General features: G+C 41.9%; 1 protein-coding gene across 1 annotated transcript; it reads left to right on the top strand.

Moving 5' to 3' along the window:
- Positions 1-29,075: 29,075 nt before the first annotated feature.
- Positions 29,076-77,507, top strand: LOC139393063 (DENN domain-containing protein 2A-like). The gene is made up of 18 exons (XM_071141401.1): positions 29,076-29,146; positions 29,752-31,052; positions 31,174-31,241; positions 31,326-31,423; positions 31,731-31,946; positions 32,550-32,643; positions 32,726-32,776; positions 32,927-33,138; positions 45,690-45,799; positions 46,941-47,010; positions 64,702-64,779; positions 64,938-65,078; positions 65,318-65,466; positions 72,900-73,077; positions 73,218-73,259; positions 73,405-73,513; positions 74,874-75,290; positions 75,428-77,507. Exons 2-18 carry the CDS (start codon positions 29,893-29,895, stop codon positions 75,457-75,459), a joined length of 3,225 nt encoding a protein of 1,074 aa, XP_070997502.1. The 5' UTR covers positions 29,076-29,146; positions 29,752-29,892; the 3' UTR covers positions 75,460-77,507.
- Positions 77,508-144,179: the final 66,672 nt, after the last annotated feature.

Raw genomic sequence — 144,179 nt, forward strand, 5'->3', positions numbered from 1 at the left:
TTCAACACCCCCATCTGCTTGAAGTAACACGGCACCTGCCCCTGCCTGAAGGCAGTTCCAATCATGGGGCAGCCAACACAGGGTCAGAGCTAAGAAGCAGTTTCACATTTTCAAAAGCACTCTGACAGCAGGAAGACCAGATTAAATCAGCCCTCTTCTTCAACAGATCAGTCAGAGGTGCTACAACCATGGAGAAGTTGAAACAAAACCCCCGATAATACCCAAACATACCTAGAAAGCGTTGCAGCTCCTTGGTGGTGGGCCGTGGAAACGGATCGATAGCGGCCACTTTAGCCCACACCGGGAGAACATGACCCTGCCCGACCACTCTGCCGAGGTAGGTCACTGTTGCCTGGGAAAACTCACATTTGGCTCAGTTCACAGTGAGACAGGCCTCAGCCAAACATTCAAACAGAATCCGTATCTGCACCAGGTAGCGCTCCCAAGTGTCACTATAAAACAACCACATCATCTAGATAAACAGCACAGCCTTCAAGGCCAGAGATCACCCTATTCATAAGACGCTGAAACGTAGCGGGAGGGTTGCGTAGGCCTAAACTCCTGACCGTATAGGAGACAATACCTAAAGGAATAATAAAAGCAGATATTTCACGATCTCTTGATGACAAAGGCACCTGCCAGTAACCCTTCAGCAAATCAAACTAGCTGAAAAACCGGGCAGCACCAACCTGGTAAACACAATCTTCCATCCGTGGGAGTGTGTAACTGTCCGGTTGTGTCACACTAACCTTCCGGTAGTCAGTGCAAAATCTAAGATAACCATCTGCCTTGCTCACCAAGAGACATGGGGAGGCCCAATTGGAGAATGATGGTACAGCGATATCATTAACCAGCATGTACTTAAAACTTCTTAAGGCTAGGCGTCCCGCTAGAGGGACAACTTCCACTGAAACTGAAGGGCTCACAATTCAAATAAATAATCTTAAAAATTATGGATATTAAACATTTAGGTGCATACAAGTGTCTTATATTGGTTGAAAGCTTATATTCTTGTTACTCTAACTGCACTGTCCGATTTACAGTAGGCTTTACTGCAAAAGCATTCCATGCGATTGTTTGAGGACGGCGCCCCACATCAACAAATTTTTCCAATGTCACAGGTTTCAGAATTTCACAAATAGCAATTAAATATTAACCTCTTGATCCTACTTGAGACGCAGACGTCTCAACTAGGCACCTGGAATGCGCTACGCTAAATGCTAAATGTTCTCGTTAAAACTCAAACGTTCATTAAAATACACATGCAGGGTATTGAATTAAAGCTACACTCGTTGTGAATCTAGCCAACAAGTCAGATTCTTAAAATGCTTTTCGGCGAAAGCATGAGAAGCTATTATCTGATAGCATGCAACACCCCAATATACCTGAAGGGGAAGTAAACAAAATAATTAGCGTAGCCGGCGCTACACAAAAACGCAGAAATAAAATATAAAACATTCATTACCTTTGATGATATTCTTTGTTGGCACTCCTATATGTTCCATAAACATCACAATTGTGTCTTTTTCCCGATTAAATCCGTCCATTTATGCCCAAAATATCAATTTGTATAGCCTGTCTGGTTCAGGAAAAAAAGCTCTCTTCCAACACGCAACGTCATTTTTTAAAATTATATAAGTTGCCTATATTCTTTGACAAAACACTTCAACCTACTTTTGTAACCCAACTTTAGGTATTTGTAAACGTTAATAAGCGATCAAATTGATCACTGGGCGATCTGTATTCAATAGCAGCTACTAAAGAAAACAATGTCCATTTTTCTCTCTTCCAAAATCGATTGTTGTAGGCTGGATGGAATGAAGGATCTATTGGTCATGTCTCAAAGGATTTTTGTCAATGAAAATGAGGTTTTTGGCGACATCGTGTGGAAGCTGTAGGAATTGCATCCGTGGCCATATTTAATTTGGTGTCCTTTAAACGATACATGCAAGTGGCGCATGGATATTATTTTCAGCTTTCAGTGACCAGTTTTTCTTGCGCTTTTCGATGAAACACACGCTCTGTTATAGTCACAGCCGTGATTTAACCAGTTTTAGAAACTTCAGAGTGTTTTCTATCCACACATACTAATCATATGCATATACTATATTCCTGGCATGAGTAGCAGGACGCTGAAATGTTGCGCGATTTTTAACAGAATGTTCGAAAAAGGAGGGGGTAGACTGAAGAGGTTTTAATTAACTTTTTGAAAACCTTCCTCTGATTTGTCATCCAAAGGGTCCCAGCTATAACATGTAGTGTCATGTTGTTAGATAAAAATCCTTCTTCATATCCCAAAAAGTTGATTTAGTTGGCGCCATCGATTTGAGTAATCCACTCGTTCAACATGCAGAGAAAGCAATCCGAAAATCTACACCTAAACGTTTTGACAACAAGTCAAAATATGTTTTTATTTAGTCCTCAAGTACTCTAAAATGTAATTAAACTATAATATTTCATACAAAAATAAGTATTATAAATAGGAAATATTATCACCTGCGCGTCCTCTTCATCGCACACGCAAACATGGATATCCAAACTGGTGTCGTTGAACTAAAACTCATGTGTTACAAGCCTGAAGCCTTGAACAAAGACTTGACACCTAGTGGAAGCCATAGGAATTGCAATATGGGAGCTGGAATTGGATATGCCCCTATGCTTTCCATTGTAAACGCATGGGCTCTCAAAAAAAACAATTATTCAGGTTGGTTTTTCTTTGGATATTTCCTACCATATCTATGTGTCAGCAAAACAAGACTGAAAATCAGTGATCAAATCAGTTAACTCTGCTTGACAATCAGACAGGTGACCCAACAAACTCTCCAAGTTTGCAAGGGAATTCAACCTACCCTGCAAAATACCACCATCAGGGCCCGCGCACCCTGTTCAACATGTGAAGGTTAAACCCCCAAAAAACAGGACTAAACACATTAGTTTTAGCACATAGTTCTGATTTAGCCAATTCAGAAGGCAAACGAGCATAATAGGGCTTTAACAAATTGATATGGCAGAGCTGATTCGCCTTTCTCCGCTCAGGGGTAGCAATTAGATAGTTCAGATCAGACAATTGGCGAACCACAGTGTATGGGCCGCTGAATTTGGCCTGAAAAGGAGAACCAACAATGGGCAGCAGGGCCAGAACCTGGTCCCCTGGACTAAATTGTTGCAGGTCAGCTCGCTGGTCAAACAACCTTTTCATCCTCACCTGAGAGGAAGCTAGTTTTTCTTTAGCCATTTCACAAGCTACATACAACCGGTGTCAGAAACACTAACGTATGACAACAAATTTGGGGGAGGCTCAACCACCTTCCAATCCTCCTTTTATACAGCAAGAGTACCATGTACAGTATGACCAAAAACAAGGTAATTAGGACTGAAACCAGTCACGTTTTAATTCAATTCAGTACGCACCTAACAGTGACAGTGATAAACGCTCAAGGGCAACTTGACTCTGCACATGATAAGCACTGGCCTGATTATGTTTTAAACACGATTTTCACAAGACTTGTAAAAATATGTGTGAAGTGAAGTTGGAGCCCTGATGGCTCTGAATCAACTGAGGTATTCCAAAAGTGTAAATGAACGGTGAGCAGCATTCACAACAAATTTAGTGGTAATGTTGCGTAGGGGATAGGCTGCATGATCTTGTAGCCTGACACATCACAGTTAACATGTATGTGCTACATGATGATGTAAGCGGAAATGTCTTCAAATGAGGCCAATAAAAATGACAAACAATTCGATCATAGGTTTTACTAACCCCTAAGTGATCAGAAACGTCATGAGGTGTTTTCAAAACTAGAACAAAGTTTAGAAGGAACGCGATCTGAACAGAAGCATCACCCACAACTTTTGCTGTGAGGCGTCCATTTCCTCATCAACAACTGATCTTGAACATTGTAACCCTGGGCAGCACTCCTTACCTCAACCAGAAGTACTTGATCAAATAAACCTTAAGGTAGGATCAGTGGACTGCTCCATCACAAGATCACTACAGGTCATAGGCAAAGGTAAGTAATTTAATGGATAATCTAACTGTTCGGTTATGTGTTGTGTAAATTCCGTTTTGACCGTAGTGTCAGCACGGCTCATAGCACGAGTCACAGTGCATGCGGAATACCTTTTTTTTTACCCCTTTTTCTCCCCAATTTCGTGGTATCCAATTGTTTTTTAGTAGCTACTATCTTGTCTCATCGCTACAACTCCCGTACGGGCTCGGGGAGACAAAGGTTGAAAGTCATGCGTCCTCCGATACACAACCCAACCAAGCAGCACTGCTTCTTAACACAGCGCGCATCCAACCCGGAAGCCAGCCGCACCAATGTGTCGGAGGAAACACCGTGCACCTGGCAACCTTGGTTAGCGCGCACTGCACCCGGACTGCCACAGGAGTCGCTGGTGCGCAATGAGACAAGGACATCCCTACCGGCCAAGCCCTCCCTAACCCGGACGCCGCTAGGCCAATTGTGCATCTCCCCACGGACCTCCCGGTCGCGGCCGGTTACGACAGCCCTCTGAATACCCTTTTACCAATAACAGGACATTCATTCTTCCAGTGGTCTTTACCTTGACAATAATTATAGATTTTACTTACGTCATTCTGTCCACATGAACCATGTTCAGATCTAGATGGAAATGCGTCATTACCAGAACCAAATGAATTTGCTAACCAAAATCAACTTGAACTGTTCCCTGCCCCCAATCTCGCAGTCAGATGTTCAAATGTTCATAAATGACCAGCATGGTCAAATAATAATAAATCACAGTAGTTGTCGAGGGTGCAGCAAGTCAGCACCTCAGGAGTAAATGTCAGTTGGCTTTTCATAGCCAATCATTAGGAGTATCTCTACCGCTCCTGCTGTCTCTAGAGAGTTGAAAACAGCAAGTCTGGGACAGGTAGCACGTCCGGTGAACAGGTCAGGGTTCCATAGCCCTAGGCAGAACAGTTGAAACTGGAGCAGCAACACGGCCAGGTGGACTGGGGACAGCAAGGAGTCATCATGCCAGGTAGTCCTGAGGCATGGTCCTAGGGCTCAGGTCCTCCGAGAGAGAGAAAGAAAGAGAGAGCATACTTACATTCACACAGGACACGGGATAAGACAGGAGGAGTACTCCAGATATAACAAATTGACCCTAGCGCCCCGACACAAACTACTGCAGCATAAATACTGGAGGCTGAGACAGCAGGGGTCAGGAGACACTGTGGCCCCATCCGATGATAGCCCCGGACAGGGCCAAACAGGAAGGATATAACCCCACCCACTTTGCCAAAGCACAGCCCCCACACCACTAGAGGGATATCTTCAACCATCAACTTACCAACCCTGAGACAAGGCCGAGTATAGCCCACAAAGATCTCCGCCACGGCGCAACCCAAGGGGGGGCGCCAACCCAGACAGGAAGATCACGTCAGTGACTCAACCCACTCAAGTGACGCACCCCTCCCAGGGAGGGCATGAAAGAGCACCATTAAGCCAGTGACTCAGCCCCTGTAATAGGGTTCGAGCGAGAGAATCCCAGTGGAGAGAGGGGAACCGGCCAGGCAATGACAGCAAGGGCGGTTTGTTGCTCTAGAGCCTTTCCGTTCACCTTCACACTCCTGGGCCAGACTACACTCAATCATATGACCCACTGAAGTGATGAGTCTTCAGTAAAGACTTAAAGGTTGAGACCGAGTCTACGTCTCTCACATGGGTAGGCATGCCATTCCATAAAAATGGAGCTCTATAGGAGAAAGCCCTGCCTCCAGCTGTTTGCTTAGAAATTCTAGGGACAATTAGGATGCCTGCATCTTGTGACCGTAGCGTACGTGTAGGTATGTACGACAGGACCAAATCAGAAAGATAGGTAGGAGCAAGCCTGTGGCGAAATCTGCACGGAGCCTTCACCATGCACTGCCACTTTAAGAGCGCATGAGCAGTAAGGAAGGAGGAAATAAAGAGAGCTCATTTAGCTCTTTGGGGAGGAGCTCTTGGGTGGCGCGACAGTTTGATTGTGTGGGCTGTGCTGCAGAAGTTTTGTTTGCTTTCAGCGTGTGTAGTTTATAAAGTATTTAACTCAATCATCGGTGTAATCGCTCTAGGTCGTGGTTGTTTTCGTTTGGGACCGCACCCATTATGGATCGCATGGATTAGTAGCAACATTGTTGCGAAGCTTTAACATACAATCCAACAAACCATCGGACAGTCAGACAGTACACCTGCACGCCTGAAGACTACAGCTAAGATCCCTCTTGTTCTCTTTCTCTTTTTCTCTTCCCTCTATCGTTCCATTGCTTTACCCTGCAACAGACTCTCTATTTTTCCAATGCACTTCCCATTGAAGTTCATTAGAGCTGGACTATTATTGCCCTGCCAGAAGTATTTGGGTGGACATTTTAGTTAAAAGGGAGGTTGCTTGCAAGTTATGCATTGTTATGTGAACTGTATTGAGGTGTACTAATGACATGTGGCCGAGATGATTGTGAACATTTTTAAGGCCTTTGTTGTGTCTATGAACACACCCCACATTCATACCCTCTGCACTCCTCCACTGGACGATAATACATATTATTGCACTGTGCTGTGATGTGGGTTTTATATGTGGGTTTTATATGGGGTGTATTCTTTTTTCTCTCCACTGGCTATCTGGTAAACAGGCTACACTCTAGGCAGTCTCTTCTGCTGATGTGTGTGGGTCTGGTAGTGGTACTCTCTCTATTCTACTCTTTTTTCCTTTCGGCATGGTTAATACCTGCCTGGCGCCCAAACAAAATCTTTCTTTACCCCTCTCTAAATACCGCTACAAGCCCATGTAATGCTTTGTAGGTTAGCAGTAAAACCTTGAAATCAGCCCTTGCCTTAATAACTTCTTAAGGTATAGGGGGCAGCATTTTCACTTTTGGATAAATAACGTGCCCCATTTCAACTTCCTGCTACTCATGCCAAGAATATAAGATATGCATATTATTAGTAGATTTGGATAGAAAACACTGAAGTTTCTAGCAGGCAGTTTTTTTTTTTTTAGGTCTCTTTCTGTTCACTGAGGTCTCATTGGGAAACAATATTTCTTAGGAACTTGTTTTCAGTTCCTACCGCTTCCACTGGATGTCACCAGTCTTTGGAAGTTGTTGAGGTTATTCCTTTGTGCAAAGAAGAAGTAGGCCATCTAGGAACTGCGTAACACTGTTGAGAGTTGCGCAAGACTTGAAAAGTAGCTTGGTTTGTTGTGTTCCTGTATTGAACACAGATAGACCTCTCTTCAATTTGATCGATTATTAACGTTTTAAAATACCTAAAGTTGTATTACAAAAGTAGTTTGAAATATTTTGGCAAAGTTTATAGGCAACTTTTGAAAAAACAGCATTTTGGAAGCTGTTTTTTTCTGGATCAAACGCGCCAAATAAATTGACATTTTGGATATATATGGACGGAATTAAACGAACAAAAGTACCAATTGTGATGTTTATGGGACATATTGGAGTGCCAACAAAAGAAGCTCGTCAAAGGTAAGGCATGATTTATATTTTATTTCTGCGTTTTGTGTAGCGCCTGCAGGGTTGAAATATGCTAAACTCTTTGTTTACTGTTGTGCTATCATCAGATAATAGCTTCTTATGCTTTTGCTGAAAAGTCTTTTTAAAATCTGACATCTTGGCTGGATTCACAACGAGTGTAGCTTTAATTGAGTATATTACATGTGTGATTTTAATTAAAGTTTGATTTTTATATAATTTATTTGAATTTGCCGCACTGCATTTTCCCTGGCTTTTGTCAGTGGAACGCAACCGTCCCCTATACCATAAGAAGTTTTTAGGGAGGCTAGCACTGGAGTAATATGATCAAATGTTTGGGTTCTAGTCAGGGTTCTAGCAGCCGTATTTAGCACTAACTGAAGTTTATTTAGTGCTTTATCCGGGTAGCCGGAGAGTAAAGCATTCCAGTAGTCTAACCTAGAAGTAACAAAAGCATGGATTCATTTTTCTGCATCATTTTTGGACAGAAAGTTTCAGATTTTTGCAATGTTACGTAGATGGAAAAAAGCTGTCCTTGAAACAGTCTTGATATGTTCGTCAAAAGAGAGATTAGGGTCCAGAGTAACGCCGAGGTCCTTCACAGTTGTATTTGAGACGACTGTACAACCATCAAGATTAATTGTCAGATTCAACAGAAGATCTCTTTGTTTCTTGGGACCTAAAACAAGCATCTCTGTTTTGTCTGTTTAAAAGTAGAATGTTTGCAGCCATCCACTTCCTTATGTCTGAAACACAGGCTTCTTATGAGGGCAATTTTGGGGCTTCACCATATTTCATTGAAATGTACAGCTGTGTGTCATCCGCATAGCAGTGAAAGTTAACATTATTTTTTCGAATGACATCCCCAAGAGGGGAATATATAGTAAAATATATAGTGAAAACAATAGTGGTCCTAAAAAGGAACCTTCATGATCACCGAAATTTACATTTGATTTGTCAGGACAAACCATTCACAGAGACAAACTGATATCTTTCCGACAGATAAGATCTAAACCAGGCCAGAACTTGTCCGTGTAGACCAATTTGGGTTTCCAATCTCTCCAAAAGAATGTGGTGATTGATGGTATCAAAAGCAGCACTAAGGTCTAGGAGCACGAGGACAGATGCAGAGCCTCGGTCTGACGCCATTAAAATGTAATTTACCACCTTCACAAGTGCAGTCTCAGTGCTATGATGGGGTCTAAAACCAAACTGAAGCATTTCGTATACATTGTTTGTCTTCAGGAAGGCAGTGAGTTGCTGCGCAACAGCTTTTTCTAAAATTTGAGAGGAATTGAAGATTCGATATAGGCCGATAGTTTTCTGGGTCAAAGTTCACCCATGACTTGATCCCATATTTTTCTGGCTTGCTGGGCATATACTGCCGGAAAGGACCACGACCTTTGGCAAGAAGAGATTAGCATCATCGGTAATTATTAGTATCAGTGTCACACAGAAACAGTCACAGACGTCAATAGTGAAAATCACTTTTATTATATATATATATATATATATACTACCTCTGAATGGAACCAGTTGCTCATCCATATTCACTTCAGGCCCTCGGTTGTAGAGGTATAGCAGCCGCTCAATCCACTTTTCCCAGACCTCTCTTATGGCTGCCCGTTTGTCTGTCGCACGTCTTGCAGGTCTTGACTCACGTTCATCAAATTGTAGCTGTCTTGAGTAAGTGTGAAAGACTTTGAGTGGCATGGTGGCACGGAAAATCGCCCTTCCACTCCCTGCATCCCATAGACTAGCTGCAGCCTAAACCTCGGGACCTGTATACACCTGCTAAGATTAGCAGCCTTATGTAGGCATGCAGGTCAGTCTCATCCATCCCTTTCCAGCTGTCTCCATATTTTCGAAACCCCTCCAGATTTGTCATGTCCAGGATGATTTTTTCTATTGCCGGTGTGATGAACAGGTAGAATGTTGAGGCCATGTCATGGGCATGGGAAACGGCATACGTTGTCGGTCCTGGGGTCATCTCCATGACCTTATGTTCTGCCATCCTTCCCTGTTTGTGATATGCCACTAAAGATCATTTGATTTTGTCATTTTTTGACAGGAAAGTCTCGCTTTCAGCTAGAGGGATTTCTTCTTCTGAAGATGATACATCATGCTCTCGGTTGTATTCCTCCCCATCTTCATCTTCTGACACATCCTCCACTTCCTCTTCTGAATCAGAGTAGTCTTGCTGGACATTTGAAAAAATCTGTTCTAGAACCTGTTCAGCAGTGAAATGCACAGTCAAGGCTTCAGCGCCTTGGACAAGACCAGTCCGGACATGTAACCATGACAATATTATAATCTCTTGTTTCGTACAGCTTACACGGGGACATGAATAAAGGCAACATTTCACTTCTGGAATATTGGGGTCAGTCTAGGACAAGTCATCAAATTTCAAGTATAATAATATCATAATATCACAGAGGTAATTGTTTTCACTGCTGTAGTGTCGGGTTAAAATGACCCAACGACAGCGGGAGGGTTAATCAACACAGTGCCGGGTCGGGGCGTTTTTAAAATGAATACCCAAACGCTCATGGGGCACAATTCATTTGCTATTCTCTTCTCTCTCAAACTCTCTCTGTAACTACACTTTATGCCACTGAATCACTCTCGCAATTGTTAGATGTATTGCATTCATCACATATCCCCGGTTCGCAGAGTGAATTGGGAAAGTTGCTTGGCAAGACTGACTATTTTAAGAAACACTGTGCGGTATGCCTTTCATAGTAATGACGGAGAGACAGATGTAGGGATAGATACACATACTCAATAAAATGGGAGACACCGCCGTGTTCAATAGACTGTTCAGTTATGTATTATGTATTCGTTTTCATTGTCATAGTACATGCTGTACAGGCACGGTGTCATGATTCAAGAGATGAGGCTCAGCTGTTGCTAGATCGCGGTCAAGTCAATCTCGTGGAGTTGCTTGTTTCCAACAATGGCTGTTTGCCGTGTAACAGCATGAAGGCTCACTGAACGTGCCTATGGGTCCGAGGTCCAGGTCAAACATTTCCTTCCACTGCTGGATGTACTGTGAGGACGATCATCTTCTTTACTTTTAGGCTTCTCTTGTCTTGATGTCTCTTGGCTTGTCTTTTCTTTCCCTTACTCTTGTCCTCTCCTCCCTGCAATTGACAGCTGATCATGATGCGTGGACGACTCGCTGAGCTGCTGCAAATTGCACGTGTCTCACAGGATAGTCGCACAAGCTTTTCACTGTCGGGTAGACGTAGCACGCGATCATGGCTAATAGGGCGTCGAGATGGTGGTAGTGCGTCAACTCCACGTACATGGGTCTGGTGAAGGGACTTTCCTTGGGTCCTATCATTACATCAACTCTGTTGTGGATGACGGATCTCACGTTGAAACGGTCCAGGTTTTCCTTCTCGTGATCTGTCAGGGTCCAATTCTTCAGGAGGCAGTTGTACCAAGTGGCCATTGCGTTAGTCGATTCGGTGGGATCCTGGTGTAGATGGTGGGTTACTAGGGAGGAGAGGATAGGAGGTCTGCTTCGGTTATCCGAGGGGTTTGGTGAGAACGGGGAGCGAGAGTGACTGACTGGGCAGAGTTTGCTGCACCGAGATGTTTCCCCAGCATCACTTTCTTTACTTCTTTTGCCGTGGGTATGACTTCTGGTACTAAACCATGAGACGGCTTGCTGAGGAAGCTGTTTGTAAATACTGGGATGTGACGGGAGAGGAGCGCTCAGTGACACGCGCTCTCGAGCTTAACCGTTATACAGTTCCTCATGTGGTCCCGGTGACCCTCCTATAGACATCTAGATATTGTGGGCTTTAAATGGTGTAGCCTCCTTCTGAACCTTTCGGTGTCGGCTGCGACCCAATATGACAAGCCTGCCTCCCTTGTTGTTTCTTGTTGTTTTCTCCTTGGTTTTGTTCTATTTCTCACATTCTTCTCAACTCGATCCTCGCTCCGTACCCAGTCACATTGGTGGTGTCGTGGACTATCCTGGCCCTGATATAAAGCGCCTGAACGGTGATGTGCACTACACTGTGACAGTGCACAAGAGAAGTCAGCTTGATAGGAAGGGTGATTGTAGTGGGAAGTTACCTAGATAACACTTATCTATCTCTGAAGCACACATAGTCCTCTCACACTCTCACAACCGCTGTTTTGACTGTATGTCTCTTTGATTACATTGTTCATCACAACCATGTTGGATTCAGACTCCAGAAACCATTCATTCTGCTCCTCATATTCCACTGCCGACTCCACTGATAGTCTTGATATGATTCTTTTCTAATTTCTGTGGTACCCAGTTGTCATTATGAAAGTAATAACGCGCATCTCTGTCATTCGCTAGATGCCTGGTGTGCTGCTGCATTTACCCTTTCTTCAAGAATGAGTGTCTGGACACAGTCTACCACTGCCCTACCTTGGCGTCGTCCATTTTCCGTTTGCTCTTGGAGGCGAAGTAGCTGAGCACTATACTCCCGACCATGGCCAGGCACCCAAGCGTGATGAGGGCTATCCCCGAGTGGATGTAAGCGTACTCGTAGTGAGGTCTGCCTTCGGAAGGAGGTGACGACGTGGAATCTGCGTCCAGCTTGCCCGTGGTTCTCGTACCATGCTTGTTGTTGATGAAGTACAGAATGTTGTTAGGGATGGTCAGAAACCCCACAATGAGAGAGGTGATGACAGCTTGCCCCTGTGCCACGCTCAGGATGGTGCCGTTAGGGACGGCTGACATCCTGCTGTTAACCTCTAGGGTATGTGGGACGCGTCCCACCTGGCCAACATCCAGTGAGATTGCAGAGCGCCAAATTCAAATACAAAAATGCTCATTATAAAAATTCTGAAAACAAAACATATTTTACATGGTTTAAAGATGAACTTCTTGTGAATCCAACCACGGTGTCAGATTTAAAAAATGCTTTATGGCGAAAGCATACTTTACGATTATTTGAGAACATAGCCCAGCAGACAAATCATTACAAACATTAACCAGCCAAGTAGAAGAGTTACACAAGACAGAAATATAAATAAAATGAATCCATTACATGTGTAAGTGCCATTATAATTGTTTTTAGCCTCTTCCATCAGTTCGTATTGGTCATACTAATTACACAGTACCCCAGTGGCCGAAGAGACTGGCCTCCTGAGCCATGGATTGTGAGTTCTAGTCTTTTCTGAAGTGGCTGAAATCAGAGTGGCGCAGCTAAAGTGAGCTGGGCCCATAACCCAGAGGTCGATGGATCAAAACCATTCTCCGCTAAAAATATTATTTTTAGCATTGAAGTGCGAACGAAAATTTTAAATAATGCGTAGTTTAATGGGCATGTGGAAGTGCCATTAATTTTTTTTTTACCTCTTCCATCAGTTCATATAGGTCATACTGATTACACATAACCCCAGTGGCAGAAGACACTGGCCTCCTAAGCCATTGATTGGAAGTTCTAGTCTTTTCTGAAGTGGCTGAAAGCAGAGCGGCGCAGTGGAAGCGTGCTGTGCCCATAACCTAGAGGTTGATGAATTGAAACCATTCTCTGCTAACCAGCTTATTTTTAGCATTGAAGTGCGAACAAAAATAAAATAAAATGTGAAGTTTCATTGCATGTGTAAGTGCCAGTATACATTTTTTTACCTCTTCCATCAGTTCGTATAGGTCATACTGATTACACAGTACCCCAGTGGCCTAAGACACTGGCCTCCTAAGCCATGGATTGGGAGTTCTAGTCTTTTCTGAAGTGGCTGAAAGCAGAGTGGCGCAGCGGAAGCGTGCTGGGCCCATAACCCTTAGGTCGATGGATCGAAACCATTCTCTACTAACCAGATTATTTTTAGCATTGAAGTGCGAACAAAAATTTAAAATAATGCGGAGTTTAAACTAGATGATAGGAACATTCTGGACAATTTTTAGCAAGTTGCAACCATGAAATACAGTTATAAACAGTTTTCCATAGACAAGGTCTAAATCACGTTTGATGCACTCTGTAAGTATTTTTTTTTTGCAGTACTGTTTAAACTAGATGATAGGAACACTGAGGACAATTTTCAGCAATTTGCAACCATGAAATACAGTTATAAAAAGTTTTCCATAACCATGGTCTCAATCATGTTTGATGCACTCTGTAAGCATTTTCTTTGCAATACTGTTTAAACTACATGATAGGAACACTGGACAATTTTCAGCAAGCTGCAACCATGAAATACAGTTTTACATAAACAAGGTCTAAATCATGTTTGATTTACTCTGTAATAACATTTTTTGCAGTACTGTTTAAACTAGATGATAGGAACACTGGACAATTTTCAGCAAGCTGCAACCATGAAATACAGTTATAAACAGTTTTACATAAACAAGGTCTAAATCATGTTTGATTTACTCTGTAATAATTTTTTTTGCAGTACTCTTTAAATTAGATGATAGGAACACTGTGGACAAAGACTAAAATATTTTGCAGTACTCTTTAAATTAGATGATAGGAACAATGTGGACAATTTTCAGCAAGTTGCAACCATGAAATACAATTATAAACACTTTTCCATAAACTAGGCCTAAATCATGATTGATGCACTCTGTAAGTATTTTTTTTTGCAGTACTGTTTTAAAATAGATGATAGGAACACTGTGGACAATTTTCAGCAAGCTGCAACCATGAAATACAGTTACAAACAGTTTTCCATAAACAAAATGGTTTTAAAATCTTTTTTCGGCTTATCCAGAATGTCGCTAGTTCGGCATGACCGGTTACTGTTAGTGTTTAAATACTGGAGAGTTGAGACCAAATCACGGACGCTGGACAGAGTGGATTTCAGTTGTAACAAAAGACAGTTTTAATGAGTCAGAGATATCTTGTATCTTGCAGTTTTACGTGCACGGACCTAGTTCACATAACTCGGCAAGGAGCCAGGTGAAAAAGAGGCCTTATACTACGGTTACATTCATTTTTATACATAGAATAAAGTAGGTGGAGTCTTGTCGTTTCGGTCTTCTTGACTGGTCGGAGGGTTGGAGGCGGGCCTTGCTCTAGCCAGAGCGGGCCCCATTGGTGCACAGCAAAAGTCCTTTGCTCTTGGGACCGGCCAGTTAGAGGGAGATGAGATGTGTGTTTATACAAGGAAGATGGGGTCAGTCTTATGGCTGGGTGTATGTGTTCTTACGACGGAATGTCTTTGTTTATATGAGCTATGTGTATGAATATTTATATAACATTACCATTTCTGGGTCACGAATATGATTATTTATTTTTTTATCGTTAAAATGATTTGTGAAAACATTTTTTAGGCCTATCCGGAATGTTGCTTATTCGGCAAGACCGGAGTCACCGTTTCTGGGTCAAGAATATGAAAAAACAAATCTGCCCTTTTTCGTGAAAATGTTTTTAAATTTTTTTTGTTTCTATCCAGAATGTAGCTAGTTCGGCATGACCGGAGTCACCGTTTCTAAGTCACGATTATCAAAAAAAAAAAAAAAGAGCACTATCGTGAAAATGGTTTTAAAATATTTTTTTAGGCCTATCCGGAATGTTTCTAGTTCGGCATCACCGGAGTCACAGTTTCTGGGTCACGAATATGAAAAAACAAATTCAACACTTTTTGATGAAAACGGTTTTAAAATATTTTTTTTGCCATACCCAGAATGTCGCTAGTTTGACATGACCGTAGTCACTGTTTCTGGGTCAGGAAAATAAGAAAAAAAATCTGTACTTTTTTGTGAAAATGGTTTTAAAATATTTTTTTTCCTATCCAGAATGTAGCTAGTTCGGCATGACCGGAGTCACCATTTCAAGGTCACTATTATACATTTTTTTTTAGCACTTTTTTGTGAAAATGGTTTTAAATCTTTTTTTAGGCCTTTCCAGAATGTCGCTAGTTCGGCATGACCGGAGTCACAGTTTCTGTGTCCCGAATATCCCCCCAAAATTAAGCACTCTATCGTGAAAATTATTTTGAAATCTTTTTTTTAGGCCTATCCGGAATGTTGCTCGTTCGGCATCACCGGAGTCACCGTTTCTGGATCACGAATATGAAAAAACAAATTCAACACTTTTTGATGAAAATGGTATTAAAATCTTTTTTTCGGCCTACCCGGAATGCCGCTAGTTCGGCATAACCGGAGTCAATGTTTCTGGGTCACGATTATGAATAAAAAAATCTGCACTTTTTTTGTGAAAATGGTTTTAAAATCTTTTAGGCCCATTCTCACATAGGCGTTCCTTTTGTCCAGTTGGGAAAGGGCAGTGTAGAGTGCAATTGAGTTTGCATCATCTGTGGATCTGTTGGGGCGGTATGCAAATTTGAGTGGGTCTAGGGTATCCGGGAGGATGCTGTTGATGTGAGCCATGACCAGTCTTTCAAAGCACTTCATATGGCTACCAACGTGAGTGCTACGGGGCGGCAATAATTGAGGCAGGTTACCTTCGCTTCCTTGGGCACAGGGACTATGGTGGTCTGCTTGAAAGATGTAGGTATTACAGACTCGGTGAGGGAGAGGTTGAAAATGTCAGTGACGACACTTGCCAGATGGTCCACATATGCTTTGAGTACACATTTTGGTAATCCTTCTGGCCCCGCAGCTTTGTGAATGTTGACCAGTTTTAAGGAACACATTCCAGTCTGTGCTAGCAAAACAGTCCTGTAGCGTAGCATCCACCACATCTGACCACATACATATTAAGTGAGTCACTGGTACTTCCTGCTTTAGTTTTTGCTTGTAAGCAGGATTCAGAAGGATATAATTATTGTCAGATTTGCCAAATGTAGGGCGGGGGAGAGCTTTGTCTGCATCGCTGTGTGTGGAGTATAGGTGGTCTAGAGTTATTTTCCCTCTGGTTGCACAAGTGACATTCTGGTAGAAATGAGGTGAAACGGATTTAAGTTTACCTGCATTAAAGTCCCCGGACACTGGGAGTGCCGCTTCTGGATGAGCCATTTATTGTTTGCTTATAACCTTACACAGTTGAGTGCGATCTAAGTGCCAGCATCAGTTTGTGGTGGTAAGCAGACTGCTACAAATAATATAGATGAGAACTCTCTTGGTAGATAGTGTGGTCTAAAGCTTATCATAAGGTACTCTACTTCATTAATATTAGACATTGCGCTCTAGCTGTTATTGACAAATAGACACTCACCCCCACCCCTCGTCTTACCAGACGTAGCGTCTCTGTTTTGCCGGTGTATGGAAAATCCTGCCAGCTCTATATTATCCGAGTCAGCAGTCACCCACGACTCTGTGAAACATAAGATATTACAGTTTAGTTAATGTCCCATTGGTAGGAAAGTCTTGATCATTGGTCATCAATTTTAATTTCCAATGATTGCACGTTGGCCAATAGAATGTGGGTGTGGGGGTTTATTCGCTCGACAACGAATTCTCAGAAGGAAGCTCGACTTCCGCCCCCTTTTTCTACGTCTTTTATTCATGCAAATGATGGGGATTTGGGCCTATTCCCTAGGAAGCAGTATATAATTCGCGTCAGACTCGTTAAAGGAAAAGCTTAATCCAGTTTGAGGTGAGTAATCGCTGTCCAGAAGTGCTTTGCCTGTTACTACCCTGTATGAATACGGCTCTGGAATATGAATAATAACGTCAGCTAGGGAGCCAGCCAGCTAACGTTATCTAGCTAACAGTACACATCAGCTTGAAATGAAACCACTTTGTAAAAATTAGAAGCGTGTAATATGTATACATCTGAAAATGTAGCTAGTAACGCTAGACTATCTTACCTGTAGATACCATCATGCATGATGGACGCATCGCCCTGTCAGGAATGCCATACCACGGTTGCCCTTAGTTTGAAGATGTAATCCGGAGACAGGATTACCAACACAGATCACTACCCACAACCCTATGATGGATATCCATTCCCCCAATAGATCACTACCCACAACCCCATGATGGATCTCCATTCCCCAATAGATCACAACCCCAAACTGTGGTAAATTTGTGACCACGTGTAACCACGCCAGCCCAGGACATCCGGCTTCTTCACCTGTGGGAAAAACGTGGTCTGCGGTATTCTGATTGGCTGGGCCTGGCTCCACAGTGAGAAGGCCTGGCTCCCAGGTGGGTGGGACTATGCCCTCCCAGGCCCACCCATGGCTGCGAGCCTGCCCAGTCATGTGAAATCCATAGATTAGGGCCTAATGAAGAGAGCGAGAGTACTATATCTTAACACACTAGGCTTCAACAGGGTCCCAGTACTGTACACTTTAATGGGTCGAGAAACCAACAAAATCTTTATTTTGTGATCTAAGGTGTATTCCTCTCTTCGTGGACTCACAAAGTCTGTGGAAAGATGAAGAATTAAACAAATACATTCATATACTGGATCTCTTGATTGCGCTTTTTTTTCTTATCCTGTTTTTATTTTTTATGTTTTTATTTCACCTTTATTTAACCAGGTAGGCTAGTTGAGAACCAGTTCTCATTTACAACTGCGACCTGGCCAAGATAAAGCATAGCAGTGTGAACAGACAACACATGGAGTAAACAATTAACAAGTCAATAACACAGTAGAAAAAAAGAGAGTCTATACACATTGTGTGCAAAAGGCATGGGGAGGTAGGCGAATAATTAAAATTTTGCAGATTAACACTGGTGTGATAAATGATCAGATGGTCATGTACAGGTAGAGATACTGGTGTGCAAAAGAGCAAAAAAGTAAATAAATATAAACAGTATGGGGATGAGGTAGGTAAATTTGGTGGGCTATTTACCGATAAACTATGTACAGCTGCAGCGATCGGTTAGCTGCTCAGATAGCAGATGCTTGAAGCTGGGGAGGGAGACAAAAGTCTCCAACTTCAGCGATTTTTGCAATTCGTTCTAGTCACAGGCAGCAGAGAACTGGAACGAAAGGCGGCCAAATGAGGTGTTGGCTTTAGGGATGATCAGTGAGATACACCTGCTGGAGCGCGTGCTACGGGTGGGTGTTGCCATCGTGACCAGTGAACTGAGATAAGGCGGAGCTTTACCTAGCATGGACTTGTAGACGACCTGGAGCCAGTGGGTCTGGCGACAAATATGTAGCGAGGGCCAGCCGACTAGAGCATACAGGTCGCAGTGGTGGGTGGTATAAGGTGCTTTAGTAACAAAACAGATGACACTGTGATAAACTGCATCCAGTTTGCTGAGTAGAGTATTGGAAGCTATTTTGTAGATGACATCGCCAAAGTCGAGGATCGGTAGGTTAGTCAGTTTTACTAGGGTAAGTTTGGCGGCGTGAGTGAAGGAGGCTTTGTTGCGGAATAGAAAGCGACTCTAGATTTGATTTTAGATTGGAGATGTTTGATATGAGTCTGGAAGGAGAGTTTACAGTCTAGCCAGACACCTAGGTACTTATAGATGTCCACAAATTCTAGGTCGGAACCATCCAGGGTGGTGATGCAGGCAGCGAACGGTTGAAAAGCATGCATTTGGTTTTACTAGCGTTTAAGAGCAGTTGGAGGCCACGGAAGGAGCGTTGTATGGCATTGAAGCTCGTTTGGAGGTTAGATAGCACAGTGTCCAAGGAAGGGCCGTAAGTATACAGAATGGTGTCGTCTGGGTAGAGGTGGATCAGGGAATCGCCCGCAGCAAGAGCAACATCATTGATATATACAGAGAAAAGAGTCGGCCCGAGAATTGAACCCTGTGGCACCCCCATAGAGACTGCCAGAGGACCGGACAACAACTGTCCCATGAATATAATTAAAAACTAAACTATACATATCCTGTATATCCATTGGTTATCTGGAATGGAATGTTCCTATCCTGTATCCTGTTGTGAAAACACCTTTCTGGGGTTTCAGAAAATGTAAAAGTCAGCATCAAATTACAATAATATTTTGATACATTCATTTCAAGTGACACATTTTATAAATGTATTGAGATTAATAAACAGAGCTGTCATATTTGTCCAACTTTTCTGAAATATGTCTAAAGAGGCTAAGTGTTACACTGGTGGAGGAAGACAGGAGGATGGCTCAGTGTTACACTGGTGGAGGATGGCTCAGTGTTACACTGGTGGAGGATGGCATAGTGTTACACTGGTGGAGGAAAGATACACACTGCTGGAGTTTTATTAACATACACATACACACTGCTGGAGTTTTATTAACCTACACATACACACTGCTGGAGCTTTATTAACCTACACATACAGTACACACTGCTGGAGCTTTATTAACCTACACATACACACTGCTGGAGTTTTATTAACCTACACATACACACTGCTGGAGTTCTATTAACCTACACATACACACTGCTGGAGTTCTATTAACCTACACATACACACTGCTGGAGCTTTATTAACCTACACATACAGTACACACTGCTGGAGTTTTATTAACCTACACATACACACTGCTGGAGTTTTATTAACCTACACATACACACTGCTGGAGTTTTATTAACCTACACATACACACTGCTGGAGTTTTATTAACCTGCACATACACACTGCTGGAGCTTTATTAACCTACACATACACACTGCTGGAGCTTTATTAACCTACACATACAGTACACACTGCTGGAGCTTTATTAACCTACACATACACACTGCTGGAGTTTTATTAACCTACACATACACACTGCTGGAGCTTTATTAACCTACACATACACACTGATGGAGCTTTATTAACCTGCACATACACACTGCTGGAGTTTTATTAACCTACACATACACACTGCTGGAGTTTTATTAACATACACATACAGTACACACTGCTGGAGCTTTATTAACCTACACATACACACTGCTGGAGTTTTATTAACCTACACATACACACTGCTGGAGCTTTATTAACCTACACATACACACTGCTGGAGCTTTATTAACCTACACATACAGTACACACTGCTGGAGTTTTATTAACCTACACATACACACTGCTGGAGTTTTATTAACCTACACATACAGTACACACTGCTGGAGTTTTATTAACATACACATACACACTGCTGGAGCTTTATTAACCTACACATACAGTACACACTGATGGAGCTTTATTAACCTACACATACAGTACACACTGCTGGAGTTTTATTAACCTACACATACACACTGCTGGAGCTTTATTAACCTACACATACACACTGCTGGAGCTTTATTAACCTACACATACAGTACACACTGCTGGAGCTTTATTAACCTACACATACAGTACACACTGCTGGAGCTTTATTAACCTACACATACACACTGCTGGAGTTATTACCTACACAACATACACACTGCTGGAGCTTTATTAACCTACACATACAGTACACACTGCTGGAGTTTTATTAACCTACACATACACACTGCTGGAGCTTTATTAACCTACACATACACACTGCTGGAGCTTTATTAACCTACACATACAGTACACACTGCTGGAGTTTTATTAACCTACACATACACACTGCTGGTTTTATTAACCTACACATACACACTGCTTTATTAACCTACACATACACACTGCTGGAGTTTTATTAACCTACACATACAGTACACACTGCTGGAGCTTTATTAACCTACACATACACACTGCTGGAGTTTTATTAACCTACACTTACACACTGCTGGAGCTTTATTAACCTACACATACACACTGATGGAGCTTTATTAACCTACACATACACACTGCTGGAGCTTTATTAACCTACACATACAGTACACACTGCTGGAGCTTTATTAACCTACACATACACACTGATGGAGCTTTATTAACCTACACATACAGTACACACTGCTGGAGCTTTATTAACCTACACATACACACTGCTGGAGCTTTATTATTACACACTGATGGAGCTTTATTAACCTACACATACACACTGCTGGAGCTTTATTAACCTACACATACAGTACACACTGCTGGAGCTTTATTAACCTACACATACAGTACACACTGCTGGAGCTTTATTAACCTACACATACACACTGCTGGAGCTTTATTAACCTACACATACACACTGCTGGAGTTTTATTAACATACACATACACACTGCTGGAGCTTTATTAACCTACACATACAGTACACACTGCTGGAGTTTTATTAACCTACACATACAGTACACACTGCTGGAGTTTTATTAACCTACACATACACACTGCTGGAGCTTTATTAACCTACACATACACACTGCTGGAGCTTTATTAACCTACACATACAGTACACACTGCTGGAGCTTTATTAACCTACACATACACACTGCTGGAGTTTTATTAACCTACACATACACACTGCTGGAGCTTTATTAACCTACACATACAGTACACACTGCTGGAGTTTTATTAACCTACACATACACACTGCTGGAGCTTTATTAACCTACACATACACACTGCTGGAGTTGTATTAACCTACACATACAGTACACACTGCTGGAGCTTTATTAACCTACACATACAGTACACACTGCTGGAGCTTTATTAACTATACACATACACACTGCTGGAGTCTTATTAACCTACACATACAGTACACACTGCTGGAGCTTTATTAACCTACACATACAGTACACACTGCTGGAGCTTTATTAACCTACACATACACACTGCTGGAGCTTTATTAACCTACACATACACACTGCTGGAGCTTTATTAACCTACACATACAGTACACACTGCTGGAGCTTTATTAACCTACACATACAGTACACACTGCTGGAGCTTTATTAACCTACACATACACACTGCTGGAGCTTTATTAACCTACACATACACACTGCTGGAGTTTTATTAACCTACACATACAGTACACACTGCTGGAGCTTTATTAACCTACACATACAGTACACACTGCTGGAGCTTTATTAACCTACACATACAGTACACACTGCTGGAGCTTTATTAACCTACACATACACACTGCTGGAGTTTTATTAACCTACACAGTACACACTGCTGGAGTTTTATTAACCTACACATACACACTGCTGGAGTTTTATTAACCTACACATACACACTGCTGGAGTTTTATTAACCTACACATACAGTACACACTGCTGGAGCTTTATTAACCTACACATACACACTGCTGGAGTTGTATTAACCTACACATACACACTGCTGGAGCTTTATTAACCTACACATACACACTGCTGGAGCTTTATTAACCTACACATACACACTGATGGAGCTTTATTAACCTACACATACACACTGCTGGAGTTTTATTAACCCACACATACAGTACACACTGCTGGAGTTTTATTAACCTACACATACACACTGCTGGAGCTTTATTAACCTACACATACACACTGCTGGAGCTTTATTAACCTACACATACAGTACACACTGCTGGAGCTTTATTAACCTACACATACAGTACACACTGCTGGAGTTTTATTAACCTACACATACAGTACACACTGCTGGAGTTTTATTAACCTACACATACACACTGCTGGAGTTTTATTAACCTACACATACACACTGCTGGAGCTTTATTAAAAAAGGGAGTGGTTGAAGAAGGCCAGCCGGAGTTGCGGAGTCTTGTTTTGTGCACACACAGTGCAGGCGGCGATGAATGCGGAGACATCAGGAACCATGGAAGACCACCAAAAGCGTTGTCGGATGAAAGCCACACTGTGGTGTGTCTCTCTGTGTTAGGAGACAGGGTATGGAGGGTTACATACACACTGTGGTGTGTCTCTCTGTGTTAGGCCAGTGTGGTAACAGGAGACAGGGTATGGAGGGTTACATACTGTGGTGATATATGAACGCAAACGTATCCAGAGGTTAAGGAAAAAGTAGTCGTTCACACACACAGGACAAGAACATACTTCTACGCACACACACACACAGCATGTCACTCACAAGCAATCAGATACACACACACACACAAAGTGTTTTTGCCAAGCGCTCCTACACCAACATGTTGACTCAGAGGATCAGCACATGGGGCCAGTCTCAAACCTCACATTCATAAACTTGATAGTCATATCAAAGTAATGACCTACTCAATTAATGGTTGGCACTGACAAAAAATGGAATATATAATATTTAAATAAAAATCTACAGTGGCGCCTTTCCTCTTGTTTGGAAAATAAAAACAGCTTTTGACACGGGTTTCCAAATGTGAACATGGATTGCTGTCGGTAACATTCAACAATGTGATATTAAACAACAGAGAACAGCCAAGGAAGTGAGAGAACAGCCAAGGAAGTGAGAGAACAGCCAAGGAAGTGAGAGAACAGCCAAGGAAGTGAGAGTACAGCCAAGGAAGCGAGAGAACAGCCAAGGAAGTGAGAGTACAGCCAAGGAAGCGAGAGAACAGCCAAGGAAGTGAGAGAACAGCCAAGGAAGTGAGAGAAGGGATTAAATTAGAGCAGCAGCAAGGGATGGAAAAATAGACTCTCCACACATCTCTGTTGTAAGACAACAATGGTGAGGACCCAGCTAATGAGGCTATCATGGAGTACTGAGAACTGACAGAGAGAGAGAGAGAGAGAGAGGAGAGGACTCTCCCCACCGGCCCCATACTCCTTAGCCGGCCCACAGGAATGGAATGGTATACCGTATTAAAAGCTTTGGCCAAGTCAACATAAATAGCATCACAACATTGCTTAGAATCAAGGGCAATGGTGACATAATTTAGAACCTTTAACCTCCTTGTAAAAGAGGTCTCTTGACCTCCATATGTTTTCTTCTGGGGTGGCAGGTAGCCTTAAGGTTAGAGTGTGCTGCATTGCTTGCTGTTTGGGGTTTTAGGCTGGGTTTCTGTACAGCACTTTGAGATATCAGCTGATGTACGAAGGGCTATATAAATAAATTTGATTTGATGATTTGATTTGAATACCATGTTGTTCAGCAATCTGTCCTTTCTAGCCGTTGGCAGCTAGCCACAGACTGACAAGACAGAACCCTTCTATATGGCAGACCAGTCATCAAGGCAAAGGGTGGCTACTTTGAAGAATCTGAAATATAAAATATATGTGATCCGATTCAGGAATCTAGGCATATGTCGCAATTCACAACTTAACAGGACAGCCATTTTAAACGTAAAAAATATTTGTTTATCAAAATGCGTTTTTTTGGCAGAAAGGAGTTCTCGAACATGTGAACTTATGAGGGGTGACCATGGCCACCCCTCATAACTCTGCACACTCTTGGCATTCTCTCAATCAGCTTCATGAGGTGGTCACCTGGAATGCACTTCAATTAACAGGTGTGCCTTGTAGAAAGTTAATTTGTTGAATTTCGTTCCTTCTTAATGCATTTGAGCCAATCAGTTGTGTTGTGAAATTGTAGGGGTGGTATAGAGAACATAGCCAAGTCCATATTATGGCAAGAACAGCTCAAATAAGCAAAGATAAACGACAGTCCATCATTACTTTAATTAAGACATGAAGGTCAGTCAATCTGGAAAAGTTCAAGAACTTTGAAAATGTTTCTTCAAGTGCAATCGCAAAAACCATCAGTTGCTAAGGATAAGTTCGTTAGAGTTAACTGCATCTCAGATTGCAGCCCAAATAAATGCTTCACAGAGTTCAAGTAACAGACACATCTCTACATAAATTGTTCAGAGGAGACTGCGGGAATCAAGGCCTTCATTGTCAAATTGATGGAAAGAAAACTACTAAAGGACACCAATAAGATGAAGAGACTTGCTTGGGCCAAGAAACACGAGCAATGGACATTAGACCAGTGGAAATTTGAAATCCATTCTTTGGTGTGATGAGTCCAAATTTGAGATTTTTTTGTTCCAACCACTGTGTCTTTGTGAGACGCAGAGTAAGTGAACGGATGATCTCCGCATGTGTGTTTCCCACCATGAAGCATGGAGGAGGAGGTGTGATGGTGTGGGGGTGCTTGGCTGGTGACACTGTTGGTGATTTATTTAGAATTCAAGTCACACTTAACCAGCATGGCTACCACAACATTCTGCAGCGATACACCATCCCATCTGGTTTGCGCTTAGTGGGACTATCATTTGTTTTTCAACAGGACAATGACCGGAGGAGGACCTGAGCCCTAGGACCATGCCTCAGGACTACCTGGCCTGATGACTCCTTGCTGTCCCCAGTCCACCTGGCTCCAGTTTCAACTGTTCTGCCTGCGGCTATGGAACTCTGACCGGACATGCTACCTGTCCCAGACCTGCTGTTTTTCAACTCTCTAGAGACAGCTCAGCTGATGTAAGAAGAGCTTTATAAATACATTTGATTGATTGATGACCCAACACACTTCCAGGCTGTGTAAAGGCTATTTGATCAAAAAGGAGAGTGACAGAGTGCTGCATCAGATGACCTGGCCTCCACAATCACCCGACTTCAACCCAATTGAGATGGTTTGGGATGAGTTGGAATTCCTTCAAGACTGTTGTAAAAATATTCCAGGTGTTTTTACAACGGTCTACTTCATAAAGCTGGTTGAGAGACTGCCAAGAATGTGCAAAGCTGTCATCAAGGCAAAGGGTGGCTTTTTTTAAGAATCTAAAATCTCAAATATATTTTGATTTATTTCATGTAGAATGTAGATTTATTTAGTGTAGAAAATAGTAAAATAAAGAAAAACCCTTGACTGAGTAGGTGTCAACTTTTGACTGGTACTGTATATGAACAAAATATATATATGTATGGGGGATTGGAAATGATGCAGATAATTGCGTTGATGGAACCCCCAATATACCTGCAATATTAAAGCTGATCTACCCCCTTGCATTGGTAGAATGTTTTAACTTGATTTGGGCACACATCGTGCCAGTGTGGTCATATTTGCTGGGAAAAGATGGGCTTATTTCAGGCAAAGTGAGGGCTGTCCTCAAGGCCAATGCCTTGAGGCCAATGTGGAGCCGATAAACTGAGGCCCAATGTGGGCAGCCTATGTAGGGCCAATATTTTACCTGCATTGGGTAATGTGGTCATGTTTACTGGGCTCTCTCTGTTCTTTGAAGTAAATTGAACACTCTGTCTGTCTTATCTTTTTTTATCAATACCCTTGGATGAAGAGCATCATACAATTTGAATACGTTTTCCTTCCTCAAAATCAATACAGAACCAATTATATTAATTTGGGGACAGGACGAAAAGCAGGAAACATTTGTCAATTTAGCTAGCTAGCTTGCTGCTGTTAGCTAAGTTGTCCTGGGATATAAACATTGGGTTGTTATTTTACTTGAAATGCACAAGGTCCTCTATTCCGACAATTAATCCACAGATAAAATGTTAAACCTAGTTTGTTTCCAGTAATCTCTCCTCCTTCAGGCTCCTTCTTCTTATTCTTTGGACACTATATGGAGGTTGGCAACCAACTTTAAGGTGCATTTCCACCACCAACTGGGGTGTGGACCTCAGTTCATCTTTCAATCACCCACGTGGGTATACGATCCTAGAAACAAATGAGGAGATGGGAGAGGCGGGACCTGCAGCGTGTCAAGTGTTACAAAATGGTCATCATGTAAGGTGAACACAGGTAAGTTAACGTTTTTGGGGAAACTGTTGTATTATGTTATTGTAAGAAGTGCTGCATGTGCTGTGTGTGTGGTCTCTGTTGTTGCACTGAAACCGTTGATGCAAAGTTAGTTGAAAATGATAATGCATAATTATTTAAAGTTATGATATGAAGATCTTAAACGTAATAGACTGGGATATTGCAATAACCTGTTGCTACATAATGACATATTAAAGTTGTTTTTCAGTATGTTACATGCAGAAAGATGTAGTTCTTGTAGCAGGCTGGGGATCGAAATGTGTAGGCACAGCTGCATTGCAACAGTGGTGCAGATAGACAGTTGCCATGAGAGGTTCAACACATGGTTTTTAGGAAAATTCATATCGTTGTCACTGTCCCTTCAATTCCCCTTTCTCTTGGACTAGCAGTTGTTTACTAACTTAAATCGATACGTTTGGCCTAATCATCATGTTATGAAATAGTTATGAACTTCAAGTTGCCGTAATCACAATAAACAGCAGATAGAGGTAGAGAAACAGACCAATGGAAACAATGACCTCGGAACAGTAAAGCAAAATCCTTCCTACAGAAATGAACTTCTTGACAGAAAAGTGAATAATCCCTGCACAGTGGATGAAGTCATTTTAACCTATTACATTGCAAGTCAACTGAACCTCAGCCAGCTAAAATGTCCAATGATCTAGCTTAAGATGAGAAGTGGTGGAGAGGAACCAGAACTTTCAGTTAGCTGGGAAGGGACCATTGTGTAAGAGTGGGAGGGGTCTGCAGCTATAGTGGGAGAGCGAGTTTAGGAGAAAGAGGTCAGCTATTCCTTTAGGATACATGGCAAATAAAGCATATAGAGGGAAATACTAAATCAGACTACTAAAAGCCTTGAAGCTGCGTTGGACTTGATGCAACCTTTGAGATACACTTCTTCATAATAAGCCAAGAGATGTTTTACACAGTGTGTGAGAGATGATTGATGACTAGTGTTGGAGTCGTGGGAAAGGAGAGGCAGATCTTAGTATGGAAACATATAGTATATGAGAGAAGAGTTGACCTGCTTGTGATTGAGGAAGTCATGGATAACGATGCTGTTGTATCAAGGGTCACTGATGTGGAAATGAGCTCCTGTTCCACTGGTAGACTCACAAGGTCTGTGCAACAGAGAAAGGTAAGGACGACTAGATGACGATTTGTGCATTGGCTGAGTTTGATAATATTGTATTAATTTCTTGTCCTGTGTCAAAATTCTAGGACCTCTACGAGGCTGATAAACGAGAATAATGTGATATTATGTATGTCCTGCTGTATATCCAGCAGTATGTGAACCCCTGGTGCTTTTTCAACTTATCTACGACTTAGTATACAGCATCAAATCACATTTTATTGGTCACATACACATGGTGGGAGTGTAGCGAAATGCTTGTGCTTCTCGTTCCGACAGTGCAGCAATAAGTAATCCAACAATTCCCCAACAACTACCTAATACACACAAATCCAGAGGGATGAATGAGAATATGAACATATAAACACATGGGTGAGCGATGGCTGAGTGGCATGGGCAAGGTACAATAGATGGTATAAAATACAGTACATTCATATGATATGAGTGAAGTAGGACATGTAAACATTATTCAAGGGGCAGACATGCGGTCTAAAAGGGTCTGCTTGGGAAACTCTACCCAAGATCTTCTCAGAAGCCAGTGAACTGAGAGACAATGGCCTGAGAACTGAAATACAGAGACAAGAGTAGAGTCTCACAGAGTGGTTAAAACATTTCCATTTGCCATTGTGACAGTGACAGGGGTTAAAAAGTATCAGTACTCCCTCTCCAATAGTTATTTGTGACTCAAATGTTTTATTTGTGTGCTGACTTAGCCCCTCATGGGATCTGAACTATTTTTGTCATGGTTTTGTATGAGACTTAACTGGCTGTGCAAAATACTGTAGGAAACCAGATGTGAGGAATGGATGAGAGGTGGAAAATCAGTTATAGGATACTATTCTTACACTGAGCCAGTCTCACTGGGACAGAGATGCCTACACTCTAGATGTCTGGCTAGTGATTTTATGAGCTTCATAGACATATCTGCATGACTAGAACTAGGATTAAGGGAATCCAAAATATCTGATCTCTCTCTCTCTCTTTTTTTCTGCAGTATCCCTTTGTGTGTAACTGTAATTTGAAACTTGTCTCTATCTTCCTGTCTCTCTCTCTACAGGTGTATGCTGAGAATGGAGTCTGCTAGCAGGATGACTGCAGGGCAGGACTGCCTTTACCAAATTGTCAACAAGTGAGTATGATGAGAGTGGGGACCTGTAATGTTGGGGGAATATTTATGGGTCCATTGAAAAAAAAAAATCTCCAAGAAGATCATGGTTACAATGTAAAGTGGTTCCCCTTAAGCCATACTATTCTTTCAACTACTAATACACTTCCCAATTCAAAACCATCAACACACATACAACTAATTCAGTTTCTCTTTAATTAACGACTGTTAAGTTTTTATTTGGGTTCAGAATGCTTATTTAATCTATTTGCTTATTTGCTCTGGTCCATGTGGCTCTGGTCCAAGTATGTGTTTGTTTACTGAAGCTCTGTGAGAAGGATATGGTCGGTCACAGGCCTGTCCTCATGACATATATGCTACCGCCAGACTAAAGACCCTGACTTTCCCATCAATGACTGAACAGACTGGAATGTTCCTTAAATGAGTCCTGTTGTTATTGTCTTTTTATGTTGACTAAATGGAGAATTTGTGGTCTACACTATATTTTAAAGTCTATTTTGCCTGAATTGAAAATGCAAGGTTGTGTTTGAGGTCTAAAAGTTTTAGTTGCCTGTGTAAATATGGTTTAGTAGCCGTTGTGTTGACTACCGTTTGGACTGATATTTCAGACGTGGCCTTCTGAAAGGGGACAGTGCACCTACAGACCCTAACAACAGGCCAGGGCAGTGCTAGGACAGGGAAGGGCAACCAATCTGCCCCTCATCTCCCTAAACAACCTAAACAACCTGCTGGAGGTCCCAAGCATAACTATGCAGGCTGAGAGGAACACCTTGGCTGGGGGCAGAACACTCTCCAAACCTCCCCATGCCACCATCAAAGACAAGATCTCAAAGTGGGAAGGAAAGGAGTCTTCCCCATCCCCAACATTAACATTAACAACAGCTACAACTACACCCACTCAGAGTATTGTGGAAAGAACTGACTCCTTAATTAAGAGTGATTCCAAACCCACCATTGAGGACTGCGAAAGACCAACCAACAGGGAGAAGCAGAAGAACAATGGGAAGGAGAACATAGAGCATATCTCCCCAACAGTCACTACAGTTCCTATTGGGAAAATAACAGAATCCCTAAAAAAGATTGATTCCAGATCCACCATGGAGCACTGGAGTAGACCAGTCAGCAAGGAGACACAGCAGAACCATGGGAAAGATAATGTAGAAATGGCTGGGAATTCGAGGACTACCTCGCCTGTGGGGCATGTAAAGGACACTACTGTGAAAATAACTGAATCCCTTCTGAAGAAGGATGTCAGACCCTCCGAGGAGCAGCATAAAGGACACTGCAGCAGGCTGGCCAGCAGGGAAAAGCAGCAGAACCTTGGGAAAGCGATCATAGGAAGGGCAGGGGTTTCTCGGCCTACTGTGGAGCCTGTGAAGGAGCAGGTGATGGGGATGCTGAAGAAAGACAACGGTAGGAGACTGGTGGAGCAGAGAGCCGTCTTCACTCTCTTCAAGAAGCTGGAGCAGACCATGAGGGAGGAGAACCCCAGCAAGAGTCCTCTAGAGCTACCTGGCAACTACTTCTGCCCACCTAGCAGAGATACACATGTAGAGGCCAAGAGAAGAGAGATAGAATCCATTTTAGGAACATTGGATGCTGACGAGATGTTTGGGGAGTCATGGCAAGGTGGGCAAGAGGGACGAGACCTGCAGAATGTGTACACAGAGCCAGGGTCACCACCCATAAACCCGGTCCCCAAACCCCAGCGCACCTTCCAGCAACGTACCTTTCAGCACCTCTCCAAATTTGAAGCGAGGACCCGCTCATTACCGAGACATGGGAAAGGGCAGAGGAATCTGCCCCCACTGCCTTCCATCTCCCCTCCACCTCTGTCCAACCAGCCTTCCCCCAACATCTACAGGAGACCCAGGACAGACAAACAAAGAGATAGAGACAACCCCAAGAGGTAAAATAGCAATACAGAACAGACAACACTAAATTCACACTAACAGTAATTAATTCACTCTCATATGAACATACACACAATATATTCTAAGTATTTCCCCCTTTCTTTTGTTCCTTCACAGGAAATCCTTTGAGTTTGAGGACATTCCATCATGTCATCCACCTTATCATCATTATGAAATTATTACAGGTGAAGAATAAAAAACTGATCTAATCACAAATAATAATTTAAACTAAATTCAATAGTGTTTAATTATCTTTGGTCTTCCTGCAGACTCTTCCAAGGAGAATCCATATGAGGACATTGAGGTATCCAGTCAGTGCTCATCACAACCTTCTCTACCTTCCTCTCCTGGGTCAGAATGCTCCAAGGTACATAACACTATCTTAATGATGACATAACAATCATGACAGTTTGTGTCAGTGTAGCAGATGGGGATCTGTGATGCTCACTCCTCAGCCTGAAGTGTCTCCACATGCGCTGTTGGATAGCCAGCTTTTCAGTGGCATGACTGGGTAAGATGTGTGTGTTTGCGGGGCAGAGATCTTGGGTTTGAGTCTCATGAGCCAAATCAGGAGGAAGCGGAACTCGCTAAGCAAGCAGTGTGATGTCCTTTACATTAGCTTATGACTTCCTTTACTTCACAGATTGATCTGATTATTTTTAGTCTCTGTGCAGATCTCCAGGCCTGGTTTCTTCAGACAGAACTCTGGTGGGAGTTGCAGCTTCAAGCTTCCAGATCTGCGTAAGACCAACCATCACCGTAGTGATAGTGGAGGAGTAGCATCTCCCCCCCGGCTCAGCCCCCAGTCCACCCCTCACAGCGCAGATGAACTGCCCCACTGGCTGTCTGGAGGAGATTCCTATAACCACGTCTGCAGGAGGATACCAATGGTAAGAGACTGTGGGGGAATCTCAATAGTCTTAAGTGGCTTCTTCTCCTCTCCTCGTCTCCTCTCCTTCTCCTATACACTGAGTACACCAAACATTAGGAACACATTGCTAATATTGAGTTGCACACCCCCTCCCCCCTTTTGCCCTCTGAACAGCCTCAGTTTATCGGGGCATGGACTCTACAAGGTGTCGTAAGCGTTCCACAGGGATGCTGGCCCATGTTGTCTCCCATGCTTCACACAGTTGATACACATGGGAAACTGTTGAGTGTGAAAAACCCAGCAGCATTGCAGTTCTTGACACAAACCGGTGCGCCTGGCACCTACTACCATACCCCATTCAAAAGGCACTTAAATATTTTGTTTTGCCAATTCACCCTCTGAATGCACAATCCATATATCAATTGTCTCAAGGCTTAAACATCCTTTTTTAACCTGTCTGCTCCCCTTCATCTACACTGATTGAAGTGGATTTAACAAGTGACATCAACAAGGGATCATAGCTTTCACCTGGTTAGTCTATGTCATGGAAAGGTATTCTTAATGTTTTGTATACTCAGTGTATATCCAATATTGATATTTCTAACATTCATTCTTCCAACAGGATGTGCTTAAAATCAACAGTATCTTTGAGGCTCGTGTTGGAAAGAAACATCTGAGGAGGGTCTATCAAATTGCTGAGACCAGCTCAGGGAGAGGTGAGTGTGAGATTCTTTCAACTCCCCAAAACATTATTTCAATGCTCTCCATTTTGTAACACTTTTTTCATTTTTGTTGCAGTCACAGATGAAAACACTGACTCAGAGAGTGAGACAGAGGACAGGGCTAAAGGTACTATGTGACCAACTGACATCTTTCACAATTCCATAAAGTGCTTCTGTCAGTATCAAATGAATCTTCCCTTTTTCTACCCCTCTACTTCTCTTTCATTACCTTTGCTTTTCCTTCCTTTCCTTCCATACCCTCCTTCCCCTCTCACAGCCCATCGGCAGCGCATGTCCACAGTCCAGTCTATCCTGAGCCAGCCGGGTGAGGGTCAGTACTGTAACAAACACAGCTCTCTGGACCTCACCAGGAATCTGAAGGAGCTACATCAACGCCAGCTCTTTGAGTACTTTCTGGTTGTGGCGCTGCACAGAACCAAGGCTGGCGTACACTACCTGCCGGAGGTCACTCAGCACTTTCCCCTCAAGGTGAGGAGAATGAAGGAGTTTGAACATGGGGCTGCCGTCTTAGAGACTCAGGTGTGCGTAAAGATGGGTTGCCAGGACCGATTGTTATTAAACTGGTGATGTCGAGGGCTGTAGTGGGGAAGCGGGAGTGGACATGACACAAGCGACGCCGCGTCATAAGGAGATTACGTCAGCGAGCATGTAGACCGCGATTAACTCCTTCATTTGTAACAAGTTTCAGTAAATTATTTTTGGTAGCATTTCTATGTTAAAGATTTATTTTGAAATTGGGGATTTTCCCCATATTCCATCCAGTTCGCTTTATTTTTATAATACATTACACTTGATCGTTATAGAATAAGTTTCTCCAGTTCTTTTTGGTTTTCATCTAACTTATTCTGTACCTCTATGGGACAGTTTTATTGCTATCTATCTGTACTGTTAGTCCCAATATTTCCATTGTTGATATATGACTCACCATCTGGATTCGGTTTTATGTAGCAAAATTTGAAATGTTTTTTTTTTTTTACATTATATAAAAGTAGAGACTCAGAGCGACAAATTGGAATATCATACACTGCATTTGAGGAACAATGGGAAAGCAATTCTGCTTCGAAAGTTGTTCAACTTGTAAACTCAATTTTGAGAAAATCTCCTTTTAATGTTTTGCTATCTAGTGAAGAGCACTTCTTTGTCTACACCCATTCAGCATCGTTCACACCCTCACCCTAAGCTTTAGCCCCACCCATCTCGTTTCGCTCTCGAAGCGCACATTTGACGCTCTAGCCGATGATTTGTTTACCTCTGGATAACATGAAAACAGCCTAACCAGCTCAGCTGGCAGCAATTTCATTACTCTTTTTTTACCGATGTTTACTGACACTGGCCATATTCAACGGGTGTTGTACACACATCACGTAACGTTAGCTAACCAGACAACGTTAGCTAGTTAAACAGTAAACAGTGCCAACAATGCCACAGTGCTGGGAGCTAACAAACCATATTCAATGTTAGCTAGCTAACATTAGGTTCTAAGTAGAACAGCACACGGCTCTGGGAAATGAATAATAACGTCAGTTAGGGAGCCAGCTGGCTAACGTTAGCTAGCTAGCTAACGGTACATTTTAGCTTGAAATTAAACCACTGCCTGTCAAAATTAGAAAATGTGTCATATCTAAAAAGCTAACGCTAGACTATCTTACCTGTAAACATCATCATGCATGGACGCGTCTCCCTGTCAGGAATGCCGTGCCATGGTTGCCCTTAGTTTGAAGATGTAATCCGGAGAAAGGTGTTTCCTCTATCTCTTTAGCTATCATACTCTGATTTCACTGATTTCAAAACTTGATCCTCCAGAAAGTGGAGAACCACACTTATGCAGCTCCACTACACAACACATTTTTTTTAAAGACGTGTTTGACAGGATTACCAAGACAGACTGATTCTATGGCAAACCAATCCCAACTCCTCTCTCGGCATGTCCAGCCCACTCATTATCTCAGCCAATCATGGCTAGTGGGAAGGTTGCTGACTTTTTCTGTGGCTTAACCAACAAGGTTCGTAATTTAACCTCTAATGATTCCCCATCCCGCATGAGGGAGCGTAATCATCGACTGACACTAATTAGCATAACGCAACGAACATAAATATTCCTAGAAAATATTCCTATTCATGAAAATCACAAGTGAAATATATTGAGACACAGCTTAGCCTTTTGTTAATCACCCTGTCATCTCAGATTTTCAAAATATGCTTTACAGCCAAAGCTAGACAAGCATTTGTGTAAGTTTATTGATAGCCTATCATAGCATTTTGTCCAGCTAGCAGCAGGTAACTTGGTCACTGAAATCAGAAAAGCAATCAAATTAAATTGTTTACCTTTGATGAGCTTCGGATGTTTTCACTCACGAGACCACCAGTTAGATAGCCAATGTTCCTTTTTTCCAAAAATATTATTTTTGTAGATGAAATAGCTCCTTTGTTCTTCACGTTTGGCTGAGAAATCGCCCGGAAATTGCAATCACGAAAACACCAAAAAATATTCCAAATTAGCTCCATAATATCGACAGAAACATGGCAAAGGTTATTTATAATCAATCCTCAAGGTGTTTTTCAAATATCTATTCGATAATATATCCACCGGGACAATTGGTTTTTCAGTAGGACCGATTGGAATAATGGCTACCTCTGTATTTTACGCGAGAATCACTCTGGGAGCCATCAGGTGACCAGTTGCGCAATGTAGCCGCTTACGGGTATTCTTCAACATAAATGCGTAAAACTACGTAACAATGCTGTAGACACCTTGGGGAATACGGAGAAAAAGTAATCTGGTTGATAGCCCATTCACTGCTCAATAGGGACACATTGGAACGCAGCGCTTTCAAAACATGAGGCACTTCCGGATTGGATTTTTCTCAGGCTTTCGCCTGCAATATCAGTTCTGTTATACTCACATACAATATTTTTACAGTTTTGGAAACTTTAGAGTGTTTTCTATCCTAAGCTGTCAATTATATGCATATTCTAGCATCTTGTCCTGACAAAATATCCCGAAAGCTTGCATGTTCAAGAAGGCATTTCTGCCCAAAAGATGGATTTTGATAAGAAAAACATGTTTTGCGTAAAACGACTTTCCTGTGAAGTTGTGACTTGTGACATACATCTAGTTTCCTGAATCGCGTCACATATGAACTCTTTTGACCTAAATCGCTTTTGTTTTAAAGATGAGTATGGGATGAGCGTGAGTGTTTTGTTGTCGAAGGTGCAATCTCGATTAGCTCTGCTAGAGACTATCCTATCAACGGGACCTGAAGAACTGTAAGGTCCTATGTTTCTCGGAGTTGCTGGTATTTCTATGCATCCTCAAGACCAGATGGCAGACTTGGGTAAGGGGAGAGGGGGAGGGGTGTGTCTCTTTGTTAACAACAGCTGGTGCGTGATGTCTAATGTTAAGTCTTGAGTTTTTGCTTGCATGAGTTAGAATACCTCATGATAAGCAGCAGACCATACTATCTACCAAGAGAGTTTTCATCTGTATTTTTCATAGCTGTCTATTTGCCACCACAAACCGATGCAGGCACTAAGACCGCACTAGACAAGCTGTATAGGGCCGTAAGCAAACAAGAAAATGCACATTCAGAGGTGACATTTCTTATGGCCGGTAATTTTAATGCAGGACAACTGAAATCCGTTTTACCTCATATTTACCAGCATGTCACCTGTGCAGCTAGAGGCAACAAACTCTAGATCACATTTACTCCACACACAGAAATGCATACAAGGCTCTCCCTCGCACTCCCTTTGGCAAATCAGACCATAGCTCGATCCTCCTGATTCCTGCTTACAAGAAAAAAAAGAAAAAAAAACTCAAACAGGAGGTAATGTGTTGTTTTCCTCGAAGCGAGCATAGTTCAATATGGAAGTGGTCTGACAAATCAGATGTTAAATTACAGGACTCTTTCGCTATAGCACAGACTGGAATATGTTCTGAGATTTAAGTGCATCGACATCGTCATCCCCATTGTGACTGTCCGTACATAACCCAACCAAAAGCCATGGATTACAGCGAACATTAGCACTAAGCTAAAGGCTAGAGCTTCCGCTTTCAAGGAGCGAGACATTAATCAAGACGCTTTTAAGAAATCCCACAACGACCACCGGCGAGCCATGAAACAGGCAAGGCGCCATTACAGGACCAAGATCGAATCCTACTACGCTGACTCTGATGCTCATTGGATTGTGGCCATGGAATGCTTTGAAAGGCCGGTCATGGCTCACATCAACACCATCATCCCAGACACCCTGGACCCACTCCAATTTGTGCACTGCCCCAACAGTGATGAGGGGTGGTTGTTTGACCGTGGACCCATAGCGGATAAAGGCAATGAGGCAGTGATCTCTGAGATCCTGACTGAAAACAGCAGATCCACAGATGATCTCTATTGCACTCCACATTGCCCTTACCCACCTGGACAAAAGGGAATACCTACGTAAGAATGCTGTTCTTTGACTACATCTCAGCATTCAACACCATGGACCCCTCCAAGCTCAGCATCAAGCTCTGAACACCTTCCTGTGCAACTGAATCCTGGACTTCCTGACGGGCCACACTCAGGGAGTGCGGGTAGGAAACAACAGATCCGCCACATTGACAAACACGGGGTCCCTCAGGGGTGGGTGCTTAGTCCTGTTCTCCTGTTCTCCCTGTTCTCCCAGGGCTGCGTGGCCATGCACAACTCCAACACCATCATCAAGTTTACTGATGACACGACGGTGGTAAGACTGATAACCGATGAGGCATTCTATAGGGAGAAGGTCAGAGAGCTGGCAGTGTGGTGCCAGGACAACCTCTCCCTCAACATCAGCAAGACAACGGAGCTGATTGTGGACTCCAGAAAACGAACGACGGTGCGAGCACGCCCCCATCCACATCGAAGGGGCTGTAGTGAAGGGAGTCGAGAGCTTCAAGTTCCTCTGTGTCCACATCACTGAGGAATTAACATGGTACAGCATGGTCAGCATCTCTTCTCCCTCAGGAAACTAAAAAGATTTGGCATGGGTCCTGAGATCTTCAAAAGGTTCTACAGCAGCAACATTGAAAGACTGGTTGCTTCATGGTACGGCAATTGTTTCCGACCGCAAGGCACTACAGAGGGTAGTGTGTGCATGCTAAGCTGCCTGCCATTGGAACATAACAAAACAAAAGCCACCCCAGTCATAGATTTAGAACAAAACGGCTTTCAACATACCCCCAAGCATAAGCCAGGTAATCAAAAGCCACTACACGCTGCTGCTAATCATATATGCATAGTCACTAATACATTCATGTACACTTAATTGCAGTGCTCCCGCACATTGGCTTAACTGACTAACCGGTGTCTGTATGTAGCCTAGCTGTTTTTATAGCCAAATGGATTTGATAGGCTCAATCAAGCTAGTTGTCTTCACTACTTTCTTATGTCATTCTCGCTGGCTCCAAAAGTTTAAAACGTGTTGATAGGGGACAGAATGCGGTCGGACCATCAAATAATTGAAATTTACATCACTCTTACAGAACTGGTAATCAAAGACTGTTGGAGGAATAATTTATAACTGACTTTTCCAACATAGCATAGATACAGCAGATCCCATTATTGTATGGGACACTTTCAAATGTGTCTTTAGAGGCCATGCAATTCAATACTCATCTTTAAAACAAAAGCCATTTAGGTCAAAAGAGTTCATATTAACAATGGAAATAGTGCAGATAGATAGCAAAAAAACTGTCCCATAGAGACACAAAACAATTTAGAGGAAAAACAAAAGAACTGGAAAGCAAAAATAATTTACTTAAACAAATGACCCATGATTCACCAAACAATTTTATTGAAAGAGGACGCAAAGTACTTTAATAAGCGTGATCACATCTGGCTGTGATTCATAAAGGTAATGTCATGTTTGGGACTCCCGAGTGGCGCAGCGGTCTAAGGCACTACATCTCAGTGCTTCAGACGTCAATACAGACACCCTGGTTTGATTCCAGGCTGCATCACAACCGGCCGTGATTGGGAGTCCCATAGCGCACAATTGGCCCAGCGTCGTCCAGGTTTGGCCGGGGTAGACCGTCATTGTAAATAAGAATTTGTTCTTAACTGACTTGCCTAGTTAAATGAAGGTTAAAAAAAAGTTAATTGTAAAGATTTCTTTCCATTAATACAGCTGTTAATTAACAACTGTACAGAAAGACTAATTTCAGGAATACCAAATATTTGTTGATATACTCAGAGGACCGTTATTAGCATGTTTTAACCACTCCTATAAAAGTTTTACATTATCAGATACTCAACAATAAGGTCTGATTCTTGTTACTGAAACATGATCCAGGTGACCCAGGTGGTAATATAAAGATCCAGTCCATTAAAAAAATTGGAGGCCCATACACTTCAGTGTTGACACGCAAAAATTCTAGCAAAATGCATAGCACATAGAATTTAAAAGGTATTCTTGGATATTATTAAACCTAATCAGACAGGTTTTTTTTTACATGGACAATACCCTGGTATTCATAGCTGACTTTTGATAAAGTACCACTAGCATTTTTATATCAATGCCCGGGATATTTCAATTTTGAAGAATCTCTTACACAATGGGTTAAAGTTATGTTAGGAACCCTATGTGTAAAATAGTAAATAATGACTACTTCTCAGAAAGTATTAAACTGTCGAGGAGTAAAACAAGGTTGTTCACATCGGCAAATGTATAGCCATCGAAATTTTTGCTATTGAAATCAGATCCATCAATAATATCAAGGAGCTAGAAATCCAGGGCTTAAAAACAAAGATGTCATTGTAGGCTGATGATTCATGTTTTCTTTTAAATCCACCATCTAGATTAGAACTAAATTATGATATACACTATATTACATACAGTCATATCACAGTTCTTTCATTATGTGAGCAAAAAATATTACATTTTATTTTGGAATGTCAAGTCAGACAAAATTTAAAATATATAATGAATATTAAGAGCCAATATTAAAGCACTTTGCATGCTCTTCCACCCTTGGAACATAACAAACCTCTCACAAAAAACATTTTTAAAACAAGCCATACAAGTTGGTTACAATGCATGAACATATATTACAACAAATATTATTTTTTAACTCAAATATACCAGCAAAGCATAACCACTACACAACACAACACTAAACAATACAATTAAATATATATGTGAAATTAAATTACAGCACTATAACAATGACAAATGGCGCAGGATACACAAACTGGAAATTTTAAAATAAAGCCTCAAAGAAAAACCAACATTTAACAAAACAAAAAACCATGCATGCCAGCAAAGAGTGACAAATTTAGGCCTACATTTCAGCTCCATGGAGTGAATCCTTACCACTGCTACACCTGGCCATTAGCGAAGCCTTGTCTGGCAGCAAAACAGTTAATTCAGCCTCATTTCCTGCTTAAAAAAACATAGCTGATACCGTATAGCTGACTTGCTTAAACAAATGTGGTTTCTACTGACAATTGAGATGTACAAACTATGGTATAAGGGAGTCATTGTAAATAAGAATTTGTTCTTGTTAACTGACTTGCCTAGTCAAATAAAGGTTAAATAAAAATACAAAAAATATATATGCTGTGTATATATAAGGGGACAACAAGTGGATAAGAGGCAATCGGTAATTTTGATTAAGGCATTAATGAGCAAGCTAGGACGGACGTTTTTTCAGCACTTTTGAAATGTACAGTGACAAAATTCAGAACATGGGCCGTTCTTACAGTATTCTCCCTATACACCAAGTCAGAACCGTAGGATGCATATAGGGGGCATATAACCAGACAATGAAATCACTTACAATATTCATTGATTACATTTCTCTAAAACAGACTATTGGCTACATGTACAGCACCAAGTCAGAACAGTATGCTAAGTTAAGGGGGAAAGGGACCAAATTATTAGCGTGAGGCACATGGGCTACTAACAGCTTACCACACAACATACAGTAGGGCAAAAAAGTATGTAGTCAGCCACCAATTGTGCAAGTTCTCCCACTTAAAAAGATGAGAGAGGCCTGTCATTTTCATCATAGGTACACTTCAACAAAATGAGAAAAAAAAATCCAGACAATCACATTGTAGGATTTTTTATTTATTTATTTGGTGGAAATTATGGTGGAAAATTATGGTGGAAAATAAGTATTTGGTCAATAACAAAGTTTCTCAATACTTTGTTATATACCCTTTGTTGGCAATGACAGAGGTCAAATGTTTTCTGTAAGTCTTCACAAGGTTTTCACACACTGTTGCTGGTATTTTGGCCCATTCCTCCATGCAGATCTCCTCTAGAGCATTGGTGTTTTGGGGCTGTTGCTGGGCAACACAGACTTTCAACTCCCTCCAAAGATTTTCTATGGGGTTGAGATCTGGAGACTGGCTAGGCCACTCCAGGACCTTGAAATGCTTCTTACGAAGCCACTCCTTCGTTGCCCGGGCGGTGTGTTTGGGATCATTGTCATGCTGAAAGACCCAGCCACGTTTCATCTTCAATGCCCTTGCAGATGGAAGGAGGTTTTCACTCGAAGTCTCACGATACATGGCCCCATTCATTCTTTCCTTTACACGGATCAGTCGTCCTGGTCCCTTTGCAGAAAAACAGCCCCAAAGCATGATGTTTCCACCCCCATGCTTCACAGTAGGTATGGTGTTCTTTGGATGCAACTCAGCATTCTTTGTCCTCCAAACACGATGAGTTGAGTTTTTACCAAAAAGTTATATTTTGGTTTCATCTGACCGTATGACATCATCCAAATGCTCTCTAGCAAACTTCAGACGGGCCTGGACATGTACTGGCTTAAGCAGGGGGACACGTTTGGCACTGCAGGATTTGAGTCCCTGGCGGCGTAGTGTGTTACTGATGGTAGGCTTTGTTACTTTGGTCCCAGCTCTCTGCAGGTCATTCACTAGGTCCCCCCGTGTGGTTCTGGGATTTTTGCTCACCGTTCTTGTGATCATTTTGACCCCACGGGGTGAGATCTTGCGTGGAGCCCCAGATCGAGCCCCAGATCTTGCGTGGAGCCCCAGAAATCAACTGCTCCCACAGTTGATTTCTTCAAACCAAGCTGCTTACCTATTGCATATTCAGTCTTCCCAGCATGGTGCAGGTCTACAATTTTGTTTCTGGTGTCCTTTGACAGCTCTTTGGTCTTGGCCATAGCGGAGTTTGGAGTGTGACTGTTTGAGGTTGTGGACAGGTGTCTTTTATACTGATAACAAGTTCAAACAGGTGCCATTAATACAGGAAACGAGTGGAGGACAGAGGAGCCTCTTAAAGAATAAGTTATAGGTCTGTGAGAGCCAGAAATCTTGCTTGTTTGTAAGTGACCAAATACTTATTTTCCACCATAATTTGCAAATAAATTCATTAAAAATCCTACAATGTGATTTTCTGGATTTTTTTATTCTCATTTTGTCTGTCATAGTTGAAGTGTACCTATGATGAAAATGACAGGCCTCTCTCATCTTTTTAAGTGGGAGAACTTGCACAATTGGTGGCTGACTAAATACTTTTTTGCCCCACTGTACACTTAGTATTCATTTCCTAGCTTCAGTATACATATCTCCCTGGCATATTACATCATTTATGCATCAGCATAGAAGACATTTTTGGACTCACCTTGTTGTGCTGTGCTCACTTGAACAGCATGGCGGTCGTAGGCAAATTTTGTCCTCAAACTTTGTCATCAAAGTCTGGCATTCTCTGGACTTATGGTGATTTTAAGACAACTGGGAACTCTGGAAAAAAAACAAGGTTGAATCATGACGTCAGTGCACTTCAGGTCGGAGCTCTAGAAAGAGGCCCGAGTTCCTGACTTGGAATTCCGAGTTAGATGACCGTTCAAAAAGTATTCCGAGTTAGTTCCCACTTGTCTTGAATTCACTGAAGTCTGAGATTTCCCAGTTCAGAGTTTCCAGTTGTTTTGAACACGGCAGAAGTCATGCTGGATTGCCAGCATGGCCATTGTATTCAAACTTTTCTGGCCCATGGTGTTGAATGTTCATCCTTTTAAGCTTGGAAAAGAGACCCTTAAACCCAGACTTGGACCACACAACCACTCCACTGAATAGCAGGCTAGTGATTGCTTTGCAATGCTTGCAGTTAGCAAATTATTCCTTCCAAGCCACTCATTGTTGAATTTGCAAATTCCAATATGTTGTGTGTGTAATGTTTACGTCCAATGGCCGATGAACACCGATATGTCTTATCTATAATTTCTCTTCGTATGACAAGAATTGAAAAGGATATGGCAGTAGATTGTCGATGTGATTTTTGACAATGACTGCTTGTCTAGCTTGCTAGCTAAGTCCAATCAAAGCTATGGTAGATATAGCGTGATTTGACGTCATTTTATCTGTTGTCAATGAGCCTTCTTGGATGGGCACTTCTAATGTAACTCTATTGCAGCACCCAAGGGGCTTGAATTTTTGAGCTTACCGTAGATTTTGCTTTGATGTAGTGTGCCCATGAGTGACAGAACACTGAGCCAATCATGGCGCAACTAGAGAACATTACTAACCCCTATGCACAGTATTTTCCATCGGCTGCCCCACCACCATAGAAAGCACTGAGCTGGGCTGAAACACCGGCATTTTGGAGCTGCCTTACTCAAGAAAGCAAAAAAGAGACCATGTTTGTATGCGACTTTATTAACTCAATAATTTTTTGTTTTTACATTGTTTGCAAACTGATATTTGACAGGTATTATTAACTAAATTAAATGCAAATAGGCAACAAAAATATATATTATTATTATTATATATACGGTCAAAAGTTTTAGAACACCTACTCATTCAAAGGTTTTTCTTTATTTTTACTATTTTCTACGTTGTAGAATAATAGTTAAGACATCAAAACTATGACATAACCAATATGGAATCATGTAGTAACCAAAAAAGTGTTAAACAAATCAAAATATATGTTATATTTGAGATTCTTCAAAGTAGCCATATTTTGCCTTAAAATGTATAAAGGTTGAGAACATTTGTGAAACAGCACAGTTGGAAATATATGGAAAATAGACATCAAACTTGGATGGTATTCAGAGATAGAGCTGAAGGGTGGGACTAAAAATAACAAAAAAACAAGATAACTAATGTAAAATATACTGTGTCAGTAAAATGTATATAGAATGTATATATTAAAGCTGATCCACCCCACTTTAAAGATACTGTTTTATTTTTCATTAATTTTCATTAATATTCTATTTAGACATTAAAACCTCTTACTTCTACCCCCTCCTTTTTTGAAAATTCTGTTAAAAATCGCGCAACTTTTCAGCGTCCTGCTACTCATGCCAGGAATATAGTATATGCATATGATTAGTATGTGTGGATAGAAAACACTCTGAAGTTTATAAAACTGGTTAAATCACGGCTGTGACTATAACAGATCGTGTGTTTCATTGAAAAACGCAAGAAAAACTGCTCTCTGAAAGCAAAAAATAATTTCCATAAGTCACTTCCACCAGTTGTTAAAAGAGAACAGAATTTAATGGGAATCTGCCTGCAATTCATACAAATTCCGCACGATGGCGCCATTGTCCTAATTTTCAATTGAATTAATTGTTGGAAAATCCATCTATCTGACCTCCATTTTCCCAGTCTTCACCCGGATGCAGTTGAGGGAGATATCAGATGGCATTGTTTTTGAAGTGAAGACCTATTGAAGAGACATCGCCCTGTAATCATTTTGATAGATTATAAACGTTTACTAATACCTAAAGTTGGATTACAAAAGGATTTCGAAGTGTTTTGTGAAAGTTTATCGTCGACTTTTTTAATTTTAAAAAATTACGCAGCGTTTAAAAACGATGATTTTTTCTGAATGACACAACTTCCATACAAAGCTATTTTGGGTATATATGGACCGATTTAAACAAAAAAAAGACCCAATAGTGATGTTTATGGGGCATATAGGAGTGCCAAGAAAGAAGCTCGTCTAAGGTAATGAATGTTTTATATTTTATTTCTGCGTTTTGGAAAGCATTTTAAAAATCTGACTTGCTGGCTAGGTTCACAACGAGTGTAGCTTTAATTCAATACCCTGCTTGTGAATTTTGATCAAAGATTGAGTTGTAACGAGTACATTTAGCATTTAGCGTAGCGCATTTGCATTTCCAGGGGCATACTTGGGACGTCTGCGTGTCAAGTATTCTCAAGAAGTTAAAGAGTATTTTCTGTAGATTTTTGACAAAAAAAATATTTAAATAATTTTAATCCCACTTTTTAGCACAATAAAATGTGGGAAAAGTCCAGGGGTGTGAATACTTTCTGAAGGCACTTTATAGCACGTGCACACTTGCATACTAACGTCTCACACACACACACACACACACACACACACACACACACACACACACACACACACACACACCACATATGCTGCTCCTACTGTCTATCATCTATCCTGTTGCCTAGTTACTTTATCCCTACCTACAGTATATGTACATAGCTAACCTCAATTACCTTGTACATTGACTCGGTACTGGTACTCCCTGTATATAGCCATGTCACTTTTTTCTTTATTGTTGTTCACTGCATTTATTCCTCGTGTTACTATTTACATGTTTTATTCTATATCTTTATCTTAACTCTGTATTGTTAGAAAATGACCAATAAGTAAGGCTTTCACTGTTAGACTACAGCTATTGTTTACGAAGCGTGTGTCAAATAGAATGTGATTTGATTTGAGTGCCTGGACAGAAAATGTGTCCTGACCAAGCCCCTTCTCCTTTTCGATTTGCAGATATAAAATTATGCTGCACAGAAATTGCACTTTGGGGAGTATAACATTTTTTGTGAATTTTAAAGTGACAGGATAGTTATCAATCTGTCGATGGTTCCACTTAACCTTCCAATTGTCTTAGCATTGGGTAATTCTCTGAGATCTGCAATGGGTCTTCAGGAAAGTGTTTAGATGTTAAAGGCTAAGTGTTGATTTGGGTCGGGGTTAGACTCGGTTTTTGATGGATTTCGTATTTTGACCCAGACTTATGATGTTTTGTCCTGCTCTTTCTGCAGCTGGAGCGGAGCTTCAAGTTCATGAAGGAGACAGAGGATCAGCTAAGGATCATCCCCCAGTTCTGTTTCCCTGATGCTAAGGACTTGAAGCCAGTAGAGAACTACCCCAGGTCAGCAGGCTCACACTCATAAGCACTAATCTAATATAGCCTACATGTCTTTGTAATCATGCACAGTTCTAATGTTTGAGAAAAGCACTTTATAGATAGAATGTATTTAGCTATTTATTATGGATCTGTACCATACTTTACTCTTATTAACCTCATGAACAAAAATACTGACCTTGGAGACTGTGGCCCAGTAAACATAACCCCATTGGGCCCATGTCGGTATTCAGTGGGCAAGGTGGGTACGGGCTAGCCCACAGCAATCCAACAACGTCCCAAAACACTAAGCCCACACCAGCCCCAAACGGGCTAGCCCACAACAAGCCCAACACAGGCTAGCCTACACCAGCCAAACAAAGGTTATCCAACACCCATCCCACATCAGCGCAACATGGGCTAGCCTACACCAATCCCAAATCAGCCCAACACAGGCTAGCCTACACCAGCCCAACACGTGCTAGCCTACAACAGCCCAACACAGGCTAGCCAACACCAGCCCAACACAGGCTAGCCCATGCCAAGCCTTCAACAGCCCAACACATTTTAGCCCACATCAGCCCAACACAATGACAATGATGAGGTCTATAAAATTACTTAAATAAGTGCCAAATGTTATATATGAGAAACTTAAGTTTCTCTTGTAAAAATATATTTTGAAAGAAACATCTTGGTCATCCGTGATCCCTTAAATACCTTTACGTCTTGACAATTATGCAATTTATGCATTGAAATAAAGTATAATTAATGAATTATAAATAAATATATTCCTATGAAATTGCAACAGCTTATCGGCCCAATATAGGTAGCTTACATGGGGCCAATATTTTTGTCCGCAATGGGCCCACATCGTTCTAATATGGACATGTTTGCTGGGAAAGGACAGGCTTATTTCAGGCAAAGTGAGGGCTGCCCTCACCAGATAATGGCTTCCCACATTGGGTCACACTGGGCCAATGCCTTGGGGGCCAACGTGGAGCTGTTGAGCAAAGGCACATTGGCCCAATATGGGGAGTCAGCATGTGGACAATATGTTTGCCTGCATTGGGCCCACATTATACCAATGTGAACATGTTTTCTGGGGGGTTTATATCACAATCCTGTAAGCATATTATACATACATTTATTGTATTTTATTTTTCCACAGTGAAATGTTCTCTTTTGTTTTGACTGGCGAAGATGGAAGCAGGAGGTTTGGATACTGTCGTCGTCTACTGGTACATTTTGCATGTATTCCTTCAGTACACATATACACTACTTGCCCAAAAGTGTGTGGACACCAGCTCATTGAACATCTCATTCCAAAATCATGGGCATTAATATGGAGTTGGTCTGCCCCTCCACTTTTCTGGAAAGGCTTTCCACTAGATGTTGGAACATTGCTGCGGGAACATGCATCTATTTAGCTACAAGAGCATTATTGAGGTTGGGAACTGATGTTGGGCGATTAGGCCTGGGTCGCAGTGCATTTCGGGCAGGTAGCGTTCTCCTGGCATCCACCAAACCCAGATTTGTCAGTCGGACTGCCAGACAGGGAAGCGTGAATCATCACTCAGAGAACGCGTTTCCACTGCTCCATAGTCCAATGGTGCTTTGCACCACTCCAGCCGACGCTTGGCATTGTCCACGGTGATATTAGGCTTGCTCGGCCATGGAAACCCATTTCATGAAGTTCCCGACAAACAGTTATTGTGCTTATGATGCTTCCAGAAAAAGTTTGGAACTTGGTAGTGAGTGTAGTAACAGATTATTTTTATGCGCCACGTGCTTCAGCACTCTGTGATCCAATTCTATGAGCTTGTGTGGCCTACCACTTTGTGGCTGAGCTGGTGTTGCTCCTAGACATTTCCATTTCACAATAACAGCACTTACAGTTGACCGGGGAAGCTCTAGCAGAAATTTAATGAACTGACTTGTTGGAAAGGTGGCATCCTATGATGGTGCCACGATGAAAGTCACTCAGCTCTTCAGGCCATTTTACTGTCAATGTTTGTCTATGGAGATTGCATGGCGTGTGCTCGATTTGATACACCTGTCAGCGATGGGTGTGGCTGCAATAGCCAAATCCACTCATTTGAAGGGGTGTCCACATACTTTTGTGTATATCTATAGTGTACCATACAGACAGACAGACAGTCACCGACAGGAAGTGGTTATCTATGATGTCAGCTGAGTAAATAACCATGATACTGCAAATAGAGATGGACTGGTGGGAAACAGTTATTCCCTGAGATGGATTCAGCGGAAATATGTGTGTGTATGTGTGCGCTTATGCGTGTGCTTTACTGTGTGTATAGTGTTGTAGATGCTTGTGTGTTGTTATTTTTGTGAAAACATCCTCAGTCTCTTTCACCCTGCTGAAAAAAACAGCATAGACCAGCATACATTTCAAGCTGGTCAGTGCTGGTCTATGCTGGTTAGTGCTGTTCAGATGCTGGTCAAACTGGTATGACCAGCATGGTCTAACTGGTCAAGCTGGTCTGATCAGCATGGTCTAGCTGGTTATGCTGGCAGACCGGCCTTCATTGTGTTTTCGCTGGTGACCAGCCGTTTGTTGTGTTTTTGCTGGTGACCAGCCTTCGCTGTGTTCTCGCAGGTGACCAGCCTTTGCAAAAACCAGCATCAAAACGCATTATGCTGGCCAGCCAGAGTGGATTTTCACAAGCTACATTCAGAATAGAGAGCGATAGTAATGGCTTTTTTTTTTGTAGGCACTAACTCTGCCATGGCTTGTTGTCCAAAGCCTATGGAGAATTTTTTTTTTTTTTCATAGGGTTTTTGGAAAAACACGAAAATAATATCTGTGGTAAACACAGTCTTAGGAGATCTCATGCGTTTTGTTCTATGAGATCATCTTCATCAGCTGACATCACTTCTTGTGAATTTTGAAGCATTTTTGTAATCAAAGGAAGCACATAAAGCACATAATGGCTTGAAAATTCATAAAGGTAATGTCATATTTGGTTTGATTCCAGGCTGCATCACAACCGTCCGTGATTGTGAGTCCCTTTGGGCGCAGCACAATTGCCCCAGCGTCGTCCTGGTTTGGCCGGTGTAGGCCGTCATTGTAAATAAGAATTTATTCTGAACTGACTTGCCTAGTTAAATAAAAAAAGGTGACTGATATTATTTATTAGATTGAGCCTGTGTTAAAGGTGAACTGCACAGACTGATTCTGCATGTGTTCCGGTGCTCATTAAGAAATGCAGTGGCTATCACTGAAGCCCAAACGGGTTGTCTTTGGATTGTGGTTTAATGTGGGTGTTTCTTGGGTCTGTCTTTGCCATTCAATCACAACAAACAAACAAGGGCAGTAGTGAGTAACTTAGTGACAGCGAGGTAAGCTATGGTAGCTTTGTTATGGAGTTAAGTTTTGAAGTTGAGGACTTCTCTTCTCCTGACTGACTCGCCATCAGAAGATGTTCTTGTTTTTAGCCAACCTGACAACAGCTAGCTAGCTATATCTTGGGGATAGCTACAGCTGGCTAGCATATCTAGCTAGCTGATATTTCTCCGTCAAATCACAGTTATGCCAAGATAGCAAGAAGTACCAGCGTCTGGAATGTGTTTCACAAGACACTTGCTCTACAACACCTTGCTACTAAAGTAAAGTTTAGACATGTTACAGTTGAAACAATATCAACTGCCAACACAATATTCTACAACTGGCTAGTTACACTTTACCTATCAACTGAAAATAAATTGTGGGTAGAGTACAACCATAGACAGAACAAGGGTTCTATCTGTGGTTATATTCCACACACAGTTAAAATACGTTTTGTGCACCAAATTCACCATATTATTTTTTAATCTTCAACATAGAAATGATACCAAAAATAACTTACTGAAACTTGTTACAAATGACGGAGTCATCCATGATTCACCAAACTATATTGTGAAAGAGGAAGCAAAGTGACTTTAAGCATATGTTTTTGTTTCAGACTCCTCCATCTCTACTAACCGAAGTTAATTGCATGGATTTTTTTTCTATTAATAATGTAAAACTAACAGCTGTACAGAAAGACTCAGGGAAAGGCCAAATTACAGATGAGGAACTTCTTGATGCAATAGCAAAAGTGTGCAAAGCTGTCATCAGGCATCAGGCAGACTTTGAATAATCTAAAATATATTTTGATTTGTTTAGCACTTTTTTGGTTACAACATGATCCCATATGTGTTATTTCATAGTTCTGATGTCTTCACTATTATTCTACAATCTTGAACAGTAAAAATAAACTTTTGTCTGGTACTGTATATCTTCCATTGCCGATACAGATACTGTAACTATCAGCATTTTGTCTCCTGGTTATCATCGCCTCGTATGGTGTCCCATATAAGACAGTTCCCTGACATGTTTGAAGAATACACAGGGTCTAGTTTGAAAGTTAAAAAATATATATATTTCACCTTTATTTAACCAGGTAGGCTAGTTGAGAACAAGTTCTCATTTACAACTGCGACACGGCCAAGATAAAGCAAAGAAGTGCGACAAAAACAACAACACAGAGTTAGACATAAACAAACGTACAGTCAATAACACAATAGAAAAATCTATGTACGGTGTGTGCAAATGAAGAAGAGTAGGAAGGTAAGGCAATACATAGGCCATGGAGGTGAAATAATTACAATTAGCATTAACACTGGAGTGATAGTTGTGCAAAGGATGATGTGCAAGTAGAGACACTGGGGTGCAAAAGAGCAAAGGGATAAGTAGCAATATGGGGATGAGGTAGCCAGGTGTGCTATTTACAGATTGGCTGTGTACAGGTACAGTGATCAGTAAGCTGCTCTGACAGCTGATGCTTAAAGATAGAGAGGGAGATATAAGACTCCAGCTTCAGTGATTTTTGCAATTCGTTCCAGTCATTGGCAGCAGAGAACTGGAAGGAAAGGCGGCTAAAGGAAGTATTGGCTTTGGGGGTGACCAGTGAAATATGCCTGCTGGAGCGCATGCTACGGGTGGGTGTTGCTATGATGACCAGTGAGCTGAGATAAAGCGGGGGTTTACCTAGCATAGACTTATAGATGACCTGGAGCCAGTGGGTTTGGCGACGAGTATGTAGTGAGGGCCAGCCAACGAGAGCATACATGTTGCAGTGGTGGGTAGTATATGGGGCTTTGGTGATAGACTACATCCAATTTGCTGAGTAGAGCATTGGAGGCTATTTTGTAAATGTAAATGACATCGCCGAAGTCAAGGATCGGTAGGATGGTCAGTATTGCGAGGGTATGTTTGGCAGCATGAATGAAGGAGGCTTTGTTGAGAAATAGGAATCCGATTCTAGATTTAATTTTGGATTGGAGATGCTTAATGTGAGTCTGGAAGGAGAGTTTACAGTCTAACCAGACACCTAGGTATTTGTAGTTGTCCACATGTCAGAACCGTCCAGAGTAGTCATGCTGGTCAGGCGGGAGGGTGCAGGTCGCAATCGGTTGAGAAGCATGCACTTAGTTTAACTTGCATTTAAAAGCAGTTGGAGGCCTCAGAAAGATTGTTGTATGGCATTGAAGCTGGTTGAAGGTTTGTTAGCACAGTGTCCAAAGAAAGGCCAGAAGTATACAGAATGGTGTCATCTGCGTAGAGGTGGATCAGAGAATCACCAGCAGCAAGAGCGACATCATTGATATACACAGAGAAAAGAGTCGGCCTAAGATTTGGACCCTGTGGCACCCCCATAGAGACTGCCAGAGGTCCCGACAACAGGCCCTCCGATTTGACACACTGAACGCTATCTGAGAAGTAGTTGGTGAACCAGGTGAGGCAGTCATTTGAGAAGCCAAGGCTATTGAGTCTGCCGAAAATAATGCGGGGATTGACAGAGTCGAAAGCCTTGGCCAAGTCGATGAAGACGGCTGCACAGTACTGTCTTTTATCAATGGAGGTTATGATATCGTTTAGGACCTTGAGCGTGGCTGAGGTGCACCCATGACCAGCTCGGAAACCAGATTGCATAGTGGAGAAGGTACGGTGGGATTCGAAATCGTCGGTGATCTGTTTGTTAACTTGGCTTTCGAAGATTTTAGAAGGGCAGGATGGATATAGGTCTATAACAGTTTGGGTCTAGAGTGTCTCCCCCTTTGAAGAGGGGGGTGACTGCAGCAGCTTTCCAATCTTTGGGGATCTCAGACGATACAAAAGAGAGGTTGAATAGGCTAGTAATAGGGGTTGCAACAATTTCGAAGATAATTTTAGAGAGGGTCCAGATTGTCTAGCCCAGCTGATTTGAAGGGATCCAGATTTTGCCGCTCTTTCAGAACATCAGCTGTCTGGATTTGGGTGAAGAAGAAGTGGTGGGGGGGGGGGGGGGGCTTGGGCAAGTTGCTGCAGGGGGTGCTGAGATGTTGGCCGGGGTAGGGGTAGAAAACTGCTTATTGAAATGATCGATTACCGTAGATTTATCGGTGGTGACAATGTCTCCTATCCTCAGTGCAGTGGGCAGCTGGGAGGAGGTGCTCTTATTCTCCATGGACTTTACAGTGTCCCATAACTTTGTCCAGCTAGTACTACAGGATGCAAATTTCTGTTTGAAAAAGCTAGCCTTAGCTTTCCTAACTGCCTGTGTATATTTGTTCCTAACTTCCCTGAAAAGTTGCATATCACGAGGGCTGTTCGGTGATAATGCAGAACGCCACAGGATGTTTTTGTGCTGGTCAAGGGCAGACAGGTCTGGAGTGAACCAAGGACTATATCTATTCCTAGTTCTACATTTTTTGAATGGGGCATGCTTATTTAAGATGGTGTGGAAGGCCCATTTAAAGAATAGGCATTCTGTAGTAATCCTTAGTATCTTGTTTGGGGTATCTTTTTCGTTAGTTTTAGTTGGATTGTGCTAAGAACTGTGAGCTCTCCCACCATCCACACACACCATACATTCAAACTTCTCTGTCTTTATAGATAATCTGATGTGTGTTTACCACCACCATTTGTCTGCCCCTAATGGTCAGGAGCGTAAATGCCCACAAAATACCATAATACAAGATGAAATTGGTTCCAACACATCGGCCCCTAATTGCAACCAACAATTAACCAAAACATAAAAGAAGGAGACAATAAAGTGAAATGTGAGTGAGAATCTTCCCTTCTTCTGTGGGTCAGAGTTCTTCACAGGTCCCTCTGTACCCTGTTGAATTAGACAGATCTTGGTAACAGGTCTGTCCAGTTCTCCTGTTCTGGTTTTCAGTCTCAGAGTCTGGACTAGAGCCGCCTTGTCAGGGTAGGTTTCCGACACCTTTCCAATCAGCCTTGACCCTCTTGGAGCAGTAGGATCCATGATGATGAACAGGTCTCCCACGGAAAAACTTATCTTCTGTTTCAAGTTTCAAATGTTATTAGTCGTATCTACGAGATACGCATGGCATACAGTACATTGTCCAATGAAATGCTTACTTGCATGTCAAATCAAATTGTATGTCACGTGCGTGAATACAACAGGTGAAATGCCCTTACAGTGAAATGCTTACTTACAAGCCCTTAACCAACAATGCAGTTTTAAGAAAATACCCCCCCCCCAAAAAAAAAAAATTAGGTGATAAGAATAACAATTAAAAGATGTACGTAGAGTTATTAAAGTGACTATGCATATATTAAAGTGACTAAAGTGACTATGCATAACAGAGTAGCATCAGCGTTCCAGAGGGGGTGGGGGGGGGGGGGGCAATGCAAATAGTCTGGGTAGCCATTTGATTAGCTGTTCAGGAGTCTTATGGCTTGGGGGTAGAAGCTATATAGGAGCCTCTTGAACCTAGACATGGCGCTCCGGTACCACTTACCATGCCCTAGCAGAGAGAACAGTCTATGACTAGGGTGGCTGTTCCTTCTCGATAATGCAACAACAATAAGAAATAGTAAAAATGAGAATATGAACAGAAAATAAATGGCAGTAAAAATAGAATCACAAACATTCTGAGCAAACAAAGTAATAAATCACGCAAATATAGCCACAGAAAAGCAAAGTCGAGCAGGAACCGACAAGACGCATGCTCTCCTCAGCGCCGCCATTGTTCTTTCCACTTTTGTCTTTCTTGTAACAAAGGTAAGCACTCCTTCACCCATTGTTTCCAGAATAGATTGGCCAAGTACTGAACTTGTCTCCACCTTCTCCTGGTGTAAAGTAGAGCACTTTTCTCACCAGACGAAGAAGACGCTCCCACATTCCACGATGATGAAAACCAGCAGGAGTGTTGAGGTTCCACTTTATTCCACTTGATAGCAAGACACTCTATCTTGCTGTGGTCCAGAGCGGCCAGTGCTTCTCTGAGCTCTCTTTCAGCTTCAATGAAATTTGTACCATTATTTGTGAGACTACCTTATGTGAGACACTTGACTTTGGCGACACATGGCTTTCGCACAACATTAATACAGGAATTGGTGTCCAATAACGAACTTCAAGGTTTATTGCTCTGCCTGCCATGCAAGTGAAAATGACACCATATCTTTTGACCATATATTAATAATTCATCTGACTGTAAGGGGTGCGCAACTGGTAGCAGGGAAGTCAGACGCCGGCGAGCAGAACTAGGTAATAGCCGGAGCAGTTTAATAGCAAAACCAACGGCATAAAAATAACAAGACATGGGTACAAAACCCGTCGCGCACCAGTCAACACGTGCACAAGCACTTACAATAAACAATCCCACACAAAGACATGGGGGGAACAAAGGGTTAAATACACAACAAGTAATTGAGGGAATTGAAACAAGGTGTGAGGAAAAACAAGACAAAACACATGGAAAATGAAAAGTGGATCGATGATGGCTAGGAGACCGGCGACGCCGACCGCCGAGCTCCGCCCGAACAAGGAGAGGACACGACTTCGGCGGAAGTCGTGACACTGACATCAGAGTGCTCAGCTGAACACTGTATACTGGAAACACTCGGTTTGTTACTTTAACTAAAATATAACCCATCTTTGTTAAACATAAATTCCAAACTTGTTTTTGCACAGATTCCTCAACACGGTTAGCTTTTTACAGCTAGGACCGCTATTTATTTTCCCAGAATCCTGCTTAAAGGACAGGTTAGAGCCTGCTTGAAAGAGCCACTAAGCTGCTAACATTAGCGATCAAGCTAACAAAGTTAGTCCCAGACGAGTTTTCCAATGGAGCCCTCTTTTTCTGGAGAGGTAAACAAACGGTTAAAGCGCTGTAGGAGCTGTATCTACTACACTTTGTTTTGGGATAAACTGGATCACTCAGAGTTCCAATGCAGCAATTGTTTGCTTGCCGAGGATTATAGGCTTGAGGGTGGCTTCCTTGATCACGCAGGTAACGCATGGTAGAATGTTTACCTTTTCTATACCGGTGGCTGGACGGTGTTCACATGTTGGATGAATCTCTGTCTTGACATTTGGCATTATCCAACTGGCCGGTGTTGCCAGGAGTTTGTTCGCCAGGGGAGCCATCTCCAAAACACGTTTTATAATGAGGATGGGATCCACCCAAATCATGTATGTTCTTGGATCCTTTCACAGCATTAATAGGCTGCGTTGAGACTGACTTATCTATGACCCAACCACTGCTCATTTAATCCCTGCCATTGTGTCGCTAAACTGTCATAATGACTAGTACTATGTAGTACTCCCATAGTCTGTTCTGGACTTGTGGACTGAAGAGACCTCTGGTGGCATGTCTTGTAAGGTATGCATTGGGTGTCTGAGCTGTGTGCTAGTCGTTTAAACAGACAGCTCTGTGTAGTAGTCCATTTCTTTTTTTTGCAATTTCCCAAAGTCCCTCTTTGTAGCACTTGACCATTTGACTGAACAGTAGTACAGGTGCAACACAACTAGAGCCTGTAGAACCTGCCTTGCTGATAGTGCTGTTAAGAAGTTAGAGCAGTGCTTTATTATGGACAGACATCTCCTTGGCAGCAGCTAATGGGAATCCATAATAAATACAAAAGCCCCACATTTGTGAAAGGAGGAATGTCAGGACAACAATTCTTTATTGTGGCAAATCTGCCATATTCTGTTCTCCAAACTTCCCGTGGTGATGCCGTCAGATGACACGATCAGAAATAACTTTTCTGCAGGCAGAGTTGGCCCTCATGATACAATACTTCTTTAGAAGTGCAGATAATGTGGTTTCTTCCAGCATGTCCCAGCTGCTTGTGAATGCGCTGTAGGAATCTTTCTCTCTGACTGAAACTAAAGAGTAATAGACCACCCAATGCAGCTCTGACCTTCTGTTTCTACTTCGACTGACTGTACTTGGGAGTCACCAGCAGAGGTCAGTATTTAGTATTTTTTATTTTCCTTCTGAGCTATAGAAGAGTATCTCTGAGTTTAAGAAACCAAGCAACTGAGGCCTTTTAATCTCTGGATCATCTGACGGGATTGAATGGGGGTCCAAATCAGGCTTTGGCCATTCCTCCTCTGACTTTAAGAGAAAGTCTGGGCCCTCTATCCATCTTTTACAAGCCAGAAAGCTGTCAGCCTACAACCCTCTGGAAGCCTCATAAGCAGGATTCTACTTGATGCTGATATATCTCCACTAAGACACTTTTGTGGCTTCTCTTAAGGCTGCTACTTGGTTAGCCACAAAGTTGTGAAATCGTCTCTTCTCACTTTCAATGTCCAAAACCTTGACTGTCCCAGTTGAAGTGACAACTATTTCCTCAACATTCTGTCGACTTGAACCGCCAACACAGCAGCCGTGAGAATGGTAGTCTGCTTCAAGGGAGCGACTCGCTTTTCCCAGCATGAATGAAAGATGTACCGGTTTCTTGTTAACCCTGCTGAAAAAAACAGCATAGGCTGGTGAACAGTCTTTGTTGTGTTTTTGCTGGTGACCATAGGGGTATATTATGTACTGGGTTTGAGGAGTTAGTGGTAACTTTTTTGTCAGTGCTTAGTTCAATTAAGGATAACTGGTCATACGAAAGTGGCTCACCTTTTAGCCAGGTACATTTCTATGACAACAAATCCTTCAGAACTAAGCTGGTTGCTAACTCAAGGCTAACTCAATTTATCCTAAATAAAGTGTCTGGGCCACAAGTTGAGGATCAATGAAATCAGAAACAATCTTTGCGAGAGGAAAGGTGTCATCATCCCCTTCACTGGACACACTCATTTCAAGATGGTGGCAAGCACTTCTTTTTTTGTCTGATCTGTGTTTGTAGCTGAAAAGTTGTGTGGATTTTTGTCTCCATTTACCTTCCTTTCATCTTTCTGTGAACACATTGGACAATAGTGCAATATTACATATAGAGTTAAGGAAACATACAAAACAGGTCTGCTGAAACTTTTGAGGCCTACTTGGATATACCTGGGCACCCTACACTGCACTGGGGTATTATCTGAGCAGATGCCTAACTACTGCTGCTTTCATCCTCCCAAACTGACTTTTTCCAGATTGGTGGCTACCACCTTAAGAGGCTAAAGTGAACGTTTCACATCCGACGAGTGTCCGAGCCGGTGTAGTAGGATTTGATCTTGGTCTTGTAATGAAACTTTTCCTGTTTTTATGGTTTGTCGGAGGGCGTAGCGGGATTTCTTAAAAGCGTCCGGATTAGTGTCCCGCTCATTGAAAGAAGCAGCTCTAGCCTGTAGCTCAGTGATGATATTGGCTGTAATCCATGGGTTGTTGCTTGTAATTAGGTATCAGGAGGATAGAGTGATGGTCAGATTTGCCAAATGAAGGGCGAGGAAGAGCTTTGTATGTGTCTCTGTGTGTGGAATAGGTGGTAGAAATTAGGTAAAACAGATTTCAGTTTTCTTGCATTAATGTCACTGGCCACTAGGAGCACCGCCTCTGAGTGAGCATTGTCTTGTTTTCGTAAGTGTTTTGACGCCGACAGATGGCAGCATCGTGACTAGCTCTTAAGAAACTTTGCTGTATTTTGTTTATTTTACGTTAAAAAAAATGACATTTATTAACTCAGGAAATGTTTTGTCATCACATACAGCCGGGAAGAACTATTGGATATTAGAGCGGCGGTAACTCACCTGTTCTTCCAGCATTATGACCAGGAATACGACTTCCCTGGAGCAGATCCTTCGTTCACTCTCCCCAGAGCAATTTAACTTATTCCAGAGGCCGACCCAAAACAAAAAGCCAGCACGATTCTCAGTACATCACGCAGACAGGAATAAATATCTCCCCCCGGGAAGCAGAAGGGTGGAGGGGTATGCTTCATGATTAACGACTCATGGTGTATTTCTAGGAACATACAGAAACTCAAGTCTTGTTGTTCACCTGACCTAGAATACCTCACAATTAAATGCAGACAGTATGATCTCCCAAGGGATTTCTCCTCCGTCATCGCCACGGCCGCTTACATCCCACTTCAAGCCGAAACCTCAATGGCCCTCGAACTTCACTGGACATTATGCAAACTGGAAACCACATATCCTGAGGCTGCATTTATTGTATCTGGGGATTTTAACCTCTCTGGTACAAGTGGGTCGCTAGCCTCCCAACTCGACAACAGCCAGTGAAATTTCAGGGAGACAAATTCAAAACATCAGAAATCCCATAATTAAAATTCCTCAAACATACAAGTATTATACACCATTTTAAAGATAAACTTCTTGTAAATCCAGCCACAGTGTCCGATTTCAAATAGGCTTTACGGCGAAAGCACACCAAACGATTTTGTTAGGTCAGCACCTAGTCACAGAAAACCATACAGCCATTTTCCAGCCAAGGAGAGGGCTCACAATGTCAGAAATAGTGATTAATTTGGTGATCTTCATCAGATGGCACTCACAGGACTTCATGTTACACAATAAAGGTGTGTTTTGTTCGATAAAGTTTATATTTTTGTCCAAAAACCTCATTTGAAATTGGTGTTTTATGTTCAGAAATGCATTGTCTCAAACAAACATCCAGTGAAAGTGCAGAGAGCCACATCAAATAACAGAAATACTCATCATAAACATTGATAAAAGATACATGTGTTAAACATACGAATACAGATAAACTTCTCCTTAACCTTTTGCGTGTAGGGGGCAGTATTTTCGTTTTTGGCTAAAAAACATACCCATTTTAAACTGCCTATTTCTCAGCCCCAGAAACGAGAATATGCATATAATTGTCAGATTAGGATAGAAAACACTCTAACGTTTCCAAAACTGTCAAAATATTGTCTGTGAGTATAACAGAACTGATATTGCAGGTGAAAACCGGAGGAAAATCCAATCAGGAAGTGCCTCTTATTTTGAAACCTCTCTGTTCCTATGCATGCCTATCCTCCATTTAAAGGGATATCAACCAGATTTTTCTATGGCTTCCCTAAGGTGTCAAAAGTCTTTAGACATAGTTTCAGGCTTTTATTTTGAAAAATGAGCTAGAAAGATCACATTGCGTAAGTGGATAGGTGGGGGCTCTCAGAGTGAGTTTTGCGCAACAGAGTAAAGCGGCCATTGTTTCTCCCTGTCCTATTGAAAAACCTACACTCCCGGTTGATACATTATCGAATATATATTTTAAAAACAACCTGAGGAATGATTATAAAAAACGTTTGACATGTTTCTGTGGACATTATGGTTATTATTTTGAATTTTCGTCTGCGTTGTCGTGATCGCTCTTTCCTGTGGATTTCTGAACATAACGCAACAAACAAAAGTTATATATTTTGGATATAAAAATAATCTTTATGGAACAAAAGGAACATTTGTTGTGTAACTGGGAGTCTCGTGAGTGAAAACATCCGAAGATCAAAGGTAAACAATTAATTTGATTGCTTTTCTGATTTTCGAGACCAAGCTACCTGATACTAAGTGTACTTAATGTTTTGTCATGCGATCGATAAACTTACACAAACGCTTGGATTGCTTTCGCTGTAAAGCATAATTTCAAAATCTGAGACGACCGGTGGATTAACAAAAGGCTAAACTGTGTTTTGCAATATTGCACTTGTGATTTAATGAATATGAATATTGTTGTCATATTATTTGACTGTGGCGCTATGCTATTCAGCGGTTGCTGATGAAAAAAATATACCGCTTAAGGGATGGGTAGCGTCAAGAAGTTAATGCAACCGCTGTGTCAGATTTCAAAAAGTCTTTACAGCGAAAGCACACTTTACGATTATGTTAGGTCAGCTCCTAGCCACAGAAACCCATACATCCATTTTCCAACCAAGAAGAGTGTCACAAAAGTCAGAAATAGCATTAATATTAATCACTTACCTTTGATCTTCATCTGGTGGCACTCCAAGGTTTCCATGTTAGACAACAAATGTTTGTTTTGTTCGATAAAGTTCATCTTTATGTCCAAATTACCTCCATTTTGTTGGTGCATTGTGGCACAATGCACGCTCTCAAAACCAAGATGAAAATTCAAAAAAGTACAATAAAAGATAGTAGAAACAAATGATGTTTAAAATCAATCCTCAGGTTGTTTTTGTCATAAATAATCAATAATATTTCAACCGGACAAAAGCTTCGTCAATGGAAAAGGTAAACAAGAAATGCGCGCTCCCGATCATGTGCTTGGTTCATGTCTGGAAATTTCGACTGTCCTCTCATTGAAAGCGGTGTATCTCCCTCATTTTTCAGAGTAAAAGCCTGAAACAATGCCTAAAGACTCGTCACATGTTAAGGAAGCCATAGAGATCGTGAACTGGGTCCTAAGTCTTTGTATGGTGGATAGGCTTTCAATGGAAAAACAGCCTTTCAAAATAATAGTACTTCCGGGTTGGATTTTCCTCTGGTTTTCGCCAGCCATATCAGTTCTGTTATACTCACATACATTATTTTAACAGTTTTGGAAACTTTAGAGTGTTTTCAATCCAAAACTAATAATTATATATGCATACCCTAGCTTATGGGCCTGAGTAGCAGGCAGCTTAATTTGGGCACTCTTTTTATCCAAAAAGTTATATCAACATATCAAAGGTCATACTTGCGCCATTAAGACAAGGCTTTCACCCGCCCTTCTTTCGGCAAATCTGACCACGACTCCATCTTGCTCCTCCCGTCCTATATTCAGAAACTCAAACGGGAAGTCCCCGTGCTTCGTGCTATTCAACGCTGGTCTGACCAATCGGAATCCACGCTTCAGGATTGTTTTGATCACATGGACTGGGATATGTTCCGAGTAACTTGCGAAAAGAACCTAGACGCATACACGGATACGGTGACTGAGTTCATAAGGAAGTGTATAGAAGATGTAGTACCCACTGTGACTATTAAAACCTACCCTAACCAGAAACCGTGGTTAGATGGTAGCATTCGCACGAAACTGAAAGCGAGAACCACCGCATTTAACCAGGGCAAGGCGACTGGTAATATGGCAGAATATAAACAGAGTAGTTATTCACTCTACAAGGGAAACAAGCTAAACGTCAGTATAGAGAAATTCAACCAAATTCGCAATTCAACAGCTCCGACACGAAAAGTGTGTGGCAGGGACTACAGACTATCACGGACTACAAAAGGAAAATCAGACACTTCGCCGAGACCGCCGTCTTGCTACCGGACAGGCTAAACACATTCTTTGCACGCTTTGAGGATAACACAGTGCCACTGACGCAGCCCGCTACCAAGGACTGTGGGCTCTCCTTCTCCGTGCCCGACGTGAGTAAAACATTTAAACGTGTTAACCCTCGCAAGGCTGCCGGCCCAGACGGCATCCCCAGCCGCGTCCTCCGAGCATGCGCAGACCAGCTGTCTGGTTTGTCTACGGGCATATTCAATCTCTCCCTATCCCTGTCTGCTGTCCCTACATGTTTCAAGATGGTCACCATTGTTCCTGTACGCTAGAAGGCAAAGGTAACTGAATTTAATGACTATCGCCCCATAGCACTCACCTCTGTCATCATGAAATGCTTTGAGAGACTAGTCAAGGATCATATCAACTCTACCTTACCTGCCACCCTAGACCCACTTAAATTTGCCGCCCCAATAGATCCACAGACGATGCAATCAGCATCGCTCTGCACACTGCCCTATCACATCTGGACAAGATGAATACCTATGTAAGAATGCTGTTCATTGACTACAGCTCAGCATTCAACGCCATAGTACCCTCAACTCATCATTAAGCTTGAGGCCCTGGGTCTGAACCCCGCCTAGTGCAACTGAGTCCTGGACTTCCTGATGGGCTGCCTCCAGGTGGTGAAGGTAGGAAACATCACCTCTGCTGATCCTCAACACTGGGTCCTAACAAGGGTGCGTGCACAGCCCCCTCCTGTACTCCCTGTGAACCCAAGTTTGCAGACGACACAACAGTGGTAGGCTTGGTTAGCAATGATGACGAGACAGGGCTCGGAGTGTGGTGCCTGGATAACAACCTCTCACTCAACGTCAACAAAACAAAGGAGATGGTCGTGGACTTCAGGAAACAGCAGAGGGCGTACACCCCAATATACATTGATGGGATCCCAGTGGAGGTGGAAAGCTTCAAGTTCCTTGGCATATACATCACTGACAAACTGAAATTGACCACCCACACAGACAGTGTGGTAAAGGCGCAACAGAGTCTGTTCAACCTCAGGAGGCTAAAATTTGGCTTGTCACCTAAAACCCTCACAAATGTTTACAGATGCACAATTGAAAGCCCCCTGTCGGCCTGTATCACCGCCTTTTATGGTAACTGCACCGCCCACAACCGCAAGGTCTCTCTGGAGAGAGAGAGTGGTGCAAACTACCCGCCCTCCCGGACACCTACAGCACCTGATGTCACAGAAAGCCAAAAAGATCATCAAGGACATCAACCACCCGAGCCACTGCCTGTTCACCCCGCAATCATCCAGAAGACAAGGTCAGTACAGGTGCATCAAAACTGGGACCGAGAGACTGAAAAACAGCTTCCCTCAAGACAATCAGACTGTTAAACAGCCATCTCTAGCACATTAGAGGCTGCTGCCTATAGGCATAGACTAGGAATCACTGGCCACTGTAAGGAATGGAACACTAGTCACTAATCATGTTTACATATCTGGCATAACTCATCTCATATGTGTATCTACTGTATTCTATACTATTCTACGGTATCTTAGTCACTTAATGTTTACTCATCTCATGTGTATGTACTGTTTTCTATACTATTCTACTGTATCTTAGTCCGTTCCTCTCTGACCATGATCATCCATATGTATATGGCCTTAATTCATTCCTACTTAGATTTGTGTGTATTGGTAATATGTTGTGTAATTTGTTGGCTATGACTTGTTAGATATTACTGCACTGTCTTCTCTGTTGGAATCGCCAGTCCATCTGCTGGAGAGTCACAATGTCTTTCGTAGTTGTCACTTTCTCAGCAGCTCTGGATACTGTCTGTTGTAATGGATATGTCAGGCGTACAGATGGTTGTTGCATAGAATAGATGCTTTCGTGGTTGTCAGTATTCTCATACTAGATTTACGTCATTTCCAGCTGCAGACTAGTAATTCTATGTATAGAATTTGTTATTTCTCTGTAGTGATTGATAGTCTCAGAGTTTAACCATTTCCAGCCATGTAGCCAACACTACACACTGTCTGGTCTCCTGGGCCTACAGCGTTGTAGTTCTTAACCATTTCAACATATTTTCTGGTCTTCTACACCATTTGAGACATCCGGCTTATCGTGTGTCCCTTTGACATGAAATGTACATTTCATCATGGGTGGTTTTATACTCTAGAGTAGAAAAGGGTGTCTCTTGATGCCTGATGTATTGTCTGGCTCATGGGGGTGTGGCCACTGACAAGTTCAACTTTATATGAAAATCCATGCTCTCATTTAGAAGGTTAACATCATATTACATCTTTTCACAAATAGTTTAATGTTTAATAACATACGTTTCACAATATTTCGATGTAAACCACATAATTAAGAAGTGTACACAACCAAAGACACAGTAATGAGTGTTTCCTGTCCATCATGAGATTGCCAAATGAAACAAACTCATCATGACTGTCCCTTAAGTGCCCAATATTGTTTACTTGTTCAAACTATTGATGTCCAAGGGTCTTCTTTCTGTGTTCCACAGTTTACATTCCAATCTCGAATACTACAGAGCATAGAGGCAGCGTATTTTATGATTGTCATAAAACAGCAGACTTCCTGCTCTCCCCCTCTACGAGAGAGCATGCTGTAGAGCGGACCCACTGTAACCTGATAATTCAGATCGTCACAGGAGAGTTATGACAAAGGCTACGAAAAATATAGATGAACTCTTTGGTAAATAGTGTGGTCTACAGCTTATCATGAGATATTCTAACTCAGGCGAGCAGAACTTCCAGACACCTTAATATTGCACCAGTTGCTGTTAACAAAGTGACACACACACCCTCTTGAACTTCCCAGATGCAGCCGTTCTGTCCTGCCGATGTATAGAATTAGCATCTAGATTTATATTTACCATGTCCTTTTTCAGCTACGACTCTGAAAAACACTTTGCTAGGATAGTCTCGAATTGAGCTCATGCAGTTGATTCTCAAGTGATTGTACATTCGGCAATAGAACGGAGGGTACAGGCGATTTATCCACTCACCAAAGTAGTCTCATCAGGTATCCCGCACTCAGGCCTCTGTCGTGTTGTCTCCTCCTTCTTCGAGTGTCAGAGAATTGGGCCGCGATAATCAATATGTAATTCGCCTCCGACTCAGTGAAGTAGAAGTCTTCCTCCAAATGGAGGTTAGTGATAGCTATTCTGATGTCCAGAAGATCTTTTCGGTCATGCAATAGAGAGTATGCGGGGAAATATGATATATGGTTCTATGTAGAACCCTTCTTGCTTTCCAAAGAATCCATTGTGCCTTCAAAGAATCATCAAAGAACCCTTTCCTACAAAAACAGCTCATATGATGTTAAAGGCTCTAGGTAGAAACCTTTGCCTTACAAAGAATTCTTCTCTTCCAAAAGGGTTTCTTCAGATCCAAACGGTTCTCTGTAGATGCTGGGGGTTTTACAGCAGGGACACGGCTTAGTTTTTCCTAGAGGGGCTATGACAAAGCATTAAAATATCCTCCTCTCGTCTCCCAGCCCAGTGGGAAAGGAAAGCGTCTCCCTGAAGTCTACTGCATCGTCAGCCACCTGGGATGCTTCCACCTCTTCTCCAAGGTATAGTGTACTGTACTTCAGCCTCCTGGTTGCCACCTCTCATCCTGTTTCCCATCAAGCCCAGGATTCGTGCTGGCAACTCTTCCATTGCTGGCCCATCTCTCTAACCTCTAGGCTACCTGCTGATCTCTCTGTCCTGCCGTGTGTGTGTGTGTCAGGTCCTGGATGAGGTGGAGAGGAGGAGAGCCCTGTCTCCAGCCCTGGTCCAGCCCTTCATGAGGGCCATTATGGAAGCTCCGTTCCCTGCTCCTGGCAGACCCATCACCATTAAAACCTTCCTGCCCGGATCTGGTACTGAGGTAGCTCCTTGATTTTACGTCTCCAAAGAAGACTTCCAATAATATTACATACAGATGCCATGCAAAGTGTTTGAGTTGAAGTGTTCTATACTGCATCAGTTTTGTATTACTTAGTAAAATATGTCTCACTCTCCATTCACTTTGTCTCTCTCTCCTCTTCTCATTATCTTTCTTTCCATGTCACTCCCTGTCTGTTTCTCGCTCCCCCCTTCTTTCACCCACCAATCCACCTGTCTCAGGTAATGGAGCTATGTCGCCCGTCTGACTCTCGTCTGGAGCATGTGGACTTTGAGTGTCTCTTCTCCTGTCTGAGTCTGCGTCTGCTACTCAGGGTCTTTGGTTCTCTACTGCTGGAACGTAGGGTCATCTTCACTGCAGACAAACTCAGGTGTGATGCCATTAGCCTGATAGGCTACCCAGCTACTGTATGGCAAAATTAATAAGTAGAAATCAAAACAATTTGAGGTATTATTTGACAATTTTATTTCAAAGCATCCCCAAAGAGGGTAGTGAAGCTGGGACTGTGGATTTTATAGCTGAGAGGAAAAACACAAGACAGAATAAACAGAGAAAATAAAATAGTGGCTCAGCCTCATGGTTCAAATGTTTTTCTTCAATGTGACAGGGAGATAATGAGTGATGCCTGCTGTTGTGTTGATTCTGTCCCTTTTAGAAACTGTTTATTTCTCTTTGGAAATAGCCTGTGAGAGCCAGAGATTAATAGGGTCACTGGGGTCAGTGTAGTAGAGAAGAGGTATGCAGAATGGAATGACATAGTTGTCCTAGAGCTGGGTTCCCCAACTGGCAGTCCACGGGTGATTATGGTAGAACATTTTACATTGATGGACATAAAAGACTAAAAAATAAAAGCAAATCAGCTTGAAGTAATTTTATTTGAGAAAATCTGTTCCACAGTATTCCCACGCATAATAGAGAGATATACACTGAGTATACCATACATTGCACACACACACCCACACCATATTTTTGTTTGCCCTCAGAACAGACACAATTCATCGGGGCATGGACTGTACAAGGTGTCGAAAGTGTTCCACAAGGATGTTGGCCCATGTTGAATCCAATGCTTCCCACAGTTGTCAAGTTGGCTGGATGTTCTTTGGGTGGTGGACCATTCTTGATACACACGGGAAACTGTTGAGCATTAAAAACCCAGTAGGGTTACAGTTCTTGACACAAACTGTTGCGCCTGGTTTGTCTTGCCCACACACCATTTGAAAGGCATATATACACAATCCGTCTCAGGGCTTAAAAATCCTTCTTTCACCTGTCTTCTCCACTTCATCTACACTGTTTGAAGTGGATTTAACAAGTGCCATCAATAAAGGATCATAGCTTTCACCTGGATTCAACTGGAATGGAAAGAGCAGGTGTTTTGTATACTCAGTGCACGTGATCGTATACAAATGTAAGTACGTTTGAAATGATTGGGTTTTAGTCAAATGTTATATCTGCTTGGGCTACTTGTGGTTAATTTCCAGTTGACAAATTATTTGTAATTATGTTCAGGCCCCCTGACCATCCGCTCAAAATCAAATCAAATGAAATGTCATTGGTTACATACACATATTTAGAAGATGCTATTGCAGGTGTAGAGAAATGTTTGTGTTCCTAGCTCCAACAGTGCAGTAGTATCTAACAATTCACAACAATACACACACATCTAAAAGTAAAAGAATGGAATTAAGAAATACAGTGGGGAGAACAAGTATTTGATACACTGCCGATCTTGCAGGTTTTCCTACTTACAAAGCATGTAGAGGTCTGTAATTTTTATCATAGTTACACTTCAAAAAATCCAGAAAATCACATTGTATGATTTTTAAGTAATTAATTTGCATTTTTTTGCTTGACATAAGTATTTGATACATCAGAAAAGCAGAACTTAATATTTGGTACAGAAACCTTTGTTTGCAATTACAGAGATCATACGTTTCCTGTAGTTCTTGACCAGGTTTGCACACACTGCAGCAGGGATTTTGGCCCACTCCTCCATACAGACCTTCTCCAGATCCTTCAGGTTTCGGGGCTCTCGCTGGGCAATATGGACTTTCAGCTCCCTCCAAAGATTATCTATTGTGTTCAGGTCTGGAGACTGGCTAGGCCACTCCAGGACCTTGAGATGCTTCTTACGGAGCCACTCCTTAGTTGCCCTGGCTGTGTGTTTTGGGTCATTGTCATGCTGGAAGACCCAGCCACGACCCATCTTCAATGCTCTTACTGAGGGAAGGAGGTTGTTGGCCAAGATCTCGCGATACATGGCCCCATCCATCCTCCCCTCAATACGGTGCAGTCGTCCTGTCCCCTTTGCAGAAAAGCATCCCCAAAGAATGATGTTTCCACCTCCATGCTTCACGGTTGGGATGGTATTCTTGGGGTTGTACTCATCCTTCTTCTTCCTCCAAACACGGCGAGTGGAGTTTAGACCAAAAAGCTCTATTTTTGTCTCATCAGACCACATGACCTTCTCCCATTCCTCCTCTGGATCATCCAGATGGTCATTGGCAAACTTCAGATGGGCCTGGACATGCGCTGGCTTGAGCAGGGGGACCTTGCGTGCGCTGTAGGATTTTAATCCATGACGGCATAGTGTGTTACTAATGGTTTTCTTTGAGACTGTGGTCCCAGCTCTCTTCAGGTCATTGACCAGGTCCTGCCGTGTAGTTTTGGGCTGATCCCTCACCTTCCTCATGATCATTGATGCCCCACGATTTGAGATCTTGCATGGAGCACCAGACCGAGGGTGATTGACCTTCATCTTGAACTTCTTCCATTTTCTAATAATTGCGCCAACAGTTGTTGCCTTCTCACCAAGCTGCTTGCCTATTGTCCTGTAGCCCATCCCAGCCTTGTGCAGGTCTATAATTTTATCCCTGATGTCCTTACACAGCTCTCTGGTCTTGGCCATTGTGGAGAGGTTGGAGTCTGTTTGATTGAGTGTGTGGACGGGTGTCTTTTATACAGGTAACGAGTTCAAACAGGTACAGTTAATACAGGTAATGAGTGGAGAACAGGAGGGCTTCTTAAAGAAATACTAACAGGTCTGTGAGAGCCGGAATTTTTACTGGTTGGTAGGTGATCAAATACTTATGTCATGCAATAAAATGGTAATGAATTACTTAAAAATCATACAATGTGATTTTCTGGATTTTTGTTTTAGATTCCGTCTCTCACCGTTGAAGTGTACCTATGATAACAATTACAGACCTCTACATGCTTTGTAAGTAGGAAAACCTGCAAAATCGGCAGTGTATCAAATACTTGTTCTCCCCACAATAAGACAAAAAAACTGAACTTGAGCATGCATAACTATTCACCCCCAAAGTCAATACTTTGTAGATCCACCTTTCTTTACAATTACAGCTGCAAGTCTCTTGGGGTATGTCTCTATAAGCTTGGCACATCTAGCCACTGGGATTTTTGCCCATTCTTTAAGGCAATACTGCTCCAGCTCCTTCAAGTTTGATAGGTTCTGCTGGTGTACATCAATCTTTAAGTCATACGACAGACTCTCAATTGGATTGAGGTCTGGGCTTTGACTAGGCCAATCCAAGACATTTAAATGTTTCCAAATAAACATCTTGAGTGTTGCTTTAGCAGTATGCTTAGGGTCATTGACCTGCTGGAAGGTGAACCTCTTTCCCAGTCTCAAATATCTGGAAGACTGAAACGGGTATCCCTCAAGAATTTCCCTCTATTTAGCGCCATCCCATCATTCCTTCAATTCTGACCAGTTTCCCAGTCCCTGCCGATGAAAAACATCCCCACAGCATGATGCTGCCACCACCATGCTTCACTGTGGGGATGGTATTCTCGGGGGGTGATGAGAGGTGTTGGGTTTGCGCCAGACATAGCGTTTTCCTTGATGGCCAAAAAGCTCAATATTAGTCTCATCTGACTAGAGTACCTTCTTCCATATGTTTAGGGAGTCTCCCAAACGCCTTTTGGCGAACAACAAATGTGTTTGCTTATTGTTTTCTTTGGACTTTATTGAACTAATAATGTGACTTCTGAAGGTAATTGGTTGCACAAGATCCTATTTAGGGGTTCATAGCAAAGGGGGTGAATACACGCATCAATGCGTGCACCACTTTCCAGGTTTGAAATTTTTTTTAAGTACTTTTTTTCACTTCACCAATTTGGACTATTTTGTGTCCATTACATGAAATCCAAATAAAATCCATTTAAATTACAGGTTGTAATGCAACAAAATAAGGAAAATGCCAAGACGGATTAATACTTTTTGCATGGCACTGTAAATACTAGGATGAGCAATGTTTGAGTGGCATTGACTAAAATACAGCAGAGAACAGTAAATACATATGAAATGAGTAACCCAGTATGTAAACATAATTAAAGTGGCTAATCAAATTTTATTTCTCACATTCACTAGAATACAACCACCTTCCCTTGAAATGCTTACTTGCAAGCCCTTAAGAAAATATTAACTAAAGTAAAAAAGCAAAAGTAACACAATAAATAGGGCTATATACAGGGGGTACCGGTACCGAGTCAATGTGCACGGGAACAGATTAGTCAAGGTCATTTGTACATGTAGGTAGGGGTAAAGTGACTATGTGTAGATAATAAACGGTGAGGAGCAGCAGTGTAAAAACAAAGGGGGTGTCAATGTAAATTGTCAGGGTGGCCATTTGATTAATTGTTCATCAGTCTTCATGGCTTGGGGGTAGAAGCTGTTAAGGAGCCTTTTGGACCTAAACTTGGCACTCCGGTACCACTTGCCATGCCGTAGCAGAGAAAACAGTCTATGACTTGGGTGACTGGAGTCTTTGATCCTTTTTTGGGCTTTCCTGTGACACCGCCTAGTATATAGGTCCTGGATAGCAGGAAGCTTGGCCATAGTAATGTACTGGGATGTACGCACTACCCTCTGTAGTGCCTTACGGTCAGATGCTGAGCAGTTGCCATACCAGGCGGCGACGCAAATGGTCAGAATGCTCTTGATGGTGCAGCTGTATAACTTTTTGAGGATCTGGGGACCCATGACAAATATGTTGTGGGCCCTCTTCACGACTGTCTTGGTGTGTTTTGACCATGATAGTTAGTTGGTGATGTGGACAACAAGGAACTTGAAACTCTCGACCCGCTCCACTACAGTCCTGTCGATATTAATGGGGGCCTGTTCAGCCCTCCTTTTCCTGTAGTCCACGTTCAGCTCCTTTGTCTTGCTCACATTGAGGGAGAGGTTTATGTCCTGGCACCACCAGGTCTCTGACCTCCTCCCTTTAGGCTGTCTCGTCATTGTTGGTAATCAAGCTTACTACTGTGGTATCGTCTGCAAACTTGATGATTGAGTTAGAGGTGAGCTTGGCCATGCAGTCATGGGTGAACAGGGAGTACAGGAGGGTGCTGAGCATGCACCCTTGTGGGGCCCACGTGTTGAGGATCTGTACCTGTACCTGGAAAGGTTCAGACCCAGGTCCCGAGCTTAATGATGAACTTGGAGGGTACTATGGTGTTGACTGTTGAGCTGTAGTCAATGACAGCATTCTTACATAGGTATTCCTCTTGTCCAGATGGGATAGGGCAGTGTGCAGTGCAATGGTGATTGCATCCTCTGTGGATCTATTGGGGCGGTATGCAAATTGAAGTGGGTCTAGGGTGTCAGGTAAGGTGGAGGTGATATGATCCTTAACTAGTCTCTCAAAGCACATCATGATGACAGAAGTGAGTGCTACAGGGCGATAGTCATTTAGTTAAGTTACCTTTGCTTTCTTGGGTACAGGAACAATGGTGGACATCTTGAAGCAAGTGGGGACAGCAGACTGGGGTAGGGAGAGATTGAATATGTCTGTAAAGACTCCAGCCTGCTGGTCTGCACATGCTCTGAGGATGTGGCTAGGCATACTGTCTGGATGGCAGCCAAGCAAGGGTTAATACGCTTAAATGCCTTACTCACGTCGGCCATGGAGAACGAGAGCCCAAAGTTCTTGGTAGCGGACCACGTCGGTGGCACTGTTATCCTCAAAGCAGACGAAGGTGTTCAGCTTGTCATGGGAGCAAGACGTCGGTGTCTACTACGCAGCTGGTTTTCAATTTGTAATCCGTGATTGTCTGTAGACCCTGCCACATATCTGAGCTGTTGAATTATGACTCCATTTTGTCTCTGTACTGACGTAATGCCTGTTTGATTGTCTTACGGAGGGAATAATTACACTGTTTGTATTCATCCATATTCCCAGTCAACTTGCCGTGGTTAAATGCTGTGGTTCACACTTTCGGTTTTCCGCGAATGCTGGTCAGACCAGCGTTGAATAGACCTTAGCACGGGTACTTCCTGTTCGAGATTCTGCCTATAGGAAGGCCGGAGCAGAATGGAGTCGTGATCTGATTTGCCGAAGGGTGGGCAGGGGAGGGCCTTGTAGCCATCCTGGAAGGGAAAGTAACAATGGTCGAGTTTTTGTAGTGCAAGTACTACAGGCAACGTGTTGATAGAACTTCAGCAGTGTTTCCCAGCTACAATAAATAAATATTTGACACCACACTTTCTTACTAGTGGTGAAAATACTCATACAAACTTTTTAAAGAGCAACTGATGGCAATAAACATCTTCTCTGGTACAAAATGGCCTATGTGTCATCAATATGAGTCATTAAAATGTATTTTAGTGTCAAAATTGACTAAAAAGTTTAAATATATAAAACAGATTTGCGAGATATTTAGGAGAGAAAAAAATTGTCACAGAATGAAGGGTAACCATAAAAGTTTATTTGGGGCTGTTTTTTCCCAATCCTGCTCACATGCCCGCAGCACCCAATTTAATCATCAATTTGCAACGCAGCTGCATGCGACCCGAACGTATTGCCCATGGTCAATTTGGTTTGACATAATCCATACGGGGCTAGTTACGGACCATCAGTACATTACACAATGTACATGGGACAATATTTTTCAATGTCAATAGCTCCAGATTTCAATGACTTAACCTCAAACCAAATATCAATTTAAAAAATGCATATACAAATATTGAAAGCATGTAGCCCTTTCCTGCATTGAAATGACCAAAATAATAAACATTATTTTTAAAAATCTGGTGTTTCTATTTCAAACAGTTTTGTTATAGTTCAGTCTATAGTGTAATATTGGAATGAAAACAAAAAATAGAATACAAATCAACTCTACATCTGACATGGTACAGGTGTTTTCCTTTTTTTAAGCCCAGAACTATGTGTGTGAGGTATGCTTTTGATTCAAAGTAGATTTGTTTAAGACTACCAAGAAACACTGTGTGACCCTGATTTAGCCCACTGTAGTAAAGGGCTATTAATGAGACAACTTAAAGGTGTGCAACTGTTTACATTGTGTAATTTATTGATGGTCCCTAACTTGCCTTGGAGCTAGACGTCCAAGGTCAAACCAACTCTGCCACGGTCACATACCAGCAGACTGAAGCTAATTGGCAAAATAAGTTGTCTAACCTAGGCAACTTCAAGACAGGTTAGACTGTTTAAAGTTAGTCTTTCACCCTTCTAGATAACTCTGTACTGTTTTGGCACAGTGAATGTACAAACGCTTGCCACACACACACACACACGAGGTCACCCACATTAAACCAAACCCCAAAGACAACTTTCATTTGGCTACGGTCGTGGCCGCTGCATTTCTTAATGAGCAAGCAAAAAACTAGGCCAAATCAGAATGTTCAGTACCCATTTAATGACCCTGTTTTAGTGTGCAGCAAAGAATACAGCAAGTATATCATCAAACCTGTTGTGATTCAAATTGGAGGATAACTAGCTAACTGTTTGAACTTGAATCACTTACCATTTCTCTTCTCTGCAGTACTCTGTCTCAGTGCTGCCATGCGGTGGTGGCTCTACTCTACCCGTTCACCTGGCAGCACACCTACATCCCCGTACTGCCCCCTGCCATGCTGGACATAGTGTGTACCCCCACCCCCTTCATCGTAGGGCTACTGTCCAGCTCCCTCCCTCAGCTCACAGAGCTACCCCTAGAGGAGGTGAGAATACAACCCCAGTCTGGTGGTCGAAACTAAACAGGAGAATATATGTACTGTAGATATGTTTTGGGGTTCTGTAATCCACAAGAAAGTTTGATGGCAAGGACTCACACACCCTGTCTGCCTTCCCTACTCTCCAGGTTCTGGTGGTTGACCTTGGAAACAGTCGCTTCCTCAGACAGGTACTCTTTCTTCACTGATTACCCTGAAAGACACAAATTTAGCCTAGTTCTGGACTCAAATGCAGCTTCATTGAGTACACTTAATCTAAGTCTATGATATTTAGCTAATCATGTATACTGTATTTCTCTTGAATTCCCATGTCAGCTGGATGATGAGGACACTATCCTGCCTTCTAAACTCCAGTCAGCCCTAGAGACAGTCCTGGAGAGGAGAAGAGAACTGGCGTCAGAGCGAGGAGGAGACGGTCCTAATGGTACAATTATACTGTTGTGATAACCCGCGCAACTGCTGCAGTAGAGAACCAGAGAGAAAATTGACTCCTTTGATTACTTGTGATTGGCCGACGACAACAACAACAAGCTACACATGCCATTTTTGTGAAAAACCTGAGCAGCGGCATAATATGGCACTAGCCTCTGGCTCTGTGTGCCGTGGCAAACAAGTTAGGAGATCAATGGAAGATGAACTAAAATGACGTTATTAAAGTTAATGAGAAAAGGATAGGCTACAATGACCAAGAGCCAACAGGTAGGCTGCTACTTAATACTATGAATGGAGTTGTTGTAATTGTGTAGGATGGGGAAAGAGCAGCCTCAGTTAGCCTACCCTGCTAGCTAGGTTACGTAGCTTTTCTTCTGGGTTTGACGCAGTCAAAACAGTTACTATGGAATCAGATTGATGATAAATAACCTAGAAGTTAGCAGCTAGAAGTTAGTAACTAGTGTGATTCAGCTTGGTTGCTGCTGTCTCTCTTCCTCCTCCAAGCTGCCTGCACCTCACGCTACTTACACACACTGCATGCACAGTGCCTCCCCCGCCTGCTGCTAGAATTCCTCTCTCCCTCGGCTCTCGGCTTGTGCATTAACAGCTTAAGTTAATAGCCTACCTTAACTTGAATTAAACGCTGAGTCTCAAATAGCCGACTGTCCCTTTGAATAGCCGGGCAATAGCACACATTTCAGCAAATAAACGCCTCTTTCAAATAAATGCCGGCAAGTAAGAACTGCTGAAATGCACAGTCAAAGAGGAGAATAATTATTCTGGCAAGGAACCTTATTTTTCCTTCTCGAAATAGAGGCATACTAAGACAAAAGAAATGTGACCATGTGTAAATGCATTAGTGCAGCAAATATTAGTCCTCTGTGGCTCAGTTAGTAGAGCATGGTGCTAGATTGATTAAAATTCTGGAATGAAACAATTAAGTATGCAAATTTGCTAAACCTGTGTGCATTAAGGATATAGATGCCTGGCTCAAATAGAAGCGTGTCTCTAAGTGCCTGTTGTGTTTAGTGATATAAGCAAATAAACACCAGGCAATTAATATAAGTTTTATTGTCGCTAAAAATGGACTTTTCCTCTGGTTCCCTCACTTGGATGGCTCAGATCAGGTCTGGGCCTGACCGGGTCTATACAGGGCTGGGTCTAGTTGTCCTCAGTGCCATTTGGACCGGGTCTCCATGTTTATTTATTCAGGTAGGGTCCGTGGAGGACATCCCCGGGTCCATCTCGGAACTGGAGTAACTTTTTAGACCCTCGAGATCATTTGTTTGAGGGAGACAGACCAGTGTTTGGACTGTAGCAATTTTGACTCTCTCTCTCACTCTCTCACACAGACTCTGGCCACCTCAGCACCGTTGTGTCCGAGGCCTTTGTGCGTTTCTTTGTAGAACTCGTCAGCCACTATCCACTCTTCATCACCCAAAGGGAGGTTGAGGCCTCCTCCCCCATCCCTTCTTCTTTCCAACGCGAGTCCTTCCGTAAGTCTGTCTCGTCTAAGAGTATGAGACAGTTCCTGGAGGTCTTCATGGAGACACAGATGTTTGGACTGTTCATCCAGGAGAGAGAGCACCACAGACAGGCACTGAGAGGTACGGGTCAAAGTTCAGATTCAAAGCTTTATTGTCTAACTTTAGATAACACAAAGTTTGTTTGTTTTTCTACAGGACTGTTTGAGGTGAGGGTGCACGAGTATTTGGATTCAATTCATGGTAATGAGCATCGCAGGGTTAACAAGTTCCTCAAAGGACTGGGTAAGGATTCCAACATTACATAGGAGAGTATGAACTGAGTGTTAATGGAGTGTGAGAAGACAAGCTGGTGCTCATATTGTTTAAGTATGTACCTGTGCTTAAAGCTGGCATGTTTTTTGTTGTTTTTTTACCTCCAGGAAATAAAATGAAATTCCTGTCCAAAAAGTGATCCCCTCTCGACCGATAATCTGTTAAACCAGTAGCCTACATGCAGATGAAGATGGGACTGGACACATTAATGACTGAAGAACCAAGAGACCAACTGACAATGAGTTTATTGTGACTGAGGCCATGTCTAGACTTGACAGTTAATGCAGTTTTTGTATTCTGATCATGGAGTTATGATCATGGAATTTCAAATAAATAATTACATTTTATATAATTGTATTTAACCAGGGAAAAACGCATTGAGACCTAGGTCTCATTTGCACATGTAACATGTAACAATACAGAACACCAAATTTAATAAATATAAAATATTATATAAACAATCAAACTAAAACAAACACATTTATATATAAAAAAAAATCCCCAGCCTTTCTCCTAAATTGACCCAGAGACAACAGCACATTCAAATGATTATTCCACATGATAGGGGCCTGGTAGGAAAAGGCAGATTTACCCAACTCTATGGATACACGTGGAGTCTCCATCAGTAACCAACCCTGTGATCTAATGTTGTAATCCGCATTTCCATATTTCAACAATGCTGTTAAGTAAATTGGTAGTTTTATTGAGTAAGGCTTCATAAATAAAAACAGAATAATGAAGTGACCTCTGTGTTTTTAGCTAGGTCCAACCAACATAATGATAAAGGATATAATGGTGAGTGTCAAAACTGTCAGATGTTATAAAACAAAGTGTGCTATGATAAATTGTGTCCAAGGGCTTCAAAACACTGGAAGCAGTATTCATGTATTTAATATCACCATAATCTATAACAGGAATAAATGTAGCCTGAATGGTCTGTTTTCTACTATTTAAATGAAAGGCTAGCCCTATTCCTATTAAGCCCAACTTAATTATTAATTTATTGACTAACTCGTCAACATGCTTTTTAAAAGATAGCATGCATCTACACCTACATTTAAATGTGTCTACTGTGTCCACACTTTGTTCTGGCTTGCATTTATGAGGCCAGCAAACACGTTCCTCAAACGCTAGAAACATATTTCCTCCAACATTATAATGAAAAGGTAGCCATCTCTGAACACAATCAGACCACCTGTCTTTTCAATCCGATCCTCATATTCTGATAGCAGAAGTCACATGTAAGTGTCAAGTGTAGACATGCCCTCAGGGACACATGAAGCCTGCAGTGTGTACATGATAGACTCAACAGAGAGAATCCTGTATACTGGGAGACTGTATAGCACAGCCTGTAGAGAGACTGGTATTGTACTGTATAGTGTACTTATCCAGTCTAAATGATCCAAACTGCATTTGAGGCCACATGAGGGCAGTAGTTCATTTTATTTTAACATGTATAATGTAATTGCTATGAGTGTGTCTGATTTGATGAATACAGATACGTTTCCCTGACCATTGTTCTTGTTGTGAATGAGACTCTGGCCAGAATGCAATCAGATTGAACGTTAGCCAGCATTGACCGATATCCGCATGGCAAATGTATTGGTGGTGTTGGAGGTGTAACTGCAGTATGAGCTGACATATCGTGAGCGGCTGCTCTTGTGTGTCACAAACCACTCCGTTATTTATTATACCTATTGCGTTAGAAGTTCAAAACTGCGCTAGAAAGTGAAGGCTCTATCAATCTTCGAAATAATGACTCTCAAATGTCAAACCATTGATGTTAGGCTAATGCATGTTGTCATGTTAATTTGGATGGGGGGGATTTATGCCTATCAATATACATTTTGTTTTTGAATTTGTAAAGTGGCTGTATGGGATTTGTCGGATTATAGTCAGGTGTGGTTTCATTGCATCCAATGGCAGTCTGCAATAAATTAACGCAATAAACTGCTTGTGGATTTGACAGCTCTAACGCAATTCCACCTCAGATACCGTCAAAACAACTCTATGCGGATGTCAAACTGATTGAAACCTGCCCTCTGACTGGATAATTATTTGCGGACAAAACCAACAGCTTTTGTTTCCCTTGAATTCCTTGGTTTATTTCAGTGTTGTGTACAATAAATGTAAGTACATTGAGGGTCTAAAAAACGGACAACTTAAAATGTACTGTATGAAGTTGAAGATGCATACTCATTCCTAGCATGCATGTTTGTCAGCCTACATATTCAACAGGCTACCTGGGCTAAGGGAAGGTGCTGGGGATAGGTGTTGTACTGGGCATGTTTCTGGAGAGTAGGAGGAGAGGAGAGTCCATATGGTGACAGCTGATGGATGTCCATACAGCTGTCGTGTTGGACCTGGACATGAAACCCCTCCAGAGCTAATGCGGCATTCATGTCATGTTGGAAACTCTGAAAATTCCAACTTGCTAACCTAGCAGGAAGAGTTGGTGAGTTTCCCGCTTGGGAGATACCAGAATCAACCAATAGGAAATAACTTGCGTTCATTTTAACTCAGAGGTCCTGAGTTTCCAACATAACATGAATGTGGCATAATGCCCTGCCTTTCTGCCATTCTAAACAAGCACAGCTTCAGTCTGCCACATAGACGTCTTCCTGCCACCTTTAAGCCTGCTAGCTAAGGAAAGCATTACATAACACAGATGCTGACTGCTGAGTATACTGTTGTATTGTCTCAGCCTCACGTCTTTACCCTTTGCCCGGTGAGCCAGCCTGTATGCCCCAAGGAAATTCCACATCGACACAACAAACTCACAGCCACAAGTTTGCACCGTAAAGCTGTCAGAGGATAACAAGAAATAATTGTACCATCAAATCAGACAGTGACGTCCATTAACATGCCTCAAACTCCTCCCAGGATGCAATGAAATATCACAATGTTTTGAAGAATCATCTGTTGAAAAAAGTCTGTTGACAGATGTTTGCCTCATTCCACGATAAAATTCTCTCTCTCTATAGCAGCCAGGTTGCTACCTGGTTATTCTATCCATGGCAGCATACCTGCAGTGCAGCCACCTGTCTGTTTGTCAGCATGTCAGTTGTGGATTACTAACAAGGACTCCTGGTTCTTAATGCAATGTAGCTGACCTGTTACTGAGGGCTCAATACAACATTAATACAGATGGAATTGGTTGTGCTGGGGTTTAGCCATGTGTAGACAACTGGGCTATAATATGGTGGCCAACATGTCTACATGTATGACATTCCTGTAAAAACTGAGCTGGTATTCACCCTTGACATGTATATTCCTTTCTTTACCATTAATTTGTAACATTGGAAAGGAATTTAAACAGTTTTAAAAAAGAAAGCGGGCTGTAAGCAACAAGGGCCACCAAATCAGTGCTATACAAAGCACACTATTACAGCCCATTAAAAGCACATTACAAAGGCATCCTATGCTGCTCCTGCCATGCCAGAGATTTTCCACAGCCAAACTTTATTTCCAGAGTAGTCATAGGGTGCGGGAGAGCCCTGCTCAAAAGTTGTGCACTATGAGGAGAATAGGTTGTCATTCGGTATGCAGATTACTTAATTACTTGATTTAAGGGAGGTAGGGAAGATAACTAATCAATTACTATTTTATTGAATCTCTCTGTAGTGAATTGTACATGAAGTATGTCTCACTGTGTCTTGGTATGTACTGTTGCCACCTTTACTGGCTCAAATAGCCAACCAATCAGCCTGTTACTAACCCTTAGTAAACATTTGGGGAAGAAATTGTGTTTGACCAGATACAATGCTATTTTATAGAAAACAAATTGACAACAGACTTTCAAATCAAATCAAATCAGGCTCTAACCAATAGTGCAAAAAAGATATTAGGTGGACAATAGGTAAGTAAAGAAATAAAACAACAGTAAAAGACAGGCTATATACAGCAGCGAGGCTATAAAAGTAGAGATTTCCATGTAGATATTGATATTATTGAGGTAGTATGTACATGTAGGTATGGTTAAAGTGACTATGCATATATGATGAACAGAGAGTAGCAGCAGCGTAAAAGAGGGGTTGGGGGGGGGTCACACAATGAAAATAGTTTGGGTAGCCATTTGATTACCTGTTCAGGTAATGCGGTAGTAGAAAGAACAGTCTATGACTGGGGTGGCTGGGGTCTTTGACAATTTTTAGGGCCTTCCACTGACACCGGCTGGTGTAGAGGTCTTGGATGGCAGGCAGCTTAGCCCCAGTGATGTACTGGGCCGTACGCACTACCCTCTGTAGTGCCTTGCGGTCGGGAGGCCAAGCAATTGCCGTACCAGGCAGTGATGCAAACAGTCAGGATGCTCTCAATGTTGCTGCTGTAGAACCTTTTGAAGATCTCAGGACCCATGCCAAATCTTTTTAGTTTCCTGAGGGGGAGTAGGCTTTGTTGTGCCCTCTTCATGACTGTCTTGGTGTGTTTGGACCATTCTAGTTTGTTGTTGATGTGGACACCAAGGAACTTGACACTCTCAACCTGCTGAATACAGGAGGGGACTAAGTACACACCCCTGAGAGGCTCGGCATCCGACCGTAAGGATCAGCATGGCGGGCGTGTTGTTGCCTACTCTTACCACCTGGGGGCTGCCGGCCAGGAAGTCCAGGATCCAGTTTCCAAGGGAGGTGTTTAGTCCCAGAGTCCTTAGTTTAGTGATGAGCTTCGTGGGCACTATGGTGTTGAATGCTGAGCTGTAGTCAATTAACAGCATTCTCATTGTGCATTGGTGTAAAATACTTATTCAAGTACTACTTAAGTAGTTTTGGGGGGTATCTGTACTTTACTATTCATATTTTTGGCAACTTTTAATTTTACTTCACTACATTCCTAAAGAAAATAATGTACTTTTTACTACATACATTTCCCTGACACCTAAAAGTACTCATTATGTTTTGACAGGAAAATTGTCCAATTCACACACTTATCAAGAAAACATCCCTGCTCATCCTTACTGCCTCTGATCTGGCGGACTCACTAAACACAAATGCTTTTATTGTAAATTATGTATGGGTGTTGGAGTGTGCCCCTGGCTATCCTTCAACAACAAAAACAATTGTGGCATCTGGTTTGCTTAATAAGGCATTTTAAATTATCATCTGATGACCTGGCCTTTGGGGAGCGGCAGGTAGCCTAGTGGTTAGAGCGTTGGGCCAGTAACCGAAAAGATTCCTGTATCGAATCCCCACAGCTGACAAGGTAAAAATCAGTCATTCTGCTCCTGAACAAGGCAGTTAACCCACTGTTCCCCAGTAGGCTGTCATTGTAAATAAGAATTTGTTCTTAACTGACTTGCCTAGTTACACATGCATCACTCTACTTCTTGGTCAAATAGCCCTGACACAGCCTGTTGGGTCATTGTCCTGTTGAAAAACAAATGATAGTCCCACTAATTGCAAACCAGATGGGATGGCCTATTGCTGCAGAATTCTGTGGTAGTCATGCTGGTTAACTGTGCCTTGAATTCAGAGGCAGGGACAAATCAAATCAAATTGTATTTGTCACATACCAATGGTTAGCAGACGTTAATGCGAGTTTAGCGAAATGCTTGTGCTTCTAGTTCTGACCATGCAGTAATATCTAACAAGTAATCTAACAACTTCACAACAACTACCTTACACAACAAAGTGTAAAGGAATGAATAAAAATATGTACATAACGATATATGAATGAGCGATGGCCAAACGGCATAGGCAAGATGCAGTAGATGGTATAGAGTACAGTATATACATATGAGATGAGTAATGTAGGCTATGTAAACATTATATAAAGTGGCATTGTTTAAAGTGGCTAGTGATACATTTATTACATCAATTCTTCATTATTAAAGTGGCTAGAGATGAGTCAGTATGTTGGCAGCAGCCACTAAATGTTAGTGATGGCTGTTTAACAGTCTGATGGCCTTGAGATAGAAGCTGTTTTTCAGTCTCTCGGTCCCCGCTTTGATGCACCTGTACTGAACTCGCCTTCTGGATGATAGCGGGGTGAACAGGCAGTGGCTCGGGTGGTTGTTGTCCTTGATGATCTTTTTCACCTTCCTGTCCTGGAGGGCAGGTAGTTTGCCCCCAGTAATGTGTTGTGCAGACCTCACTACCCTCTGGAGAGCCTTACGGTTGTGGGTGGAGCAGTTGCAGTGCCAGGCGGTGATACAGCCCGACAGGATGCTCTCGATTGTGCATCTGTAAGTTTGTTTTTGGTGACAAGCCGAATTTCTTCAGCCTCCTGAGGTTGAAGAGGCGCTGCAGCGCAGTCCACGATAATCTCCTTTGTTTTGTTGATATTGTGTGTGAGGTTATTTTCCTGACACCACACTCCGAGGGCCCTCACCTCCTCCCTATAGGCCTTCTCGTCGTTGTTGGTAATCAAGCCTACCACTGTAGTGTCGTCTGCAAACGTGATGATTGAGTTGGAGACGTGGATGAACACACAGTCATGGGTAAACAAGGAGTACAGGAGAGGGCAGAGAATCCACCCTTGTGGGGCCCCAGTGTTGAGGAACAGCGGGGTGGAGATGTTTCCTACACTCACAACCTGGGGGCGGCCCGTCAAGATTACCAGGATGTGTGCTCCGGGCATGTGCTGATAAACTGGCAAGTGTTTTCACTGACATTTTCAACATGACCCTAATTGAGTCTGTAATACCAACATGTTTCAAGCAGACCACCATAGTCCCTGTGCCCAAGAACACAAAGGCAACCTGACTACAGACAGTGCTTTGAAAGGCTGGTAATGGCTCACATCAACACCATTATCCCAGAAACCCTAGACCCACTCCAATTTGCATACCGCCCAAACAGACCACAGATGATGCAATCTCTATTGCACTCCACACTGCCCTTTCCCACCTGGACAAAAGGAACACCTATGTGAGAATGCTATTCATTGACTACAGCTCAGCGTTCAACACCATAGTACCCTCAAAGCTCATCACTAAGCTAAGGAACCTGGGACTAAACACCTCCCTCTGCAACTGGATCCTGGACTTCCTGACGGGCCGCCCCCAGGTGGTGAGGGTAGGTAGCAACACATCTGCCACCCTGATCCTCAACACTGGAGCTCCCCAGGGGTGCGTGCTCAGTCCCCTCCTGTACTCCCTGTTCACCCACAACTGCATGGCCAGGCACGACTCCAACACCATCAATAAGTTTGCAGACGACACAACGACGAGACAGCCTATTGGGAGGAGGTCAGAGACCTGGCCGGGTGGTGCCAGAATAACAACCTATTCCTCAATGTAACCAAGAATAAGGAGATGATTGTGGACTACAGGAAAAGGAGCACCGAGCACGTCCCCATTCTCATTGACGGGGCTGTAGTGGAGCAGGTTGAGAGCTTCAAATTCCTTGGTGTCTACATCAACAACAAACTGAAGAGGGCACGACAAAGCCTATTCCCCCTCAGGAAACTAAAAAGATTTGGCATGTCGATGTTGCAGCTGTAGAACCTTTTGAGGATCTCAGGAGGAGATCCTCAAAAGGTTCTACAGCTGCAACATCGAGAGCATCCTGGCTGGTGGCATCACTGCCTGGTACGGCTCGGCCTCCGACCGCAAGGCACTTCAGAGGGTAGTGCGTACGGCCCAGTACATCACTGGGGCAAAGCTGCCTGCCATCCAGGACATCTACACGAGGACGTGTCAGAGGAAGGCCCTAAAAATTGTCAAATATCCCAGCCACCCCAGTCATAGACTGTTCTCTCTACTACCGCATGGCAAGCAGTACCGGAGTGCCAAGTCTAGGACAAAAAGGCTTCTCAACAGTTTTTGCCCCCAAGCCATAAGTCTCCTGAACAGGTAACCAAATGGTTACCCGGACTATTTGCATTGTGTGCCCCTCCGAACCCCTCATTTAACACTGCTGCCACTCTCTGTTTATCTTATATGCATAGTCACTTTAACCATACCTACATGTACATACTACCTCAATAAGCCTGACTAACCGGTGTCTGTAAATAGCCTTGCTACACTTATTTTCAAATGTCTTTTACTGTTGTTTTACTTCTTTTACTTACCTACACTGTCACGAACCGGCTCAAAGCCCGTAACAAAAGGGAGACAACGTGGAGATAAGCCGTAACAAAATACATATTTATTAACTAAAGCAACTAAGGAAAATATACAATGGTGTGTGTAATCAGAAATCAGTAGTGTAAGTGAGTGTTTTGCATGCATGAATGTGATAATGCAGGGTGTTGAAAGGTGCCAAAACAAACAAAAGGCCACCAAGAACAACACCACAATCTACAAAGGTGTCTGCATGGAGAGAGTCTCCTCCATGAATGTGGAAGAGGTCTATTTATCCTGGGAGACACCTGGCCCAGGTGTTTCCCATGAAGCTGACGACCCTCCGCCCACCGGCATCCTAATAAGGAAACAAGAACAAAGACAGAATACGGCAGACAGATCCCAACGCCTAGACTCCTGCAGCTTTGGGTACACACACACACACACACACACACACACACACACACACTATTTCACACTATTGGTTAGAGCCTGTAAGTAAGCATTTCACTGTAAGGTCTGTAGTATTCGTCACAAATAAACTTTGATTTGATATGAAAAGGTTTGAATCGAGGCTTCTCTGACAAATATGGTCTTTGATACACTTCTAAATTCTCTGTGCAGTGGATTTCGTGCCAAACGAAAGCTCTTCCAAACCTGGAGAATTCTCACATGGGATGAGTGTTTACTTCTAAAGTGTGCAGATAAGAAAATCCTGACGTTTTTTTCTGCTTGGACGGCTATTGTCATTCATTCTCTGCATGTTAGTAGAGAAAGAAAGCTGGTTAGAAGTAGATCTCAAATCAAATCTAAACTTTATCTAAGTATAAACTTAATCTAAATCTGAACTTTTTTCAACATTTATCCAACTAAAACTTTTCTGTGTCTAATTACTGTTTTACTCAAAGTTTTTTGTATTTGTATTTATTTTGGATCCCTATTACCTGCTGCCAAAGCAGTAGCTACTCTTCCAAAATTAAGGCTGTTTATACAATTTTAAAACATTACAATTAATTCACAGATTTCACAACCCACTGTGTGCCCTCAGGCCCCTACTCCACCACTACCACATATCTACAGTACTAAATACGTGTGTATGTATAGTGCGTATGTTATCGTGTGTGTCTGTGCCAATGTTTGGGTTGCTTCACAGTCCCCGCTGTTAATCAAGTTAATCAAGCTCTGTGAAGCGAACCCGTGCACATGTGCAGATACTGTGTGTGACCGTGTGAGAGCGAAGTCTCGAGCGAGTCTCGCATCTCGCTCATCTCAATATCTGTGGTGTTGCTCATTTGGCTGAGTCTACCCTTTCTCAAAGGTTATTTATTGGGCAAGAGTTCTCCAAGGAGCTGAGGAAGAACCTTCATTTTTTTCAGTGTAGAATGGATAGCTAAAGTACCATCCTATGTAGTCTTCAGAAATATTTGACAGAAATCCGTCTTTAATTTACAGTAGTGAATATGATCTACTGACTCCTCCTCTCTCTCTCTCTCTCACTCTCTTTCTCTCGTGGCTCTTGTGTCCTGGCCTTGCAGGACCTGACTAGGGGACTGAGAGTTTCTGGACTCGGGGACTAGGGGACTCAGAGTGGGTAACTCAATAGCGAACCTTAAGGCACTGTCATCCATCCCATGCCCCCTTCGTCACACAGTCGCTATCACGTATCCCACTTAAGTATTCACTTCTTATTATTATCCTCATCATTCTTTATTAAAAACCTCTTGGCGCACCGATCCCTTTAGCGGGATCATTGGTCAACATCCGGTGAATTGCAGAGCGCCAAATTCAAATTAAATTACTACAAATATTTCATTTTCATGAAATCACAAGTGCAATATACTAAAACACAGTTTAGCTTGTTGTTAATCCACCTGGCGTGTCAGATTTAAAAAAAAGCTTTACGGTGAAAGCATACCATGCGATTATGTGAGGACAGATCTCAGCAGACAAAACATTACAAACAGCTGGCAGCAAAGTAGATTGCTCACGAAAGTCAGAAAAGCAATGAAATTAATCGCCTACCTGTGATGATCTTCGTACGTTTGCACTCACGAGACTCCAAGTTACACAATAAATGTTTGTTTTGTTTGATAAAGATTATTTTTATATCCAAAAACTTCCATTTGGTTGGCGCGTTTTGTTTCGTAATCCACAGGCTCATGCGGTCACGACGGGCAGATGAAAATTCCAAATACTATCCGTAAAGTTCGTAGAAACATGTCAAACTATTTTTAATAATCAATCCTCAGGTTGTTTTTACAATAAATAATCAATAATATTTCAACTGGACGGTAGCCTTTTCAATAGGAGACAGAGAGAAAAGGTCTCGCTCCAGGTGCTCGCGTGTGCACAAGTCTGGGGACACCTAGCTATCCACTGACGCGATGTGATCATTCTCACTCATTTTTCATAATAAAAGCCTGAAACTATGTCTAAAGACTGTTCACACCTTGTGGAAGCCATAAATGGAGAATTGCAATAGAAAAGAGAGGTTTCAGAAAAACAGCACTTCCTGGTTGGATTTTCCTCAGGTTTTCGCCTGCAATATCAGTTCTGTTATACTCACAGACAATATTTTGACAGTTTTGGAAACTTTGGAGTGTTGTCTATCCTAATCAATGCATATTCTAGCTTCTGAGCCTGAGAAATAGGCAGTTTACTTTGGGCACGTTTTTCATCCAAACATCAAAATACTGCCCCCTAGTCTCAAGAGGTTTTAATATTTCGCTTCTTGGCAGGAACCCGTATCCAGGGTGACGTGCATAGCTTACATTTTCCGTATTGTGTGTTTACGCAGCTGCCCTACTTCTCTGAGCTGGTTCTGGTCAAGCGTGTCCGTGCAGATTTCCCCCTTCCAGTCGTTCTGTACCATCTGGTTGCTGTGTGTGGCTGTGCCTCTCTGGCTGGACTACGCATGGACTGTGAATTTATGGTTGAGGAGGGCAGAAGGTATGGGAGTGTGGGTTGGGGGTTGGTGGAAGGGGATGCAGATAGAAAAGTTTGTATGGTGGGATTTTAACATTTGCAAAGTGTGAAACACCAAGTCTCCGACAGAGTCTAATACCATTCACCTAGTGACCATGTGCTGTCATCATTCACCATGGTCAACTTATGGCTGATGGTTTGGCTTCTGCCCTTAAGACTCCATATGGATGCAATAAGAGATGCCCCATGTCTGTATCCAGGCATATTTTATACATAACATACTGCAGTATCTCTGTAGTGTCAGATGCTGAAGTATGTCTATATAATGACAGATGCAGTCCCAGCTCCTGCTCCTGAGCCCTAAGATTCATACGGGTTAGAAAAATAATCCAAAGTTCATTCAAGTCCACATATTGAAAACACATTCCCAATCAGGAGTTTAAAAAAAATACCTGCAGTATTCTGCTGGAAAGTGAAAAACTGTGGAAACATCTGGACTATGCATGGCTTGGGCCTGACTCTACTGTGTGGAGGCCCTGTATTGTGAGGCCAAGCTAACTGCTCTGCCCCACTCACAGGCTGCTGACTAAAACAATCATGTTACAAGCCACGCACCATGATGCTCATCAATATGGAAGGATCCTCAACTGCCTTTAATCTAAAAAAAAGAGAGAAATTCATCTCCCTACCAGATCATGCCCACAAATTCCCTCCACTTTTCTATCAGTTAGATTTTCTACCAGATGCTCAACAAACGTTAAGCCTGCCCTTCCCCGTCTTGAGGAGTCGCAGGTCACCCTAGATGTATTATGTGTCCCAAAAGGCACCCTAATCCATATAGTTGTCACGTGTGCTCCCTCTCTGACCTCTAGGTCACCAGGCTGCTCGTTAGGGCGCACACCTGTCACCAGCGTTAAGAGCATAGTGACACTCAACTGGACTCCATCACCTCTTTGATTACCTGCCCTTTATATGTCACAACCTTTCGTTTCTTCCCCAGTCGTCATTGTTCCTGTCTCATGTCGGTTCGCTGTTTGTGTTTATTATTTTGTTCATTAATTAATTCAAATGTATTCACTCCCTGAACCTGCTTCCCGACTCTCAGGTAACATCGTTACAATAGTGCACTACTTTTTACCAGAACCCTATGGGTTCAAAAGTAGTGGACTATATAGGGAATGCCATTTGGTGCCATTTGGGATTTACAGGCCATAGATTAGAAAGACGGAAATTAGATATCAACTTTCCTCATTAAAAACCACTTGACGATGTTAGTCTGTCTCTCTGTCTGCTGGTATTGTCCCCAGGCTATGTCCCAGCCCACTGCGCCTTTTCTTTGTCTAACAGGAAACTGTCACCCAAACACACATACACACATGCACACACACACAAACACGTGCATAGAAGCACACACGCACATGCATGCATAAATATACAGACGCACTCGTCTCGCATGCACAGATGCTAGCTTGCAAGCACAAACACACGCATGCACGCATGTGAGCACACACACACGCAAACACACTCCTGTCTGCCATTGGACTCTATGATTTTGCTCAGCTGTAATAATAAATCAAAGGATTACAGGTTGTTTAGGGCAGAGAGAGGAACGGATGAAGGAGGGAGAGAAGAAGAGGAGGCAGCCCCACGTTCAGACGTGTTGAAACAGTAGCTAGCAATGGGTTGGTTGACTATCTAGATTAGGGTGGAGTTTTATTTCTCTGAAACTAGACCTTTAAGAGATCTCTGAGAAACTAGATTCTCTTCCCAAAGGTGGGTGGCTTAATGACCTGTGGAGTTAGTCCTGCTGTCTCAAAGATGTGACGCCCTCAGAGATGAGAAAATGTACATAATGGAATTCAAATAACTGACCCGATGTTAGTCAATTAGTTGTTTAAAAAACAATAATTAACTGAAATTAGGCTAAACGCTCAGCACTACAGAGAAGACAGGGAAGAAAACACAATGTATCTATCTCTAGGCTGCTATACATTCTGTATTTATTTGGTTTGCCATTCTATCATTTTTCATAGAATTTTAGTGGGTAGGGTAGCCTAGTGGTTAGAGCAGTGGACTAGTAACCGAAAGGTTGCAAGTTCGAATCCCCGAGCTGTACAAATCTGTCGTTCTGCCCCTGAACAGGCAGTTAACCCACTGTTCCTAGGCCGTCATTGAAAATAAGAATTTGTTCTTAACTGACTTGCCTAGTTAAATAAAAGGTCAAATAAAAATATATAATTCCAGAAATAGTTTAACCAGCTTCACGTATTCTGAAAAAAAAAGAAAAGTGAGGGAGTACCCCTCCTCTGTGCTCGGGAGTACCCCTCCTCTGTGCTCGGGAGCACTTACACCCCTGGTGCACATGCACCTTTGATAAATGAGCCCCCTGCTGCTGCCAATGGATTAATAGTAGTTTCACTCTTCTGCTTCACGGGCCAGTCTGATTACACAACCTGCATGCATCAAACCCCTTTATTAAAATGAAATATGGGAAAATAATCAACAACAAGTTTCTTCTATTTCTTCCCAGAAACTGGAAAAGTTGGGAAAGGTGTGTGTGTGTTATCCCAGGGACCTAAGTTTACTCTCACAGAAATACCAAAACAATCCCCTGCCATAAAACTCAAATTTGTCTCATCACCATATGAAGATGTATGCAGGAAAAATGTATGGAGTAAAAAGTACATTATTTTCTTTAGGAATGTAGTGAAGTAAAACTTATATAAATAGTAAAGTACAGATACCCCAAAAACTGCTTCAGAAGTACTTTAAAGTATTTTTACTTATTTTTACTTAAGTAAGTCTTTTTACTTCAGTAAAAAATACTTTAAAGTACTACTGAAGCAGTTTTTGGGGTATCTGTACTTTACTATTTATATTTTCGCCAAGTTTTACTTTTACTTCAATACATTCCTAAAGAAAATAATGTACTTTTTACTCCATACATTTTTCCTGTCACCCAAAAGTACGCATTACATTTTGACATGAAAATTGTCCAATTTGCATACTTATCAAGAGAAATTCCCCAGTCATCCCTACTGCCTCTGATCTGGCGGACTCATGAAACACAAATGCTTTGTTTGTAAATCATGTCTGAGTGTTGGAGTGTGCCCCTGGCTATCTGTCAATAAAAAAAGAAAGAAAATGGTGCTGTTGTCTTTGCTTAATATTGTAATGACCATCCAGGGAGAAAAATGTGTAGGTTCACACGCAGGTGTTTATTTCACCTTCACAGAAGGCAGGAATCGTGGTCACAGGCAGGCAATGGTCATACACAGGTAGGCAAACAGGCAGGTGAATCACAACTAGGATTGAAGGCTAACTGGTTCTCACAAAGAGCTAGGACAAGGCTTAGTAGAGTCAAAATGAACAATACCTCATAAAAGGCACAAACAGAATGAACTGAACTAAATAAGGAGCTGATAAGAGTAACTAACACAGGTGAAACCAATGAACAAAAATGAAAGACAGGCCTACGTTGAAGAACACAAAGAAACAGGGCTACGCTCAAGAACACAACGAAACAAAACACAAGGTTGACTAAGAAATTAAATACAGAACCTTACAAAAAATAAGGAATTAGAACTGATTTATACTTTTACTTTTGATACTTAAGTACGTTTAAAACCCAATACTTTTAGACTAACTCAAGTAGGATTTTACTGGGTGACTTTCACTTTTACTTAAGTCATTTTCTATTAAGGTATCTTTACTTTTACTCAAGTATGACAACTGAGTACTTTTTCCACTGTCTCCCATGAGTGCCTTAAAGGGAAATTACTGAGCATTATAGAAGGCAGATGGAAAGAAATACATTTTTTTTTTGCCCACTTCTCACTGGAAACACAAGCGCATGCACACACACACTCAACTCAGCCGTGCTGTGGTCCAGGGCTAGTAATTCAGAATCCCCATGCTTTTTTAAGGCTGTCTGCCAGAGGAGGGAAGTGAATCAGCCCTGGGCCTAGCTACTCTTGCCTGTGTGTGTGTGTGTGTGTGTGTGTGTGTGTGTGTGTGTGTGTGTGTGTGTGTGTGTGTGTGTGTGTGTGTGTGTGTGTGTATGTGTGTGTGTGTGCCCTAACTACCCATCCCAACAATATAAAACAGTTCTCACAGAGCAGCTGTGTCTCAGCTATGCCACCCAAAATAACTGCAGTCATATTTTCTGTGTATTTGTCTTGCCCTCATCTCTGTTATTATGGTGTGTGTTGACTGGCAATATTTATCTTGAGTGTTTAGATATTTAGATTTTTAGAGAGACTTCTATACAAGTTTGTGCTTGAGTGTTGATTAGTGTTGATTCCCTGAGCTCCATTGAGATGGCAGCAGGCCTTGGTATCCATGGATATGTTTGATTAACATACAGTTAATACATACAGTTAATGTATTCTGTAGCATCCTTGTGCTGTTTCTGTGATTGGGAGTTTGGGACATGATGGTGAGTTTACACTGAGTACCAGGTTACATCACCTAAACTGATGGCATCACTCTATGGGAGCAACAAGGTCTCATGAACTCACACACAGACAGACACACACACACACACACGAGGTCACCCACATTAAACCAAGCCCCCAAGACAACTTTCATTTGGCTACACTGTTAGGGAAACAGGAAATTCATAGAGTCTAGTCATAACCAATTACCATTGTCATTTGTCATCTGTGTCTTCCTCATTGTGGTCAAAGGATGAGCAGGATGTTATGAAGCCCATAAAGATCAATGAAGAGGACATCAGTGACATCAGTGGACTCAGAGCACATCCTTTGCTGTCAGTGACAGTGAAGTGAAACATGTGGACTTTGTCCCAAATGGCACCCAATTCCCTATATAGTGCACTACTTTTGACCATGGTCCATAGGGCTCTGGTCAAAAGTCATGCACTATGTAGGGAATAGAGTGCCATTTGGGACACAACCATGATCAAAGAAGAGAAGAGCATTATAATTGGATGAGTATGTCTTTAAAGGCATCGTATCCAATATTTCTGTAACCAAATTCTTCTGATAATAGATTTTAAAAGGGTAGGGGTTGACTGGAAGCCTACTGAAGTGCCATAGCTTTCAGGCCTATAGCTGTTTTGTTTCCCTTAGGAAAGTTAACCCGGAAGAAAGAAAGAAAGAAATTCTGTTTTGTAATTATGACCAACTTTGCACTACTAAAATGGTTCTCCTATTGCTCTCAAGAACCTTATTTGGTTCCAACTTGCACTTTTATTTTTAAGATTGTAGCTACCAGTAGGCATACAGTAGAGTACAAACAGAGCTTGATTAACTTTGAGTAAAATAGTATTAACCAGAGAAAGATTTTAGTTGAATAATCTCTCTCTCTCTCTCTCTCTCTCTCTCTCTCTCTCTCTCTCTCTCTGAATTTGTGTACGAGGCAACGTTCATTCATGTTTCCGATTCACTTTTTCCTGAAATCCGTCCCTACACCAACATCTTATACTTTATATTTAAACACATTTTATTCTGTGCAGTTTTAGGATACCGCTCCACTATATTAATTTATAAACTATAACGAAGAATATTTCAAACAACATGGCTTATCCACCAATCATGAATTCTGTATTTTGGATCGGAGTGCAATATATCTACTACAGCACGGCATCTATGTTTATGGTTAACGGCTTCCAAGATTGTTGCAGCAGACAGCAGACAGGACTGGTTGTTGGGACTAACTGTGACAGATTCAATCTTGGCCTGGTTTCCTCCAGAGTCTCGCCTGTCCCCTTTATTGCCCAAAATATTGGTTTAAATAAATGTACAAACATATATTTAAAAAAAATGTTTCCTTATCTTTCTTATATCTCTCAGATATAGGAGAGACACTTCAGAACTTCCTTTTGATATTTTGTTGGGACTATCTGTTGTTCCATGTAGTGAATATGTGATTCAATGCGTTTGTATGGGCTAATAGCGGTAAGGCCAAAAATATTGTTTCATCAAATACGGGGATGGGATGATGGGATGATTCAAAAGGATCCTGAAATTCCAAATCAAATAGTTGAATGATCCTTGGAATGACCTTCTTAAAACAATTCCATGTGGCTTAGTAGAACCGCCCTTCCCCAGCTTAGATAGGGCTAAGTCGGGGAATGTTAATGTTCAAAGTCTCTGCTCTGTGTCAACCCATGGTAATGTAATAGTACGTATGAGGCAGGAAGGCTTGGTACAGTACAGGATGAGTGCTAAAAAACAAGGAGCTGATTGTGGACTTCAGGAGACAGCAGAGGGAGCACACCCCCCATTTCCTCGGTGTATACATCACTGACAATCTGAAATGGTCCCCCCACACAGACAGTATGGTGAAGAAGGCTGAAGAAATTTGGCTTGGTCCCTAAGACCCTCACAAGCTTTTACAGATGAACCATTGAAAGGATCCTGTCTCAGACTGTCTCACCTCCTGGTATGGCAACTGCATTGTCTGCTACCACAAGGTTCTCCAGAGGGTGGTGTGGTCAGCCCAAAGCATCACCGGTTGCACACTGCCTGCCTTTCAGGACATCTACCACACCCGGTGTCACAAGAAGGCCAAGAAGATCTGAGCTAAGGCCTGTTCACCCCGCTATCATCCACAAGACGAGGTCAATACAGGTGATTCAAAGCTGGGAAAACAGCTTCTATCTCAAGGCCATCAGACGGTTAAATAGCCATCACTAGCCTGCCTTCACCCAGTACCCTGCCCTGAATTTAGTCACTGTCACTAGCCGGCTACCACCAGGGTACTCATCCCTGCACCTTAGAGGCTACTGCCCTATGTACAGTTGAATTTGGAAGTTTACATACACCTTAGCCAAATACATTTAAACTCAGTTTTTCACAATTCCTGACATTTAATCCTAGTAAAAATGCCCTATCTTAGGTCAGTTAGGATCACCACTTAATTTTAAGAATGTGAAATAATAATAGTAGAGAGTGATTTCTTTCAGCTTTAATTTCTTTCATCACATTCCCAGTGGGTCAGAAGTTTACATATACACTCAATTAGTATTTGGTAGCATTGCCTTTAACTTGTTTAACTTGGATCAAACGTTTTGGGTAGCCTTCCACAAGCTTCCCACAATAAGTTGGGTGAATTTTGGCCCATTCCTCCTGACAGAGCTGGTGTAACTGAGTCAGGTGTGCAGGCCTCCTTGCTCGCACACGCTTTTTCAGTTCTGCCCACAAATTTTCTATAGGATTGAGGTCAGGGCTTTGTGATGACCACTCCAATACCTTGACTTTGTTGTCCTTCAGCCATTTTGCCACAACTTTGGAAGTTTGCTTGGGGTCATTGTCCATTTGGAAGACCCATTTGCGACCAAGCTTTAACTTCCTGTCTGAAGTCTTGAGATGTTGCTTCAATACATCCTCATAATTTTCCATCCTCATGATGACATCTATTTTGTGAAGTGCACCAGTCCCTCCTGCAGCAAAGCATCCCCACAACATGATGCTGCCACCCCAGTACTTCACGGTTGGGATGGTGTTCTTCGTCTTGCAAGCCTTCCCCTTTTTCCTCCAAACATAATGATGGTCATTATGATCAAACAGTTCCATTTTTGTTTGATCAGACCAGAGGACATTTCTCCCAAAATTACCATCTTTGTCCCCATGTGCAGTTGCAAACCGTAGTCTGGCTTTTTTATGGTGGTTTTGGAGCAGTTGATTCTTCCTTGCTGAGTGGCCTTTCATCTCTAGGAGACAGAACGCGTCTCCTTCCTGATAAGGTATGACGGCTGTGTGGTCCCATGGTGTTTATACTTGCGTACAGATGAACGTTTGTACAGATGAAAGTGGTCCCTTCAGGTGGGACAAACTGTCTCTAACCAGAATAGAACGAGGCGTGGTAGGCCCCAGTGCACAACTGAGGAAAAGGACAAGTACATTATGGTGTCTAGTTTGAGAAACAGACGCATCACAAGTCCTCAACTGGCAGCTTCATTAAATAGTGCCCGAAAAACACCAGTCTCAACGTTAACAGTGAAGAGGCGACTCCGGAATGCTGGCCTTCTAGCCATCCATTGTTTTACTTTTTAGATTTGTGTTTATTGTTGTGAATTGTTAGATATTATTGCACTGTAGGAGCTAGGAACACAAGCATTTTTCTACACCCGCAATAACATCTTCTAAACATATGTATGCGACCAATATTATAATTTTTTTTTTTAAATGTCAGATATTTTGCATTTACACAACCTGGAGTGGTTTACCACTGAGGAGTGGTTTACCACAGAGTTTACAGAGACCGGCTGGGAATGGGGTGCCTTGATCAATGGCTCCTGTCTTTTTCCCCTTGCTGGAGTTGACCACCAACCCCCCTGCTCAAGATTGCTTCATCTGGGCCTACTGACGAGCCATGGACTATGAGGCGGAGGACTGTGTTGTCAGATAGAGGAGTTGAGACAGTCTGAGTCGGATGTCATTTGAATTTGTGCCTGTCTCCGTGGAAGATTATTATTTTATATTTTTATTTCACCTTTATTTAACCAGGTAAACCAGTTGAGAACAAGTTCTCATTTACAACTGCAACCTGGCCAAGATAAAGCAAAGCAGTGCGACAGAAACAACAACACAGAGTTACACATGGAATAAACAAGCGTACAGTCAATAACACAATAGAAAAAAAGAACGTCTATATACAGTGTGTGCAAATGGCATAAGGCGGTAAGGTAATAAATAGGCCAGAGTAGCAAAGTAATTACAATTTAGCAGATTAACACTGGAGTGATAGATGAGCAGATGATGATGAGCAGTGTAAGAGGTCATCATCATGGTGGTCATGGTGATGGTCGTGTGTAAGTAGTGATACTGGGGTGCAAAAGAGCAGCAAAGTAAATAAAAACAATATGAGGATGAGGTAGGTAGATTGGGTGGGCTATTTACCGATGGACTATGTACAGCTGCAGCGATCGGTTAGCTGCTCAGATAGCTGATGGTTAAAGTTAGTGACAGAAATGTAAGTGTCCAGCTTCAGCGATTTTTGCAATTCGTTTGAGTCACTGACAGCAGAGAACTGGAAGGAAAGGTGGCCAAAAGAGGTGTTGACTTTGGGGATGACCAGTGAGATATACCTGATGGAGCGAGTGCTACGGGTGGGTGTTGTTATCGTGAGCAGTGGGCTGAGATAAGCTGGAGCTTTACCCTTGCATAGACTTATAGATGACCTGGAGCCAGTGGGTCTGGTGACGAATATGTAGCGAAGGCCAGCCGAATAGAGCATACAGGTCACAGTGGTGGGTGGTATAAGGGGCTGCATGGAAGATCTCTCCATGCAGCCCATGAACTATCAATTAACTTAATTATTGTTTATGTTTTAAAGCGTATTTCAGAGTCTTCTTGACCAGTGCACTATATAGGGAAAAGGGTGCCATTTGGAAACCATCCTCGGTCTGACTGTAGCAGGTTATTTGTTTGCCATCATAGGGTTTAAAAAAGAACAAAGAAGTTGAAAAGACGGTGGAACAGGATACATACATGCAAGGCTCAAAATAAGCAACGAATGGTCGTGAGTCATGAATTAAGTTTTGGAAAGGGCCCCCTCAAATGGCGGAAATTGTATGTCAATTTTGTAGGGAAGAGGCTATTAAAGTCCTCACACACTCAAAACACCATCAAACAGTGAAACTGTACAGTATGTTGCTCACATGCCATGTCACGTTCGTTGAATTGAGGAGACCAAGGCACAGCGTGAGATGAACATCTTTTTTAATGAAGACGAAGAAACACTTAAACTACAAAAACAACAAAACGAACGTGAAGCTAAATATAGTGCTGACACAGGCAACTAACACATAGACATACAAAACACCTAGATAGTAAACAACACCATAAACATACAAAACCCCTAGACAGTACAAAAACACATACATCACCCATGTCACACCCTGACCTAACCAAAATAATAAAGAAAACAAAGAATACTAAGGTCAGGGCGTGACATGCCATCTATTCTTTAGTCAGTCTGATGTGGTAATTTCACAGACCTAATTGTTTCATTCTTCAATATAACTTCCAAATGTTTGTTCTATTTTTGGTGCCAATAACTTCTAGTTGTCTCGGAAATATGTGCATCCGCCACAGTCCAACAGAGTGAAGAATGTTTATTGAATGTTTTAGAATATAATGACATGACCAGTCACTTAAACAACAATGTAAACCTTTTGAAGTTAGAAATATGCTCTCATCTAATTTTGACCAGATATTTGCCCTCACGGTGACTAGGAAATAGACTATAGTGTGTGTTAATCAGAAGCCACTGGCAGAATCCTGGATTGCTTGCGCTCAGAGTATCCTGCTTTGGCAAATCGTGCTGTTAAGACACTGATGCCCTTTGCAACCACGTACCTATGTGAGAGTGGATTCTCAGCCCTCACTAGCATGAAAACTAAATACAGGCACAGACTGTGTTTGGAAAATTATTTAAGACTGAGACTCTCTCCAATACAACCCAACATTGCAGAGTTACGTGCGTCCTTTCAAGCACACCCTTCTTATTAACCTGAGGTGAGTTATTCAACATTTTTGATGAAAAATAAGGTTTTATATGTAAGATGGTTAAATAAAGTGCAAAAGTATTGTTTATTATTATATTATTATTTGTGCCCTGGTCCTATAAAAAGCTCTTTGTCACTTCCCCACGAGCCGGGTTGTGACAAAAACTCACACTCATTCTTGTGTTTAATAAATGTATTGTATAGTGTGTGTGTGGCAGCCTTACAATGATGGCAAAAAAACATTTGAGAGTGCACTGTCCCTGGTGCTAGAGGGGGTACACAGCTGGAGGGTGAATGTTTGAAGGGGTACAGGACGATAAAAAGTTTGGGAACCACTGCAGTTCTCTTTTCTCTCACTGGGCATTACGGGATCACCAGAAGGCATCTGATTTCAATGTACCATGGAATGTGATTTAAAGGCAAATCAAATGATTCATGATCCATATCCTCAGGAACTGTGACAGTACTAGATTAATCTAGAGGACAAGAAAACAAATCCCTAAGTAGTGCACTTTAAACGGAACATGGTGCCATTTGAGAGGAATTCTTAGACTTTGGAGTGACCTGGACAGGCAGTTCCACATCACGTGTCACATTTGAATATTTGAATATTTATACTATTTTATACCCTTCACAGAAAATGTAATGTTAAATGTTTAAATTCATGACCTAGCCTTCTCTCTACAGGAGTTAAGGGCGCAGTTCTCTGTCATTTTTGTTGGATTGAATGTGGAACTGCCTGTCCAGGTTGTAGTAGCTACAATTCCCGTACGGGCTCGGGAGAGACGAAGGCTGAATGTCATGCGTCCTCCGATACACAACCCAACCAGCCGTACTGCTTCTTAACACAGTGCGCATCCAACCCGGAAGCCAGCACCCTGCGCCCGGCCCGCCACAGGAGTCGCGCGATGAGACAAGGAGATCCCTATCCCAATCCCAACCCCCAGACGACGCTAGGCCAATTGTGCGTCGCCCCACGGACCTCCCGGTCGCGGCCGGTTACGACAGAGCCTGGGCGCGAACCCAGGGACTCTGATGGCACAGCTGGCGCTGCAGTACAGCGCCCTTAACCACTGCGCCAACCGGGAGGCCCCGACTCTGTGCTTTTTGCCATGCACTGTTATGTTCTGTCTGCACTGAATATAGCTTGTCAAGCAGGTTTGTTTAGTTTTCTTTTGTTCTCAAGCTAAAAAATCTAATGCCAGGAACTCACGTTGTGTTTTGTTATAAAAGAACGTCATTACAATGACCTCGTGAATGAGGACACAAAACCACAAAAGAAAGAAAGTGAAACCCATCTTGACCTTTTTGGTACAGATTTGCAAGTCATTGCTCTAATAATGACATAATTCATGTGTAAAGGTTAGAGTCAATGCAATAATGAATGTTATTGAGCACAAATCATTTTCCACATTATGATTTGTTCATTCAATGTTGTAATAATGATGACAGAATTCCGGTGTGAATATTCAAAGTAAATTAGCCTCATAAGCATATCAATTCAGCAATTAACTTCATTAAAGAACAAGTCAATTACCACATCTATGTGCCTGCATGGATTTCTCCCCTTTTTCAGGGGTGTAACATTTTTGTTACATACTATGAACTTACTAATACTTTTTAATGTATAACAGGCTATGAATATTTCCTTTAACCTGTCACACATGCACAAACCATGGGAATAAATCACAAGCGTATATGACAGATTGAGTCTAGAACAAATTGTTGGTAGTCATTCAGGAGTAAAAGTCAGCCAAGTTATACATGACTGTTTTAATCAGGCGTTCCATACATGCCCTGTGTGACAGTTTGAACCTTCAATACTGTTCCTCAACCCTCTCCACCCCTGATTGCTCCAGCTCTGACTCTTGGTCAGCCTCCAACCAAAGCACAATACTTTCGTCTACTGCAATTTTTCCATCAGTATCACACAGTAAGGTGTGAGTCCCCTGTTAGGTCTCTGGTCAAAATGATTAAACTATAGGGAATAGAGTGCAATTTGGGATGCAGCCTACACTTGTATGATTTCACCCAGACTCATTCAGGCTGGTTCATTTATCTCTGTTCCATCTAGGTGTTTGAGAAATCATCTGTACTCACTGACCTTTGTTAAACGGCCTGGGATTGGTTTAGAATTAAATACTGTAAAGTTAATTAAACACGCACGCATGAAACATGAATGCACACACACGCAGTGATAGTAGTTCAGGCCCCAGGCACATTAGCTGGAGGGCAAAACAGATAAGTCATTCTCTTCTCCAATTTTGTTTTCTTCCCTCTCTCTTTCCTCTCTTTCTGAGGAGAAGGCCCACAGACTTCAGTGCATCGGTCAGTGTCATGGTGAGATATATTGCAATATTTGGGGATATATCATCATGAGCCATCCTACGGGTGAATCCGACAAGGAAATTTGGAGCTACAGTTGAAGTCGGAGGTTTACATACACCTTAGCCAAATACATTTAAACTCAGTTTTTAAACTCAGTAAAAAATAACCTGTTTTAAGTCAGTTAGGATCACCACTTTATTTTAAGAATGCAACATTTCAGAATAATAGTAGAGAGAATGATTTATTTCAGTTTTTATTTCTTTCATCACATTCCCAGTGGGTCAGAAGTTTACATACACTCAATTAGTATTTGGTAGCATTGCCTTTAACTTGTTTAACTTGGGTCAAACGTTTTGGGTAGCCTTCCACAAGCTTCCCACAATAAGTTGGGTGAATTTTGGCCCATTCCTCCTGACAGAGCTGGTGTAACTGAGTCAGGTGTGCAGGCCTCCTTGCTCGCACACGCTTTTTCAGTTCTGCCCACAAATTTTCTATAGGATTGAGGTCAGGGCTTTGTGATGGCCACTCCAATACCTTGACTTTGTTGTCCTTAAGCCATTTTTCCACAACTTTAGAAGTTTGCTTGGGGGTCATTGTCCATTTGGAAGACCATTTGCGACCAAGCTTTAACTTCCTGACTGATGTCTTGAGATGTTGCATCAATATATCCACATATATCCACATAATTTTCCTACCCCATGACGCCATCTATTTTGTGAAGTGCACCAGTCCCTCCTGCAGTAAAGCACCCGCACAACATGATGCTGCCACCCCCGTGCTTCACGGTTGGGATGGTATTCTTCAGCTTGGAAGCCTCCCCCATTTTCCTCCAAACGTAACCATGGTCATTACGGCCAAACAGATCTATTTTGTTCTTCAGATCAGAGGACATTTCTACAAAAAGTACTATCTTTGTCCCCATGTGCAGTTGCAAACCGTAGTCTGGCTTTTTTTTCTGGCGGTTTTGGAGCAGTGGCTTCTTCCTTGCTGAGTGGCCTTTCAGGTTATGTCAATATAGGACTTGTTTACAGTGGATGTAGATACTTTTGTACCAGTTTCCTCCAGCATCTTCACAATATCTTTTGCTGTTTTTCTGAGATTGATTTGCACTTTTCGCACTAAAGTACGTTCATCTCTAGGAGACAGAACGCGTCTCCTTCCTGAGCGGTATGACGGCTGCGTGGTCCCATGGTGTTTATACTAGCGTACAATTGTTTGTACAGATGAACGTGGTACCTTCAGGCATTTGGAAATTGCTCCCAAGGATGAACCAGACTTGTGGTCTTGGCTGATTTCTTTTGATTTTCCCATGTTGTCAAGCAAAGTGGCACTGAGTTTGAAGGTAGTTCTTGAAAAGGTAGGCTTTGAAATACATCCACAGGTACACCTATCAGAAGCTTTTAAAGCAATGACATCATTTTCTGGAATTTTCCAAGTTGTTTAAAGGCACAGTCAACTTAGTGTATATAAACGTCTGACCCACTGAAATTGTGATATATTAAATTCTAAGTGAAATAATCTGTCTGTAAATAAAAATATATGTGTCATGCACAACGTAGATGTCCTAACCGACTTGCTAAAGATTTAGTTTGTTAACAAGACATTTGTGGAGTAGTTGAAAAACTAATTTTAATGACTCCAACCTAAGTGTATGTAAACTTCCGACTTCAACTGTATATACAAAATGTCATTCCTTGGAGTGACGTATACCTTAATACAGTGTCAACTACAGTGTAATTACTGTGGAAATGCTAGATATTACTTGTTAGATATCGCTGGACTGTTAGAACTAGAAGCACAAGCATTTCGCTTGCAATAACACACTCGCAATAACATCTGCTAACCATGTGTATGTGACCAATACAATTTGATTTGATTTGAATAGGTTCAGCCTAGATCAGTGTTAGACTTATAGGTGAAGCAAACCGCTTTTCAGGGAGCCACCTCAAAGTTTTATCACATCACATGTTCTAGAATGTATGAAATCCCTGTTGCTGACAGACAAACTGGAGACAGTGTGTTATCACTATGTCACCATCAGAGCCATATATTTAGATTACCATGATGATGTGTCACAGACAGAGGGTGCATCCCAAATGGCACCCTATTCCCTATATGTGACCGACCAGCTCAAATCGGTCTTAAGTAGCAAAATTTGAAATTGTGTTTTTTACATTGGATAAAAGTAAAGACTCAGAGCTTCAAAATTGTATATCATACACAACAGTTGAGGAACAATGGGAAAGTAATTCTGCTTTGAAAGTTGATAAACTTGTAAACTCACTTTTGAGAAAATGGCCTTTGAATGTTTTGGTACTACTACTGGAGAGCCCTCCTTTGTCTACACCCATTCAGCATCGTTCACACCCTCTTAAGCTTTAGCCCCACCCATCTCTTTAAGGGCTGATCTGAGCATTCTGCACTAACAACAGAAGTCAAGCACCCAAGCTAACTTGCGAGCTACTTCCATACACAAATGACAGAACACCTCACTGAACAATATTCACCCTAGCAGAGCTGGTTAGGCTGTTATGTTATCCAGAGAGTTGGTGACTTCACCTATGCTGTCAAATTGTCCATTCGTAAAATGTGTGTCACTTTCGGAGCATTCAGAGCGCACACTGGACGCTCTGGCTGATGAGTAGGGTTGATCCAAACGTTCTGACCTCACAATGGCAGTCAAGCACCCAAGCTAACTGGCGTGCTAGCTACTTCAAGACACTAAATGAGAGAACACCCCACTCTGACCATTTTATTCGCTCTAGCAGAGCTAGTTAGACTGTTTTCATGTAATCCAGATAAACTCAGCAAAAAAATAAACGTCCCTTTTTCAGGACCCTGTCATTCACAGATAATTCATAAAAATCTAAATAACTTCACAGATCTTCATTGTAAACGGTTTAAACACTGTTTCCATGCTTGTTCAATGAACCATAAACAATTAATGAACATGCACCTGTGGAATGGCTGTTAAGACACGAACAGCTTACAGACGGTAGGCAATTAAGGTGACAGTTATGAAAACTTAGGACACTAAAGAGGCCTTTCTACTGACTGAAAAACACCAAAAGAAATATGCCCAGGGTCCCTGCTCATCTGCGTGAACGTGCGTTAGGCATGCTGCAAGGAGGCAAGAGAACTGCAGATGTGGTCAGGGCAATAAATTGCAATGTGCGTACTGTGAGATCCTTAAGACGGAGCATCCCAAACATGCTCAATGGGTGACATGTTTGATATTTATGCAGGCCATGGAAAAACTGGGACATTTTCAGCTTCCAGGAATTGTGCACAGATCCTTACGACATGGGGAAGTGCATTATCATGCTGAAACATGAGGTGATGGCGAGCGATGATTGGCACGACAATGGGCCTCAGGATCTCGTCACAGTATCTCTGTGCATTCAAATTGCCATCGATAAAATGCAATGTTTGTTGTCCATAGGTTATGCCTGCCCATACTATATCCCCAACGCCACCATGGTGCACTCTTTTCACAACATTGACGTCAGTAAATCACTCACCCAAACATCGCCAACACTCTTATCTGCCATCTGCCCGGTACAGTTGAAACCGGAATTAATTCGTGAAGAGCACATAGAAGGTGAGCATTTGCGCACTGAAGTCGGTTATGACGCCAAACTGCAGTCAGATCAAGACCCTGGTGAGCACGATGAGCTTCCCTGAGATGGTTTCTGACAGTTTGTGCAGAAATTCTTCGGTTGTGCAAACCAACAGTTTCATCGGCTGTCCGGGTGACATGAGACACCTGTGACGTGTTGTGTGACAAAACTGCACATTTTAGAGTGGCCTTTTATTGTCCCCAGCAGAAGGTGCACCTGTGTAATGATCACGCGGTTTAATCAGCTTTTTGATATGCCACACCTATCAGGTGGATGAAATATCTGGGCAAATGAGAATTTCTCACTAACAGGCATGTAAACAAATGTGTGCACAAAATTTGAGAGAAATAAGCTTTTTGTGCAAATGGAACATGTCTGGGATCTTTTATTTCAGCTCATGAAACATGGGACCAACACTTTATGTGTTGCGTTTATATTTTTGTTCAGTATACATTATTGCCTTGCCAAACAGACATGTGTTTGGAAAGATAAAACAATTGTTTTATTTTTCCATTATTTTACCAGGTAAGTTGACTGAGAAAAAGTTCTCATTTGCAGCAACGAATGAGTCAATTGTGAACTGAGCCAATTGTAAACTGGGGATTATTAGGTGACCGTGATGGTTTGAGGGCCAGATTGGGAATTTAGCCAGGACACCGGGGTTAACACCCCTACTCTTACGATAAGTGCCATGGGATCTTTAATGACCTCAGAGAGTCAGGACACCCGTTTAACGTCCCATCCGAAAGATGGCACCCTACACAGGGCAGTGTCCCCAATCACTGCCCTGGGGAATTGGGATATTTTTTTTAGACCAGAGGAAAGAGTGCCTCCTACTGGCCCTCCAACACTACTTCCAGCAGCATCTGGTCTCCCATTCAGGAAGTGACCAGGACCAACCCTGCTTAGCTTCAGAAGCAAGCCAGTAGTGGTATGCTGCTGGCATACCACCACACAATGATGTATACTGTAGTGTGGGAAAACGAACTGTGAACAGAAGATTTTTAGTATCTTTCCTGGGACAGTGATGAGGACACCCACAGAGAGAACAGACAGAGAAACCGGCTGCCTCCTTCTCTGATCTGACCACAATTGCAAAGCATGTCTCTTCTTTACTCTCCCCTGAACCTGACACCAGTGATAAGTTAACAAAGACTTTGAGAGCCTAGCTTAGCTTCTCAGTTGTATGTGTGACAGTGAATTTATCCATATCTGTATGTCAGCATATATGTGTGCATTGCATAAAAATACAAAAAGAAAACCATAATTGTCATTTTGAAGAGAGTCACAACAAGTTTAATTCAGTAATGCCCACTTAGGAACTAAAAACATTTGTTCACACAGTGTTGTGGAAATTCAGTACTGAGAGAGACTTGGTCATTTCTTCAAACAGTCATCTTCATTTAATATCTATTAATTATTGCAGTAATGAAATCAGTCAGCCCAAAGGTTTTGACTGTTGAGCTGAGCAGCCTTTACATACAATGCATAGCTGATATCAAGATTGCTTAGTCAGTCATTTCTAACCTTCCCATAAGCCACCTTGGTTATCTACACAGGATGGTGTTTTACTTAGTTCCCAAATGCCAGGAAGATGAGACAATGAGGCATTGTTCTAAACTCTTCCAGGCTCTCTCCATCTCGGGTCACACACATCACATCTTGTCTATGGAATGCCAGTTTTTAGGTTTAACACCAAGTCATTATCAGCTCAAGCTATCTCTAGCAGACTAACTGCAGGAAGCTAGAATGGAAACCATCTCTTTATAGAAACGCAGAATTAAACAGAAATGTCCAATTTATTAAGCATTAATTGCTAACCATTAATATCAAAACAAACCGGGTAAATATGTCATTTTTCTATTACAACAGTCCCATAATATCTCTCTCTTTCTCTCTTTCTCTCCTCCGATACTTCACAGCGAAGCATATTCACAGACTCTTTTTCGCTCTCTCTCCTTCCCTTTCTCTCTCCCCTTCTCCCTCCCTCTCTTCTCTTTCACAGCTCTCGGGGCCAGGCCGTCCTCGGTGGCTGCTTACAGTCGTGCGGCCAGCAAATGGAATTATATTAACCAATTGTTACTAATCCATGGGCATTAATGGATGAGTTGAAGTTGCGTGTGCCGCCTGTGGTTCAGAAATTCCCCGCACCAAATGTTTTGGAGAGGCTCTTACCTGCGTCTCAAATGGACACTGTCAAAAGTAATGCACTATATAGGGAACAGCTTGCCATTTGGGACACTTCTGCTGCCGGCCTTAAACGAGCCCACCATGCCACTCCACTCTCTCCCGGGAAAGCAAAACTGAGACGAAAGAAAAGGAGGGAGAAGGTGGAGGGATGAGAGTGAGAGAGAGAGAGGAAAGGGAAAAGGAGAGGGAGAGAAAGAGAGCGAGAGCGGGAAGAGAGGCAAGAGGATAGAGAGAGAATGAGAGGGAGAGTTAGTGTGTGAAAGAGATCGAGACAGACAGAGACGGGAATCAGCTCATACTGGGCCATAAATTAGGACCAGGAGGTAACCCACCTCATGTGTTCTTGCGTTCTCTCCTCCTTTCTCTCCCCCTCTCATACAATCTCACGCCACAGCCACATAGGCTCCTTCATTCTAGCCAGCCAGAAGTATCATTTACTGGGCTATTTCTGAAAGATTTACATAATGTCAGATTAGTATTCTGTAAACACCCATGTTGTCCCCACACCCACCTGCTCTATTTTCTGAAGTTTCAAATGATGTGACTCTGGGCGTATGAAAAAGCATCCCTTGCTGAGCACATCCATATTTAGGCCTAGTTATCTTAATTTAGACCTTTTCTTTCTAAAAGCTGAATGTTGATGTTAAAAAGGGATACTGTTTAGAGAAGTGTGTAGTTAGTGGGATGGTGACATCGTCTGACATCACTCCATGTGAGTTATTCCTGAACTAGTGACCTGACGAGGAAAGACTGGGCCCAAGATCAACCTCAGATCAACCTCAGATCAACCTCAGATCAACCTTCCTGTCCTGCAGCCAGGATTGAAAAAAATGAGTAAACAGACATGTAGTGAGAAAATTCTCCCCTGAGAAATTGACTGTTAGTATAGGATCTGCCTATAAATCCTTCTGGATATAATAATCTGCATACTAAATGGCAAAAATATAAATGTAAACTTCCACGTCTGTAAATAACCACCATCCATTTGCCCAGCCAGCAGGGTGAAATAAGTAGCTAACTGGATTCTATGGTGCCTCTTCTCTGACTGATGTGCATCCCAAATGTCACCCTTTTCACGATATAGGGAATAGACTGCCATTTGGGACAAATCCTGAGTCTTCCTGTCTCTTTACCAGCCCACAGACAGGCGCTAGCTAGGCTAACCACTAACCACCACATCACATGTAGCCTATAAACACAACGCCATGACTTCACCCTACCCTAACCCAAGCAACAATGCTCTCCAGCCCCACCAGAACAGAACACTCCACTGAACATTTACCCCTCTTTATTTTTTTTTAGCTTAAATAACAAAACAAGGCCTGGAGCACTTGGCAGGGTTGTGTGCAGCTCCACTCTGCAGATTGTATGGTCAAGGAGCCAGAGTCTTCTACATTAAAACCTGTTGGGGCTATGGGGGCACAAGGAGTTCCCTAAAAAGAACACCCCCTCCCATTCAGCACAAAAAAAATATTCTTTATAAATATTTGACTTTCACACATTAACAAGTCCAATACAGCAAATGAAAGATAAACATATTTTTTTTTCTACCCATCGTGTCCGATTTTTTTAATGTTTTACAGCGAAAACACAACATATATTTATGTTAGATGACCACCAAATTCAAAAACACACAGCGATTTTTCACAGTCACAAAAGCATAAATATAGATAAAATGAATCACTAACCTTTGATTATCTCCATCGGATGACACTCATAGGACATCATGTTATACATGTAGTGTGTTTTGTTCGATAATGTGCATATATATATATATATAATAAAAATCTCAGTTTACATTGGCGCGTTACGTGCAGTAATGTTTTGATTCCAAAACATCCGGTGATTTTGCAGAAACACTCACAATAAACATTGATAAAAGATGCAAGTGTTATTCACAGAATTAAAGATAAACGTATCCTCTATGCAACCTCTGTGTCAGATTTAAAAATACAACTTTACGGAAAAATAATAATCTGAGAACGGCGCTCAGAACCCAAAGCAATAGTCGCCATTTTGGCGTCAACAGAAGCTACAAAAAACACTTGAATATTTGAATATCTTCATCAGAAAGCAGTTCCAGGAATCCCAGTTCGACAATAAATGACTGATTTGTTCCATAAAGTTCGAAAAAGCCCATAATTAAGTCACTTGTTGTTAGCTTGTTCAGCCCAGCATTCAATCCTCAAAAAGCACAAGCAATTCCTCCATTCCTACAGGTCGTAGAAACAAGTCAAATGATGTATGCAATCCATATTTAGGATGTTTTAAACATTAAATCAGCAATAAGGTTCCAACCGGAGAATTTCATTGTCTGAAGAAAGGCATTGGAACGCAAGAACTCTCTCTCGTGACCGCGCGCAATGAGACCGAGGCTTTCTGCCAGACCACCCACTCAAAGAGCTATTATGAGCCCCACCTTTATAGTAGAAACATACAACCAGAATCTAAAGACGGTGTCATCTTGTGGAAGCCCCAGGAAGTGCATAAACATCCATATCTAAGATGGACATCCAATTGCACTGTTTTCTAAATTGAGTTCTCACTTCCTGTTTGGATTTCTTCTCAGGTTTTTGTCTGCCATATGAGTTCTGTTATACTCACAGACATAATTCAAACAGTTTTAGAAACTTCAGAGTGTTTTCTATCCACCAGGAATAATAATATGCATATATTACCATGTGGGAAAGAGTAGGAAGCAGTTTACTCTGGGCACTCCTTTCATCCAAAAGTGAAAATGCTGCCCCCTAGTCCCAACAGGATTTATGAGGGGATTTGCTCTGTTCTTGTTCTGCATTGGTTGAGGTCGTGTCTGTATCTCAATAGTCTACCATGGCTTCCTCTTCTTGTCTCCTCTCATTCAATCTGCACTGGTCTCAAAACATAGGATAGGTGGTGGATGCCTTAATGGTCATGGACTTGCTTTCACCAGTCAACCCACACATCAATGTAGATGAAGGAAGGATATGAGGAGAGGAAGCCATTAAACTATAGACTACTTAAGATGACGCACCATATTCTATTTTATTATTTTCTATTAGCCATTCTTATCTATTCTATAAACCATTTTATAGTCTAGCCATTTAGATGCACCCTTTGTCCGAGTGTATTTGTCACGACTTCCGCCAAAGTTGGTCCCTCTCCTTGTTCGGGCGGTGTTCGGCGGTCGACGTTACCGACCTTCATCATTGATCTATTTTTCATTTTCCATTGGTTTTGTCTTGTCTTCCTACACACCTGGTTCCAATCCCATCAATTACATGTTGTGTATTTAACCCTCTGTTTCCCCTCATGTCCTTGTCTGAGATTGTTTGTTGTATGTAGGTGTTTGTTATTTCTGATGTGCGACGGGTTTTGCACACTCTATTTGTTATTTTGTATACTTTGATTTTCAGAGATTTTGATGTTAATTAAACAGCTCAGTTTTTACCAAGTTCATTCTTCTGCGCTTGACTTCCCTGTCGCCAGCACGCACCACATTACAGAATCTCCAACCATACTATGGAGTCAGCAGGAGAGGGTACCCCAGCCATTGAGGTGGAGGAGCACATCCACACCATCTTGGCGTTGCCATCGCCTCCACCAGCACAACCAGGGCCTCTCTTGAGCGCCCCTTTCCTGCCTGAACCCAGTGGGATCCGTCTCTCCTTGCCCCAGGAGTATGACGGGAGGGCTTCGAACTGCCAGGGGTAGTCCCTCTCTCCAATGCTGTATGGACGACCACCCGCCCGAGGATAGAGCGACGGGGGAGCGCCTCTACCATCTGAGGCAGGAGACGAGGAGCGCCCAGGAGTTCGCCCTGGAGTTTAGGACCCTGGCTGCTGGCGCGGGATAGAGCAACAGGGCCCTGATCGACTATTATCGTTGCAGTCTGCGCGAAGATGTCGGATGTCCGTAACCTGCTGGCTACTCGTGGACGTCCAGATCAGGGTCTGGTGGTTCCATCCTCCCGCACCCCCTCTCCGATACCTATGGAGCTGGAAGGGGCGGTGCGCAGGGAGAACGGAGGGGGTTCCCGCTATACATACATATTCGAGGTCGGAACCATCCAGGGTGGTGATGCTAGTCGGGCGTGCGGATGCAGGCAGCGAACGGTTGAAAAACATGCATTTGGTTTTACTAGCGTTTAAGAGCAGTTGGAGGCCACGGAAGGAGTGTTGTATGGCATTGAAGCTCGTTTGGAGGTTAGATAGCACAGTGTCCAAGGAAGGGCCAGGAGTATACAGAATGGTGCCGTCTGCGTAGAGGTGGATCAGGGAATCGCCCGCAGCAAGAGCAACATAATTGATATATACACAGAAAAGAGTCGGCCCGTCAGAATTGAAGTGAGGCCCTGTGGCACCCCCATAGAGACTGCCAGAGGACCGGACAACATGCCCTCCGATTAGCACAGTGTCCAAGGAAGGGCCAGGAGTATACAGAATGGTGCCGTCTGCGTAGAGGTGGATCAGGGAATCGCCCGCAGCAAGAGCAACATAATTGATATATACACAGAAAAGAGTCGGCCCGAGAATTGACACACTGAACTCTGAAGAGATTCATTTTTAAAATTAGAAGTCTGCAAAGACATTAGTTGGTGAACCAGGCAAGGCAGTCATTAGAAAAACAGAGGCTACTGAGTCTGCCGATAAGAATATGGTGATTGACAGAGTCGAAAGCCTTGGCCAGGTCGATGAAGACGGCTGCACAGTACTGTCTTTTATTGATGGCAGTTATGATATCGTTCAGTACCTTGAGCATGGCTGAGGTGCACCCTTGACCGGCTCGGAAACCAGATTGCACAGCGGAGAAGATACGGTGGGATTCGAGATGGTCAGTGATCTTTTTGTTGACTTGGCTTTCAAAGACCTTAGATAAGCAGGGCAGGATGGATATAGGTCTGTAACAGTTTGGGTCCAGGGTGTCGCCCCCTTTGAAAAGGGGGATGACCGCGGCAGCTTTCCAATCCTTGGGGATCTCAGACGATATGAAAGAGGTTAAACAGGCTGGTAATAGGGGTTGCGACAATGGCGGCGGATAGTTTCAGAAATAGAGGGTCCAGATTGTCAAGTCCAGCTGATTTGGACGGGTTCAGGTTTTGCAGCTCTTTCAGAACATCTGCTATCTGGATTTGAGTAGCTGCGGGGGGGGGGGGGGAGCTGTTGGCCGAGGTTGGAGTAGCCAGGAGGAAGGCATGGCCAGCCGTTGATATATGCTTGTTGAAGTTTTCAATTATCATGGATTTATCGGTGGTGACCCCAGTGTCAATATGCCTTGTATACTGTTGTTCAGGTTAGTTATCATTGTTTTAGTTTACAATGGAGCGCCTAGTTCCACTCTTCATACCTCTGATACCTCCTTTGTCCCACCTCCCACACATGCGGTGACCTCACCCATTACAACCAGCATGTCCAGAGATACAATCTCTCTTATCATCACCCAGTGCCTGGGCTTACCTCCGCTGTACCCGCACCCCATCATACCCCTGTCTGCGCTAGCTGCGAGCTAGCTAGCTGCAAGCTGTGAGCTAGCTAGCTGCAAACTAGCTGTGAAGATCAGAAGTAGTGATCCAGGGATTACGGCAGGAATCCGGCATTGTTGTGGAGAGACAGTCCGATACAGGTAAACTAGAAAGTATTATCCAGGCTAAAAACTGGGCTGGTATCTGTGCAGAAGGTAAAAGCCGCTAGCAGTGGCTAACAATTACTAAATAGCTTGTAGCTAATTAGCTGGTTAGCTTCTGGAGGTTCTTGAATGTGTTCTAAAATTGAAAATAATAGCGATTCCGTATCACATTGGGTGAGGCAGGTTACCGGAAGGTATAATCGAATTAAAAATGTAAAAGAGATTGAAAATAAATGTAAATATATATACGAAAAATACAAAAGTACACGAGAGGCCAAACAAACATGTATTCACTGCTACGTCATCTTGGATGGGGTTCCAGTTTAACTCAGGGCAGCAGCAATGCCACTATCAGCATTTTTTGAACGGCCGAGATTTAACAGCATCTGTGAAGACAACACGCTTGTGTATTTTTACACGCTACCATAAAGAACGTAAACTAAGGCATTCAATGCTGTTTTTTTTTGGGGGGGGGGGGGTTTCAGTACAATTTGGATAACAGAATCCCATTTGTTTGTGTTTATCTGTTAGCTAACTTGGTGTAACTTACAGTGAACAGTTAGTGCTGTACTGTAGTGATCCATTTTGGGAGAGTGGTACTGTAAGGCCTGACATATTATGGACCTTATTAATCATGAATAAATAATTTATAACAGTGTTTATGAATTCATCAAATGTTGTTTATAAATAGCTTACTAACATTTCAAATGTAGGAATTATGCTTAACATATTATGAATAAACAATTTACTATCAATTATAAATGCTTTACTACAAGGTGTTATTATAAAGTGCTACCATGTTTTAAGCTCACTGACCACTTGTCTCTGGCCTGACTAATTTGACCCTGCCTGAGATGGACATGTCCAGGCATGTTACAGCAACATGCCCAGACATGTTGCTGTGGGTGACATTGCTCCAAGTCAATTGGCCTACATGACAATAACGTAATCCAGTACATGAGACAACTCATGTAGCACAAGACCCAGCCCTTGTGAATGATCACATAAGCTTCAAGTCTCACACTTTGGACTGATAATACAGCTGAAGTGGCTAATCCAATATTACTTGGAACCATGTTTTCACCTTACATGACCTGAAAATCAAGTGTAGCAATTATAATTCCATGAACACACAAAATAACACGTCATCTCAACACTCAGAACAGGTTCTAGGGCTACTCACGCAGAAAACCAGTCATCAAACCACTCTCCATATGATAGTGAGGTTGTTTTCATTTCAGTTCTGTCCACACCCCATCCCAGTAAGATGTTGAAGAGTGTCAGCGTCTTGTGTAGATGTGGCAGGGAAGTCAGGCGCAGGAGAGTCAAAATTGAGTGTAAATGGAGTCTTAATAAATGTCCACGTAACATGCTCCATGGCACTAAAATGTACAGACATAAACAAACATGGGTACGAGGACCCGTCGCGCACCTATACAACATAAAACTACACTGACAATAAAACAATCTCTGACAAAGACATGAGGGGAAACAGAGGGTTAAATACACAACAGGTAATGAATGGGATTGAAAACAGGTGTGTGGGAAGACAAGACAAAACCAATGGCTAGAAGACGGTAACGTCGACCGCCGAGCACCGCCCGAACAAGGAGAGGCAAACTACTTCGGCAGACGTGGTGACAAAGAGACTTTCCAGAATCTCGTAAACTCCAGTTGCTCAGGGCTCAGCCGTGTGAAGCATCTAGTATTATTCAGAAATAGCTTTATGATGTGAGTATGTGAGTGATGCTAAGAATTGCTCCCTGGCCTAGGTGTCTGCGGAGCTAATAAGGCATTTTGAATGAAGTACACATCGATACTGCACAGAGTGGGCTCATCGGAATTTTTGAAAAAGAGAGAGAGAGAAGAAAGAAGGACTGTTAAGGTTTTCTTCCGGTGAAGAAGAGGCGGACCAAAATGCAGCGTGGTTATTGCGATACATGTTTAATAAAAGATAAACACGAACAATACAAAACAATAAACGTGAAAACCTAACCAGCCTTATCTGGTGCACACAGAGACAGGAACAATCACCCACAAAACACTCAAAGAATATGGCTGCCTAAATATGGTTCCCAATCAGAGACAACGATAAACACCTGCCTCTGATTGAGAACCACTCCAGGCAACCATAGACTTTTCTAGACAACCCCACTAAACCACAATCCCAATACCTACAAAAACCCCAAGACAAAACACACCACATAGTAAACCCATGTCACACCCTGGCCTAACCAAAATAATAAAGAAAACACAAAATACTAAGACCAGGGGCCTGTTGCACAAAAGTAGAATTAAGACATCCGGGATAAATGACTCAGCTGAGCTCAATGAAGCCAAAACATGTGCGTCCAGGCTTAATTGGTTGCACAAAGACCAAGCCAGGATGAGCAGACACGGATTCATTAAGCCAGGTGAAACCAATCCAAAATAATAGACCCCGCCACAGATCAAGATTAACTGATTTACCATGGCAACTAGAGCCGCGTACTTTTCCCCGTCGGAAGCACAAATCCTCATGGAGGCATACAAGGAGGTAAAATATATAATTAAGAAGAAAGGGCGTAAGTAGTGAAACATCACAATTACAATTCAAATATTTAATTCACATCTCCAAAAATGCAGTTGTACTGTAATTATGAAACGGTTAATTTTTTTTATTGAAATGCACTGCAGATATGAGTGAAATTGTGTAAAGTAACTCCATCACACTGTATAAAGCTATGATAAAATGTTTGATATTTTTACTGAAAACAAGACAAAAATACCAAGTAATTTTTTGCAGTGTGACTCCATTAAGTGTGTGTGTGTGTGTGTGTGTGTAGATTAAACATGAACGGGCCAAAACGGACATGGCAGCAGGTCAAAATCAAATACAAGAACATTCTGCAGAAGAGACTAATATTTAACAAAGCACAAGAGACAGAAGGTGCCTGCTCACACATTGTCTGTACTGTTTTAGCAGTGAAAAAGAATACCCACAGACAAGGCACCAAAGGCTGACCTTAAAGAGACATGGCCTTGGAGCTAAATAAAGGCAGGCCCGAAACAGAAAGACAGATGCCAATTCAAGGTATGTCCTCCCTCTACAGATACAACCACATTCATAGCCTGTCTGACTTTGGTTTACCTATTGCCTTGCAGTCTGGCAGCACTGTGTTCCTGTTAGAGCCACCAGCACAAGCACCAGACGATGCTGATCCAGTGAGTACTTCAAAGGCATATTCCCTAGCTTCAATATGTCAGATTAAATGTGTGTTGCAGCAGCAACAGCACCAGAACTCCAGAAGGCAAGGTAATGTATGAAAGTAAATTTAGTCCTCATCAAAATCAAAAAATCTAATTTATTGGGAAAACCAGCTGGCAACATAGTGCGTATTAATAAAAGGACACCACACAAATTCCAGCTGCGCTAATTGTATTGTGTTCACAGAGCTCACAAGCTATCCAACAATGACAAATTGAAAACATGTATTTTTTGATATGTGTACACTGTATGCTAACTGTAACACAAATGAAATTGAACATATAAAAAAATATATTATGAGCCATGACATATGAGCTCTTATTGTGAGCACACAGGACGGTGGAGGTCCCAGCAATCAGAATCACATTTGGATGACCATCTATATGAAAGATACAGGTTTTCTGCTAAGCACCGCACTGCACGGAGTGCGTGGCCACAGAAGACTCTGTGACATCAAAGAGGAGTTCTATAGGATTGCAGGTAAGAGGATCTACAAATTACAGGACAACTGTTAACACATAGTAGGATACTCATTACTTTGTGTGACAGGTTTCCCCAATGTCATTGGTGCAGTGGACTGCACACACAAGGATAAAAGCCCCCTCAGGTGCCCATGAGGCCGATTTTGTGAATAGGAAATCCTTTCACAGCATTAATGTTCAGGTGAACATAACTTTTTGATATTGTCCATTGACGAACACTCTGCATTGCCAGTGATGTGCATTGATTGGTGTAATATTCCTCATCTTATGATTTCAGATGGTCTGCATTGCTGACTGTGTGATCAGCAATGTTGTGGCAAAATGGCCTGGCTCAGTCCATGACTCCAGAATCTTTCGGGCCTCTGAAATCTATCAGTGCCTATCACAAGGTAAGCCACACAACCCCTATTTATAACCATCATGGCTGTGTCAAGAATATCACTGTGTTTATGAGGTAGTAATGATGAGATTTTGTGTTGACTCTGACACCTTTCACAGACCCCCAGGAAGCACAGCAGGCCTACAACCATGCCCATGCCAGGAAGGGCCAGAGCTGAAGGCACGCTTTCACTGCCTTCACAAATTAAGGGTCAGCCCTGTTAGGGCATGTGATATTACTGTGGCTTGTGCTGTCCTTCACAATGTGGCCTTGCACTTATGATGTTTGTGCGGTATACTGTGTGTAATACAAGGCTGCAGGGAGGCTACTGCATCCATTCACAGTTGATGTGTATGGATTTGTCCTGCATTTATTTTAGTGTGCTCTGTATATGTATCATTTTGTATAATATGCTTAGATTCTGTGCTTTCCATCTTGTAGAGTCACTGTGACTTCAGTTTTGAAAGGAGCTGATGGTTTACCTGCTTTGTTTTGTCCTTATTCAATAAAGGAACATAATGTTACACATTGTTTTTATATTCATATGGAATGTGTATTTGTTTATATGACAGAGTACTAGGGCCACACTGAAGAAAAAGGATAAAGTCATAAATTTATGAGGCTGGTTCTTTCTGCAGAAAAGCTACATATTGTTTTTACAGTTTTGATACTTATGACAATGTGATACTTAATATTCTGGCACATCAGCATGTCTTTGTTTATGAAACCATACTGAAGTACAATTTCACGAAATGCCCCACATCTGTCATTTTAACAACTGTCCTCCTTTAAAACAACTGGTTACAATATTATGACTTGTGTTTTTTTCCCCTCTGTGGCCCTAATATTCTAGCATTTTATATATAGCCTTATAGTCTATGGGAAACTGTAAATTATCTAATGATAGCAACATCATCTAAAAATCATTTTTTATCCAAAATCATTGAAATTAATGATCACAAACGTTTAAATAACAGTGGGTCTAGTTATATGTGATAACAATGTATAGTGAGCAGTGAAATAACTATTGGTTTCCATTTGTGGTGACTGCTGACTGACATTAGGGATGAGATTAAATAGATCCTGGAATTTAGCCTGGTCTGGAGCAGGCTAGCTCCACAGAATAAATCTCCATGGTAATTTATACCATATCCTCCTGCCCCCTATCCATCTTTAGTGCAACCGGATTACGGATCAATTGAGCCAGGATCACCAAGATATCCTGGCTTAATCCCTTATCCTAGTTTTGTGCAACAGGCCCCAGGGCGTGACAGAGACACAAAGAGACAGAGAGAGAGACAGAGAGGAAAGAGAGAAACAAAGAGACAGAGAGAGAAACAGAAAGACAGAAACTTGCTCCCTTACAGTGCCTTCAGAAAGTATTCACACCCCTTGATTTATTCCCTATTTTGTCGTGTTACAGCCAGAACTAAAAATGTATTAAATTTAGATTTTTGGCTCACATATCTACACACAATACCCAACAATGACAAATTGAAAACATGTATTTTTTGGTGCAAATTGAAATTGAAATATAAAAATATATTATTCACACCCCTGAGTTAGAATCACATTTGGCAGCTGTGCGTCTTTCTGGGTAATTCTCTAACAGCTTTGCACACCTGGATTATACAATATTTGCACATTATTATTTTTTAAATTCTTAATTCTTTGTCAAGTTGGTTGTTGATCATTGCTAGACAGACATTTTCAAGTCTTACCATAGGTTTTCAAGCCGATTTAAGTCAAAACTGTAACTAGGCCACTCAGGAAAATGCAATGTTGTCTTTGTAAGGAAGTACAGTGTATATTTGGCCATGTGTTTTAGGCTATTGTCAAGCTGAAAGGAGAATTCATCTCCCAGTGTCTGATGGAAAGCAGACTGAACCAGGTTTTCTAACAGGATTTTGTGCTATATTCCGTTTATTTTTTTTAAAACTCCATCATCCTTGCCTATGACAAGCATATCCATAACATGATACAGCCACCATTATGCTTTAAAATATGAAGAATGGTACTCTGTGATACTATCAAGGTACAAGGCGAGACCCAAATGCAGACACAGGAGGCAGATGGTTGGAGTCTTACAATGTTTATTAATCCAAAGAGGTAGGCAAGAGAATGGTCATGGACAGGCAAAAATGTCAAAACCAGATCAGAGTTCAGGAGGTACACAGTGGCAGATACGCTCGTGGTCAAGGCAGGTAGAATGATCAGGCAGGCAAGTCCAGAAACAGGAAAGGGTCAAAACTGGGAGGACTAGAAAAAGGAGAATACAAAAAGCAGAAGAACGGGGAAAATGCTGGTTGACTTGGAAACATACAAGAGAGACAGGAAACACAGGGATAAATACACTGGGAAAAACAAGCGACACCTGGAAGGGGTGGAGACAATTTCCAGGACAGGTGAAACTGATCAGAGCGTGCCCCAAACACATTTTGTATTTAGGACATAAAGTTAATTTCCTTGCAGGGCTGGGTAGGTTACTTTCTAAATGTAATCCGTTACAGGTACTAGTTACTTGTCAAAATTGTAATCAGTAATGTAACTTTTGGATTACCCAAACTCAGTAACGTAATCTGATTACATTCCTTTACTTTTAGATGACTTTCCTCTTAAGAGGCATTAGAAGAAGACAAAAATGTATGTTACCAATTGAATGACATCTATTGCAGGATAAATCAATGTTAAAGTTTACATAGCTAGCCAAATTTGGATGTTCAATTTTACTTTAAGGGTTTGTTATGTAGGCTTCTTCGAACCCATCACTTTCTACTACATATACATAATATATTAAATAATACAATAATAAATAATAATAATAATAATAATAAATAATACATAATACAATTAAATTATATCTTTACATTATAAACCAAATTCTATCAGAATTCCAGTCGTTCCAATAAATGTTATACCCATTGATATTCAAGAACAGGACTTGGAAATATGGAAGTACAGATTAGCCAAATTGTTTTACCTGAGCATTACCACAAAACTAAGGGCTTACTAGTCAGCTACTTTGTTGTTTATGATTTTGTTGTCATGGACTGAAAAGGCTCATTGATTCGAGTTGAAAAATAAATGCTGCCCTCATGGGATGGCTTGCTTTGAGCACTACTGAAAAGTGCTATTTACATGTGAAAAATGAATGCCATATGCTGCATTTGCTAAAGACCTATTGTCTACCTTTCTGTTGGTGACACTTTGATATCTTGATAATGTGCAGATGTTTAAAAAACAAATCCACAGATGAAACAACAACAAAACGGTCGCCCACCTCTGTTTTGGTAAAAAGCTGAGGGATGGGCCTGGACAAATGTAAACACTCTCAGATGAATAGACATAACTATGGATGCAAGGACTGACCATCCATGACATAAAAAGTATTGTTTTAACCATGTTATGAGGCTATTCAGTGTTTGTTTACATTTACAATGTTTACAAATATTGGAGTAAAACAAGCTTATATTTTGGGTTCTCATGGAGTGTGACAGTTGAAATAAACTCATGAGGGATTTATAAATTGTATTCTTCAAGAATCAATGGATATATATGTATGTATATAATTTATAAATCCAAAAATGAATGTAGAAACTACAGAGTGCCCCTTTAAGTCTATCAAAAGTGTGCAAGTTTAAGCATGTGTCCATTAGGCCTATAGATAATTGTTTTTTATCAGCATGATAAAAGCCCCACTTTATTCCATAGGCTGTGATCCGCACTATGCAGCAGTTGCAATAACTAATTTTTCACTGGCTGTCCATTGGTTTCAAATACAATGAATGATAGGCAGCTTAAACTTCTTGAATTCAACCATTGTTAGGTTCAAATGCACATTTAGATTTGTGAACAGCCATCCACAACAACCACAATTCGTAAGGCGCAAATAGCTAAATGAGAGAGCAGCAGTGGGATTCACATCAATGCGCTATGTAGATAATAATAAGTGATATCCGTATCGCCGTAGACTACAACACTGCTGTCATCCTTATCTCCAAGTGTTTATTCAAGTTGGATAAACTTTGGATGCCGACAGCAGTCACACCATTAGAAGACATAGCTTGGACTGTAGCCTACAAAACCATATTCCTGCAGTTTTCCCGCAGTCCATAAAACCCATTTGGTGTGTCATCATAGTGGTCTCTGACTTGTGGTCAGACTTGCTCAGGTGGAACATTCTTAAACTTTTTTTCAATGCTGATTTGAATATTGACAAAACAGAGAAGTGTCAAAGATTGTTTTTCCAAACATCCTTTCTGAGTTTAAAAGTAATCCTCGAAGTAATCATCTAGTTTTTCCAAAAGTGTCTGTAATCTAATTACAATATTTTTTGCTGGTAACGTAACGGATTACAGTTACTGTTTTTTGTAATCTCTTACATGTAACGGATTACATGTAATCCGTTACTCCCCAACCCTGTTTCCATGCCACATTTTTTTTGCAAACAGGATCCATGTTTTGGATTATTTTTATTCTGTAAAGGTGTCCTTCTTTTCACTCTATAATTTAGGTTAGTATTGTGGAGTACCTACCATGTTGTTGATCAATCCTCAGTTTTCTCCTATCACAGCCATTAAACTCTGTAGCTGTTTAAAAGTCACTATTGGCCTCCTGGGGAAATCCCTGAGCAGTTTCCTTCCTCTCCGGCAACTGAGTTAAACCTCCCTGGTCTTTGTGGTTGAATCTCTGTTTGAAATTCACTGCTCAACTGGGGGACCTTACAGATAATTGTATGTGTGGGGTACAGAGATGAAGTAGTCGTTAAAAAAATCATGATAAACACTATTATTGCACACAGAGTGAGTCCATGCAACTTATTATGTGACTTGTTAAACACATTTTTACTCCTAAACGTATTTAGGCTTGCCATACCAAAGGGTTTGAATACTTATTAACTCTTTGTAAATGTTCAGCTTTTCATTTTTTACTCATTTGTAAAAATGTCTAAAAACAGAATTCCACTTTGACAATATGGGGTAGTGTGTGTAGGCCTGTGACACACAATCTCAATTTAATCCATTTTGAATTCAGGCTGTAACACAACAAAATGGGGGAAAAGTCCAGGGCTGTGAATACTTTCTGAAGGCACTGTATACTTAGCAGGCTGTTTTTAATAAGCATGACATAGCCCCATGTTGTGGTCTGAAGTTTCTGCTTGAATTTTTCTTACTTAAGAAAGATTTAGTGGAAAAAAAGGACAAGCGGGTTAAAAATGACCCTCGCGAAACCACGATTGGCTAAGAATTACCCCGACAATAACCGCGATTGGCTGAAAATAGACTGGAAGGCTATCATTATCATTAATGGAGTTAAGATTTGGACATCTGATTTAGATCTGAGTCAGGAGCAATTAAAGTATTTCGGAGTGTGCCCTTTGCCATGCTGTTATTTCTTGCTAAGGCATGTCTGTTTCTTGTATCTCGGCTGCTTCTTTCATTTGAAGGGTTCTTGGATCTATGGTTCTTTGTGTGTTTTGAATCATTTTCAAAAACCCTGTTTAGGACTACTTGGCCTAACTGGGTCTGCAACCCTGTTCATACTTTTTTCAATGTACAGTGTATCTATAACATCTCTTTCTTTCTCAAACATATACACAACTGACACACACCTGCCATTTGGCCCACCCATTGAGATACCTGCTATGTGGTGGATTTGCACTTTTGTGAACTGAAGAAACAAGTGGCCAGTTCTCTGTTAGAAGACAGCAACGGTTACCATGACGGACAGTCAACAAATATCAAGTGGGCCTTGGAACTTCTCCCACCTTTCTTGTCTTATTTTGGAACTTTCCGACCACTGTTTCCCAATTCCAACACAATTTCAAATGCCATCTTCAAGTGGAAGGAGTGGACACCCAGTTGATGGGAATATACTGTAAACGTAGAGGTTAACAGCAAATATCACAATAGGCTTAGTCAAGGGCATGGTACTCCTGAAAACAAAACGTGGCAAGTGTCACTGTACATTTACGGTAAAGCACTTTATACTGAGGTTTGGCTGAATAGTTCACTATGGGATTATCCTCACGTGAACCACAGACAGACACAGATAATGGAGGTGTGACTCATGATTGAGATAGAGAACCTAGCGTGACAGTGATAAAGATAGAATATGATGTATGCTTCTCCTCAGTGGAGAAGACTTGGCAAGACGAGAGGTTAGGAGTTGCCCTCGTTGCCCTCACTCTGACGAGGAAAGCCATTCTTATCAGGTGTGCTCTCACGCATGACTAGACCAGGAGATATCAGCTGGGAGTACATCACCACATGGAGGGAGCAGCCAGGAGCTAGCCTCATTTCACTCCCATATCTGTTCTCAGCATGTCTCCCTCAGTTCTGCACACCAGCAGAACAACCTCCATAAAATGTTTGGCTATTGTATGTTGGCTTTGTGTTGTATTGAGATATGGTGTATACTTCTTTCCTTTTAATATAAAATGTGTTTGAAGGCACTCTGTTGTGGAAATAAATTGAAAGTATGTCTGGAAAGGGGGTGGGGGGGGTTATGGGGGAGGGGAATAAAAAGGGTGAATGTCTTGTATTACATTTTTTGTTAATCAAAATATGTTATATAAAATAAAAATAACAACCACCATAGGTCAGGTAGGTGTGTAAGTTATATACAGTGGGGCAAAAAAGTATTTAGTCAGCCACCAATTGTGCAAGTTCTCCCACTTAAAAAGACGAGAGAGGCCTGTAATTTTCATCATAGGTACACTTCAACTATGACAGACAAAATGAGAAGAAAAAAAATGATGAATTTATTTGCAAATTATGGTGGAAAATAAGTATTTGGTCAATAACAAAAGTTTATCTCAATACTTTGTTATATACCCTTTGTTGGCAATGACAGAGGTCAAACGTTTTCTATAAGTCTGCATAAGGTTTTCACACACTGTTGATGGTATTTTGGCCCATTCCTCCATGCAGATCTCCTCTAGAGCAGTGATGTTTTGCGGCTGTTGCTGGGCAACACGGACTTTCAACTCCCTCCAAAGATTTTCTATGGGGTTGAGATCTGGAGACTGGCTAGGCCACTCCAGGACCTTGAAATGCTTCTTACAAAGCCACTCCTTCGTTGCCCGGGTGGTGTGTTTGGGATCATTGTCATGCTGAAAGACCCAGCCACGTTTCATCTTCAATGCCCTTGCTGATGGAAGGAGGTTTTCACTCAAAATCTCACGATGCATGGCCCCATTCATTCTTTCCTTTACACGGATCAGTCGTCCTGGTCCCTTGGCAGAAAAAACAGCCCCAAAGCATGATGTTTCCACCTCCATGCTTCACAGTAGGTATGGTGTTCTTTGGATGCAACTCAGCATTCTTTGTCCTCCAAACACAACAAGTTGAGTTTTTACCAAAAAAGTTATATTTTGGTTTCATCTGACCATATGACATTCTCCCAATCTTCTTCTGGATCATCCAAATGCTCTCTAGCAAACTTCAGACGGACCTGGACATGTACTGGCTTAAGCAGGGGGACACGTCTGGCACTGCAGGATTTGAGTCCCTGGCGGCGTAGTGTGTTACTGATGGTAGGCTTTGTTACTTTGGTCCCAGCTCTCTGCAGGTCATTCACTAGGTCCCCCCGTGTGGTTCTGGGATTTTTGCTCACCGTTCTTGTGATAATTTTGACCCCACGGGGTGAGATCTTGCGTGGAGCCCCAGATCGAGGGAGATTATCAGTTGTCTTGTATGTCTTCAATTTCCTAATAATTGCTCCCACAGTTGATTTCTTCAAACCAAGCTGCTTACCTATTGCAGATTCAGTCTTCCCAGCCTGGTGCAGGTCTACAACTTTGTTTCTGGTGTCCTTTGACAGCTCTTTGGTCTTGGCCATAGTGGAATTTGGAGTGTGACTGTTTGAGGTTGTGGACAGGTGTCTTTTATACTGATAACAAGTTCAAACAGGTGCCATTAATACAGGTAATGAGTGGAGGACAGAGGAGCCTCTTAAAGAAGAAGTTACAGGTCTGTGAGAGCCAGAAATCTTGTTTGTTTGTAGGTGACCAAATACTTATTTTCCACCATAATTTGCAAATAAATTCATAAAAAAATCCTACAATGTGATTTACTGGATTGTTTTTCTCATTTTGTCTGTCGTATTTGAAGTGTACCTATGATGAAAATTACAGGCCTCTCTCATCTTTTTAAGTGGGAGAACTTGCACAATTGGTGGCTGACTAAATACTTTTTTGCCCCACTGTACAGTACATTGTCTTTATTCTACAGACTGGCATTGAGATTAATTAAAAAGAGCACTGTACTTTTCTCTGTACATTTTACACCATCTCTTACAGAGGTGTTGTTGTTACATGTTAAGCTGATCCTAGGCAGTACATCCTACCATCCTACATCCATAAGGACTCTCTATCTGTGGCAGTAAATAGGCCCAAGGCCACTGTAGCAGACAGAGTTTGTGTCCCAAATGGCACCCTATTCCCTACATAGTGCACTACTTTTGACCAGAGCCCCACTACTTTTGACCAGAGCCCTAATCTACTGTAGAGATAGCCTGGAGAGTTCTGTCATACTATCCAGGTCTGTGCCCAAACAATTCGAGCTTCTACTTTTAAAACCCACCTTTCCAGAAACAAGTCTCTCACCGCTGCTGCTTATTATAGACCCTCTTCAGCCCCCAGCTGTGCCCTGGACACCATATGTGAATTGATCGCCCCCCATCTATCTTCAGAGTTCGTACTGTTAGGTGAAATAAACTGGGACATGCTTAACACCCCGGCCATCCTACAATCTAAGCTAGATGCCCTCAATCTCACACAAATGATCGAGGAACCTACCAGGTACAACCCTAAATCCGTAACCATGGACACCCTCTTAGATATCATCCTGACCAACTTGCCCTCTAAATACACCTCTGCTGTCTTCAACCAGGATCTCAGTGATCACTGCCTCATTGCCTGCATACGTAATGGGTCCGCGGTCAAACAACCACCCCACAACCACCCCTCATCACTGTCAAACGCTCCCTAACACACTTCAGCGCGCAGGCCTTTCTACTCAACCTGGCCCAGGTATCCTAGAAGGATATTGACCTCATCCCGTTAAATAAGTATGCCCTATTCAAAAAATGTATAACACAGAACAGATATAGCCCTTGGTTCACCCCAGACTTGACTGCCCTTGACCAGCACAAAAACATCCTGTGGCGTTATGCATTAGAATCGAATAGCCCCCATGATATGCAACTTTTCAGGGAAGTCAGGAACCAATATACTCAATCTTTTAGGAAAGCTAAGGCTAGCTTTTTCAAACAGAAATTTGCTTCCTGTAGCTCTAACTCCAAAAGGTTTTGGGACACTGTAAAGTCCATGGAGAATAAGAGCACCTACTTCCAGCTGCCCACCGCACTGAGGATAGGAAACACGGTCACCACTGATAATTTTACAATAATCTATTATTTCTCTAAGTATTTTTCCACGGCTGGCCATGCTTTCCACCTGGCTACCCCTACCCTGGCCAACATCTCAGCACCCCCTGTAGCAACTTGCCCAAACACCCCCCGCTTCTCCTTTACCCAAATCCAGACAGCTGATGTTCTGAAAGAGCTGCAAAATCTGGATCCCTACAAATCAGCTGGGCTAGACAATCTGGAACCTCTCTTTCTAAAATTATCCGCCGAAATTATTGCAACCCCTAGTACTACCCTATTCAACCTCTTTCGTATCATCTGAGATACCCAAAGATTGGAAAGCTGCTGCGGTCATCCCCCTCTTCAAAGGGGGAGACACTCTAGACCCAAACTGTTATAGACCTATATCCATCCTGCCCTGCCTTTCTAAAATCTTCAAAAGCCAAGTTAATAAACAGATCACCGACCATTTCGAACCCCACCGCACCTTCTCCACTATGCAATCTGGTTTCCAAGCTGGTCATGGGTGCACCTCAGCCACGCTCAAGGTCCTATATCATAACCGCCATCGATAAAAGACAGTACTGTGCAGTCGTCTTCATCATGGCCAAGGCTTTCGACTCTGTCAATCACAGCATTCTTATTGGCAGACTCAATAGCCGTGGCTTCTCAAATGACTGCCTCGGCTGGTTCACCAACTACTTCTCAGATAGAGTTCAGTGTGTCAATTGGAGAGCCTCTGGCAGTGTCTATGGGGGTGCCACAGGGTTCAATTCTCGGGCCGACTCTCTTCTCTGTATATACTGTATCAATGATGTCACTCTTGCTGTTGGTGATTCTCTGATCCACTTCTACGCAGACGACACCATTCTGTATACATCTGGCCCTTCTTTGGACACTGTGCTAACAAACCTCCAAACGAGCTTCAACGCCACACTCCTTCCGTGGCCTCCAACTGCTTTTAAATGCTAGTAAAACTACATGCATCCTCTTCAACCGATTGCTGCCTGCATCCTCCCGCCCGACAAGCATCACTGCTTTGGACGGTTCTGACCTAGAATATGTGGACAACTACAAATACCTAGGTGCCTGGTTAGACTGTAAACTCTCCTTCCAGACTCACATTAAGCATCTCCAATCCAAAATTAAATCTAGAATTGACTTCCTATTTTGCAACAAAGCCTCCTTCACTCATGCCGCCAAACATACCCTCGTAAAACTGACTATCCTACCAATCCTTGACTTCAGGCGATGTCATTTACAAAATAGCCCCCAACACTCTACTCAGCAAACTGGATGTAGTCTATCACAGTGCCATCCGTTTTGTTACCAAAGCCTAATTTTCTAACCACCCTTGCGACCTGTATTTTCTCGTTGGCTGGCCCTCACTACATATCTGTCGGCAAACCCACTGGCTGCAGGTCATCTATAAGTCTTTGCTAAGTAAAGTCCCTCCTTATCTCAGCTCACTGTTCACCATATTAACACCCACCCGTAGCACGTGCTCCAGAAGGTATATTGCACTGGCCATACCCAAAGCCAACACTTACTTTGGCCGCCTTTCCTTCCAGTTCTCTGCTGCCAATGACTGGAACAAATTGCAAAGAGTCTTATATCTCCCTCTCTAACTTTAAGCATCAGCTGTCAGAGCACTGTACCTGTACACAGCCAATCTGTAAATAGCACACCCTACTACCTCATCCCCATAATATTAGTTACCCTCTTGCACCCCATTATCTCTACTTGCACATCATCATCGGCACATCTTTCACTCCAGTATTAATGCTAAATTGTAATTATTTTGGCCTATCTATGGCCTATTTATTGCCTTCCTCCCTACTCTTCTATATTTGCACACACTGTACATAGATTTATTTTTTTTTATTTTCTATTGTGTTATTGACTGTACGTTTTGTTTCTGTGTAACTCTGTGTTGTTGTTTTTGTCGCACTACTTTGCTTTATGTTGGCCAGGTCGCAGTTGTAAATGAGAACTTGTTCTCAACTGGCCTTCCTGGTTAAATAAAGAATCAAATTAAAGTAAAATAAAACATAAAAAATTGTCCTTGGTCAAAAGCAGTGCACTATAAATGGAATTGGGTGACATTTGGGATGCAAAGAGACAGAGCTCTATATGCCAAGGGCAGCGATATCGGAGTGATATGGATTTTATTAGCACTGTCCGACTCTGATACCGGTGTGTACCCTGTTTGCAAGGGATCATGGGATACATTTTGGTCCCTCGTCCAATTCCCACTGATAACACACGTCACGCTACTTGAAAAAGTTTAAACACTTTTGTCATGCAACCGCACGGTAGATATATCCTCGCACATATCTTTTCATGGAATGCTGTTGAGACTTGGCACAAGATTCCTAAGTTACATCACCTCCACCCACATCCACCTAGATGTTATAGTTGACTGGAAAAAACAACTGTGGCTATGTCTTCCTGGTGCATAGTTTAGAACTGAGTGGTGACAGCGGTTTACCTGTCTGTCTGTCTTCTACCAGAGGAGACACAGGATTTGGAGGGAAATAGTTTGGGTTGACTCACTGTCCTGTTTTGGACTGTAGTGTTTTCAGAGATGCATATTAAATGAGTGTGTGTTTGTTTGTTTGTTTGTTTGTTTGTGTCTGTATGTGTCCATGCGTGTGTGAGCAGCCACACCTCTCATAGAGACACAATAGACACTGTGCCAAAAAGTGGTTACTTCCTTATTACTATTAGTCACTATGTGATTATAATGCGCAGTGTCATTATGAGAATATTATACATTTGTTCAACATGCAACAAAGCACATATGCTTAGCGTCTAGGCTAGGCCCTAGCCTATTAATAGGTAGGCCTATCTATACCTTCGCTGGTATAGTGGCAGTTATTAACATGATTTGCATACCTCAGCTCAAATGATGAGGCTATTGAAATGCTCACTGTACATTTGCATATGAGAATGAATATGATCATTTTTGAAAACATAACTTTCCATTCAGCAAAACCATTCTATATTGAATAGAGTCAAAGATCCTTTGCAGACATCTGTGTGTGTGTGTTGGAGGGATGAGTAAGATAGCACCATTTCTGCTGTTAATGGAAAAAAACTTTGCTTTTGCTACCATGCAAGAAATCATAATGTCTTGCTTGTTCTCAGAGAATGAATGATGTTGAGATATGTAACTGAAACATTGGTTGAAACGGATGTTCTGTCTTATTTTAAATTTTCAATTGTATTGTCTGCCTGTATTCATTTATTTGTGTATTACCCAATATTGTACTGAAGACGTAGTTAATCCTGGACTAATCCTGGAATGTTTTACACACCCAAACAGATGTGTTTGATTTAAACATCCGGGTCTGAATAATACTAATATCAGACATTACACACTGTCTTACCACACTATAGACTTAATTTCCTCATTGGATGCAACCAATATCCTGCAGGTCTGAAAACAATGACCATGTGTCTCTGTGTCTAGTCAGAAACACAGACATGAGCTCCTATACTGTCAATAGTCTTTGTAAAGTGTTGAATACCTTTTAAGTGCTCCTACTTCAGATCAGAGATTTACTCTTGGGCATCCTAAAGGCTGACTCTGTCATGCGTGAGTGCTAACACACTGTAAACAGACAGAGAGAGAGAGAGAGAGAGAGAGAGAGAGAGAATCCCCCATCCTGAGGTATGATTCAAAGAGGGAGGGAGAGAGAGCGAGAGAGAGAGAGAGAGACCCAATTCAGAGCTCTGAAAGATGGAGGGGGAGAAAGAGAGAGAGAGATTACATTTGAAGAAAATCTAGATAAGATCAAAAATCTAATCAAAACAAATTGTATTTCACCGAGTACAACAGGTATAGTAGACCTTACCATGAAATGCTTACTTACAAGCCCTTAACCAATAAAGCAGTTAAGAAAATAAGAGTTAAGAAAATATTTACCAAATAAACCAACGTAAAAAAAAGTAACATAATAAAACAGTAATAAAGAGGCTATATACAGGGGGTACCAATACCGAATAAATGTGCGGGGATACAGGTTAGTCAATGTAATTGAGGTAATATGTATAGTCACGATGCATAGTCACTTTACCCCCACCTAATAAACAGCGAGTAGCAGCAGTGTAAAGGGGAGGGAGGGTGCAAATACTCCATATAGCCATTTGATTAATCGTTCAGCAGTGTTATGGCTTGGGGCTAGAAGCTGCTAAGGAGTCTTTTGGAATTCGACTTGGCGATCCGGTACCGCTCGCCGTGTGGTAGCAGAAAGAACAGTCTATGAGTTGGGTGGCTGGAGTCTTTGGCCATTTTTTGGGCCTTCCTCTGACACTGCCTAGTATATAGGTCCTGGATTGGCAGGAAGCTTGGCCCCAGTGATGTACTGTACACATTAACCTCTGTAGCGCCTTACAGTCAGATGCCAAGCAGTTGCCATACCAGTCAGGATGCTCTCGATGGTGCAGCTGTAGAACTTTTTGAAGGATCTGAGGACCCATGCCAAATATGTTCAGTCTCCTGAGGGGGAATAGGCGTTGTCATGCCCTCTTCATGACTGTCTTGGTGTGCTTTGACCATGATAGTTTGTTGGTGATGTGGACACCAAGGAACTTCGACCCACTCCACTACTGCCACGTTGATGTGAATGGGGATGTGTTCAGCCCTCCTTTTCCTGTAGTCCACGATCAGCTCCTTTGTCTTGCTCACATTGAGGGATAGGTCATTTTCCTGGAACTACACTGCCAGGTCTCTGACCTCCTCCCTATAGACTGTCTCATCGTTGTCGGTGATCAGGCTTACCACTGTTGTGTCGTCAGCAAACGTACTGATGGTGTTGGAGTCATGCTTGGCCATGCAGTGGGTGAATACAGAGTACAGAAGGGAACTAGGCACGCAACCCTGAGGTGCCACCGTATTGAGGATCAGCGTGGCAGATGTGTTGTTGCCTACCCTTACCACCTGGATGGTGGCCCATCAGGAAGTCCAGGATCCAGTTGCAGAGGGAGGTGTTTAGTCCCAGGGTCCTTAGCTTAGTGATGAGCTTTGTGTGCACTATGGTGTCGAACCCTGAGCTGTAGTCAATGAAGAGCATTCTCACATAAGTGTTCCTTTTGTCTACTAGGAAAGGACAGTGTGGAGTGCAATTGAGATTGCGACATCTGTGGATCTGTTGGGTAGGTATGCGAATTCGAGTGGGTCTATGGTTTCCGAGATAACGATGTTGATGGGAACCATGACCAGCCTTTCAAACCACTTCATGGTTTCAGACTTGAGTGCTACGGGGCGGTAGTCATTTAGGCAGGTTACCTTGGCGTTCTTGGGCACAGGGACTATGGTGGTCTGCTTGGAACATGTAGGCATTACAGACACGTTCAGGGAGAGGTTGAACATTTCAGTGAAGACACTTGCATGTTGGGGCATTTTTTACTTAACTTCTTTTTCTTAAAACTGGTTGTATTCGGCGCATGTGATAAGTACAATTTTATTGTATTTGGTCCACACATGCTCTGAGTACACGTCCTGGTAATCCATCTGGGCCGGCAGCCTTGTGAATGTTGACCTCTTTAAAGGTCTTACATCGGCTACGAAAGTGATCAAACAGTCGTCTGGAACAGCTGGTGCTCTCTTGCATGCTTCCGTGTTGGTTGCCTCGAAGCGAGCATAAAAGGTATTTAGCCGGTCTGGTAGGCTCACGTCACTTGGCAGCTCGCGGCTGGGTTTCCCTTTGTAGTCCGTAATAGTTTGCAAGCCCTGCCACATCCGACGAACGTCAGAGCCGGTGTGTTAGAATTCAGTCTTAATCCTGTATTGACTCTTTGTCTGTTTGATGGTTCATCCGAGGCAATAGCAGGATTTCTTTTAACCGTCCGGATAATGGTCCCGCTGCTTGAAAGCGGCAGCTCAAGCCGTAAACTCAGTGCGGATGTTGCCTGCAATCCATGGCTTCTGGTTGGAATATGTACGTACGGTCACTGTGGGGACGACATCATCAATGCACTCATCAATGCACTTGTTGATGAAGTCAGTGACTGAGGTGGTATATTCCTCAATGCCAATGGATGAATCCCGGAACATATTCCAGTCGGTGCTAACAAAATAGTCCTGTAGCTTAGCATCCGCGTCATCAGGAGGATAGAATTATGATCAGATTTACTAAATGGAGGGTGAGAAAGAGCTTTGTACTATTTCTGTGTGTGGAGCAGTGGTGGTCAGTGTCGTTTAAGATGAGGGAGGATGATTTTTTTATTCATGAGCATGGTCTTAATTCTATTACAGCATATTCGATGACTCATTCATATTTCATTCACCCAGTTCAATGTAACAGCGATAGATTTAGGCTACTACATGATATTCAAATTTCCCTATACCCATCATGAGGTTGCTACAACCTAGCCTATGAATGAAAGTTTACTGTAGGTGCACACAGGTTGAGAGACAAATTTGAGGTCACAGACAGTGACATTCAATACTGCTTTGCACACTCTTGACTGCATCTAGCTGATATAGGGTGTAATCATTTGTCCAACTGTTGCAAACAAGAGTTTCTATTGGACAAATGCAGGTATGTTTATCCCTATTTTAATTCATTTGCTTCCGTTTAAAAAAAAAAAGTTTTACAACAGAATCGGCGGAATGAATACACCCCTGATCACGCTTAAACACAGTTCACTTTCATAGCAGCCACTTTGTATTCCTTGTCGCATCTATGCGCTCTCCTCCTTTCACCTCTTCCCTTCGCTTGTGGACTGTATGTGACCAGGCGAAAAAACCTTTCCAAGCCAAACCGCTACACACAGCCTACATCATTGTCACCATATTACCTAATGTAACGTCATAGTCAGCATAGCTAATAGAACTAACGCGTTAGTAAACCCGTTACAATCATGCAGTAACGTTACAGTGTACAGTCAGTAGGCAATACATTAGTAATACCTAAAGCATACCTTGACTGGAAGAGATCCAGTGTTGTGTTCGAAAGTCATAGCCAGCTAGCTAACAGAGCATCCCTCTGTTTGAGCAGGGTGTTTCAGTAGGCTAAACTAGCAAGCTGCATTTTCTAGCTAAGTAAGTGAAACTGAAAGTGAAATCAATTCTAAATCTCTTTCTCTCTATTTCTCTTGCTTTTCCTTCATTTTGGAATAAATTAATTTGTTCAAAACTGTTCAACCATTGTCTTTCACTCTCTTTGTCAACTACTCACCACATTTTATACACTGCAGTACTAGCTAGCTGTAGCTTGTGCTTTCAGTATTAGATCATTCTCTGATCCGTTGATTGGGTGGACAACATGTCAGTTCATGCTGAAAGAGCTCTGATAGGCTGGAGGACGTCCTCCAGAAGTTGTCATAATTACTGTGTAAGTCTACGGAAGAGGGTGAGAACCATGAGCCTTGAGCCGGTTTTGTATTGAAGTCAATATACACAGAGAAGGACGGAAGCTAGCTTTCCTCTGGCTACACCATGGTGCTACCCTACTGTTGAGGCTGTTGAGGCTACTGTACTTCTTTGAAAAATAGTGTTTTAATCAATTATTTGGTGACGTGAATATATTTAGTATAGTTTTATCTAAAAAGGATAACTTTTTAAATGTTTTACAATTTTTTATTTTTTATGAAATTCACTGAGGAGGATGGTTCTCCCCTTCCTCCTCTGAGTAGCCTTCTTTGGTGTAGAGTAAAGGCAGTCTACAGTTTTTTATCCTCTGGATGCACATGTGACATGCTGGTAGAAAGGAGGTAAAAAGGATTTAAATTTTAAAGAACCCGGCCGCTAGGAGTGCCACTTCTGGATGGGCATTTTCTTGTTTGCTTATGTCCTTATAGAGCTTTTTGAGTGCGGTCTTAGTGCCAGCATCGGTGTGAGGTGGTAAATAGAGAGCTTTAAAAAATACAGTGGTAGATAGTTACTGCTTATCATGAGGTACTCCACCTCAGGCAACCAAAACCTCAAGACTTCTTTAAAACCCTTTTTTTCAATTTTCGCCTAAAATGACATACCCAAATCTAACTGCCTGTAGCTCAGGGCCTGAAGCTAGGATATGCATATGCTTGATAACATTTGAAAGGCAACACTTTGAAGTTTGTGGAAATGTGAAATTAATGTAGGAGAAAATAACACATTAGATCTGGTAAAAGATTATACAAACAAAAAACATGCATTTTCTATTTTTTCTTCTTCCATCATCTTTGAAACAAATGTAGATTGGCCACTGGATGGCAGCAGGGTATGGGCTTTTAGATTGATCCAGTGAAGCATTGCAATACTGGACAATATTTTGTATCAAGTCCGCCCAAATGTGCCGAATTGGTCAACTGATACATTTTCAAGTACATAACTATAGAGAACATACACAAATTATATGGTAATACAAAATTTAAGTTTACTCACTCGCAGGAATGTCATACATGATGGATCATTAGCTTATACACTAACTTTGACACATCTAGATGGCTGGGCGGGGTGGGTGTGGAGCCAAAGACAGCAGGGGTTCAAACTGCAGAACCCAGTTCCTACATTTGAATTTAAAAATGGACTATATCAAACAAAACTATGCTACATTTTATCTCTGGTGATGACAAATCTCTGGTGATGACAAATCAGAGCAAGATTACGGAATCTATGTACATGATTTACCTTCAGAGGTGAATGTATCAAACCAGTTGCCATGAAAACGTTTTTTGTTGTTGTGCTCTCTCCTCAAACAATAGCATGGTATTTTGTCACTGTAATAGCTTACTTTTTGTCACTTATATTTTGTCACTGCAGTTAGATTAACAAGAATTTAAGCTTTCTGCCCATGTAAGACATGTCTATGTCCTGGAAAGTTTGTTGTTACTTACAACGTCATGCTAATCACATTTGCGCATATACCGTCCCGGTATAGGGACACCGCTCTATTATTGACATATAGACACAGACCACCACCCCCTCATCTTAGGAGTCCTTAATACGGCTGCCATCCCTTCCAGCACCATTAGAGAGAGAATACAGAACAGAGGTAACTGTCAGAATAAGAATACAGAACAGAGGTAACCGTGACCGAATAAGAAAAGAAGAACAGAGAGCAATAAATGAATAAAGAGAATACTCTAACCGAGGTGAGTAACTGTCTCTTTCCTCTCCTCCACTCCAGTGGGCCTCTAGAACCTGTCCCTAATTAGATTGCCGCTGGCTCTATGAGTGGCCCAGTGAAGGAAAGGCTTAATAACAAGGCACGCTCCAGGACTGCCACGCAGAAGAAATGCCATGCTGTGCAGAAATACAAGTGATTGAATTTCAGTGAGTTCGCTCCATCAGTTTGCACTATATAGATGAACTTTATTTCTGTTATCGAATCAACATTATATCAGCCCCTTTTCAATGCAACAAACCAAAACAAATCTAACTTTGTAAGAGTGAGTCTGTTATTTTTTGTTGGCAATGCCAGAGCATAACGGAGTAGAATTCTATTGAGCATTCGTACAATCATTCACTCGCTTTCGAGATCAGTTCAGATCAGACCACAGAGCCATGTGTGTATGCACATGTGTTGATATTCTTTGCTGGTTAGAGAGTTATTAGCCCAGTTATAAATAAGTATAGGTCAGTAATGGGGGGTTACTGCTTCCTACAAGAGCACAACACATGTAGGCTACATTTCAAGCTGTCTTTGAATTTAAAATAAATAAATCTTATGTCTTAATTAAAGGGGCAGTGTTCTATTTTGAGACAGGCTTGAATATGCAAATAAGCCAATAGGCAGAGGGATAGCCTACAATGGAGACTAACATTTCCCTCACTAACTTTAAACATCAGCTATCTGAGCAGCTAACCGATTGCTGCAGCTGTACATGGTCCATCTGTAAATAGCCCACCCAATCTACCTACTTCATCCCCATATTGTTTTTATTTACTTTGCTGCTCTTTTGCACACCAGTATCACTACTTACACACCATCATCTGCTCATCATCATCTGCTCATCTATCACTCCAGTGTTAATCTGGTAAATTGTAATACTTTGCCACTATTGCCTTACCTCCTCATGCCATTTGCACACACTGTATATAGACTTTCTTTTTTTTCTATTGTGTTATTGACTGTACGCTTGTTTATTCCATGTGTAACTCAACACTAACTGTGTTGTTGTTTCTGTCGCACTGCTTTGCTTTATCTTGGCCAGGTCGCAGTTGTAAAATAAGAACTTGTTCCCAACTGGCCTACCTGGTTAAATAAAGGTGAAATAAAATAAAACATTAGACAATTGTCTAATTGTCTGTATGGTAATAATAATACATGTTATTTTGCAAAGTAGTTTCTTGCATCATACAATTGAAAGCAATTTAAAGTCACCTTTATGTCATTGACATTCACCCTCCGTGTACATTTAACTCTGTTTTGGATTAACCGCAATTTGCCCAAATCATTCTTTGACCACACAACTGGACTGTAGTCCAGGTGCGGCAAAACTAGGGCCTGTAGGTCCTGTCTTGTTGACTGAGATATCAAGAAAGCAGAGCAACACCATGGACAGACCTCTTCCCATTTTAGTTACCATTGAGTCTATATATTTTGACCATGATAGCTTGCCATCTAGGGTGACACCCAGAAGTTTAGTCTCTTCAACTTGCTCAATAGACAAATTATTCAATAATAGATCTAGATGAGGTTTACGGTTGAGCGATTTACCCCCAAAGTGGTGATACTTAGCCTATTGCGAGTTACCCATTCTAAAATGTTACTGTTGCAGCGGACGTGCATACTGTCGAGTCGTTAGCGTACATGGACACAGGCTTTATTCAAGGTCAGTGGAAGGTCATTAGAAAACACAGAAAACAATAATGGTCCTAGCCAGCTTCGGTACACCAAACTCAACCAAATTTACATTAGAAAGAGTTCCATTAAAGAAAACCCTTTGTGTTCTATTGGAAAGGTAACTGTCAATCCATGATAAGGCAGAGGGTGTTAATCCATAACGCTTCAGTTTTTTCAGCAATATGATATGGTCAATGATATCAAAGGCTGCACTGAAGTCTAACAAAACAAATCCCACAAATGTATTATACATTTATTTCAGCCAATCATCAGTCATTTATGTCAGTACGGAGCATGTCTAGTGCCCTTCCCTATAAGCATCCTGAAAGTATGTTGTTAATTTGTTTTCTGTAAAATAATTTTGTATTTGGTCGAACACATTTTTTTTTGCAAGCAACGGTAACAGGCTGATTGGTCTGCTGTTTGTGCTTTGCTATTTTTGGGCAGCGTAATGACCTTTGCCTCCCTCTAGGCCTGAGGGCTCACTCTGTCTTCTAGGCTTAGACTGAAGATGTAGCGAATAGGAGTCGCAATGTTTTCCGCTACCAACCTCATTACTTTACCATCCCGGTTGTCGGTTTGAGGTGCTTTGTCCTTATTTATAGATAGCAATATTTGTTTCACCTCTTCCACACTAACTTTGTGGAAATCAATGCAACAGTGCTCATCTTTAATTATTTGGTCCGCAATGCATGAATATGAAGGCTCAGCATTTGTTGTTTGCATGTCATGCCTAAGTTTGCTAATCTTGTCAACAAAAAAAGTTATTAAAGAGGTTGGCAATTTCAACGGGTTTTGTAATGAATGAGCTATCAGTCCTCAATGAAGGCTTTCCGACTAGAATTTAATTTACGGTACTCCAGAGCTTTTTTACTATCAATCTTCGTATCGTTTATATTTGTTCCATAGTATAGTTTGTTTAGTTACGGGATTTCTCCATTTATTGTGTTATTTTCCATCCCCCCAGCAGTCAGTTTCTTTATGGGTAGATGTCTGTCAGTAACCGGAAGAAGCAATTTCATAAACGCTTCAATTGCGTCGTCAGGAGGTTCACCCTTTACACATAGAGTAACAAATATTTTTCACATCTTCAACATCACTAATACACTCATAACTTTTGGCTTTCCTAAATATGGCTATCATATTATAATCACTACATGCGATGGGTTTGGACACTGTTTCAGAGCAGATTTCTGCGGCGTTAGTAAAGATGTGGTCAATACAAGTGGATGATTTAGTTCCTGTTCTGTTTGTAAATACTCTGGTCGGTTGACAGATAACCTGAACCAGGTTGTAGGCACTGGTTACAGCATTTCTTGAGTGGACAGCTTTATGAAAGCCAGTCAATATTTAGGTCACCCAGAAAATATACCTCTCTGTTGATATCACATATATTATGAATACTTTACTACATATTAACCCCCTGTTTGTCTCCCCCTGAACATTAGTCACTGTTACTAGCCGGCTGCCACCCGGTACTCTATTCCTGCACCTTAGAGACTGCTTTGCCCTATTTACATTGAGTGATTGAACACTGGTCACTTTAATAATGTTTACATACTGTTTATATGTATATACTGTATTCTAGTCATGGCACATCCTATATAACTACTACTGTACACACCTTTTCTATATACTTTCAATACTGTCTATACACAACATTTTATATATATATATATACAGTGCATTCAGAAAGTATTCACACCCCATTACTTTTTCCACATTTTGTTACGTTGCAGCCTTATTCTAAAATTGATTTCAAAAAAGATTTATTTTGATTTTCCCATGATGTCAAAGCAAAGAAGTACTGACTTTGAAGGTAGGCCTTGAAATACATCCACAGGTACAACTCCAATTGACTCAAATGATGTCAATTAGCCCATCAGAAGCTTCTAAAGCCATGACATAATTTGTTTAAAGGCACAGTCAACTTAGTGTATGTAAACTTCTGACCCACTGGAATTGTGATACAGTTAATTATAAGTGAAATAATCTGTCTGTAAACAATTGTTGGGAAAATTACTTGTGTCATGCACAAAGTAGATGTCCTAGCTGACTTGCCAAAACTATAGTTTGTTAACAAGACATTTGTGGAGTGGTTGAAAAACAAGTTTTAATGACTCCATCCTAAGTGTATGTAAACTTCTGACTTCAACGGTATTTGGCTACGGTGTATGTAAACTTCCGACATCAACTGTGTATATATATATATATATATAATACCGTTTAGAAGTTTGGGGTCACTTAGAAATGTCCTTGTTTTTGAAAGAAAAGCACATTTTTTGTCCAATAAAATAACATCAAATTGATCAGAAATACAGTGTAGACATTGTTTAATGTTGTAAATGACTTTTGTAGCTGGAATCGGCTGATTTATGGAATATCTATATAGGCGTATAGAGGCCCATTATCAGCAACCATCACTCCTGTGTTCCAATGGCACAATGTGTTAGCTAATCCAAGTTTATCATTTTAAAAGGCTATTTGATCATTAGAAAACCATTTTGCAATTATGTTAGCACAGCTGAAAACTGTGGTGCTGATTAAAGAAGCAATACAACTGGCCTTATTTAGACTAGTTGAGTATCTGGAGCATCAGCATTTGTGGGTTCGATTACAGCCTCAAAATGGCTTGAAACAAAGAAGTTTCTTCTGAAACTCGTCAATCTATTCTTGTTCGGAGAAATGAAGGCTATTCCTTGTGAGAAATTGCAAAGAAACTGAAGATCTTGTACAACGCTGTGTACTACTCCCTTCACAGAACAGCGCAAACTGGACCTAACCAGAATAGAACGAGGAGTGGCAGGCCCCGGTGCACAACTGAGCAACCAGACAAGTACATAAGAGTGTCTAGTTTGAGAAACAGACGCCTCACAAGTCCTCAACTGGCAGCTTCATTAAATAGTACCTGCAAAACAACAGTCTCAACTACGGGATGCTGGCCTTCTAGGCAGAGTTCCCCTGTCCAGTGTCTGTGTTCTTTTGTCCATCTTAATCTTTATTTTTATTGGCCAGTCTGAGATATGGATTTTTCTTTGCAACTCTGCCTAGAAGGCCACCGTCCCGTAGTTGTCTTTTTACTGTTGACATTGAGACTGGTGTTTTGTGGGTACTGTCATGACGTTGCCCTTTTGGTGAGGTTTATGACCCCCATAAATACCTTTCCCCCTTTTCTCTCTCTACTCTATAGATTGGACTCTAAGAAAGCCCTTTGTTAGCATAGAGAAAGTGTGGTAACATCAATATCACTTAATATCACTTTGTCATATCACTTAATCCGGCATAGCAAAGACACGACAGTACTTTTTAATGAAGCTGCCAGTTGAGGACATATCGTATTTTTTTTATGTGTATAAATATTGTTTTGGACAGACAAGTAATGAGTCATAATACAGTCACGGCTACACTGAGTGGTGTATACTTTCATGGTACTGCCATTACTGCATCTGAAATAGCTTAGCAACCTAACTGTGGTTGCCAAGACAGTATATAGGGCCAGTATACAGTACCACAGTGCTGAAAATAGCACCTGAATCTTACAAATGTATTGGATTAAAAAATCAAATGACCTATAAATCCAACCCAAATAAAATAAAAATACACACAATTTAGTGGTATAATGATCTCACTGGTCCTGTTCAGTACCTTTTAGGGTAAATTTACCCAATATTTTGAATATAAAGGACCAATCATCACACTCTGCGGTGAAAGTACATTTCTGTTTCCGAGGGTACACACATATTTGTGTACCCTCAATAGCCACCATAAGGTACAGTGATGCATTTTTGGCACTTTAAAGGAACTAATGGCTTTGTCAGTGTGGTGGTACCCTAAAAAGCAAATTTGTACCATAATCATGATCATATTTCCCAGCATGCTCTACTAAAGGTAGATTATTTTTAATATCTGTGTTTTTTCATATTGATTAATCTTATGTTACAAAGTGATAAATAACATACATTATTATAAACAAATCCAATAAGTTAGTTGGATTTTTTGCAACAGTTACTGAAATGTTTGTTCCAGTGTAACGTTTAGCTCTACTGTGAGAATTGGGATCGAATCAACGCAATGTTAGCTGATTTCAATGTAACATAATGACACAAAACGAACTACTATACCGGTGCGCCATAACCAATCAGAGCTGCAATAGGCCTGTATGCAAATAGCCATTGCAATATATGGATCTGTGCCATTCACTTTGAACTGGTCTGTGTTTAGACTACAGTATGAGCGGTCGTGAGTAGATGCGCTTGTTTTGAGAGATGCGCTTGTTTAGTGAAAGCTACACTACATTACCAAAAGGGTGGACCAAAAGTATGGACACCTGCTCGTCAAACATCTCATTCCAACATCATGGGCATCAATATGAGTTATGCTATTACAGCCTCCACTCTTCTGGGAAGGCTTTCCACTAGAGGTTGGAACATTGCTGCGGGAACTTCGATTCAGACAAAAGAGCATTAGTGAGGTCGGGCACTGATGTTGGGCGATTAGGTCTGGCTCACAGTCGATGTTCCAATTCATCCCAAAGGTGTTCGATGAGGTTGAGGTTAGGGCTCTATGCAAGTCAGTCAAGTTCTTCCATACCGATCTCGACAAACCATTTCTGTATGTACCTCACTTTGTGCACGGGGGTAATGCTGAAACAGGAAAGGGCATTCCCCAAACTGTTGCCACAAAGTTGGAAGCACAGAATCGTCTAGAATGTAATTGTGTGCTGTAGCATTAAGATTTTGCTTTATTGGAACCTAGGGGCCTAGCCCGAACAATGAAAAACAGCCCCAGACCATTATCCCTCCTCCACCAAACTTTACAGTTGGCAGTATGCATTGGGGCAGGTAGCATTCTCCTGGCATCCGTCGGACTGCCAGATGGTGAAGCGTGATTCATCACTCCAGAGAACGTGTTTCCACTGCTCCAGATTCCAATGGCGGCGAGCTTTACACCACTCCAGCCAACGCTTGGCATTGACCATGGTGATCTTAGGCTTGTGTGCGGCTGCTCAGCCATGGAAACCCATTTCATGAAGCTCCCAACTAACAGTTATTGTGCTAACATTGCTTCAAGAGCCAGTTTGGAACTCGGTAGTGAGTGTTGCAACAGAGGACAGACGATTTTTACGTGCTGCGTGCTTTAGCACTCGGTGGTCCCGTTCTGTGAGCTTGTGTGGCCTACCACTTCGAGGCTGAGCTGTTGTTACTCCTAGGCGTTTCCACTTCACAATAATAGCACTTACAGTTGACCGGGACAACTCTAGCAGGGCAGATATTTGACAAACTGACTTGTTGGAAAGGATCCTATGACGTTGCCACGTTGAAAGACACTGAGCTTTTCAGTAAGGCCATTCTACTGCCATTGTTTTCTCTATGGAGATTGCATGGCTGTGTGCTTGATTGTATACAGCTGCCAGCAATGGGTGTGGCTGAAATAGCCGAATCCACTAATTTGAAGGGGTGTCCACATACTTTTGTATATATTGTGTACATGAAGCCACCCGTGCACATTTATTCATATTCTTTCCTAATTAGTGATGGCTCCTAAGGCACTGCATGAGTGCTAGAGGCATCACTACAGACCCTGGTTTGATTCCAGACTGTATCACAACCAGCCATGATTTGGAGTCCCATGGGGTGGTGCACAATTGGCCCATCGTCGTTAGGGTTTGGCCAGGGTAGGCCGTCATTCTAAATAAGAATTTGTTCTTAACTGACTTGCCTAGTTAAATAATGGTTCAAAAAAATATAATTATAATTATTGTCCCAGTTATAGCTAATTTCTAGTCAACATTGGGGGAGTGGTTGCTTCCTACAAGAGCACAAAATGTGTGCATTTCAAGCCATCTTTGAAACATGAGTCAGGTAAATATTTTGAGATGGTCTTGACTAAGTTAAGTAGCCAATAGGCAGAGCGTACCATAATTTGTCTGATTCTCTGTAATAATTGTATGGGAATAATAATGAAATTTATTTTGTAAAGTGGTTTCTTGCATCAAACAACACAACATTTTTAGTCACCTCCTTGTGGATAAACAGGATAATGTCAAGCCCTGCATGTTTTTTTTCTCATGGAATGTAGGCCTTCATTGAACACCACACATTGGCCGCTACTGTAGGCTATGATAGAACAGCAATTTCCATGTTAAAATGTTAGGGGATACATTTTCTCCATTGTTTTTGATGTTAGGCCACTCTGGTAGGCCTATATTATGATCAAATAGCCACAGTAGCCTACTTGGACACTGTTAAAATTGTAATTTAAAGCAGGTACAGCCTCAGTGTTCACAGTAAAAGAACGGCGGAAGTTGCACAGAATTTTCACAACCTTCTAGTTTGCGCTCAGCAGACCTTTTGAGGGAACATTGGTTGTGGGTGAATGAAAATTCCAACTGCTAGATATCTTAACTCTGGCTGAATTCAAATATGAACTAAACATGACATTGGAAGCCAGCATAATGACACTTTTAGGTAGGGTTGCATAATTCTGGTAACTTCCCCAAAATTCCCAGGTTTTCCAGAAATCCTGGGTGAAAAATTCCTGGAAATGGGAGGGAATTAGCAGGAAATCTGAACATTTGCTTACATTTTTAAACCCTACTTTCAGGCCTGATGTGACATGTAAAACAACGAGTTTAAGGTCCCTGTATTGGGTAAAACTAGGCCTCTCTGTCCATAACAAATACAGTCATGGGTGGTAACTCTACAATTTAAAAAGGCAATGCACAATGTGTGGCTTTCAGTTAGTTATTTTTGGCCACCCATGTGTGGAAGTGTTGTACCAATTTAAGTAATCTATGGTACAGGTAACGTTATACCATGGAAGATACACATAGCTTTGTCACTGTGGTGGTACCCTGAATGATAAAATGGAACTTAGAGTTGAAGTTGGAAGTTTATATACACCTTGGCCAAAAATATTTAAAATCAGTTTTTCACAATTGCTGACATTTAATCCAAGTAAAATCTCCTGTTTTAAGGGAAGTTAGGATCATCACTTTATTTTAAGAATGAGAAATGTCAGAATAATAGTAGAGAGAATGATTTATTTTATTTTTTATTTCTTTCATCACATTCCCAATGGGTCAGAAGTTTACATAGACTCAATTAGTATTTTTTAGCATTGCCTTTAAATTGTTTTACTTGGGTCAAACGTGTTAGGTAGCCTTCCACAAGCTTCCCACAATAAGTTGGGTGAATTTTGGCCCATTCCTCCTGACAGAGCTGGTGTAACTGAGTCAGGTTTGTAGGCCTCCTTGCTCGCACTTGATTTTTCAGTTCTGCCCACACATTTTCTATAGCATTGAGATCAGGGCTTTGTGATGGCCACTCCAATACCATGACTTTGTTGTCCCTAAGCAATTTTGCCACAACTTTGGAAGTATTCTTTGGGCCATTGTCCATCTGGAAGACCAATCTGTGACCAAGCTTTAACTTCCTGACTGATGTCTTGAGATGTTGCTTTAATATAGCCACATCATTTTCATCAATGTAATTGTCTGCATAATTTCCAATCCCCCATATATACACTGCTCAAAAAAATAAAGGGAACACTAAAATAACACTTCCTAGATCTGAATGAATGAAATATTCTTATTAAATACGTTTTTCTTTCCATAGTTGAATGTGCTGACAACAAAATCACACTAAAAATATCAATGGAAATCAAATTTATCAACCCATGGAGGTCTGAATTTGGATGAGCTGCACTACCTGAGCCACTTGTGTGGGTTGTGGACTCTGTCTCATGCTACCACTAGAGTGAAAGCACCGCCAGCATTCAAAAGTGACCAAAACATCAGCCAGGAAACATAGGAACTGAGAAGTTGTCTGATCACCACCTGCAGAACCACTCCTTTACTGGGGGTGTCTTGCTAATTGCCTATAATTTCCACCTGTTGTCTATTCCATTTGCACAACAGCATGTGAAATTTATTGTCAATCAGTTTTGCTTCCTAAGTGGACAGTTTGATTTCACAGAAGTGTGATTGACTTGGAGTTACATTGTGTTGTTTAAATGTTCCCTTTATTTTTTTGAGCAGTGTATTTTTGTTTCAATAGACCAGAGGATATTTCTCTAAAAAGTATGATCTGTGTCCCCATGTGCAGCTGCAAACCGTAGTCTGGCTTTTTTATGGTGGTTTTGGATCAGTGGCTTCTTCCTTGCTGAGCGGCCTTTCGGGTTATGTCAATATAGAACTTGTTTTACTGTGGTTCTTTTGTTTTACTGTGGTTCTTCACAAGGTTCTTTGCTGTTGTTCTGGGATTGATTTGCACTTTTCGCACCAAAGTACATTCATTTCTAGAAGACAAAACATGTCTCCAGCATGAGCGGTATGACGGCTGCGTGGTCCCATGGTGTTTATACTTGTGAACTATTGTTTGTACAGATGAACGTGGTACCTTCAGGCGTTTGGAAATTGCTCCCAAGGATGAACAAGACTTGTGGAGGTCTACATTATTTTTTCTGAGGTCTTGGCTGATTTCTTTTGATTTTCCCATGATGTCAAGCAAAGAGGCACTGCGTTTGAAGGTAGGCCTTGAAATACCTCCACAGGTACACCTCCAATTGACTCAAAGGATGTCAATTAGCCTATCAGAAGCTTCTAAAGCCATGATGTCAATTTTTTAATTTTACAAGCTGTTTGAAGGCACAGTCAACTTAGTGTATGTAAACTTCTGACCCACTGGAATTGCGATACAGTGAATTAAGAGTGAAATAATCTGTCTGTAAACAATTTTATTGGAAAAATTACTTGTGTCATGCACAAAGTAAATGTCCTAAATGACTTGCCAAAACTATAGTTTGCTAACAAGAAATGTGTGGATTGGTTGAAAACGAGTTTTAATGACTCCATCCTAAGTGTATGTAAACTTCTGACTTCAACTCTATCTATAATCCACATTTCTGTATCTGTGGAAAGGTATTATATGAGTGCAATTATGTACCTATAACTAAATGTTCAAAGGATGTATCTCATTGGCTACCACTACAGTGACAAGTGTTTGTACCCCTTTAAGAAGGGCCGGCTCCAGGCATATGTGACATAAGCGTTCGCTTATGGCCCCTCGACCCCAACGTTTTATTTTTTGGAACTCTCGCCTTACTTTTGAGTGTAGGAATAGTAAAATACAAGAGGTGCAATTTCAAAATTTGGTTGTGCATGAGCCGTTTCTCTTGTTTGGTCAGTCACTCAATTAGCCATGTCAATGTTTAGATTGGTAGTTAGTCTAGCCAGTCATTCTCAAACAGATATCATATTAACGTGGCATAAGTCATGGCCAAATGCTTTAAAAGCCCCCACCAGAAGGCAATATCACTCCAATTCCGATGTAATTCCTGTTCTATAGTGAAGATTCTCATTTAGGTTCCACCTCCGAAGAATGACGCAGGCTGCTAATACATATTCACGAATTGTGGGTGGGAACATTGTGGTGATTTTCACATGGAGTGACAAA

This window comes from Oncorhynchus clarkii, chromosome 33, assembly GCF_045791955.1.
Source record: "Oncorhynchus clarkii lewisi isolate Uvic-CL-2024 chromosome 33, UVic_Ocla_1.0, whole genome shotgun sequence".
In the NCBI taxonomy this organism is placed as follows: domain Eukaryota; kingdom Metazoa; phylum Chordata; class Actinopteri; order Salmoniformes; family Salmonidae; genus Oncorhynchus; species Oncorhynchus clarkii.

Excerpts from the sequence above, each read along its gene's own strand:
- LOC139393063 (XM_071141401.1), top strand. The coding sequence starts at position 29,893 with ATGCAGGCTGAGAGGAACACCTTGGCTGGGGGCAGAACACTCTCCAAA. Across the intron at positions 31,947-32,549 it reads TCTGCAGGAGGATACCAATG|GATGTGCTTAAAATCAACAG; the intron begins GTAAGAGACTGT and ends TTCTTCCAACAG. Across the intron at positions 33,139-45,689 it reads CTCAGCACTTTCCCCTCAAG|CTGGAGCGGAGCTTCAAGTT; the intron begins GTGAGGAGAATG and ends CTCTTTCTGCAG.